Source organism: Brienomyrus brachyistius, chromosome 4, assembly GCF_023856365.1.
Source record: "Brienomyrus brachyistius isolate T26 chromosome 4, BBRACH_0.4, whole genome shotgun sequence".
Lineage (NCBI taxonomy): Eukaryota > Metazoa > Chordata > Actinopteri > Osteoglossiformes > Mormyridae > Brienomyrus > Brienomyrus brachyistius.
This window is the reverse complement of record NC_064536.1, coordinates 4,312,302-4,434,197: the sequence shown is the minus strand read 5'-3', so window position 1 is coordinate 4,434,197 and position 121,896 is coordinate 4,312,302. Positions and strand designations below refer to the sequence as shown.

The 121,896-nt window shown below is 44.4% G+C and overlaps 1 protein-coding gene and 1 long non-coding RNA gene across 2 annotated transcripts; both read left to right on the top strand.

Annotated features, from left to right (window-relative positions):
• Nucleotides 1-11,285: 11,285 nt before the first annotated feature.
• wnt9a (wingless-type MMTV integration site family, member 9A) lies at nt 11,286-47,466 on the top strand. Its single transcript, XM_049012046.1, is given in 4 exon segments — nt 11,286-11,485; nt 35,943-36,202; nt 36,545-36,807; nt 41,909-47,466. Coding segments are annotated over 4 exon segments (1,203 nt in total). The 3' UTR covers nt 42,389-47,466.
• Nucleotides 47,467-62,983: 15,517 nt separating this feature from the next.
• On the top strand, nt 62,984-71,856 carry LOC125740634 (uncharacterized). The gene is made up of 3 exons (XR_007397720.1): nt 62,984-63,142; nt 71,154-71,284; nt 71,536-71,856. It is a non-coding gene; the product is annotated as an uncharacterized LOC125740634 (long non-coding RNA).
• The last annotated feature ends 50,040 nt before the right edge of the window (nt 71,857-121,896 follow it).

Sequence of the window (121,896 nt, the reverse complement as noted above, 5' to 3'; positions counted from 1 at the left end):
ATTTTAGTTTAGTTTAATTCACCTCAGCTCTGGTTTTTGAAAAGCACAGCCTACATCAGCACAAGGCCTGTCGACGGTGTGGTAACAATGCAGCACTCCCTCGCTCTCTCTCTCTCTCTCCCTCGCTCTCTCTCTCTCTCTTCCGTTTGGTTTTCCTCCCAAAGCCGGCCGCATTAGCACAGTGACATCCCGGCCGCCGCTGCTTGTTCTGCAGTTTTTGTCGTCTGGACTGTCAGTGTTGCCGAGTGGGGAGCTTAGAGGGGAAATACCCAGGGCTGAGAGCTCTGTCAACATCCTGCGCCGCGGCCTGCCGCATTCGCTGCGCAGAAGGACGACCCGACCTCAACACCCATAACGAGCCCCTCACAGAAACTAAACACCGCTCCTGTGCCCGGTTTGTCTACTGCCGGTGGGCTGCTTCTGAGAAGCTCTCTCTGTATTGTGACGCGACACCGAAGCTCACAAGTCCACATGTGCGCTTGGAAGGCTAAACCGCTCCATTTCGCTGGACAGAATCGCTAAACTGGTGAAACTGAACTGATTACTTCTGATAGGCAGAGCAGACTTAGGCATTACAACTGCACATAACCACTGGATGACAAGCACAGGCTGAAGTCAGACCTGGGGCTGTTATTACAAAGCTGGATCTCTTGCTTAGCCGGATAACGTGTTGGATTTAAGGTAGCCCAGTTTAAATGGACTTTGTCTTCATTTACTTACATTTAGCCAAGACTACCTTAAATCTGACAAGTCATATAGCTGTGCGAGATATCCTACTTCATGATACAGGCCCTCGACTGAGTACACAAGGCAGAGACACACCCCTTATTTACTATTCCAGGACTAGTTAGAAGTAATAAACTAATTCTCTGCGCTAGGCACTCAACTCAAAACTGTGTACCTTGAGTTACAGTTCTCACAGTGGTAACACAAATTCCTATATTTTTTACATTTCTACACTTATAGTTGTTCAGGTCCCGAGTTGATGTGTTTTTTCCCAAAGCAACACATGATTTTACCAGTTTATACAGCTGGATATTTTGCTGGCAAGGCTCAGGTTAAGTACTATACTGTATAAACATCAAGGAAATGTGATTAGAGAAAACGCTTGCCATATTCTTCAGCTAGTCATCCAGGACTAGGTCATGCAGCTCTCTCGGTGACAAAAGGTCACACTGTATTAGGGTGCACTGGTCATTCCGATGAGCTAATCTCACACTGCTTTGGTAGAAAGCAATTAGTGGATCCTGGACTGGAACATGGGAAGCTATAAACATACCCTTGTTTGTGTCTACTTCAGAAAGGCACCTTTGCCCTACTTTTCGCTTCACCCTACTTAAGGCTACATATGGGTCAGCTACAGCCGGAGTGATCCTGCAGATCCAGAAAGCCACTCCATGTCTTCGCCACCTGCAGTAGCTGACCGTCGCTCACTCTTTCCGAGTCATTGCCTGTGAATTTCTCTTCAGCTCAGTAAGGCCATGCCAAGCCTGTTCACCTAACTTCAGAGCTTCTCCTTAGCAGATGTCCATGACAAACCTGAAGGTAAACAGGTGATGAAGTCATTGCAGGCCCATGCCAAACAAAGCAGCACAACACCCCTCGCACCTGCCCTCAGATCTGAGCTTTCCATTAACTCTGAGTTGGATTAGCTCACTGGAATCGCTGGTTCCTGACATTCTACGGGCAAGCTCCCCAGGTTCCTATGTGCAGGCTCCCCAGGTTCCGAGGTGCAGGTTACCAAGGTTCCTATGTACAGGACCCCCAGTTTCCTAGGTGCAGACTCCCCAGATTCCTATGTGTAGGTCCCCCAGGTTCAAAAGTGCAGTCTCCCCAGGTTCCTATGTGCACGCTACCCAGGTTCCTATGTGCAGTCTCCCCAGGTTCCTATGTGCACGCTACCCAGGTTCCTATGTGCAGGCTCCCCAGGTTCCGCGGTTGAGGCTTCCCAGGTTCCTATGTGCAGGCTCCCCAGGTTCCTATGTGCAGTCTCCCCAGGTTCCGAGGTGCAGTCTCCCCAGGTTGCTATGTGCAGGCTCCCCAGGTTCCTAAGTGCAGGCTCCCCAGGATCCTAAGTGCAGGCTTCCCTGGTTCCTAGGTGCAGGCTCCCCAATTTCCTACATGCAAACTCCCCAGGTTCCAAGGTGCAGTCTCCCAAGGTTCCTATGTGAGGGCTCCTCAGGTTCCGAGATGTAGGCTCCCCAGGTTCCTATGTGAGGGCTCCCCAGGTTGCAAGGTGCAGTCTCCCCAGGTTTCTATGTGAGGGCTCCTCAGGTTCCGAGATGTAGGCTCCCCAGGTTTCTATGTGAGGGCTCTTCAGATTCCGAGATGTAGGCTCCCCAGGTTTCTATGTGAGGGCTCCTCAGGTTCCAAGATGTAGGCTCCCCAGGTTTCTATGTGAGGGCTCCTCAGGTTCCGAGATGTAGGCTCTCCAGGTTTCTATGTGAGGGCTCCTCAGGTTCCAAGATGTAGGCTCCCCAGGTTCCTATGTGAGGGCTCCTCAGGTTCCGAGATGTAGGCTCCCCAGATTTCTATGTGAGGGCTCTTCAGGTTCCGAGATGTAGGCTCCCCAGGTTCCTATGTGAGGGCTCCTCAGGTTCCGAGATGTAGGCTCCCCAGATTTCTATGTGAGGGCTCTTCAGGTTCCGAGATGTAGGCTCCCCAGGTTCCTATGTGAGGGCTCTTCAGGTTCCGAGATGTAGGCTCCCCAGGTTTCTATGTGAGGGCTCTTCAGGTTCCGAGATGTAGGCTCCCCAGGTTTCTATGTGAGGGCTCTTCAGGTTCCGAGATGTAGGCTCCCCAGGTTCCTATGTGAGGGCTCCTCAGGTTCCGAGATGTAGGCTCCCCAGGTTTCTATGTGAGGGCTCCTCAGGTTCCGAGATGTAGGCTCCCCAGGTTTCTATGTGAGGGCTCTTCAGGTTCCGAGATGTAGGCTCCCCAGGTTTCTATGTGAGGGCTCTTCAGGTTCCGAGATGTAGGCTCCCCAGGTTCCTATGTGAGGGCTCCTCAGGTTCCGAGATGTAGGCTCCCCAGGTTTCTATGTGAGGGCTCCTCAGGTTCCAAGATGTAGGCTCCCCAGGTTTCTATGTGAGGGCTCTTCAGGTTCCGAGATGTAGGCTCCCCAGGTTCCTATGTGAGGGCTCCTCAGGTTCCGAGATGTAGGCTCCCCAGGTTTCTATGTGAGGGCTCTTCAGGTTCTGAGATGTAGGCTCTCCAGGTTTCTATGTGAGGGCTCTTCAGGTTCCGAGATGTAGGCTCCCCAGGTTTCTATGTGAGGGCTCCCCAGGTTCCTATGTGAGGGCTCCTCAGGTTCCGAGATGTAGGCTCCCCAGGTTTCTATGTGAGGGCTCCTCAGGTTCCGAGATGTAGGCTCTCCAGGTTTCTATGTGAGGGCTCCTCAGGTTCCAAGATGTAGGCTCCCCAGGTTTCTATGTGAGGGCTCCTCAGGTTCCGAGATGTAGGCTCCCCAGGTTTCTATGTGAGGGCTCCTCAGGTTCCGAGATGTAGGCTCCCCAGGTTTCTTCAGGCAGGCTCCCCAGGTTCCTACGCACTGGCTCCCCAGGTTCCTAGGTACAGGCTCCCTGGGTTCCTTCAGTCATGCCTGGTGTCACCCTCCTTCTCTGCCATCCCCAAATCAGTGACCTGTCCTTTTCTATACATGATTACTACATGCATAGGTGTCATGCATCTTATTTTTTTAGAGGGGCTGCAGTTTCATATGCAACATACAATTGCCAAAACTTGATTTTGTGTTTGCAAACAGAATTCATACAAACACTGTAAATACAGGAAAGAATCAATTGCTAGCGGTGTTACTCGTCCCTCACAAAAGTGTGTAAAATAGACAAAAAAAATCCTAGATCAAAAATATGAGCATTGCTTACATCGGCTACATACATATTTTCAAATTTACATTTTGAAAAAAAAATCTTCAAAGTTCTTTAAAAATGGCAAGCACTATTGCAAGTAAGGTCTGCTAGCTAATGCACTGCCTCAGCTTATGACTCTGCTAAGCACATTCAAGTGTATTCAAGAGGGCATACAATTAAACATCAGCACAACATTAAATGCAGTTCTCCATTTTATTTCAGATTACTTTCTAACCGAACTCCTGCTGCCTGGATCATTTTTAAAAAACCCGTCGATGGCAGCCGCCAGATTCCAGATTGCGAAATGCTTCTTTTCATCTTCGTGTTGTGAAAAACACCAAGAGAAGCTGCCTGGTTTCCCTTAGTGTAAATGCATCTTAAATGTATGTTTGAGTGACTTTAATCTCCTTTATTTTAGCTCCCTTTTCATCCTCGACCCCTGAGGCTTTGGTTTTCGAAATTACAGGGGGTGGAAAAAAGAAAAAGTAGCTTAGCATAGCAGTGTCACCGACGCGACATTCCACGCCGGCCCTGACAGTAAACACAATATCGATAACCAGTGTTGTGGAAAAGTGCCTCCGGAACCTGATCCGGCACCCAGGAAGGTCGAATCTCATGGCCAGCAGACTAAACTAATCGCCTTGATGAAATCCAGATAAATAGTTGACCCTGTGCTCTGACCCCATCTTACAAGATGTAGAAACCAATTAGTTGCTAGCTACCTGTATTTGTACAAATGGCAAATAAAATCTTGTTATTACTGATGATCCATGACAGTGCCCATAATTAACGATGCATCGCACTGACAATGGCCGTAGAATGAACACTCTGCTCTCATTGGTCTTCTCTAAAACAGAAAAAAAAAGACGGCTATCTTGCGGGAGGAAAGGAGTCCAGTCAGCAAGCTGTAGTCCGGTAGCCAACCCAAACACAACGACTGCAGTATAAACTCCCACTCTACCAAAGTGCTTTTTCAATGTCAATTTTTCTTGCTTCAGTTCAAGTGTTTTGCTCCTCAATAACAGCCTTTAGGGGCTGGTGTTTCCATTGTTCAGCTGTCCGGCTCTTTGGGTATCGACCATTTTGGCTAACCTCAGTCAGCTGGAACTGTTAAATATTGACCGAATGGTTTATATAACCTGGAAAAGGCATCAGGGCAACTGAACCAAACTTGTGTCAACATGGGAAGTCGCCGCAAGTCGTCCAGGCCACTTCCCCTGGACGGTCGGGCCTATCTGGCGTACCGTCATCCTCATCCAGAGTTACCGTGTTCCTGGTTTTCGACGTGCATCAAATCCGCGCGACTGAACCCAGATGGCCACCCGTGACCGGATCATATGACGTACGCTGCCAAAACGGGAACCTAAAATTACTTGGATACATCTGACATAAATTGAAATAATCTCAAATTCCTCAGCGGTCCTCTAACTGATCACATCCAGCATCTGGGCTGCCAGGTAATGGTGCCTTTGGCAGTGCAGGGGTTGTGGCTTTATATGTGGCCTCAGATTTTTATGAGTGGTTTCTCCTTCCCACATTACAAATAACATGCTGTCAGATAAGTAATAACAAATAGTGATGTTTTAATCTTCTCCGGAGAAGGTGGCAAACCCGGCTTAGAGTGATGGTCTGCAGCTCCCTAAGTAGTACAGTAGGTGTGAAGCACAATGAAACTGAAATATCACCAGGAAGTTTGAAATGAAAACGTCCTAACAAACTTGAGTCCAGTCCAAGCCCTGTCAGAGCTCGGGTTAGGGTATATTACAGGGTGAATTTAGACCCAGTAATTCCGGCGCAGCCCTTAAAGTCCTAAAAGGCTCCTTCATCCTCGACTTTTATTGTGCACTTGTGCCAATTGTCATTCCCCCGGTATGGCATGGGGCTGACAGTCACTTTATGAAGAATGCGTGGCTCGATTATCCGACCCATTAGTTATGCTGGCCTCGCACCCTCTGGTGCTTGATGCCGGTTCCACTGTTTCTGCATTTCCACGGACTATCCTAAGATCCCAGGGCAGGTGCCCCTGTCTGCCTCGCCTACTGAGCAACCCCACCCACTCTAGAGCCCCACCCACAATTCCCAATCTCAGGGTTATACTGCCATGGTTTCCGGTGGCTGCTGGCTGATCATTCCAGAACACTTCAGTCCCGAATTAGGAAGCCTGCTAAACAGAATGCTTCGGAATCTAAAACATATACTTGCTCTTGTTCCAGGATCATAACATCCCAGAGAGTGTCCATCTTTTTATTTTTAAATTCCAGTTGTGGCCCTTCTCTTTGGGGCGGCACACATACATGGACTGTCACCAGGCCCGGGAGAGTAAAGGACACGTTTTGTGGTCAGTTTGTTTCTTTAAGGGGCCCGATTGTCATTATGGGATGGCCTTCATTTGCTTCTGAAAAAAGAGTTGCCCATACAATGATAGGGTGGCATTTCCCTTGGGTTTAAGTGGTCATGACAGGCCTATTTGAACAAGCTCCTGCAGTACAGTGACACCGCTCTGCATGTCGTATGATTGAAGGGGTTGCCATTTAGGGGACTACTTGCACTGCAAGTATATTGGGACAGTCCTTTAAAGATTCTCCTATAGGTCAAGTAATGAACCAAATATCACCAGATTTCCAAAAATGTAGAAAAGACAGTATTGAACCATTTCTGAGCGAAATGCATTTGTTTTATTTCCAGGATAATTGCACATCTACTGCATGAGATGCATTGCTGATCCGCTCGCATATATTTTGACTTAAGGCCTTGATGACAAAGTATATAAAATGATCACTTGGATATAGATGCAGACTGGGAGACATGAAAGCATTTGAAAGGTAGTTAAATTTCCAGCGTGCAGGCAATGAACTTGCCAGCAACCTCCCCTAAGGACCTCTAATGTAATCACTAATCATGTGACTCAGAGTCATATTCTGTTCTATTGCAATCGAGATTCTGTGTGCGGAATCTGCCCTTCACTGGATCTACATTTCACACCACATTTAAAAATATACTTCAAAGAGAGATCTTCAAAAGGCCAGGACTGATAATATTTCAAATAAAAACGATGCGACGGTGGAAAATGTATAGTAATAGGCACCACATGGTGAGAGGTTTTATTCAAATGCTTGGAAATATTTTCCTATGACACCATAGCTGTCTGGGCAATAGAGGTGAAAATGGAGGTGACTGAAAACGTTAACAATTGGAAATGTAATTGAAAGCAGGGGTAATTGAAAGTGCTAATTGAAAATGTAATTGAAAGCAGAGTTAATTGAAAACGTAGCAATTGAAAACGTAATTGAAAGCAGAGGTAATTTAAAACATAAGTGTGAATTTAACAATAGTAAAAAATGTGAGATCTCAAGCAGGGGTGTTTTAGCTTATGAAAAAAAGAGAAGAGTCTGGCCTAATGTGAACGAAGGATAGTCTGGATAAACACAAGCAATGGGGCCTCAAGCATAATGCAAATGAGAATCAATTGAGTCATTTGTTCCTATTGGTCTTCGGTCCTTGTGACTCAAGCAGTCGAATTAACATATAAATCTGCCTGTTTGTAAAAGGCTAATTGACAAAAAGACACGAACGAGAAAGATAACAAGGATGCGCCCCTAGGCATCCTCATGGTATGTGAGACGGTCGAGGTTATGCAAATGAACCGGGGGCGAGGCCATGTGTGGCTCAGTTCTCAGAAGGCTGTGGTGGGAAGGTTGCTAGTTCAAATCCCAGGGTCAGTAGAATGATTTCTCTACTGGGCTCCTGAGCAAGGACCCTAACCCCAAACGTCTGACCCAGTTTTCTCAAAAAAAAAACAAATGTTCACCACTTTGGATAAAACATTTGTAAATAAATAAATAAATGAGCCATACAAAAGTAGTTTATGATGTCTGCTACCTCCTTGGTAGCAGTTCGGCACGCACTGGTGGTTGCATCCGCTGATTGCACCTTTTGCTAAGATCTCAAGATCTTCCAAGACTAGTGGACGTTCCATGATACAAATAGGAAAGTTGCAATTCAATGATTCCACTCTCATTTGTATTTTTCTTCCAGCTTTGAACCCAGGGGAAGTTGGACAGTCAGCAAACAGAAACCTGGCCCTGCGTCTTTGTGTGGCCCACCTGTTGATGCTGTTGCGATTCCCTCTGAATAGGAATTTATTGTTTAATTTAGGAGATGAATAGGCTTCTCCCCAGGTTCTGGCAGCAGATCCTTCCCAGGTGTTCGGGACTAAAACTGGATCATTCCCAAAGCAGCCCGATCGCAGCTGAGCAGATCTGTATCTATGGTGGCCTGCTGCAGACACAAAAGGGGCCATGACTGGATGACATTGCTGAAGATGATGGATGGTCACATGGAGGCCGCGTCACATGCCCACTCTAGTTCTGAGTGCTCTCTCCCTTACCTTATGAAGAATGTCGATACAGAGAAACATACCATTAATACATTCTTCGATGATCTGTAATAACTTTTTTTTCAAAACAGGCTTGATGACTGGTAATCTACACCTTTTCCTTAGCAAGAGCTGTTTCTCTACAAAGAATCTGAAAGTAGTTAAATCTGTGGGACTTGATACATGTTCTTAAAAGCCAAAGCTCCTTCAGGTAAGATCTTTAAGCCCATTTGATAAGGAAGCGTAATAATCTAAAACTAAATGAAAATCAGGACACTGAACAGGAAGGGCTGCTGTGAAGTTTGATCAACAGAAACCGGCAGACACAAACAATTGAATTTTACGAGAATACTAGTGGTATACCCACAATTTTCCTATGAAAGATGGACAGGATGAAATATTAGCACTGTGGGCATGACAAGCCAAGTCTGCATGTGGAAGCGCATTCATAACCAATCTTTCTGCAGACACATCACAAGTCTACACAGTTGAAGGCGATGCAAGTTAGGCTTGTCAATGAGAAAAATAATGCAGATCAGAAAGTCAAGGTCCACATTGATGGGCCTACACAAAGGACCTTGCATAAGCGTTCATAGCCATCTACAGGTTTTAGTTGACTTTGTTTAGTTACAGAGATAGATAGTTCAAGTCCAGAAGGTAAAAAATCCAGACCAAGATTTTGTATCAGCCAACCAGTTGAGTACTTTCTGACTGTGACTCTTTCTGCTCAACTGGTTGGTTGAAACAAAATCTTGGTCTGGAGTTATACTTTCTGGACCTGAACTATGCACCTCTGGTTAGTGAAGCTAACAGACGTAACCGAAGAAGAGCGTGTGAGTACCAGGTGTGAGACATTAGATAAGTGGGTAAGTATGTTCAACTGTTGCACTGTATGTATTGTGGAACATCTTGTCAACAGAGACACTAGCAAAAGCATACCGTCACACTTGATTGTTATTGTTCAGTTACGGCCAAGCAGGTCAGTGTTCCCACTCTGGGGCACAGCTGGCCGACTTCGCGAAGGGTCCCAGCCCCCTGCGAGACGGACAAGCCGGCATGTGGCTCCCAAACATGTCAGCTACCCGCCATGTGTCATGAAATGCTTCAGTTAGGAGTTGTGGATCAACAAGAGTCCATATCTCAGAAGTATGCCCTCGGACATTTTCACGTACGTTCCCTGGCCCGCTGGGTTGTGAGACCAGGTGCACAATGCCGACGGAATGTATCGGGTCAGCACAAAGAGATCAGATAAGCTGTGAGACTGAAAGAGAACACAAATGACATAAATCACACTTACCATGGGAATTTTTAAAAGAGTGAATTGGAATTGAGCATTAATGGGGTAAACATAGATTCCTTACTGGTGTGAAGCAGATAACTTGGAAAGACAGAGAACAAAGCATGGCTAACCTGTGAGGGCTTAGGGAAAGCCTCATGATTACCTCATTAAAATGTTAGGGTCGGTCACTGGGCACGTGCAAGTAGTTTGGAATTCCTGCTATCCAAAGCATGAAGGACAAGGTTCTCCCATCTTTTTTTCAGGTGCTCCTGACCAGGGTATGTTTTGTGAAAGCAACAGAGAGTTTGGAAAAGGGGGAATGAAGAAACATAAAGAAATCATAAGCGCCACTTCGAGGCAGTGTTTTCTCTACGGAGGGTGAGTGGAACAGCTGACTGAAGTCTACTGGAGCGTGTGATAGGGCTGCGGTATGCTCTCAGGTGCGAGACCAGCCGTCACTGCTCTCAGGTGCGAGACCAGCCGTCACTGTAAGCCAGAGCAGCTGAGGCCTCTGGGAACACACACACGTGTACACGCACACACATCCACACACATGTACACACACACACACACACACGAACACGTATGTGTACACACGCACACACATCCACACACATGTACACACACACACACACACACACGAACACGTATGTGTACACACACACACACACATACACACATGCGCACACACGCACACTCATGCACACACACACACACCCATCTACACACAGAGACACACACGCCCACGCACATGTCGGGTAAACATGTCTTTATGGGGACCGCTCATTCATTTCTATGGGAAAAATGCCAACGCTAACTATGACACCCTTAGCCCCCACCCAGCCCTAACCTTAACCATAAGTAACCAACCAAAATAAAAGACTTTCGCACGTTTACTTTTTTGATTGCATTCACAGATTTTTTTTATAAAACTGAGGTTATCCAAATGGGGACCTGAAGAAGTGTCTGCAAAAGTAAGGAGGTTTCAGGTTTTACCGCATTTTGGGGATATTTTGGTCCCCAAATGTTATCTATGTTATCCCCCCCCCACACACACACACACAAAACGAGTGCTCCACCTTAAAATGGACACCAGATGGTTCACAGAAGTTCATACATTTATGATTTATGCTGAAGACCAGAATATATTATTTCGGAGACTTTACATTACTTGTATTTTTCTCTTTTTTTTTTTTTTTTTGCTATTGATATCATATCCAGTCATATATTCCGCAGTACAGGAGAACATCCACAGGACGACCTTAACTTGCTATACATCTTCACTGTGTACCGTGATTCAATAGTAACTGAGCTATTTAATTCATCCGGAACAAAACCCAGTTCACTTAAAAAAAGCCTTGCATTTTAATATATTAATCTTCGCAGTTAATACCTAAAGCAGAAAATGAAATGTACTTGGAAAGCTTTGATGTGGAGCAATTTAAGGTTACAGTCAATGGTGACGTGTTTTCATCAGACCAGATTTCTATAAGCTTGTTCGTAAAAGTGACACTTGGATGTAGCCTGTGCGTATCAGCGAGGTGTGACTCATGGAGAAACGTTTCATCAATTAAACGAAAAGAGTTGCGGCCAGACTCCCGATGAACTAATGAATGGAGCAAACTCAGTAGATCAGTAGACTATCTACGGGGATTTAAACTCGCTGTCACACAGAAGCGCTCACTCTCCCTCTCTCTCTCACTCACTCTCTTCTTCCCTCTCTCTCCCCCTCTCTCTCTCTCTCGCTCGCCCCTGACTGTTAATGGGAGGAGGGCGGTCTCAGTCACTTTATAAGAAGTGCAGATCGTACAAGTAGGAACTTTACACAGAAACTCAGGAGGAACGAAATGATCTGCCCTGGAGTCGCAGCAAAATGCTGGATGGACACCTACTCCTGGGATGGTTATCGTTCACTCTCATAGTCCTCCTCAGCTTGCCTGGACCAAGCACTGCTTATTTCGGGTAGGCTCAATTCATTCGCTTCACAGTACCGAGAAACAGTAAGATAAAGCCGCATGTCCAATGAAAGAAGATCTATCACATTAATGAACAGAAGAGAATATGGTGTTTTCAAAAATGCCGGGTTATATTACTTCACCGTGCCACCGGATGTCATGGTTTCGTAGTTTTTCGCTAGTTATATCATTCATAAAAAATAAAGTGAAATGCCTGTTTATTGTTGCAATAATAATGAAACATTGGCGACAATAATAATAATAATAGTTATAATTATAATAGTTGTAATAATAGAAAAAATAGATGTCATTATAATGTGAAATGTGTGTTAAGTTACTCATGAATACCGGTTTGAAGCACTGCAGGTGCCACAGCAGGTTGATCGATTATAGGAGCGTCTGAGCCGGTCGCGATGAAGCGAAAGAGGCGATAAAAAAAACTCCGAGTCCTTCAAATGTGTTCTTCGCTTAACCTTCTCTGGACGTGCAAACTGATCTCTGCGTCAGGGCTAGACGTCAGAAACAAGCATGGAATTAGTCGTTAATGGGGCAAAGTAGCGCATGTTGCCTTTTATTTCCAAAAAGTCACCTTAGACAATTTGCTGCGTGGTATTGCTGGATAATGGGTGCCGCATGAAGGTTTACTGTAACTTAAACCGGTTTGTGACCTTTGGGGTGGTTGGTTTGCGAATGCATGCGACCTTCCCCAGGTATGGACCAAAACTGAAGGAGCGTCATTATTTTGTCGCTTAATCGGCGTCGTTTTCCGTGATCGCTAAGGTCAGAAAGAAAGCGCAGCACTGACGGAGGATTTGCGGCTTGCTGCTTGCTATCTTCACGGCAGCTGGTAATAATAAAACAACGCGGCTCTCTAAAGTGGTGGTCCAGACGTCTGTTGAGCGCACACAGAAAACTTACTATCCAGCATAAACACACGGACACAGATTCTGGCACTAAGTCTAATAACAGTTTAAACACAAGCCAAAGAATTTGCCTACAATTTGTAGTTTCCTCATTGCCTCTGTGAAACGTGTGCAACTGTATTCCTTAGATTACAGCGATTTGCAGTTTAAGAAATTATATTACGTCCTACAGGTTTCCCCCCCCCCTTGGTTACCTTTGTCCGTTTACCCATTAGGGTGATATATTGTTCAGTTAATAACAAACAGATGGGATCATCCCCAATTGCTCATTAACTAGACAATTGAAAGAAGACCTGTAATTATGGTTTTTATTCCAGTTTGGTGTAAAACCCTTTAGGTGTCGTTTTTTGACCATCTTCAGAATAGTCACGGAAATCTGAGCTGTTGGTACTGACTGACTCCTAGGGACCTGTTGGGTATGTCTTGGGCTGGGCGGTTTGTATGGGACTTAAGTCTAATCGTGTAGAGACAGGCGTCTGACACTGCGTTTGACTGATTTGGAAGGTTCCTATTCTGGTTTGAGCCAGAATCACATAGTCAGTTTATTATGTGGACAACTGTAGCCCCAGAATGTGAGGGAACTTTCGTAACAACAGGAAAGGCGGTGAGAGATTCGGCATTTGACCATTACTTTTTAAAGACACATGGCTGGAAGGAGACAGCACTGGTGAGAACCCGTCCACGTACATTCCTACGGAAATATGTGCTGTGAGAGTGTGGTTTCTGCCATATGTTGTCTGTATCACATTAAATTGACCGAATAGATTAATTTTACATCACTAGTATTGTGTGAATATAATCTGCAGAGCATTAAACACTTCAATATTTCAGAGGTTGGGAAGTTGTGGGTCTGGCTAAGAGCTTAAATCGGAAAAATGATGAATTGAGATGAAACAATCAGCGATGAGCTTGGACCTCAGGAGGTGACTTGTACATTTACAGTTCCTAAAAAATGGAATGAGATTCTAAGATCTTTGTAACGGAGTAGAGCAGAAGCAATAAGATCAGGCGTCTGTCAGCCAAGCCTCTACTCTTGTGTCATCATCTCCAGATGTTTAGACTGGCTCTTCACTATTGAAATGTTGTGAATAGTACTTCATATTGAATCTGACAACTTCGAGAAGCTGGACCGGCTTAGGGCAGAATGAAAAAGTCGAGTGCAACATGCATTGAAACAAAGATTCTCGCCGCAGTGCCATTTGATTTCAATCTCTTCCAGTCGTGCTTGTCTTTCTCATGGTCTCAGGTACGTAGGAACGGGTTAGTAGGATCCTTGGGTCAGTCACATGCTCCGTTTGAGACTGAGCAGATTTCCCAGAGTGCACTGGCACTAGTTCACGCACCTTAGCAGCCTTCCCCACAGGAACTCACCCCGAACCGTTACGCCGCGGATGGCAAGAAGCGGTCACAGCGTATGAAACGAGCAGATGTCTTTCTCAAACAAAAAAGCGTCCGTGAGTGACAGGCGTCCGAGGGCTACTCTGCCGCCGCTCGACTCGGGATAGACGGTAAATGTTGCATACCCAATTTCCCCCGTGCACTGGTGCATGAGTGTTACATAAACACGGCCCCTGTGGCCCCGAGCTCCTTGGCAGCAGGGGGGGGTGGGATTCACGGTGCAGCTGAGCAGCCGGCCGTCGGCTCTCCCCGCCCCCCCACTCCAATCCGCAAGAATGTCCCGTCTGCGCTCACCGGCCTGTTGTGGCAGGTGCTTATTCCCCCCCCCTCAACAGCCATCCCCTGAAGCCACTGCCAAACCAAACGTCATGGGGGATTCCTTTCCTCTCTGGAGATCCATTAGTTCTCAGCTCTCGCTCCTGGGGAGTCAGACGGGTTATGCCCTGCACACGCATGCCCACAATCTGCTGGGTTTGCAGCCTTCGAAGTATCACCGATAATGGATGGAGCGCGTTTTTGAAATCGCATTTTCTTTTGCGATGAATAACAGTAGGTACACCGCACCCTTAGCTATGCTGGATGGCTATCACACATTAATGCGCGGAATAAACAGGAGAGTACGCACCCCCACCCACCCCCACCCCCCTACCTTCCAATCAGGCTGCTTTAAAGTTCTGTGCATAGCTGCGTTTCATAATATTGAGTTTCCATGCAGTCTCTCCCGGTGCGTGGGATCGAAGTAGGTGCAAAGAAATGAAAATGAAATTTGAAAATGAAATATGTTGAAATATGATGAAAATGCGAAATAGAATTTGTAAATGTTGTTCGATATTCTTTTAATGATGTTTTATTGACCCAGTTTAATACATAGTATATTATTCAAGCAACAATAAATATCTGCCTCAGAATACTGTAAATTGTCGCCTTATTCTCAGAAATGTTGTGTTCTTATTATAGACAGTTTGACCCAAAGTGAAATGATTCACTTTGTTGGCCAGTCTGTGGAGGTTTTGCATACTTTCACCCAATGGGATTCCAAGGGAACTGGCTGGTGGGGCGTGCCATGGTTACTTAAAAAAAAATATTTTAATTAACAGATCCATATTGTAAAAATTTAAGGTTGAGCGAATGGTACCACAGTCTCCTGTCCCAGGGTCAGTGCTCAGGATGTCGCGTGTTGTCCGTGCGACTGAGGAACTTCTGCAATGAGTGGCATTCTGAAAGCACCCAGATGCCATTTTATTACACACGCCGTCGTTTCTCATTCTGCCGTAATTAACCTAATAAGGCGGACAAGCGTTTTATAGGGCTATGCCTTTAATTGTATGAGGCGCTAATTACGCGGGGTTTTCGCGACTGGATGCCGCTGTATATGTGCATAAGATGCTGGGCTCTGTTTTCCTTCTTGCGGTGCCATGGCTGCATTTAGCGGGCCCCCGTCTGTGCGAGAGTGTCGTGTGTTTGTCGGTCTCCCTGTGGTCGGAAGAGGGATGCTCTGTAATTGCTGCTCGTTAAGGATTAGCGAGCCAGTGTCGTCTGGCAGATAGTCGTGTTGGGCCCTCATTATGGGGTCTTAAGGAATGATTACTCTGACGCAAGGCCTGGGGAGAGGCGGTGTGGGGCCCTCGCTCCACTTTACAGGGCGTACTGTGGCAGAAGTGACTTTGGAGGAGGGAGGAGGCGCGGTTTGCGAATAGCCACTTCTCCATAGTCCTTAATGCTCTCGTCGTCCTTAAATCCGCCACCGTTAAACGCAGAACTGGGTCGGTCCTTTCACCTGAAACATTTTGCTCTGTCCAGTTTAGCCGTTTATTTATTTATTTTTTGGCTGCAGACGGCCTGCCATCTAGGCACTTCAGCTAGGGCCATGTTGCACAGAATATAACCCCCGACTAGCTGCGACATGTTGTGGAATGCCCGCAATGCACACAGTGTCCACCAGGGGGAGTGGGCCGCTTTACCACCCAGGCGACTGGTTTTCTGTCTGCTCGTCGTAGCTGCTCATGTGTAATTCAAGGAGAGTGGGAAATAAAACGCAAAAGCAGTCCAATCAAAAGGCTCAGAAATATCAACCAAGGAGTAAAACTGAGCTTCCAGTTACCTTAATTGTGGTCAGACACATTTTTAGGCAGCAAACACTGCTGAGCCGCACTGCCTTTTAAACACGTTTGTATCCAGCTCTTAATTTACAGAGGGTGAGAGTTTTTTTTTTTTTCTTCTGCATTTTCTTCCAACAGACTGCATGACCGGAGAGGTTCCGTAGGGCAAAGACAATACAGATAGGTACATTGTTGAAAGACGACACATTGCTGGAAACCCTCTACAAATTGCATCATGGATTTTTCTTTTATCCCTATTCATATCCTTAATTCTGTTTGTGATCAATCAATCAACGCAAGTACAGGGAACAAAAAAAAATAAAAAAATGTCGGTTACTCAGGGAAGACGCTGTGATGTGGAATGTGTCAAGGCATATACGGAACACCAAACCGTACGACATTAATTCTAAAACACGCCTTGATTTCAAACCTCTGTCAAGGCTTTCAAGAATTTAAGCCTCGGATTCTTTCAGCCTTAAAAACAGGCACCACGGGTTTACCATGTACGCTGCACGGCAGGTCATTTTTACGTGCAAAAAGTTACCATGAATTCAGGCTCGTGATTTGTCAGAACTACTGAAAAAATATTTCATTAATGCACTAAACAAGGTAGATAAAATGGGGTTAAGGGTCAGTGAGGGTTGTGCAGGATGGTTCCCGTAGGCAGATTCTCTGCCTGTGTGCCCTTTGTTCCAGCATGAATGCTGAGAATTTCTCATTGCATCAGCCAGCGACATGGTCAGCCTGCCTGTGTTCTTTGACTGCTTGGATAGCCTCAGACTATTTGATCTACTTGGTCGTTTCGGTGTCATTGTGTCCCATGATGTAGTAATGTTGGGTAGCTAGTGTTGCATCCTTGTCTGTGGGCAGTGTTTTGAAATGCCAGTCTAATGTGTTGGTTTCCTGGTTACGGTTACAATACGCTGGCCTTGGCTTCCCCCCCTATCCCCGGCCTTGGGCAACTATTCTCATTCAATGGTATTAATGTTCTACTCAGCCAGCGGACTCTACAAAACCCTGCCTATTTCCACCAAGATTCGATTCAAAGTTTTAATGCCACAGGTCAGTTTTAGGACATTTTTTTTCTTAAGTATAGAATCACCCCACAGCGCAAAATTGGTTGGAAAATTGAGTGTTTTATGGAGCATGGTACTTTCACATTAGCTTTTATGACAAGTTGTCCTAGTCGTAATAACAGTACATCACATATATTCAGACCTTAAGATATTTCAACTCAGTCCAGTCTTCAGAAGTATCATTAGAAGAAGCTTAGCCTGAAATGATGATCTGGTTTAGAGCATTTAGGAAATGGTCTTCTGACAAACCTCAAAATGTACACTAATACCAGGGAGTGGCATGTAACTTAAGTCAATTGCACGGTTTCATTGCAGTTGGGAATGTCTTTAAAATGCATTTGGCTCACTAACATCCGATGGTTTTTATCGTTCGGGTATCATCCCCTGCCAAGGAGACCACATTTCGGAAATATTGGCTTTTTGAAGAGGAGGTTCCAATCAAACACGGCCAGTCGTCTGTGCATGTCATGGATGACTAAGTCTCAGATATGAGGGAGAAAAGCTTTGAATGAGAATATAAAGATCGCCATCATAAGCGGAAGAAAGGATGAGGGCAATTTTAAGAGCCGGAAAACAAACATAGTTATAGAACTATTTGTCCTGTATCAAGTATATTAATTAGTGAGACTTGCCATGTCTCAGGTTCTCTGTCCCAAACCACAGACTAGTTTCCTCGGCTGTCTTGAAGGACGCTTGTGAAGGAGCTTTAATCACTAAACCAATGGTGGGACGACATCATTCTTACTTCTCCTAACCTCTGTTCAATGCTGGTTAACCCATTAGACAACACCTATGCAGGCCCAAGGGCAGCCTCTTCTGAGAGGGTGTCGACACAGCAAGCCCATTTCACTCTTCATGCTCCTTGACGCCTCTAGAAGATGTCAGTAGGAAGCTTGGATGGGGTGGGAGTGTCAGTGTTCCCACTTGGGAATGGGCTGTATTTAGGAATGTCTTATAGTGCGAAACCACCAAGTTATCTATAGGGCATGGTGGCCCCATGCAACGTAAGGTATGTTTCACAAAAGAACTAAGGCAGTACTTGGAAAGCATGGCTGCGATGGGCTGGCCCCCCATCCTGGGTTGTTCCCTGCCTCGTGCCCATTGCTTCCGGGATAGGCTCCGGACCCCCCCCCCCCCCCCCCCCCCCCCCCCCCGCGCGACCCAGTAGGATAAGCGGTTTGGAAAATGGATGGATAGATGGATGGAAAGTATGGCACGAAAATGATCTGAAATTGGGATTAACCACTTAACAGCACATTACGGCTTTCGGCTAAACTCCAATGGGGATTCTCCTTCAGCCAAAGTCTGTATGTTTGCCTAATTCACTTGTACATCTCTAGCCTGGTAGCATATTGCCCCCGTCCCCCGTATTGCCTACAGCAGGGTAGCTCTCAGTCTGCACGCCCATGCCGTGCAGCATTCCTCTGCTCCTGACAGATGAGGTGCAGAATGAGGTAAGCTGAACGACTCGCCCCTCCTTCTCTGTATCGTAGATGAATGGGCTGAATTGGTATGAAAATGGCGGGCCTCGCTCGACACTGTTAGAGAGAGAAAAAACACGAGGGCCGGAGGGTGGATGGCCTGACAGAGGGGGACATGAACGACATGCCGTCATGTTGCATCCTCACGAGCCTCAGAGGAATTAGCCTGCGTGTTACCATTCTGGAGAGCTGTGCTGTATGGCTGCCTCCATTTGGCTTTATGCTATAGGCTAAATCCAGGTTTGCCCAGCAGACTCAATACAATTCTTTTGGTTGGGAGTTTGATATCTGCATGTGAAATCTGCTTGTACGCATAATCAAATATCCCTTTATACAGAACGTTTTCTTCTAATGCTGCTTGTTGACGTGTCACGGGATGTAACGATTACTTCATGTGAACTTTGACCCTGGTCGCTTAATGTTCCTGTAGAAGGACACCTCTTTAGTGGATGGTACCTTATGGTCAACGGTAATGGTTAGGTGATGTTTCCGGCCGTCAACTTCAGTGTCGGCGTCCAGGTATCCAATAGTGTGGGCCTGTTTCTTCACAGCACCGGGGAATGAAAGAAACTTCGTAAAGTTCTTCCCACTTTATCAGCCCACAACCTTAGTATGCAGAAGTGATTTAAACGCAAGCTGGAAAGGTACAGATGTCTTACAGCTTGGGTTTTCAGACAAGCAGGAATGATGATGACTGGACGGTAAATCATATGACTGGACTTAGCTTATTTTTACTTGCTGTCTCACTGATTTTCAGTGCTGGTACTGTGACTTATTATGAATTGTGAGGTACTTTTTTTTTTGTAAAGGGTCATAAAACACAGTAAAAGAACTTGGGAATAATGACCAGAGAAGCGAAATATGTCTTCTGTTGGATTACTTATTTGCTTCGTCGCCAGTTTGTGTGCTGGGACGACTGGTGACACAGAATGAAACTGCAGAGGTCATATGACCGCTGAGTGACGGGGCCCTTGCGCTGCATTTCCAGGCAGAAATGTTCCACCTCTTATCCGCACTCCACGCCCATCACTACACTACATTTTATTTATTTAGTAGACACTTATATCCATTTTTTTGTTGTACAATATTAGTCGTATGCTTTTTATTTACTCACCTGAATGTTATCGAATGTTTGTTTCATCCCCTCACGTGCTGCTATCTCATTTTATTCATGGCACAAACACTAAGTCACTTTTCATAACCACTCGCACTAATAATCTGTTATTTTATTATATCTGTTACTTTGTTAGAGTTATTTAGTTATTCTGTTTGCGCGATTGGTACTGTTTTTTTTTAAGCTCATTACTGTTTTATCTTTATTCCTCTTGTTGCACTGAGCATGTTTATGACAACAGAATTTCCCTCTGGATAAATAATGTTCTTTCTTATCTTTCTATCTGATCTTTTTTGAGAAAGCAGGGTTACCCAGTTCCTGAAGAAATCGCGAGTTAGAGGCTTTGCTCATGGGCCCGGCAGTGAAATTCATTTAAAGTCATTCTTATGTAGCGCCGCTCGCAACGTTCAGGCCGACGTGCTTCACGTGAGTGTGTATGTCATGCATTACTACACCATTTGTTACAGTGATCGCTCCACCCATGCTGGATCCGATGGGCATCGTGCATCGATGATGCGGGATTAGTGTTCCTGTTGACGTGCTTCTCCCAGCCTCCGGGGACTTTACTCGGGGAAGTCAGCCCTATAGGGAGAGCAGAATCTGTGATGACGATGCCCTTGGTCACATCCTGCATGGATTCCCCCTGGAAATTCGGTGCGAATGCGTTTCCCCCCCAAAGCTGTCCGTGTGTCACTACTTTGTCATTCCCTCCCGGGACAGATTGTGTTGCAGAATTGTGGGATTTGTGTTGTTGGGTGGGTGGGGAGGTGGGTGAGAACAATTTGAACTCGGCACAGATGATTCCACATAATGTAAAGCACCGCTAGTGATGTGAGAGGGATGATGAGGCATTGAGCTAATGGGCTAGCAGTTACCAAAAAATGTTGAATATAGGGGCACTTTGAGTTTCACAGTAAGTGACACTGTGAAAGCTCACTGGAGGTACAATGCAGTTGGCCCGAAATGAACTTCATTAGACATCAGGCACGAGATGGTCTGTGACTATTACAAATGAAACTGCATCTGACTGGATCATGATCTGGACTAAAGGAGAACTTTGGATTCTTAAGCTTGGTGTGCTGGAGCAAAACGAACAGCGAGAACTTTATAGTGCTGTCGTTCCCATCTCTAATGAGGAAGGAGAAACAGCAGACGATCTCCACGGAGCAGGCTAGAGTTTGCCTAGAAAATAGTGACACACCAGACTTGATCTCAACAGAGCAGTCTAGAGTTCACTTAGGAAATATGTTTTTTTTTCCCCTCTGTAGAACATTTCAGACTTACGAGGGAAACACCTCAACATCTGAACTCAGATGGCATTTCGAACTCAGCTGGCGTCTGTATGTTTTTTTTTATAGTTGCTTCTCTTCTCAGGGCAACTCTGCTTCTTGTACGTGGAGGTCACCTATCACGGCACGTTCCAAGATAAAAGGTCTTTTTAATTATCAAAATATATTCCTTCCTTTTATGGACATGATATGTTACCCTGTCTGTACAATGCTGCATTTTACCTCTAACCCTACACATCTCTGTTCTAGTTATGTTTTTAACCAAGTACTCACGAATTCGTAATTTTTTTTTTTTGTATTACCGATTTAGAGTAATGTACCTGGTTACAGAATTAAGGGAAGTTTTTTTGAAGTATTTTATTCATATGCAACCATAGCTTAAAATTAAGCATAGCTATAAATATATTTAGGAGAGATGACCAATTATCAGTACTTATTGGAAAGCGAGAATTTCGAGGATAAGGATTTGTGAACGGCTGTAAACGCGTAGAAAAACGCACACGACCATATAGTTTGGTCATAGGAAATTTTGAATGCATTTTGTTTTTGAATCTCGTAAAGATGGACCACCCTATTTTGTTGAGGTAGTAAGTTTACATTTTCAGGTTTTGGACTGGACATGTTTTTAACAGCGAGCCTGGTTTTCTGGTTTCGTTGGATGGTTTGTTAGGCTTGGACATGAGTGCTCAGTTGACACCCCTCTCGGTTTCGGAGCTTGGACATAATGTAGTATCACACAGGCTTTGAAGGTACGGTTTCATAATCTGTTCCATACTTTTAGGCTATTGAAAAAAAGTTTTATCGCCTCCTGTTATCACAGCTTTCGAGGTGACGTGAAACAGATGGCCCATTTTCAGTCCTGGTTCGGAGCCCGCAGGCCTGAAGCTACAATGAAGATGTAACCTGGAGGATTTCTAGAGACAAACACTGTTATTCGAAATTAATCACTTCTGCCAGAATGGACTCTCTTGCTTCAGGCTTTCAGGATTTATTGGTTCAGTTCTGGTCACAGCCCTTATTTCTGTGGTTTTCATCCACACAAGTCCAGTCCAATGACAGGAATTTCATGCGCATTGGGATTCGGAAAGTATGTGTGCGTGTAAGGACCTTTCAGTGGAGTCAGCTTTGGGGTTAATGTAATTCAGAGTGGGCTAGCATCTACTGAAAATGGCTAGAGGGACGTCTTGTCCAGGGTGTTCCCCCGATTTATGCCCTGCGCTGCCTGGAATAGGTTCCAGGTCCTCTTGGTGGTCCTGACCAGGATAAGTGCTTAGAAGATGGATAGACGGAGAGTCCAGTAAGCTGTTTTTTATATGTAAATGCACAAGGGTTTGGCAGCGATGTCGGACTGAAGTTGTTTTTTTGTGTGTCAGTGAGAGAGCTTTGCTAGGTTCGTCTGAGTATTGGTAATAATCTCGAAAAATAAACATGCAAACTCTCAGTCGTGGACTCACTCCAGAAGCACAGTCACGTAAACAAACTCATGAGCTATAACAATGGCTTTATTGGGTCATTGTGGTAAGGGGGGGAGGGTTATGGGTAGTCGATCCTCCGCTCACTTTTGGGTCCCAAGCCTGAACATCTGGAGCATTTGGTTTTAGCTAAGGCTAAAAAAATGGGCAGATTGGCGGGCAGGCACAGCAACCGGAATGAAAAGCCTAGGATGGCAGCTGCCAGTGGAGGAAGGGATGTTGCTCTTGCAGTGTTGGTTTACTCAATTAAAAGCTGTTAAATTTTACAAGTTTTAAGACACCTGCCAGAATAACCATCAATAACAATGTAAAAGCAACACGTTTCGAATTACTGTTGAACACTAGCTTCTTTATTGACTAGGGTATTACCAATACCCTTAAGCTAACGGTTAAAAGATAGAGACCCTCGAAGGCCTTTGCGGCTCTCAGCAGTATCTGAAGCGGTGCTGCAATTTTTTTGGTGTCGATTTGCTGAGAAAAGAAAAGGGGAGTGTGCCGGGGACCAATTATGATGACCCCACTTGGAGGTGTCAGTTTCCTGCGTTGGCTCGGCGCCTCCGAATCGCCGGTGCCTCCGGGTCCAGGAGGCACGATACTGTGCTCTCGGGGCCACCTAGACAGCTGCGCTCACCGCCATGCCAGGTCACGTGACAGGAGGGGAGAGACGTAGTCTCTGGCAGCCCCTCCGTCCGGCCTGAGGTGGGCACCGGGCACGGCCGTGGGCCTCAGGGAGTTGCCGAGACCGCAAAGAAAGGGCAAGGTGCCGGCAGCGGGCAGGAGACACCTGCAGCAGGGTGCTTTCAAGCCCGCGGGCCTGCGAGGGTTGAGCCACGCAAGCTCTAGCTGCAAAGCCAAGACCCCCTGTCTCCTCTTTCAGCTGTTTCATAACCCCTTCATACCTTTTAGCCACTTTATCATACACAAATGGACTGAGTCACTGTTAATTTTTATCATGATCATTTGATAATTACTCCAAGGTCTCAGGTTGACGTTTAAGACTGACTGCTGTAGACCGGGGTTGAAAAATAGTAGCAAAACAAAATCCTGCTTTGCGCAGACTATTCAAAAGTTACCGACTTCCAACAAATTTTAAGCAACAATTAGGTCAGTTCTTTTCCGGCACGGTCCAGACCGTAGTGAGGTTATGTTCCTGTGCCTTCATCCAAGGCCAAAGCAATTCTTTAATTTCCTCCAATGGCAAGCATTGGAGGTTAGTCACCCATGTAGGTGGAAGTCCAAAGGGAACGCCTGGCTGAGGTAGGAACCTTAAGTTTAGTGTCACTGTTGTCATCAGGGCCTCTAAATTTAGGGACGGGGCCTCAGGAATAGACCGGAGCCTGTTACTGGACCACAGATGGGAAGAGAAGTTGGTTTTTATGGTCATATATTAGTGTATACTGTTACCTTGCTGTTGCTTAAGCTAAAATGGCTGTTTATTAGCGGTTTTGCCAGGTCACTCCATTACATCTGCTCTTTATTTGCCCCCCCCCCCCCCCCCCATCTTTGTCACTCTGGGTCCTTCACACCCAAAGTCTTTTAGTCGGCACCATGTGGAAGGATGCGTGCAGAGCCCGTTCTCCTGTTTTCCCGCCTTGTTTTCCTATTTCATTATAATTCCTCAATAAAACTATGTCCTTGGCCGTGGGGCCGTGACTCACGCAGAAGCTGCCTCTGCTTCTAAGTTCTTTTTTCCTTGTCAGAAAATAATCGTTTTTCATTAATGAGAAGGGCCACTCCGATCTTGGCAAGGGCGGGATAGATGCATTTGCCAGTGTCCATGTTGCCACTGCCAGTTTGGGACAAGCAAACAAAATACAGTATTGTCAAATACGAGCAGGAGTTATAGAGACTGGTTCAGGATCCTTCATTTGTTGAAGGCCTAGAGGACACGAACATTGACTAAGTACATTATTTTTCTACGGTTCTTTTACCGGCTGCCGAGTTGTGCCTACTGTGCTCTTCCTGAGTTCACTTTTACTTTTAAGGGTTCCCTGAATTTCGGTTGCATGTTTTCACTGTTAACGTTTTTGATTCAGCGCCTGACTTGTGTCCTTTTTTGAGAAATAGGCAGTCAGAGAACAACGAGGTTCTGGATTGACATAGACAGAGAACTTCAGGAACCACATAATGAGTTTTCATCCGCATAGACGAGCCATTTTTATTTTTTCGTTTTCTGGACAATGGTGATTTTATTGGACAAGATTCTCGGACACGGATGGCACACAAGTTCCTCCTGGTTCTTGAATTAGTGTATTTCCCCAACAGTGTTAGCTTGTGTTGATATTGGTGTTGCATGTGAGTCTACATCTGTTATGATTTGATTTATGTCTGATTTTCAAGTTCAAGTAATATCACAGCATACCTTAAGGTTCTGGGGTCAAATTTGAGGGTGGAAGCCCACCTACCCACACAGGAAGTGGTAAGTGGGTCAAGACATTCCAGACAGCACACTGCTCCAAGGCTAGCAGTTCGGCTTGCCCATTCTCTCATAGGTAGTACAGCTGCAGTCCCATGAGTACTAGCAGGCTTGCAGTGATCTGTGAGGTGGGGGCAGGGTGGGGTTCTGCGGTTTAGAATCACTGTTATTCTTTCTCAGCTCATGCTATGGAAGGGTGGGGGGAGTCTAGCCACATTTGTGGAGCTGCTGCAGTGAGAAAGGGGAGTATTGGGTACCTCAAGCACAGCTCTGGACGAGTCTAATAGTAGCCATGGATGGCGGCTGCAGGGATAGACGTTTGCCGGCCTGGTCTGTTCAATCGCCGTCCTGCGTGAGACCAAAGCATGCTGCTCCTCCCACTTCTGAGCCTAATTCTGAGCCGAAGCTTCTTCACGGACTTTCAAAGTACCCCATAAGTTCGCGGTTAAGGAACTTCATAATAATGTCAGCATATAGCACGGCCTATTTGCATGGTTGGTAAGAACAATGTCTATGTTTGTTCTTGCTGGTCTTTGGGTGGTAGCTAGTCCAGGATAGGGAACTCAATTGTGCCTCTGTTCCCCCCCCCTCCTTTACCCCCTCCATCCCCTTTAACAGTAGAGCACAAGAGTATTTGGCTCACCTCATAATATCACTGTCAATCACGGCTAATCCTGCTCCATGCAGCTGCTGAGAGGACCGAGCAGGTCAAGGCGTACGTGGCGGCACCCTGCTGCTGTTGGACGCATAGACTTCAGGCGCCGCTCTTGAGTGACACAAGGAATCAGGGCTCACGGGCTAAATGTAGACTTTCCCTTTAGTTCATGTATGTGACGTTTCATTTGTGTCCAGTCCCTGGACTTGTCACCTGAGCATTAGTAGCCGTAATCGACTCTTGGGGCATGGTGTCACCAGGCCCGGCACCTCAGGGGGAGTAACTAGGGAAGTTGTCATGGGTTTAGGCCCAGGCGGGGGGGTGGTGGAGGGGACAAGGAGAAGAGGGTTCAAGTGGGATTGGTTGCACATCATGGGGGCCTGCTTGAAGTTTGAGGCCCCAGAATTTGGCGTAGCGGGACTGTGCGTCGCGACTGTCATTTTGTGGCATAACAATCTTACTGCTTGTCCTCACCTTCCAGCTGATCACTTAGCATTTCTTATAGGTACAGGGTGAATCGATACTGAAAACAGATACTTTGCAACAGTACTTTTACAATGTCGCGAATATAAACTGAAATACTATTTTGTCTCCTGGGGAGTCTGACCGGGCAGTCCTGCACAATGTTGGTCAGGGCTCAGTTGGGGCATTAGATGAGAGGAACTGAATTTTGGTTTAGATGAGCAGCTGAATCGGCAATGGTCGCCGAATCTCAGACTTACACTGCAGGCCTGGCTTGCGAACGCCTAGGCAACAGGGATCGTACATATAAATAAACGATTGCGTCTCACCGAACATTAATTTTGAGGCCGCTCAAGACATGATGAATTGGTTTTCCTCGGCACCTGCTATGGAAAAAAAACAGTGATAGCAAATTCACGCATGAGAGCGCGTGCATGTATACATAAAATACAAAAGAAAGCTTCGGGACCGGCATTACGTGTTGACATTCTTCTTAAGCTACATAACAAGTTAAACTCTCTTGCGCATTACGCAGCAGATGAAAGACAGGTAGGACACAAGATCGGTCATTTGCCGCAGCGTTAAATCGCACTACTAGCTGAGGGCTTTAAAAATGCACCTGGTGAGAGCAAAGCTATACAAACAGCTGTAAGAATATCACCTCGCTTAAAGACATTATGGGGACTTAATAATATCTCGCACCTGTTTACATCATGTTCCACGCATGTCACTGTATCAGCTAAACAAAACGGAAAAAAAAACTGGAAAAAAGAGATCAGGAAAAATAATAACAGGCATGCAGAATGAAAGGTTTCCTCTCAACGATCATGTCAGAGGTGTTGGCATTGAAGGGTTTTCTTGCTGTGGCCCGCGTGCGCTTGAGTATGTGCACATTAGCTAAAAAAAAAAAAAAAAAAAAAAAAAAACGCAAGTCGTAATGAATCTTGGAAACACGTACTCTACGGGACGTGGAAGATTGTGTCTTGAAGCACTGTATCGAAATCAGGGTGTTACTGTAACTAGTAAATGCTCTATGGCTGACAGGTAGGAGCTAATAATATCGATTTATTAGTGTGCTAGACAGTCGTCAATCGTTGTGGTGAGGCCGGTGCACTAGCCAGGCTCCTGCGGTTGATGAGATATTGGAGGAGGCCAGTTCAAGGTCTCCCTCCAGCCTCTTCCCCAGTAAGAGTTCAGTTGCTCCTGACATGTGGTTTTGTGCGCTGAGCTGTTGTACTGAGCCCGTCAGCTGTTAGACTATATTTGCCTTGGCATTTCAGATGCTGGAGTATGACACCATTGTATGTAATGGCCATTCTTCTGTTGGAGATAATCCCACATTTTGATTGACTCAAGGGCAGCTATGCCGTAGTGTATTCTACCCCACGCTGTCGGGCTGTGGTGCAATCGTCGCCTTCCTAGACTTGCTGACTGTCCATTATCTCATCTTCTCCAGCTCCATTTCGTTTCAGTTTTCTCCTCTAAAAATATCCGCCTACACCATCGACCATCCACTTCACCTTCTATGATGACACCAGGGGTCTTAATGCGAGCTATGCTGTCATTGTTACTTACATGCATAAATGTATCACTAACCCACACGTGCTGCCGTATTTCCAGACGCGTTGGATATATTTAATGGTTTGCTGAAGTTAATCACTTGTTCCTCTCAACATACTGTCAAAATTATTACCCCCGTTAAAGACAGAAAAGCAGCTGGGAGGACGATACACAGCCCTCTCCTAGATTCCCACGTCGATGAGCTCGTTTCAAGGATCAAGGATTTTATTTGTCATTGTGCAAGTGGATTAGGCGAGTACAATGAAGTTTTGTAGCTGGATCTGTAATGACATAACATACATACACATATAGGTAATACTTAAAGTACATATATAACAACCCAGGAGGAGAGAGAGGTAAGGAGCTCCCTGATTACAGTGCGTCGCCAACCCACCACATGACGTACCACCTCAGGGTTTTTGCGGTGACTGGAGTGTCAGTCCTGCCATCAACCCCCAAATTTTCCCCGTAAGTTGCAGAACCTTCTCAACCTACAAAACCTAGTATAAATAAATTCATATCCGTGGGAATTCAGTACTATTAAACTTAACGTATTTAGCAGACATTTTTGTCCAAAGCAACATACAAGTCAGGCATAAAGTCTGCTGCAAGCGTACGTGCTGTTGAGGACCAGTGAAGGCCCAGGTACACGTGTGAGCAGCATTGGAGAAGGAGCTAGACAAGACAGTAACCTCTAAAGAAGTCAAGAACCCAATAATGACCAGAAGTGCAACATAAGAACGTTCAGGGAACGTAAAGAGGCATGAGGCTATTAGAGGAATTTATTAACAAGTTTTCATTAAGAAAATTGCACATCCCTTAGTAAAATTAACATTGTTGTAATGAGCCGTTTCGAAAAATCATCAGTCAACATAGATGTGAGTGGGGTGGACGTGAGCAAAAGGTTCCCATAGATTCTTTGATACAGCTCATAGATATCCATGAAAATACATTGGGGGAGGGCTTTTGGGTAGGAATGTATAATTAAATAAAACTTTCAACTGTAAAAACACAGAACACAAATCATTGGCTAAGCACACAAGGAGAGTTGCGCATGACGAGTGACGACAAGCACTGGCATTAACGTGTAAAACAGCATGACGGCAAACACGATGTCGAGCTCCCCTGCTCTCTTTCTTCATCTCTTTCGCCGCATATTTTTACACACGGCTGGAGGTTTCACTGGATTTTTTTTCCCTGCTTAATAATCACCAAACAATCGCCCACCCATCCTGTTCCCGAGGTCTCACTTGTGACATTAGCTTTGCGCTAATTTTAAATGCTAGCGACCAGCCTGGTTTATTCAAATCGTTTGTGTTTCTCATCCCTACACCCACTCATTTGACCTCTCGCCATGGTTGCTTTCAACATTCGCGTTGTAAACACAGTGACTCAGCACACCTACTTTTAAAAAATATGCTTTATAGCTAAGCATGTGACCCCTGCCGTCCTCTCGAACAGCCACGCACACACACGCGCTGACTCTCAACAGAGTCTGAGGGCTGTCACTCCAACTGGGCGGGCGGGCGGACTTGTGTGGCCAACGGAGGGAAGTGTAATTGCTTAATGAACGTGGCATAATCGCTGCCACATGCTTTCCGGGCCGAACCGCTCCGTCAATTAAAAGGCTACTTCACTTGTGGCAGGTAAATATGACCCGCGGGCACAGATCCAGGATTCATTAAAAAGTCGGCAAACTCCTGGCCTTAGCTATTTGGCGCAGCATGTCGAAACAGCGAGAGGAAGTGCTTGGTTGGACCTCAAAGACAAGAGGAGAATATTATAAGGACAGATTAAGTGAGTGGTGGTGGAAGTCATAGCATGGATGGCTGTCATTTAGGGTAAAAAATGTTGTGCAAATAAGTGGTCTCAGGCATAAGAAAGCCTATACACAAGCCTGGCTATTTTTAGGATTGTATGTTTGCCGCATTTTTGTAAGACTTCCAACTAGGGTTCCCACCCGTTGTTATAATATATAAGCTGCTGAGTCCTTATTTCAGACCCAGTACTTTCAAATTAAGAAACCTGGAATGATAAGACGATATTTACTGATATTCACAGGATGTACTACTAATGGATTGGACACAAAGATGCTGAAATATATAGTCAGCCTGTTCAGTCCCGTGAAGCTTTCCCATTGGCTGTGACACTTCGATTGCCTTCCGTGTTCCGAGGAGGAGAAAGCTTGGATGAATTAAAAAACGATACCCTAAACTTTTGGTTTATATTAGACTTCCCGATCCCAAATGCCATTTCTGACGAGTCTCGCATAAACGCACAATAAAGTCCAGACTTTCCTCACCGTGGTCCAGGAATTCTGGTCAAATAACATGTCTAAGAACGGCAGATGTCTGCAGTTGCTGCAGTAGCCCTGTGATTACTTGGCCAGGCCAGCTGCAAACTGGCATGTGTGTTGGGAAGCCTTGTCCTGCTTTTCTAGAGTAACAATTAAGAGTCCCTCCGTCCTCAAGGCTCTCCCTGTATTTTAAGTGACAGAAATACTGGAATCCCCCCCCCCCCCCCCCCCGCCGGACAATAAATACAGTCGCTACAAACTAACATCTTAAAAGTCACTGTGATCTAGGATTGTTTCATTTAGATTTGGATCTGGTACAGAAATATTAAGAAACTTGTCTGACAGTGATTTTAGGTCTCATCCTTTGGCAAAGGTTGGATGCTAAGATCCTGGATGCTAAGGCTAAAAACATTTTATTCACTTCCTTTCCGAGGACCTGAAGACGGGCATTAATCAAAGTTCTTTGGTACCTTCTTCCAACAGGCGAGTCTCTGCATGTGGTGGCCCCTTCAGTAATTCAGTTTGAGTTATTTGACCTGCCCAAGTACTTAAACAAGTACTTGTTGCTGTATTAAATTTTTGGCATAGGGAACCAAACACACACACACACACAGAGAAAGAGAGAGAGATTAGGTATCTATATGTCTTTGAGGAGACTCTACATTCATTTCTATGGGCATAACCCTAATCCAACAATGGCAACACTAACCCTAACCTTAACCATAAGTAATCATACAAATACAAGACTTTTAGCGTTTTCAGTTTTTTGATTGCATTCACTGATTTTTACAAAATTGAGTTTCCCCTTGTGGGGACTGAGAATATGGACTCCACAAGGTCAAAATAAATGTGGGGAGATTGTGGGGACATTTGGTCCCCACAGTGTGATATATACTTAACCCACCGACCCAGCCACCCACACACAGACACACGCACAATGCCGATGACTCAACATGAAAAAGTGGCCCAAGAAATATTTTTCCTATGTTTGATGTTGCAATAAAACAAAATAACAGTGAAGAGACGGAACATTCTATAGAAGCTTTAAGGCCCGTGTGCCGCACATAGGAATTGATTCAGAGCAATGCAGATGAGAAGCGGTTGGTGTGCTGGTCCATTGAAATAATCAAGCAATGCCTGTGGAAACAATGTGTGGTATGAAGTAGGCTGGGTGGACAGGGGCCTGCGTGTACCTGCATGAGAGGCAGTGCAGAGGTTGTGTTTCAGTCAGCTAGAAGCAAACCGTTCGAATGATCACATGACCCTTCAAGGTCATCCTAGATATTTAAAGGGATAAAGTAGTTGAGGAGAATGTTAAGAAATCAGTGGCGTGGGAGTTTCTGATGAGGGATTCCAATAAAATACTTCTATGAACCGTTCCTTTCAGAAAAAAAAGTGTTAGAGTCATTTTTTGTGTTGCTAATTTTAATTATCCAGATTAAAAAAAAATCCAATATATGTAGAGAACAATATTTGTACTCAAACTGTGGAAGCTGAAAGTGTGACAAAGGCTTAGCAGTGAGGCACCGGAGAATACATTGCATGAGTCTTACGTTGGTTTCCCACAAATAGCCCCCCCCCACCACCCCCCCGGAAGGCCACCGCTGGTCATGTGTTACTTCATCCTGGAAAGGTTTTATTCATTGGCTAAAATCTGTGAGAAACTATACGTAGTAACCTAAGTCTAAAGAATTTGGAAAGTCCTTAAAGTCATTTGCAGGATGCCTGTTGGCTAGATGTTTAATTGTAATGACTAAAAGTGAGCTCATAAATTTTAAATTTAATAAATAATGTGTTATAAATATAAATCACACATCACACTGTAGACAGGGTAACCTTATAAGGTCTGAAGAAAGCTAAGGATACACAACGCGCATTTTCATTATTCGGCATTGCCAAGAAAACGGTTGTGTTGTCAGTGAGTTCAACCTCATCATGTTAAACATTAATATCAGGAGCGTTGTATGACTGGTGAAACATGTCAAATGTCTGGTTATTGAAGAAAGGTAATCAGACATGCCTGAATGTGTCGCGTTTCAGTTTAAAGAGTTCGTTGTTTGAAGTAGTATCTTTAACTTTCAATTGCAAGGGTACTAATGATTAATATTTGCATCCAAATGGTGGGAGATTTGCATAAAGAAATAGCTGTTGCTTCAGCCCCCAGGCTTGAGGTTTGCTGCATCCAGGTCTGATTCTTTCAGCCCCATTAAAGACGTTAAAGGCCCTCAGATCCAAACCGTTCTTAGTTGCAGGCTAAAAATATTCGGTTGTGTATAGGTCAGTCCGAGCTGGCCAGGGATTAGTGTGGTGACTCTTCTGTGGTTTGGCTCAATGTCCTTTTTTTTCCAGGGAGACGGAAGTCATGCATACTCTCGTTAGGGGTGACATTTTCTGCTGGGTTAGTTTCGGACAACCGGGGGGGGGTTTAGTACTGTGCGAAGCAGCCATTGATTCAGTGATGCTTCTGAGAAGGTGGTTCGTCGTTAATGAGGAGTCACATGTAAGCCAGGAACCTAATGACTCACCGTTGGAGGACTGGACAATAGTATGTAGAAATCTATTTTCAACACACACGGCAGATTACCTGCCACGCTGATGGGAAGTCTTGGAATAGCATGTGAAAGCAGAGCAATTCTTCGGCAATCCAATTCCCGGATACCTCAGCGGATTAAATGGCACCATTTGGTTTAGTGCTGTTATTTTGGCTTGGGTTTTCCATTGTTATCTGAATTAAGGGCCTGTATTCACATGCAGGAACATGGATGGATTCCCGTGTGTGTTTGCATATGAGGGCACTTGACCTGAAACCGACATAATCCCTCAAGCAATGGACTGGAGGCTGGCTGATCCGCCATTGAGCTAGGCGCTTTACTTCAGGCTGTTTTGGTACGGCAACAGCTGTGAGCCTGACTGATGGATCGATATTAAGCAGCATGTGCTTAGCTGCCCTCGATTAGGCCGGGCAAACGGGTAATCCGGAGGCATGTGATAATGCATTGACACCATCGCATTCCAGGTCATCACTGTAGTGACTGACACCAAATAAACACAGGCGGGCCCAGTATTAAACTATCTCAGCTACTCATTGTCCTGCACAGCAGAGACCTTAGCCTAGACTGATGGTGCGTAATAGTAACGCTAAGATGAGTCTGGCAATTCGCGTCACAGCTACTATTAGCATATACCTACTATTTAGTTTGTAGCTTCTGTCAGGTGGTTGGTTCAAGATTACTTCCCAGCCTCGGAGAGCATTTAAAAGCCTTTTTTGCAGCTGGCTCTAATTTAGGTGCCAGATGTGTGACTGAGCTTAATCAATCACACTCAATACTTATTGTCTTAAGGGCTTTAAAAGAACAAAAGATTAAATAAACCTATTTAACTCCGTACCAGCCCAGAAACATGTAGGGTAAATCTTTCTAATGAGAAATAATTTTCTTGTTGTAATTTTTGAATTGACGCGGCATTAGGTTAGATCACCGATGAAAATACCGTCAAAACAATGTAAGGAAAGCGCTGAGCAACGGAGCAGGAGAGACAGTCATCACTGTTTAGTGGTTTAGTGACAGATCGGAGAGATGCATAGGTAGGTAAATAGGTAGGTAGGTAGGTAGATATATCTACCTTCTCAAGCACGGGGGCCAGTTCCTTCACCTGATAGAGCCCGTTTGGCAAGCAGTATGGTCGTCAAGACGCAGCTTGCTGGCTTTTCGCTGAGAGAATCAGCGGCGAGTTTTCAAACGATCACGGAAAGGCAAACAAAAACTTAAGAGCGCAGGGTTTCTGAATCACTATCCTGAAGGCAAAATTCCTAAGAAAGGCAGGTCACATCTGTTATTTTACACCTCTTTAGATTCCCTCTGCCCTACATGACGGTACAAACAGATGACATAGTAAATAACAGGATCTCAGCATCTCGCGGATGCAAACACCTGATACATGGAACAAGCATAATATCACGATATGACGTTATATGTGACGTGCTTTGTTACTTGTGCCTTTTACAGTATGCACTTTACTTTCAATTCAGTGTTTCTCCAGTTGAATAATAATTCATATTATTCACCGTGAAATCAAGTTTCAGTTGAAAAGCAAATGTACAAAACTCACTCCATTTCTTGTTGGTCTTGAGATGAGACTGTCTGTTACCTAAAGTCAGGCTCCCCTTGCATGTGTCATATATGGAAACCAAATGTCTCTCAGTCCTCATGTAATGCAACATAGACCTTTCATTAAATTTCCTAAACCCACTACATCCACGGATGTCTGCCCGAAAACAGGACTGGAAGTGCGTTTTGGAAATTTGTTCTTCAATGAAAACTTGGGTACTGTGAAATAAATACATATTAAAGGCTTATTTATGCATTTATTTATGTATTTTTATTTTGCCTTTTATTGAGCCAGTTGAGTTCATTCTCATTTAAGATGAAACAAACGCTCTGCGACCCTTACAGCACTGAAGCGTCTAACCATAGCAGCTGGCAGTGAGCATACCTTCATAAAAAGATCCTGGTTAGTGATTATGTGTGGATACATTGTTTGCTATGTTTAGTTGTCAAACTTGTCATTCTCCTGTAGTCTGTGAGCTTTGAAAATGGTTTGTTGGATCTATCTGAATGCAGTAATCGTGCTTTTGTTCTGAGACTGAATGTACAACTGTCAGTTATTTTGAAAGCTTCTGTCAGGCCTTTGATGTAATACAAGTAGTCACACACCCCACTGTCTGATAATTTAGGCACAACTATTAAACAGAAATATGCAAAATCCTTCCTTGTCTTGCGTGCTAAAATGCTCTTATTAAAAGTAGGCAAATTGCTTATCTGTTGAAAACACATTATGTTTTATTTATAAGTCTGGGTTAATTAGGGGGATCCAAATGTTTTCTGTTACCTTCATTTACTTTTGATTAGGTTTGTGGTAACTTGCATTAATGCTTATGGGATGTGTGCTATTGTGAATTCGGGTGCATAGCTACAGACTCATCTAGACCTACTCATTTATGAAGGAATACCATATCTAGTAACATTAAACGTAACTAACTTTGAAACTCCATCCATCCATCCATCCATCCATCCATCCATCCATCCAGGGTCATGGTATATTTAGTATATGGCTCAGCCAGGGTATGGAGAATTCCAGTAACAGTAATGTTCTCAGAAGGGATCCATACGGACCATAACTTAACAGCCTTCCCTTCCAGATGCCAGTGAAAGTTGCTGAAACAATGCAGAACAAGCTGAGACTGTTGTGTGCATAGTTACTACATCGTAAGGCTCCACATCGCTGAACCTGGAAAGATCCTCTCTGGCACTCTGTCTTTACCCAGCCCCGGAGAAATAAAAGGTTTTGACACGTACATGTGAAGCTGAGTGAGCGATTAGGCCTCTAACCAACACAGGGCTCCTGCATGTCTTTGGTGCCCCCACTTCAGGGCTCCTCCCAGGCAGACTGCTGCGATTCTGACAAAACAGTGGACAAGCTGCCTTTAAATAAAACTGCAATTCGTGTATCAAAAAGCCCACTTGCTCAGGCCATAAAGTAGACATCAGCTTTTGCGATTAGAAGAAGCAGGACCCACAGCAGTCCACACGCTTTTACCCGGGGTACAGAGTTTTCCAGCACTGCACACATTGCATTTGCTGACTTTGCCATTTACTGGTAACCAAATCTGGCCCCTTCAAGCAGTGAGTTTTTTTTATTTGTTTGCAACAGATTATCACAAGTATTAATTTTTAAATGTAAGTCTGTGTGAATATTCATTCATTCATACCTTCAATCATTCATTCATTCATTCATACCTCCAATCATTCATTCATTCATTCACACCTCCAATCATTCATTCATTCATTCATTCATACCTCCAATCATTCATTCATTCATTCATTCACACCTCCAATCATTCATTCATCCATTCATACCTCCAATCATCCCTACCTGCTTGTCCTATGCAGCATTGCAGCTCTACGTGGATAATAGTACTGTAACTCCATTTCATTAAGCAGAACTCTGTCTCTGTTGAATGTGTCTTTCAACAACAACAACAACAAATTTATTTTTATATAGCGCATTATCACAACATTACATTGTCTCAAAGCGCTTTCCTTATCATGTTACAACTGTTACAGTGATCGTCACATTTCCCTTTGTAAATGTAGGCGCTTTGCGCAAACTGTACCGTTTGCTGAGCTCTGAAGTTATGCCCTTCTGCGCCCCCCCCCCCCCCCAGGCTGACGGGTAATGAACCCCTGTCCTTCCTGCCACTGAGCTCCCAGCCAGAAGACAGCCTGGGCAAAGCTCACTACAAGCTGTGCGACCGTCTGAAGCTGGAGAAGAAGCAACGCCGCATGTGCCGCCGGGACCCTGGCGCGGCCGAGACCCTCATGGAGGCCATCAGCATGAGTGCCCTCGAGTGCCAGTACCAGTTCCGCTTCGAAAGGTGGAACTGCACCTTGGAGGGGCGCTATCGCACTCACCTGCTAAAAAGAGGTAGAGGTGCTGGAACCCAAGCTTTGTGGTGTGGGAATCAGGGTGCAGGTGATTGTAGCTCATGGGAATTTTACTTGCACAAAAATGTTCCGAAGGCATAATGAGAAATGATTGGCTCAGAGAGATAACCAATCGGATTGTAGAGGAGGTGGTTCTAACCAATCAGATGCCTCTAATTGCTTAGACCCACCTTCTCTATAATCATGTTTCTTTCTGTCCTCAGGACATTTCTGTGTAAATAAAACTCCCACAACGTGGCTCTCAGGATATTATTGTCTTCTGGGTAGGCTGCACACTATGTTGCTAACCGGCCAATGACTGACCCCATTCTGCCCACACTAGGCTTTAAGGAGACGGCCTTCCTGTACGCCATCTCTTCGGCGGGCCTGACTCACGCCATGGCCAAGGCCTGCTCCGCGGGCCGCATGGAGCGCTGCACCTGCGACGAGGCGCCGGACCTGGAGAACCGCAAGGCCTGGCAGTGGGGCGGCTGCGGGGACAACCTCAAGTACAGTCACAAGTTTGTAAAGGAGTTCCTAGGCAAGCGGTCATACAAGGACCTGCGGGCGCGCGTGGACATGCAGAACACCAACGTGGGCATGAGGGTGAGCGGCCCGGGGGGGCTCCAGGCATGGTGCGGCCAGGCTTTGGGGCTGGGGGGGAAGATGGTTTTGTCAATAGGAAACTGCAGACTGAAGACCTACTCCACCCTAATTAATTCAATTAGATTTATTTTTATATAGCACCTTACACAACAGAGTTTCCCCAATGTGCTTCACATGGGTGTGTTGTGATACATTACATCATCGTTAAGACATAACAGAATCAGGGAAAAGGGAAGATGATCCTCTGCTAGAAACACAACACACATTTGAACACAGGGTGGTGTGTGGGTCTGCACATTAGGACTTCATGTGTGGAAGGTCACTGGTTCAAATCCCAAGGCTGGCAGAGAGATTCCACCATTGGGCACTTGAGCAAGGCCCTTAAGCCCTATTTCTCCAGGGAGGCTGGATGCTGGGTGACCCTTGGACTCCCGATCTTGCTCTTATCTGTGTATTCGTCTCATGCAGAGCATGATGGGAGAGGCGAAAAGTTTAATTTCCCCAAGGAGATGAACTAAAATATGACTATTCTATAGCTTGGTGAAGGACAGACAGAATTCTTGGCCTTGTAGCATAATGAGATCATATTATCAACACATTCATAGATATTTTTTATACTATTTAAATTTTTTATTCATTCATTTCAAAGTCGATGCATTTTAAGAGAGCTGTTCTGTGCCTTCGCCTGTGCAAAATATCTGGAGGCATGTGAGCAGAATAAATGAAGTAATTCCCCCCAAAAAGGGATGAGATCAATGTTTGGAAATCACTCCTGCACACTTTCTGTAGAGTTTATTTACCAAGTAAGGGGAGGTGCTGTTTTTCTTAGTAGTGCACTTCTGGAAGTGTGGGATTCAGTGTTAGGACACCGCGTTACACACAGACCTGTTATGGGAGAGTCTGTGGGATGGAGGGGGTGTGGGGGAAGGGGGCATTTGGGAGTGCCACAAAAAAATAAATTCTGACGTTCAGATCAGGTGCCCCTTGAGACTGGAACAATGGCAGGAAATATTTAACCCCTGCTAGGCTGCTGGATGCATCCTGGCCAGCTGTGTGAACTGCTGACAGGTTAACTCATCCAGGGCGAGCCCCACCCCGGCCCTCCACCTCCCTGCCTCGTTGCCATGGCGACAGGTGGCCCGCTTGGAAACGGGCAATCGAAACCATATGTCCCAAAGTGCTTGGTGCGAGTTTTATGATTTCTGTTACGACCTACAGATTAACACTTGAAATGCTTGGGCGGTGGATGGCTTTGTGCTGCCCTGCTGCACCTAAATCGAAAGGCAGTATGACATTTTCAAAACCTAGAGCCCAGAGGAAAAAGCACGCTGGCCAGCCTGCCTATGGGGGCTGTATGCAGAATGGATCGATACTTCCATGGTTTTTTGGAGAATGTACTCATCGGAAAAGGTCCAATCCGCTTCCTCCTTGGGTTTCTAAAACCACGGAGTTGTAACTTTGAGGAAGTTCATGTGTTGACTACAAACAAACATCTATAGTCTTTGATTCATAAACAATGTGTATAATTTGTGTAAACAGCATATATATATATATATGTGTATATATATGTATATTGCTCTGCCCTGTGCACATGTGCAGTAATTCACTTTAAAAGCTTTTATTAAAATAGCCTGCTTTCAAACATAGCATTACGACTAGTAGTAGACATACTGTTGTTTTTAAAGGTATAATTCTCTGGAGATTTAAATAAGCTGTTTTCTAATAGTGTTCTTGAAAGGATTTAATATTCATTTATGCAGAGCCTACATTTTGTCTTCAAATTGACGGTGAAATTCAAAAAACTTGTTAGTCATTCTTTAAGAACATAAGAACTATACAAACGAGAGGAGGCCATTCGGCCCATCAAGCTCGCTTGGGGAGAACTAAACTAATAGCTCAGAGTCGTTAAAATCTTATCTAGCTCGGATTTAAAGGAACCCAAGGATTCAGCTTGCACTACATTATCAGGAAGGCTATTCCATACTCTGACTACGCGCTGTGTAAAGTGCTTCCTTAAATCCAGCTTGAAATGTTCTCCCGCTAATTTCCACCTATGGCCACGAGTTCGTGTATTTAAACTAATGCTGAAGTAACTATTTGGTTGAACAGCATCCAGACCTGTTAGAATCTTATATACCTGGATCATGTCCTCCCTCAGTCTCCTTTGCTTGAGACTGAACAGATTTAGCTCAAGTAAACGTTCCTCGTATGACATTCCTCTAAGACCAGGAATCATTTTTGTGGCCCTACGCTGCACCCTTTCTAATGTCCTTTTTAAAATATGGTGACCAAACCTGCACACAATATTCTAGGTGAGGTCTCACCAAGGAATTGTATAATCTTAGCATTATCTCCCTTGACTTAAACTCCACACACCTGGAGATATACCCCAACATCCTATTGGCCTTTTTTATTGCGTCCCCACACTGGCGAGAGTGGGACATGGAAGCATCAACATACACACCAAGGTCTTTCTCATGATCAGCTACCTTTATTTCCTTTGATTCATTCAGATTAAAATGAAAAAAATCACCGTTCATACAACCTCCGTCGGTTTTTCATTGGGGGGGTTGGGGGTTGGGGGGTGTGGCTTGGACGTGTCATCAGGAGTAATAGTTAAGGGCAAAAACATCAAGAACTAAATCTAACTGTGAATCTGGCGCTGACTGCTACGAACTCATATTTTCTCATATTCCTGCCATTTTAATTTTAGTATGAATGTAAATTATTGCGTAGAATGCGGCCCAGATGTTATCGCATGCAGGCAGTTCCCTGTAGGTCAACAATACACACATGCTCTTCCATTTGTCTTCGCTTATCCAAGCCCTTCTGTAAAAAATGTTCTTATGTTAAAAGTTTACCGTGGCTGAGCTCAGATTCGATACAAGCACGACCTTCACTTGCAAGACTTCTCTGCTCGGAGTCATGATGTAATCACAAATGGATGACCCTGGGCGAGACTTGTGGTAGTCTTCGCGTTGAATTTTATTGATTAGCAGTTGCTTCCCTCCCCCTCCTCTGGGGGCTGCATCTGACTCAGTGGGCTAAGCCTCTGCCTGTCACTCTGCCTGTCATCAGAAATTTGCCAGTTTGAGCCCAACCTTAGCAGAATAGTCATATGTCCCTGGGCTCTTCATCACAGCCCTTAACTCAGCCCCCCCCCACCCCCCCCCCCCCCCCAGCTCTAGGGCTGTGGCTGATCTTCATTTAAAAAAATGCTTGCTCTGACTTATATGTGTATCAGGGAGAGTAAAAGGGGGTAAGCGACAAGAGAGGTTGCCTACTAAGCATCGCTACGAAGTGTCATTAACCACTTATACCACAAGACACTTCATTCATTAAGGTTAAGAGGCAGAAGCTACAGCATCAAGTTCACTCTTGGACTTTCTTGGTCTTGCTGGCTTGATTCCTTCACCACTCAGCTACAGGCTGATCCCAGCGCAGACCTATCTCCATGCATGTCCTTCTCCACCTTCAGAAGGCTACCCGGTCCCTCGCTGGAAAAGATGTGACGTGTTTTACTTCAGTTCACACTCGGGGTGGTTGCCTGTTAAAGCCGTCTGAGATGTGGGCGTGAAAGACAGCCCGGCCATAACTCGGTGGCTAAAGGGAAGAAGCGGATAGATGGGGGCAGAGCGTAGCTCGGCGGGTTAGGACAGGTGCTTGTGATTAGTAGATTGCTGGTTCAAGCCCTTGAGCAAAACCATGGACCCCCCCCTCCCCCATATGCCAACCAATCCCGCTTTCTCAATTATACATCACTTTGGATAAAAATGTTTGCTAAATAGATATAGGATGGCATCATGGTGCTGGACCTCGATACCTCTCCGCCTGGTTTTGAAAGGAGGCCGCGTTCGATCTGAGACCCCGGACCCTGTCCTCTGCTGGAGACCTGCCCTTCACCTGAACCTACCCCAAATTCTTGAGTACAGGTGACACATTTTGGCGCACGGTCAAGGATGGACCCACGTGGTTTCAATCAGAGCGCAGCGGCCGGGACTGGGGGCCCCCTATCTACTTGACTTGTCTCGTCGTTGCTCCTCTAGTTTTTTTTTTTCCCAAGACCATCTCAAAGGGTCTTTTATTCAAAATGCTCAGTTGAAGAATATAGTGTTCCTCTTATTACTAACAGCTATGATTGGGTTTAATCAAGCTCTATTACCCTTGATAATCGTAATAATATCAGTGTCACATTCCTTCCCGTCTTCCTCTACCATGATGCCTTTTTAAACTCTTGCCCAGGTTTTTTTTTGTGTGGTTTGTTAATTAAAGCCTGCAGTATTAAAGCGCTTATTAAATTTTTACCCTGAGCAAACATTTAATTAAGAGCCTTTATGTCCCTGGGACGTCTTATTGGTACTTGGAGTGACTGACCAGGCATCTTCAAAGAAATTTCGCAATAGTCTGTCATCTGGCATTAGCGCAGCCGTTGGAAAAATTTAATCTTTTTTTAATGGAAGAAAAAAAGGGAAAATTTAAATGATACATCACGATGGGGAACTCCGATAAATCACCGAGTCAATGAGTTAATTAGCCAATTTTAAAACTGCAGAAAAAAAGTAATGTTTATGATTCATAAAGTGATTATGCCGCTCTGCCAATGGCTCCTTTCTTGTGATTTATGGATGTCAACGCAGATTTGGTTTTAAAAAGCCCACTTTGAATGGATTTGGTTATCAAAGCGTCCCTTTGTTGTACTGATTTGGTTATTACGGTGTCCTTTCATCTTTTTCTTTCGACTGGTTAAATTTGACAGTGGTATCACTATAACTTTGTCATATTTGAACATGCACACTGTGATTAGATGACGTCGGGTCGGCTGTTTGGCAGCGTCGTGCGGCTCATCGGGTTGCAGTACTCCATCCATGCTCATGATCGGATGGTTTCTGGTTCAAATCCCATGGTGGGCTGGATGATTTGACCATTGGGCCCTTGAGTGAGGCCCCTAATCCCCTATTGTTTCAGGGACTGGCTAACCCTGATTTCCCAAAAAGAGAGAGAGAGTCTCTTTGACTAAACAGATAAATCGAACCGTTAAGTATCAGGGTGTTAGTGAGATAATGAGTGTGGTGACCATGTGATTCATCTGTGCCCCCCCCAGGTGATCAGGGCCGGGGTCGAGACCACCTGCAAGTGCCACGGAGTGTCGGGCTCCTGCACGGTACAGACATGCTGGAGACAGCTCTTACCCTTCCACGAGATCGGCAAGCAGCTGAAGCAGCGTTACGAGGCCTCCGTCAAGGTGGTCAGCCCGTCCAACGAGGCCACGGGGGAGGGTGACATCGGACATCCTCGGGGGCTGCAGCCCTTGCCGGGCCCCAGCGACCCCATCCCTCGCACCATGGATCTCTACCACATCGAGGACTCCCCCAGCTTCTGCCGCCCCAGCAAGTACTCACCAGGGACGTCAGCCCGCAAATGCTACAAGGACAAAAACTGCGACGCCATCTGCTGCGGGCGGGGCCACAACACCCAGAGCCGGGTGGTGACGCGGCCCTGCCAGTGCCAGGTTCGCTGGTGCTGTTACGTGGAGTGCAAGCAGTGCACGCAGAGGGAGGAGGTCTACACCTGTAAAGGGTAGACACTCCCCTTCTCTGATTCCTCACCAGGCCACGCCCACTCGACTCCCCAGCCAAACTCTGAGTCTCGATTCTCGGCGGATCACGCTATAAAAAGGTTCGGGAGAGGGGATCTCACGGCCAAACACACCCCACTGCTCCCCTGACGTCAAATTCGGGATTGACGAGAAACCAGCTGGTGGAAGAAGGAAAGCACTTTTGTTAAATGATCCCTGGGTTGCTTCAAGCTTCCCCCTTTTCACTCGGTAGGTGGTCCACTGTCAAGCAAATGGATCGGAACTCCAGAGTTTTTGGCTGGGAAGCTCTGACTTGCAGCAAGAGGACCCCACGCGACGCTTACTCCTTTCTCCTCAGTGCCTGTGAGTCACGCAAAAAATGAAGTCTCGTGGACTGTTGAGGAAGGGTGGAGTGAGGTCTCCGTAGGGGAAAAGGACTTCTCGAAGACATCTGGTTTAGACAGACTATCTAGGTTTTTAAACAGAATCGAACCCAGCTAATCGAACAGATAGCAGAGGTGCAGATGGGGAGTGGAGTTTATCTAAAACAGACAGTGCTCTTGGTAATTTAAGAGGAACTGTAAAATGACAGGGTGTATGATGTATTCTGCACGCACATATACACACTCAAACATACCCGTGTGTATGCATATGTATGTAAATATATTAAATTATGCCTTAAGTATATTTAGCAATTATCTAAGAAAACAACCACTACCCATGCAAACATTTGGAGCTGTTTGCGTGTTTTTTGTTTTGCTATGTTTTTGTGTAATTCACTTTGACAAGGCCCTTTGGAAAGCAGTAAATGTGTGTTATATGTGTCTGTGGGTATAATTTATGGAACTATGGCGTATTGCGTTCCCTAAAGAAAGAATATCAGTCCAGAGCAGTTTGTGTAACAGAGAGAAAGCCAGGCAATCTTTTTTCCGACTTCCCTTCATTGCTTTGAAGGTGCAGGGGGGGGCAGTTAATCTTCTTCTCGCCAGGCTTTTCTTAGCCTGAAGTGAACTTGTCAGTTTATCGTTCAGGGAATGACTGAAACCACTATTTCCACTCTGATTCCATGCCTAATTAAGTTATGGTGCAACTAATACAGGTAGGAATCGAGGGCGGGAGGAACTGCCGTGTTTGCGAGCTTCCCTATGCCACGATGATCGGCACAAGTCCAGTATGACGTAAGAGGATATCTCCTGTCAGCCTCAGTGATGGATCATCTACTGTGCTACTCGGTTGCTGATATGGTGTTCCATCTCAGACAGTTTGGTAATCGTGGGACGAGTGTATGTTTCGCATACACGAGGGGGGCTTGTCCCATCTTCCTCCTTACTCATGCACAGCACCAGAGAGCGAAATGCTAGCCATCAAGACAAACTGGCCATGGACATTAAGACCAAACATTTTGGTTATGTGATCAGCTATGTTATCCAGGCTCTGTTTGATTGACAAGACTGAGTTGCAAAAACCTGAAAGCTATGTCACATGTAGCTAGTAATCTGGTTCTCTGCTAACCAATTAGCATTGACCTTAGACACACAATCACTAGCATAGGTATGGCATGTCATGGTGTACGTCTGATTAACCGAAGCCTTAAAAATGGAACCTTTTTCCAACTAAAGGCATCCATTATGTCTCCTCCAAAGAAGTTGGGTAGCGTGATCTTTTGGTAATGTGCATTGACATACCTGCTATCTGTCATGAGGGCACAGTGGTTTGTGAAGGGTCTGAGGTGGGAAGTCCAGATCGATCACAATCATTGTCTTCAGGAGGCAATACTGCAATGCAATGGGATCTCAAAACAGAATTTGGCCAGAGAAGTTCAGTATATAGATTACAATACATTCAAATCAATGTTGCTGCTTAAACCTTTGCCAGGCCTTGTGCAACTGCAAAATCACTGCCATTTCTAAGGGTTGTTCAGTAGGATACTTACTGTAACTAGTGATCCCTCATGCATGTGTGCCAGTCAGATGTTTTGACGTCGTCATGATTTTCTAACCATAATGCTTCTGTAACGTTCTTTGAAACACGTCAGTAGGAATCTACTCATCCCTGTTAACGTCATGACTGCAAAATGAAGTATATCTGTATGTCTTAGATGCCTCGAACATGGAACAAATGCATTTTGATGCGTCAATAAACATTAATCCCGATTATTAAACAAGGATAACCTGCGTAACTTCAGGTGATTCTTGAGTCGGTCTTCGGTTAGATAGCTCGACGTGACGATTCTGGGATGGCCGTCATCAGACTGTACCAGTGTGTGGGACTTTTCCTCCCTGTTCCACATAACATATGTACCTGTACATTTCAAACTCTTTTCTGTCCTGCAAAAAAAAAAAAAAAAACATATATAAACAGTGTACATAGTAGCGTACAACAAAATATATAACTATATAAAAGGCAAATATATAGTATCGTTTTGTGTTGTCTTAGGCGAGTGTGAATGAACTACTGAGCGAAAGATCCTATATTGTAATATAGTCCCATTCACATACTGAGGCCTGGAAGCTTTCTGAGTATTTAAAGAACTGTATTTATAAATACATATTATGTGGATTTATTTCTTTTTTTCCCCCATTGTAAATAGTTACGGTTTATTCTTCTGTGGTAAAGAGGCATGATTGAGGCACATGCATAAAACTCGCAGGTGATTATTGGGGAAATTAGGAGAGAGACATTTGACTCGGAGAAGCGTGGGAATAAAATAAGGCAACGCTAGTAGCTTTAACGCCGGATCGGCCAATCTCTCCGGGCCGACGCATGTCGTAGGCCTTCATTGGCCGAGATGCGTCCCGAATCCAGGTGACCAGACAGGCTCGTGGCCTATTGAGCGGCCCGATTCTCGCTACTCCGCCCACTTGGCTCCAGTCACTTCTGCCAGCACAGGACGATACGGGAGCGGACCTTCGGCTAGCAGGCCTGCGAGCTCGATTCCACAAGCCAGTCGGCACGAGCCAATTAAGGAGCAGTTGAGAATTTATACATAGAACTTTGCACGCTACATGAAAGCCATAATCGCTATGTATACAGCTCGGGCAGGCGTGCTGGCACACCGCAGCTGAAAACAGGATGAGGCTTGCAGGCTGGCAGGCCGTGCTGTTAGCAGGCTGCTGGACTAGACGGCCTATCGTGACGTCCTTGTCAATATCACGCCGATTGCATTCTGGGATGCTCCAACCCTCAAGCCAAGGATCTATTCATAGGATCCTTGCTCAAACCCCACGTAAGCATTTAAGCACAGCTACAAATCCTCCGACTCCTCTTTCTCAATTAATGGTCCAGATGTTAACTATTACTTTTATGCCACTCAGAATATTCACATCAGTGATTTTTATTATTATTATTAATTTTTTTTATAATTCTTTTTTTGGTATTCGAATCGATGCGTTCGTCAGTTGGTGAACTAGGCAGTCCCAGGCTAGCTGATGGGTGCGGTAAAGACAGAATGTCATTAAAAAGGAAAGAAAAAGTGGATTATGTTTGAAACATTTATGTTGTAGGAAAAAGGAAAAATGAGAAGTTAAATTATTTTTGGGAATATGGGCATGTGTGTCACTGTATATAGTGTAAAGTCCAGACTGTTGTTATATTCATTGTTTGTTACTGTGGCTTGTTTCAGGCCTAACGGGGGATTTGCTTATTTTTGGGGTGGAGGCATCAGCAAAGGAACATAGGGTTTATTTGTTTTTTATGATTATTATTTGTTGCACCTGATCTCATTTAATGGATTCTCATTCTCTGTTTTTCTGCCACTTGAGCACAAAGCCAGACGTAACAAACTGTCACTTTTTCAAAATTCAATTTTGTAACCTTTCTTTGTCAGAATACAGGAAAACCTGCGGTTAGATATTAACTGGACTCCCAGTCATAACACTCTGACTTTCCTTTGCATCGTAATTAAAACTTTGTGCTAAAACAGTGATTTTGGTTGAACGACTTTCTCCAACAGCCTGGGTGAAGTGGAATAAAAGACTTGTGTGAATTCACTGTTTTAGCAGAGGTAAACTTGAGCCACACGATTGGATAAATTTGAATACGGTATCACTATAATTCTTTCATATTTGAACATACATACTGTGATAAGATGTATAAAAAAACGAGCATTTTCCAGGATTATGAATACTGCTGCTTTGTGGCATAACCAGAGGAAGGTTCTGGAATACAAACATTGGAGAAAAACAACAGTCAATCAAACATCTGGCATTTAGCTCCAATAATTAACGGCAAAAGAGGTATTAGCAATTGTGTTTTTAGAAATTTAACAAATGAGTCAAATGATAAATGGGTGTAAGAGTCGGAAGGACGGCCTGAAAAGAGGTGAAAAGGAAAGAAGTCCGAGGATTAAACCCAGGGAGAGTGAAGGGTGATGCCTGTTAGTGTAGCGTTTCCCAACCCAGTCCCCGGGTACCAAAACACCCTCCATGTTTTTGCTCCCTCCCAACTCCCTGCCAGACAGTTCACATTTTTGCACCCTCCCAGGCCCTTACTAGGAGCTGGGAGGGAGCAAAAACATGGACTGTCTGTGGGTCCCTGAGGACCGTGTTGGGAAACACTGTGTTAGACGATGACCCATGTCAGGTGGATTAGCGAATTCCCAGCTTTCCTGGGTTTCTTTCCGGAAGGTTTCGGGCCGCGTCGCTTCACTGTGGGATTTGGCGGTTTGAGACTGAGGTGTACAGTGACACTGCAAGGATGACATCCGACACCTATGATGCAAGTCAGACCTTTTTAGTTTTTTTTTCTTTTTGTTTTCAAATAAATCAAAATTGTGAAAGTGAGTGGAGAGTGTTTGTGGGATGAACAGGTTTGCCTGCTTTCGGGTTTATTTTGTGCTGCCTTTTTTTTAAAAAAAAATAAAATAAACTTAATGTCCATTGTGGAGATAAATACTGACAGAGGTTTGTCTTTTTCCTCTTTTCATGTCTTATGGGAACCTAAATTATTTTCCTCTACCTCATGTGTATAGCTTGTAGGTATAGAAACTGATTCTGAATGACTGGTAAGAATGTATTTAAGTTATTTAATATCTTTGTATAACAAAGGCAAGAAAGGCTGGAAATAATAAATGAATTTTTAAGTTACTTGTTTCCAGGGTCTGTTCATCTACGCAGCTGTTATCGTGATTTTGAGTGATGCCAGAGGATTGGCACATTTTCTGAGATTCAAATTAGAGAATTATTTCCTTTCCCCCCCAAACTTGCAGTTTATTCAACTGAATAAATGTTAAGGATCTGTACCCTTTTGGTCCCTATTCCTGATTTTTAGACACCACACACACACACACACACACACACACATTATGAAAAAACAGTGCTTTAATTGTCATTCTCCTTTAGAATAGGTACGGCAGATAACACATTAGCAGACGCCAAATGTCAAGGGCTGTTTTCATAGAAATTGCTCCCAGTTAAATTTTAACCTGAAGGACACAAGTCCTCATGCACTTACTGAACCGCCAAAAAGCCGAAGCTTTTCGCATATTATGGACTTTCTCCCTGACTCATTATTCTTCAGGAATGAAGATACGCACCTGGTCCTGCTTTACAGACTGTACGGTGATGTCAGTACAATTTTCACATTTTGCTCCATCCGAATATAAAGAAATGCTACCTGGCATATTTCTATGATACGTGTCACCTATGAAATGTTAAGAATTGTTTTCCATTGCAATGATAATAAAAATGTAAGAAAATTATTTTCCTCCTTTGTTATTATTATTATTATTATTATTTTGTGGATATAGCTACTCACGACAAGCACTCCTCTCTGGGTTCCGGGGATAACAGGTCTCTCCCGACCCCTTGAAACAGAGAAAAACCCTCACTTCAGACAGTAAAACTGAAACGGAGCTTCGAACATCTGTTTTAATACCAGGAACGTTATGCTCAGAAGCCTGCGATATCCCCTGCACGTGGAGGACCCTTACGAGTCTTAAAGGAGAAGGCCTCGCTGTTTGCTGTTCCTCTCCTGGATCCCGCCCGCCATGCCCCGAGGAATGGTGTGTCCGAAGCCGCCTGGCCCACACGGCCCCTCCCGACTTCCTGCCCTGTGCCAGGCTCAAATGTAAGCCGTAACTTTGTGGTGTGCTGTAATCCTACAACGTTTTGACAGCTGTTGCCATAGAGGAAGTGGGCGCAACTGGAGCAGGGACTGTAAAAAAAAATAAAACATTTTAAAAGTGGCCCCGTTCCCTCCTTTCTGCCCCACGTCCTGTAGGCCACAGCCTCAGCCAGCCTGGGGGCTCCGGCCGATGAAAGCGTGAGACTTTCCTCTGCGGGGTAGCGCAGAACTGCTGAAAGCAGCAGAAAAAGTCAGTACGTCTTTCCTACCTAACCACGCCGACCTTCCAGTCCTCCTGCCCCACGCAACAGAAGAGGATGTTATTGCTTATACTTTGCTGAGGTTTTGGCGGGGCGGTATTTGGTATTTGGATGGTCCTAGAGGTGAAAAGTTCAGCAGGAGACCTCGAGGTTGCACAGCAGCAGAGGTGGACCGGGAAAAAGTCCGAGAAGTCACCGCTGTGGCCGAGAGAACTCGCCCCGGTTCCGTGTCAGTGGGACGCTGGGTCTCCCAAGCGGCAGATGATGATTCTGCCTCTTCAGCCGTGCTGGAGTGAGGATGTAAGGTTTACGCCCCCCCCCCACCTCGTTCCAGTGATTAACTAGCTGTCTCGTCTCTAGATGATGCGTTGGCTGAGAACAGATGAGAAAATACTGAAAGCAGTCTGATGTGCAGCCATTTCCTTTTCTTTCTTCCAAGCTGGGGCCAAACACGGTCGTGCCATGTTCACCTCACCCCCCCCAACCCCACCCCACCCACGAGCTGCTCTCACCCCTTGAATCTGCTAGAAGGTCATGAAGCATCAGAACGCACAGTATCTTCCCACAAGCCGGCCTCATCATCAGCAGGTAAATCTGGATCATTGCAGTGCTGGGTCCGCTTGCACTTTATGTAGGGTGACCAGACAGTCCATGTCAGGGGGGGGGGGGTGCACTTTTAGATACTTCAGGTTTTACAAAATGCTTTAAAACTGAAAGGCTAAATAATTCAGTTCTTCTTATGCTTCAGTTGGTTTGTTTCCTTTGTTGAAAGACTGATACTGCTGCTTCTCATTAACGTTAGTGACACGTGCATGCTTATGGGAGACCGACCAATCAGCACACAGCAAGAACTCAGTGCTTCCACGTCCTTTTAATTGAAATAGTTGTGTACAGGTCCTTTCCTAGCTCTAAGTGTCCTTCCTGACATGGATAATAACACTCTACTTTAAGTGAAGTGTTACTTTGAAATCATTGTTTCTCAGTCCATTCCTCGGAGTCTGATGTCCACATTTTTTCTCCCTCCCTGCTCCAAGGGCACCTTTACCAGATATTTGTGTTCTTGACTGGCTGGGAGTTAGTAGGGAGAAATAAATGTGGACTGTCTGGGGGTCCCAGAGGACTTTTTTGGGAAAGACTAAGTGCTACTTGTTTGACAAGACTATTGCACGTCTATGGTCCATTTATTAATTATATGTTTTTTTCTTTACCTTGAGGCTGGCTGGAATCAAATTATTAAGTTTTGAGCTTTTAATGTGTTGGGAGCCTGCTGACGTGTTGTTGAGCCTGTTGACATGTGTTGTTGAGCCTGCTGACATTTGTTGTTGAGCCTGTTGACATGTGTTGTTGAGCCTGTTGACGTGTGTTGTTGAGCTTGTTGACGTGTGTTGTTGAGCCTGTTGACATGTGTTGTTGAGCTTGTTGACGTGTGTTGTTGAGCCTGCTGACGTGTGTTGTTGAGCCTCTTGACATGTGTTGTTGAGCCTCTTGATGTGTGTTGTTGAGCCTGTTGACGTGTGTTGTTGAGCCTGTTGACATGTGTTGTTGAGCCTCTTGACATGTGTTGTTGAGCCTGTTGACATGTGTTGTTGAGCCTGTTGACGTGTGTTGTTGAGCCTCTTGATGTGTGTTGTTGAGCCTGTTGACATGTGTTGTTGAGCCTGTTGACATGTGTTGTTGAGCCTGTTGACATGTGTTGTTGAGCCTGTTGAAATGTGTTGTTGAGCATGTTGACATGTGTTGTTGAGCCTGTTGACATGTGTTATTGAGCCTCTTGACATGTGTTGTTGAGTCTGTTGACATGTGTTGTTGAGCCTGCTGACATTTGTTGTTGAGCCTGTTGACATGTGTTGTTGAGCCTGTTGACATGTGTTGTTGAGCCTCCTGACATGTGTTGTTGAGCCTCTTGATGTGTGTTGTTGAGCCTGTTGACATGTGTTGTTGAGCCTGTTGACATGTGTTGTTGAGCCTCTTGACATGTGTTGTTGAGCCTCTTGACATGTGTTGTTGAGCCTCTTGACATGTGTTGTTGAGCCTGCTGACGTGTGTTGTTGAGCCTGCTGACGTGTGTTGTTGAGCCTCTTGACATGTGTTGTTGAGCCTGTTGACGAGTGTTGTTGAGCCTGTTGACGTGTGTTGTTGAGCCTGCTGACGTGTGTTGTTGAGCCTCTTGACATGTGTTGTTGAGCCTGTTGACGAGTGTTGTTGAGCCTGTTGACATGTGTTGTTGAGCCTCTTGACATGTGTTGTTGAGCCTGTTGACATGTGTTGTTGAGCCTGCTGACGTGTGTTGTTGAGCCTGTTGACGAGTGTTGTTGAGCCTGTTGACATGTGTTGTTGAGCCTGCCTGGTTGCCACACACAAGCTAGAGACATTCACAATGCAAACCAGTGGTGTAAGAGGAGAAACAAACCTACATTACACTGTATATCTTGGATATAATGGGGGGGGGAGGGGCGGGGGGGATGCTGCGGTGGATGTAGCTGTGAAACGTCACGGCATTATTGCTGGTGTCTGGCCCCATCACACACCCACAGCCATGTTTGGCTCCAACTGTATCGCATTCCAGCCTTTTTCCACAACGACACGGTGTGCTAAATTGCAGGCTCTCTCCTTCAATGCGCACTGTCAACACCGATTCACTTTACAACTGGCTGATCTGAATAAAAACACGTGTGAGCCTACAGGGACTGCGTTACAGGGACCACATTATTCACACAACAATTCGGAGGGCCCGTTTTGGTGGCCCGCTCCGGCAATCGGCAGCCTTAGGCCACTGCTTTTGTTTACAGTCATCCGTCAAAACATTGTCTTAGATTATATATTATTGCCCACAAAATGGACGTACTGGAAAAAAAATGGAGAAACTGGCTTTCTATTCCACATGCTGCATTTCGTGGACGGCAGTTACAGGTCCAAGACAGTTTGCGTGTTCTGCTCTGTTATTCACCCACTGACTTGTTGCATTTCTTCATAGTCTCCTCACGCAATCTGGCATATCTACATGGTGAGATCTTCACTGAAGGCCTGAAGCCACGTGGGGCTCAAGAAAGCTGAAATTTGAAGACACAAACTTGCAGTGGCAGCCCTGAAATCTTTACCACTGTTCTGTCTGCCCCCTTTGCTGTGGATTCAGATACCTACCGAGAGGCAAATTTATCGCACGGCCTAGGTGGAAGTAAAGCATTACTGTCTGCTAAATTTGTGTGGAGATCATTGTGGGATCACAGGTATGGTCAGCACTAAGAAGCCGCGGTCAGATATATCATGGATAAAGTGCAAGCCTTGTCTCGGAAGAGATTCTTGTAAAGGAAGAAGTCTTGGAATTGGGTGTTTTGCATCAGTATCATTCTTAAGTATGGAGCTACAAGGCATACACCACATGAAGAAGGACTATTGAATCGATTACAAGACCATTACAAAGGCAGCTAGAAACACATGTAAAGTCCAACAGAGTTTAAGTGTTTGGTTCCTGAGATGCAAGTTTCAAGTGGAACCGTCTTAAAGCCATGACTATAGACACCGAAGCACATTGAACTGGCAGAGGAATGGTGATCACGGATTGAAGCTCATGGACAGGAAGAGGCAGACATGAAACTGGAGAGTTTAAAAACACAAGAAAAGCATGACCTCAACACCTGGAGGAATTTATGCGGAGGGCGATCGTTCAGAAAACGACCCTGTTCAAGGACGACATGCAAAGACGCATAACCTGGTGTAAGGAGCACAAAATCCTGAGTAATAGGGAAAAAACGACTCTGATGAGTCATCTATTCCGTCTTTTACTACGACTGCTTGGAAAAAGCGGAAGGATGCCTTCGAATCACAATGTGGGGGATCCATAATGCTATTCACAGTCATCTCGTGGGACTCTTTGGGTCTCAAGATTGCTCTGCATGGCCGTATAATAGCCAAGGAATATGAGGCTGCTTTACAGGACAAGGTGCACCCTGCAGCGCAAACACCGTTCCCTAATGATTTTCCCATATTTGAAGATAATACACACATACACACTGCTAAACAAATTCAAGGGCTGTTTCATGAACACCAAGGAGAAGTCAAATGGATTCCACGGTCTCCCCAGTCACCAGATCTAAACAGTGAAACTTTATGGGAAGTTCTGGAGCTCGGAGTGCAAAGTGGATTTCCAGCACCTTCATCCCTGCAGACGTTTCTTCTTGAAAAATGACCCGATATCCCACCACATGCAGTTCAGGACTTTACTGCAGGAAGGACTGAAGCTGTTTTGAAAGCAAAGTGAGGCCATACGCTTTATTAGGTCCTTGATATTAGTTTATTATTATTTTCTTTTGTTTTGTTTAGCCCTTGTACAATCCAATAATTCTATTTTGAGAATATTGGGTCATCATCACGTTGTATTGCTTATATCACATCTCATCAGAGCTACATCAGTAAATATCTCATTGTCTTCTGAAAAAAAATGAACACCATCATTTTTACGACATTGCATATGATGCACGTTTCATTATCTATTCAATATAAAGATTATGCTTAGTTTAAACTTTCTTTGGTTTTGTTTAGTAAAATAACAGGAGGGAGTAACGTTTCAATAAACTGTTCTTAACCTGAATTTAATCAGTGGACATTGAAACTAGATGATCAATATTGATTTAGGCTTAACAGTATTTTATTATTACAGTACACCATAAGAATATGAGGACAAAGCGTTTTGGCAAATGGATCGTAAATCTTTTTACACGCAATGGGCCCAAGTCAAATTATTCCTTGTGCAAAAAATACAACCAAAACAAATAAACAAGCTAATCCATAAATATAAATATGGTGGATGTTTTCATCATTAGTGGACATTCTAGCATGGAAAGGGAAGCCCTCGAGATCCCATAGTTGAGGTCAGTTGATGAGGGCGAACACAGCAGCATGGACTCCTGGCAGTCCTAGGGGGCGCCGGTGAGCTTTGACGCTCTCTGACGGGCATCGACGAACTCCGACAGACTCGGACATGCTCAGCCAGCTTTTCACCGGGAAAAGCAGTGCCCCAGTAAGCCTGCCAGCCGTAGCCCAGCACTTAACATATTCTATTTAAAAAAGGAAATACCTTCTGTAGTTCCATTATTCATCGGGGTCTCGTAAGAGGAGAGAAACGAGCTGAAGACTCTAGCAGGAGGTCGGTTGGAAAGCGGCAACTCCAGTGAACGGGTCTCATCCAGTGGGAGAAAATGAATGAGCGCCATGATGTGTGCAGTAGAAATAAACACCCCCTTGCTGATTTCACCTCCCCGCAACATCTGCTCATCCTACTTATGTGCACATATGGGTCAAGGGAAGCACATACAGGTCAAAAAGACATTTTACGTGCAAGAATCTCCTGATGCTATTAAATGCCGATGACAAAATGAAAGACGGCAAAAATATATCAGCTTTATGGTTTTTGCATTGTCTCTGCATACTGGCGTACCTGCAATGCTACTGATTGCTAATTCAATCCAAACTAAAGGACGAGATTGCTAATGCAAAGCAGGTACTAACGCACTGGTTAATGCAGTATTGATGAGTATTTTGAAGTTAGGTCTATGAAAGACTGGATTTGGAAATCTATTATTTTCTGGATGCCTTGATGCAAGAAGGATATGGACTTTTCTTGCAGTTTTGTTCTTGATACTCAGAGGGAAAGTCTCAATGTGTATGAGAAACTGGAGCGTTTACCATGGTACTGTTTCCACTTTCAGGAGTTACACATATTACCTTTCGGCAAACAAAATCCCCTCATTACAAACTTGTGTGTCTGTTACTCTTTGAGGTAACCTCTAGCAAACAAATATAGACAAATATAGAATACTTCACAATATGTTAAAAGGACAGAAAAAGGGTAAATTGCAAAAGGAAACAGGTTCTTCCTTCACTGACGGATAGACTACAACCTAGAAGGGCTAGAGAGTGCACTTTCATCCTAGAAGGGCTAGACAGTGCACTTTCAACCTAGAAAAATATATATATGGACTAGCACCACAATATACATGTGACTATACCACACTTACTGGTATCCCATCTAGGGTGGCCTCAGCCTCATGCCTTGTGATTCCTGGGATAGATTGCAGGCTCACCACATCCCTCTATAGGTAGGCATGAAACTTAGATAGATGGATAAATGGATGTATGGATGCACCACACTTCACATGGGTTTGGCTAACGTTGTGCTAATTATTGTGTGATTAGGTAGAGCTATTGCTCATAATGAGGGTTGAACAAGTTTTTTTTCCTGTGCATTTCACCATAGCTGACACTCTAAGGACGAGAGAACAGCTTAGTGTTTACGTTGTACCTATTTTTACATTGGCTGTTGAGGTAACCCCAAGAATGCTGCCCTGCTTGTCCACACACACCGTTGGCCAACGTAAGCACCTCAAATTTATAACGTGGCATTAAAATGCTCGGCACCGAAAAAACCCATTTTTTATAGACATGTGGTCTTTGTAAAGGGGCAGACATTAACACATGCTAGCGAGCATTTGCCTGATTAATTTAATGCCAATAGGATGGTATGTTGTAAGGGGAGTTCAGTCTGTCTGTCTGAATTTAGTTACCTGGACCATTTTACGCTTAATCAATCACAAGATACTTGTGAAAATTATGTTCAAATTTGAATGTGCTTCAGTCCCATTGTTGCTACATTAGGGCGCTAGTGACAAAACTAGAAATAAAGGAATAATTGGTGGTACTGAAAACGTGATTTAGCTCTATCTTCGTGAGAAATGCAGCCAAACATTCCCAAAGGCTATAAGTTTCAGCGTTTTCACAGGAATCCCAGAGAACACGAGATGACCTTCTGCCGGCACTCACTTTGCGCTTAGGTTTTATTTTTTTAACAATGAACGAGCTGTAATATCTTCCATAAATGCTTATCCAGTGAAGTGGGAGCCAGTCTCAAAAATCAAAGGGTACAAAGTAAGGGGGGGGGGGGGCACCAACAAAAAATATCAGCACACAAAATCCATGAAAAATGTAACTTACCTTGTTGCTATGAAAGCAACTCAGTAGTAAGACGCTGATCTTCCAGAACGTTAAAAGGATATTTTCCTTCAGATCATCTTTTATCAATTTTAAGAATCCTGTGCAAGTGTTCTTTAAGTACGTCCTCTACTGAGCATGAGAATGCTCACTAATAATGTAACATCAAGTTAGGATGGTGAAATATGGTAAAACAAGAGCAGCAGCTAAAAAATTTACTCACGGAAACTTTTCACCGAATGTCACGGCAGTGACACACATCGTTTAGAATCCACTATGCCAGATGTTACTCTTTCATATTTATTGGTATGCTGTTACTAGGCCTTTTCCATAAATCATGCTAACGCTTCAAAACAAGTAGGCAAATTCTCCACAGTTTTGATAATTGGCATGGCGTGATTTGTGTTGGCACACCAGCTAGAACTAATGCAGAAAAACAGCTTGCATCGAAAAACAGGATGGGACGTGAAACGTAGCTTCTGTCACGAAGGGCGACAGATATATCAGAATCAGAATGCTTTATTAATCCCCGAGGAAATTATGTGGCTACATTTGCTCCAGGACAGTAAGAAAGTAATCAACAAGTTAAAATACCAATATTAAATAGTACAATATATTACAAATTACAGAATATTACAAACAGCTCTAATAATGCAATAACTCAATAAATAAACATGCTAATATATTGCAGAAATTGACTATAGATAAAGTTGAATTGAGATTCCACTCTTATCATACTGCCTTTGTTATGTTAAGGGTGTAAATCCAGTTGCTGCTGTGTATACCTCTGCTTAGATGGAGGACTTGTACAGAGAGATTGCCACAGGCAGGACTGATTTCCTGTGACGTTCAGTGGTGCATTTTGGGTAATATTAGTCTCTCACTGAACGGGCTCCTGTGACAGGCCAGCACATCATGGAGTGGGTGGGAGGCATTGTCCAGCATTGTTCCGAACTTGGACAACATCCACCTCTCCGACACCACCTTCGTATGCGTCCTTTTTGTAATAATGCAAGTCTTTGAACATGCTACTGGGATGATTACCAATGAGCCAAGAATCAGGTTGACTGAACCAAGAGTAATTAAACGCGACACTTTTGAAACAATGGCACCACAAACGAAATCCCTTTAGTGCGTATTATTATGAGCCAAAGATTCTGTTTGCGTGGTACCAAGTCACAAAGAACCGTTTGAACCATAATTACATGGCTACAGATTACAATAATTTTTCACCAAATGTTATACAATGTAGGCACAGTCTTACACCATTTATCGAAACTTACAAAGTAAAATATTTCCACTAGAGCTATGCATGAATATTTTTGATCATATCAGGAACAGCAGATCACGCCAAGAGGGGAAACAGGAGTGGTGACCAACTTAGTCTAAAGAGCAAAGGAAATCCTGTAATCTTCCTAGAAAAAAAATTAACAAAATATAGCTATCAGTATTTCTTGTAAAAACTAGAGTATTACCCTCTGCATTGATTAATAGTTCCTTTGCGCATTTTCATGCTTCTACCGTTCAGATCCAAGGATCCTTTATTTACATGAAGACTTTACTTTCTCATTTTCTTTTTCGGGAAAAGCCCAACATCTTTTACAAATGTTTTAGGAAAGTAGGAAGTCTACAGTTTATTTTCAAATTTACATGAATGTGCTCAATGCCCTCAAACTCTCAGGCACACTTAACTCTTATTCACACGGAACACGAAGCTGTGAAACATCGCAGATTAGGGTGTGATCAGCAGCCTTGATGGAACGACGCAGCGGGAATGCAAAAAATGCGACCACAACGGTAACCATGGAGAACATCAGCCGTGTGATTTGTCCCAGGTGATTGGTTGATGGGATAATTACTCAGTGGACTTGTGCGGCCTGGGGAATCTCATGGAAAAGCACCGCAAGCACGACCTCATGCAGGTCCTGCACGACAGCCAGCTAAAGCGATCTATGACCTCACAGATGGGGAAACACTGTCACCCATACACAACAGCCAACTAATACGATCTATGACCTCACAGATGTGGGAAACACTGTCACCCATACACGACAGCCAGCTAAAGCGATCTATGACCTCACAGATGGGGAAACACTGTCACTCATACACAACAGCCACACCATCACCCACACACACTCATGTTTCAGTCTATGTAAATAAAATCAAAAATACCAATAGTGACAATAAGAAGCAGATTTTGCAGCACCCACTCATACAAAGGAACTAAAATTTTATGAAGATCACCTTAAATGAAAATGCATATTGCATGTAAGCCAGAAACCCAAAATTTTAGCCAAAACCAGATAACCAGATAGGGCAGTTTCAGCCACCCCTCTTTATCGGTGGAAGCTATATGCCCACATGACTGTTCTTTATTGCCTAATAACATCCATCCATCCATCCATCCAACCAACCAACCATATTCTACCGACTTATCCTGGTTTGGATCATGGGACATATGATATGAATTCCTATAATAATCCTAGGGGCTGATGACTCCTGATGATGCTACCCACGGTTGAGGTGCATCGCCCCTTTTGACTGTGCCCAGGCAATCGCCTGCATAATTTGACTCCTCCCTTCGACTGACCCCTCCCTTTTTCACGCTATTTCAGGGAAAAAAGAGAAGTATATGAGTAAGTTTTCCAAGGGTTTAACATGAGCAACCACATTGACGCGGAAAATACTGCATGCTTGATTCTGGCTAAGGATACCGTGAAAAATGCAGCGGTTACCCACGCCGATGAGCGATTTCAGACAGCCGTGTGTGCGACCGGCACGAGAACGGACAGGGGACTGTTTGGAATTCGTGGTGTTAATCCTTCGGCTATAGTTTCCAGTGCTGGGCCGTCGGACACGCCGCGCATGAAGTTCTTTGTTTCAGCTACAAATATTTTCTCACCAGCACATCTATACTGTAGATTAATTTGAACAGAATAGAATTTTATTTGAGGTATTTGCTTATTTAATAGCTCAGTCAAGGTAAAAATAAGTGCTTGGCTAGAAGAAAAATGAGAGCTAGGGTTAACAACCACTGTTTTGCGCTATATATTCATATTTCAAACAGTATGGCTCACAGTAAAGCCAAAAATGAAATAAACATAACGAGCCAAAATAAAGCCAAAACAAACAAACCAAACAACGTAAACAACAACAAGCCAAAATGAAGTAAACAACAAACCAAACAACGTAAACAACAACAAGCCAAAATGAAGTAAACAACAAACCAAACAACGTAAACAACAATAAGCCAAAATGAAGTAAACAACAAACCAAACAACGTAAACAACAACAAGCCAAAATGAAGTAAACAACAAACCAAACAATGTAAACAACGTAAACAACAACAAGCCAAGACAAAACAAAGAGAATAAAACCACTGAAATTCCCTGCAATTTCCTTAGGGATTTACAAAATTATCTATCTATCTATCTATCTATCTATCTATCTATCTATCTATCTATCTATCTATCTATCTATCTATCTATCTATCTATCTATCTATCTATCTATCTGTCTGTCTGTCTGTCTGTCTGTCTGTCTGTCTGTCTGTCTGTCTGTCTGTCTGTCTGTCTGTCTGTCTGTCTGTCTGTCTGTCTGTCTGTCTGTCTGTCCGTCCGTCCGTCCATTCATTCATCCATCAAAGGAGTAGGCGAGTCTGCATTTGGGTTCTGGCTGCTAGCGGTGAAGGTATTAACGCAGCTGACAGTCTTTCTCTCCTTCATGCGCGCCTGGGGACGTCCCGGTACTCTGTCAGCGATGGGGTAGGGGGACACGCCCCATCCCGCCTTAACACCTCGCCTCTCCCTGGGCCCAGCGGCGCCGCGGTCACTCGCCCTCCCATGTGTCTGAATCGCGTAATGGAGGCCTAATCCCATGGACAGCTGGGAAATCCTCCCCACGTAAACCGAGTGTGATGCACAGGCCACCGCTCCATCCCTCCTCCACCCCCGTCTGAGATATTGCACCCAGGCTGAAGCCCTGGCACAGAACCGGGCCTCGGATTTCACGTTTATTTAGTAGAATAATTCAATATCTCTGAAATCGCCCCATTCGGCGCAATGCGATTAGCTGAGGCACAGGCAAACAGTTCACAGGGTTATACAGGACTCAGTATTTGGCCAGGAGATGACCTATTAATAATTCTAACTTTATTGAAAGATTTCAGATTTATTGTTATTCATTAGCCCTGCGATGGGCTGGCCCCCCATCCTGGGTTGTTCCCTGCCTCTTGCCCATTACTTCCGGGATAGGCTCCGGACTCCCCGCGACACAGCAGTTCGGAAAGTGGATGGATGGATGGATGGTATTCATTAGCCATTCCTTGAATTTAAACTAACAGTTTGACTGAAAAGACAGTAGGTTACCATCTGCTGATTGTAGAGCATGGCTCCCTGGAGGTATAGTTTACCTCATTAAGTGTCTTGAGTTTCTGAGAATGTAGCCGGATAATGTGAAATTATAAATCACCCCAGGTTGATGGACATACATTTTGCTGCCTCTCAAGCTCTCACCCTCCCACCTCGCACAAAAATGTTTTTGGGAAGGCAGAAAGGGAAGGCAGAAGGGGAAGGCAGAATGTGAAGGCAGAAGGGGAAGGCAGAAGGGGAAGGCAGAAGGGGAAGGCAGAAAGGGAAGGCAGAAGGGGAAGGCAGAAGGGGAAGGCAGAAAGGGAAGGCAGAAGGGGAAGGCAGAAGGGGAAGGCAGAAGGGGAAGGCAGAAAGGGAAGGCAGAAGGGGAAGGCAGAAGGGGAAGGCAGAAGGGGAAGGCAGAAGGGGAAGGCAGAAGGGGAAGGCAGAAAGGGAAGGCAGAAAGGGAAGGCAGAAAGGGAAGGCAGAAAGGGAAGGCAGAAGGGGAAGGCAGAAGGGGAAGGCAGAAAGGGAAGGCAGAAGGGGAAGGCAGAAGGGGAAGGCAGAAGGGGAAGGCAGAAAGGGAAGGCAGAAGGGGAAGGCAGAAGGGGAAGGCAGAAAGGGAAGGCAGAAGGGGAAGGCAGAAGGGGAAGGCAGAAGGGGAAGGCAGAAGGGGAAGGCAGAAAGGGAAGGCAGAAGGGGAAGGCAGAAGGGGAAGGCAGAAGGGGAAGGCAGAAGGGGAAGGCAGAAAGGGAAGGCAGAAGGGGAAGCCGAAGCTGGGAGGTGACAAGCGGCTTGGCGGCATAATCCCCGCCACCCCCAGTGCCACGGGGGAGGGGTCCGGTCCAGGGATGCAGCTGGGGCCACAGTTGCGCAAACATCAGGGCCGCTACCGGAATGAAGGTCATGGGGCCACTGTCCTTACAGGGGTTAGAAATTATAACAATATGGGGGGGGGGGCTTGGGACAAGCACCTTCTCATGACATTGATCTGGGGAGTCAGACGCGGTTCATCACAATGGAATGATAAAGCATGATATGAAGTGGTTATAAATAGACATAACTCTACGGCGGCAAAGCGACGATGTGAAATTCCTATAGGGCAGAGGTGGAAAGCAAAACTGAAAACAGAAAAACAAAACCTTGGTCTGGATTTCTACTTTCTGGATGTGAAATTTTCACCTCTGCTCTGCTGTTATGCAAGTAAAGTACAAATCCAGACCAAGATTTTGTTTCAACCAACCAGTTGAGCATAAACAGTCACAGAGTACTCAACAGGTTGGTTGAAACAAAATCTTGGTCTGGAATTTTACTTTCTGGACCTGAAATCTCCACCTATGTGATGGAGATGGTCTACAGTTAGCTCTGAAATACATATTGGTTTTTGATTCCCAGGCTAAATCTGCTTTTTATTATTTTATTCTTTGACCTTCTGAAGACCTGAAATAAATAAAAGGATAAAACCCTACAAAATCCTGGCGACTTTAAGTCCACAGTTATGAAAAGTTGAAATTTCTGCATCTAGAAATCTTGGTCAGACAGCTGTCAGTTTTGGGGGAATTTAATTTTTTTTTCCTGTTTCACAAATAATCTATGTGTGGAAACATGTAGCATATTTCACCTTTAAACCGAACTTATCTTGTCTGTCGTGGTTCGCACTGATGAGCGCACGCTTTACGAAAATTGCCGCGGTTAGCAGGACGAATGAAATACAAACCGGTGTAGGATGCGTATCGAGTTACTGAAAGGCGGAGGCTGTTCAAGATGCCGCTGGGCAGTAATTCAGTCAGAAAGACATTCCAGATGCGAGGAGCCTTCAGCAAGGAGCTTAAGGGAGCCGTCATACACGCAGACTGAAATGTATATGGATTCTGACAGTGGAATCTTAATGTCCTGCTCCGATGAAGCCTGATCTTCCAAAGGCTTAGGGGCTAGCCAGAGGAGCAGGGATACTCCAGTAAAACACACGCGAGCGAGCTATTCGCAGAGACGGCCCCGCCACTGCCGCCCTCACTAACAGCGTCGAACATGTAGGGTGGGGTTAATTCCAGCTGGGCTCATTCAAAAATAGGAGGAAGACTTAGGGCAAGGTTCATTAGTGCAGACTGCTGAATGATTAATCTACTCAACCATTCAGATTTAATGCAAATTTATTACATTTTCACTGCGTTCTTCAAGCATAGCAAACGGAAGAAAAAATGTAAATGTTGTATCTCTTTGCATGTAAAGATGTATGAAGTCTTTTGTTTGTAATTCACTTTCCTAAACAGTGTGATCTGACAAACAAACATATATATATCCGTCAGTAAAGACCCTTTAGGTCTTCATTCGGAATTTTTGGTCCAATATGCACTGCATGCTGGGAATTAGGAAGTGAGATCATCAGCAGAGTGCTGGCAGTGTGAGACCAGTGTCTCGGGGCCCCGAAGCAAGGTGAACCATTTTCGGCCGTAATCTCATCCCCCAAATGCAGGCCGGTGGGCCACCTCGGCATTCCCACCCCCGCCGGTTTTGTGCACGGTGTTTGCCCACCAAATTAAATCCGAGGGGGACCGTGCCGAACAGAAAGGCACTTTCAGATCCGTCGCTGAGAGCTCACACAAGTGGGGCTTGGGAACTGAATGCCAGCCCCTGACAAAAGGGGAGACATTTTGAAAAAAAAAAGGGGGGGGGGGCTGCATTTTGTGTGAATTTACCCATTTGTTGGCTAAGTTCTGCCCCTTAAGATTTGGGGGGGAGGAGAGCGTAAATCCGTTGACTTTTGAGCACTTACCAGACTGGCGTGGGTACAAGCCAGACTTAAGTCACAATTCAAGAGCGGAATGGATATTGGGAGGGGAGGGTGGGAAAGCTGGGAAGTGCTTCTTTTAAGCGACAATAAGTGGGGCTTTGCGGATTGGTCCGACGAGGAAATTGAAACCTGGGGTCTGTGGTGGGTACTCCCGGATCTATTCCGGACCGATCCTGCCAACGTCATGAAAGGGGAAGGAGATGATGGCATTATCGAAGGCATCCCGGTGATTGTGCCGTCCTCTGGGAGGAGAAAATAATTGCAGAGCTGACCAGTGGATCTGACCTCTAACAAAATGCTTCTCTACAAAAAAGGTGGGTCATTGGTGCTGGCTGAGTAGTAGGGTATGATTCGGGATAATCAGGAGATTTGAATATTCATGCGGATCCTTCGGAGCCAACAGCCATTCTCCTCTAGACAAAATCTCCCAAAGGACCCCAAATGCTATAGAAACCTCACTGCTAGCTTATATTGCTGATGATTCATTGAATGGCCTTTGAGAATCAGTCATTTAGCAAAGACAATATTAGGAACTTGCAATAACACAGGAAGAGTAGAATTTTCTGGAAGATTTGGACTGAACTTCTGTTTTGTACTTTCTAGAATTAAAAATTTGGCCACCAGCTAATAGAAGTACTCTGAATTGTGATTCATTGAGTTCCTAAATCTGGATGACATTAATTGAGTGCTTTTATAAATTCATACATTGAAAACAATTTCAGTTGGTATTTAAAATACATATTATAGACTCAGTGGCCACTTTCTTAAGTACAACTACTAGTACTGGGTAGAATCCCCTTTTGTCTCCAGGACCACTCCGAGGGAAACAAGTTCCTGATTAGTTTTAACGAGTCTGGCCATCCTCCCGTTCGTCTCTCATTAACAAGGTGTTTTTAGCCACTGAAATTTTACTTACTGGATGTTTTTTGTTCAACACGTTCTCTGTAAACTCTACATAGTGTAGTGCATGAATGTCTCAGGAGGGTGGTGGTTTGAGATGCTGGAACAAAAGGCCCGATAGCAACAACAAACCGTGTTCAAAATCAGATCACTTAGTCGTTCTGCCGGTTAGCCGCACAGTAACTGAATCTCTTGACCCTGCCTACGTGCCGAACATATCATTCGCTGTTTGTAGAAGCAGGCTGTTTGTGTTAACAAGTACCTAATAAACTCTCCACTGAGTGTAGGTATCGCTGCATACGTGATGGTCTGTCATAATAAAATTCTTCCAATTCAGCCGAGCGAAACGGAGAATCAAAACGCCGCGATCCTTCAGAAATACCTTTTTGCTAAGAACAGTTATTTCTCTGTGGTGACAGAGGCAGGCTTTGTGCCGTGTTGTGGCAGTGCGTGGGGCGCTTCAGCGCAGCTGGGCCAGCGTTTGCATTCCTCCCGTCGTCTCTCTTGTTTTCCTTCCCCTGCGAATTACTTTGGCTGCGGCGGGGTTGGATGTTGATAGAGGCCCGTGGTACGAGGAGGAGAGGCCGACAGTCACGTAGCGATGCCCCTCCGCTCTGGGTTATTGAGTTATTCAGGGGCCGTTGACAGGTAGGAGAAAAGACTGGCACGTCGCCCCGCCCACGTCCTCAGCGCTCTCATCGCCCCTCTACACCTGTCACTTCCCTGCATGTAACTCTGCCAAGCCAGTGTTTCCCAGCCGGCTCCAGGGAAACCCTCAGATAGTTCACGTTTTTGCTCAAATGTGGACAGTCTGGCAGTCTGGGAAAACCTAGCCACTCAGGGGGTCCCCAAAAAAGGGATTGGGACACCCTGTGTTAGGCTACGTGTACTTTACTGTTCTCCAATCACAATGGCCAGCTGATCGGCTTTCACTTCCTAAATGACCACAGGCTCTGGCTGCGACTTTTTAAGGCCACGGATTTGTTTAATCGGCTGTAGCCGGGTGTAAAATTTGAATGGAATAAATCACAAGATTTGTGACGTGATTATTGTGCTGTCTGATTGAAGCAAACATCATGAAGACACAACGATTTGGATGGATGTAAGTCATTTTATTGTAGTAATTTTAATGAAAGAAAACCTAAACCTGTTTCAGTGATGACAGTTATTAAATGTGTCCAATTATACACCATTATGCTAATAAGCAGAGGTGGAGATTTCAGGTCCAGAAAGTACAAATCCAGACCAGGATTTTGTTTCAACCAACCAGTTGAGCATTAAGAGTCACAGTCACAGAGTAACTCAACTGGTTGGTTGAAACAAAATCCTGGTTTGGATTTGTACTTTCTGGACCTGAAATCTCCACCTCTGTTAATAAGCGTTTCATGCAAATTCAATATTTATTTTCTGAAAACTGGCCAAAAACCAAGCACTTGGGGGTCAGTCAATTATTCAGTGGATTATTATTAACTAATCACCTAACTAATTGATATTAATCGATGAACGTGCCTGACAGACACAGTATGGGCTAAGCCTCTGTGCTTGTGATGTGAAGGTCGCCGGTTCGAGCCTCGGCTGAATAGTCACATCTGTGGGGCCTAAACCGCCACACTTGCTCTCACCTACATGTCTGTCTGTCTCTTGGAGAACAAGATGGCATAGGTGCCCCTGGGGATCAATACAGTGTCATTATTATTATTATTATTATCATTACTATTATTCTTCTACACTCCTGGAGGAATATCTGATTCATGTTCACAATCCTGATCTAAGCAGACCACAGTTGGGTTTGCATCAGCTCAGAGCTGTCAGAATGGTTGATTATACTTCCCAAACCCGATATGTACTATTTCCTGTCATATTTAATGAAATCCAGAGATAAACCCAGCAAAAGAATTTGCAGGATTAAAATATGATGTATAGTTATTGTCAGTGATCCTGTGATGTATTAAACTCTCCAGCCCTCTGCTGTGTGGTCCCACCCCTCGCCTCGTATGAACACCTGCACCATTCTGCACTGCAGGACTGACAGGTGTTTTTCAGAATGTCCACTGGGTTAGAGAAACATGTCAGCCGCGATGATGGAGGATGAGAGGAATAGTGAACAGGAGCCATGAGTTCTGGCATCGTGGGCCGTCTTTCTCATTGTCTAGACTGGAAGGATATGCAACTTCAGCAGGGATTCTCCTTCTTGCTAATTTACTGATAAAAAAAAAAAACCTTTTTTGGATCATCCAGTTCCCCAGCAGAGGAAAAAGGATATTTGCTCTTGTGTTTATTGTACAGCAAAGGCAAGTAAGGTAAAGAACTGAATGGCCTTAACATCTGTCAGCATATTCCACAAGTCATGCAAAGCCAAAGAAAAATAATCATTTTCAAATAGAGAAATCAGTCCAGTATCCACGAGCCTGGTCAGGAATAGCAGACAGAAGATGGATGGATTGACAGATGGATAGTGATCAGTCCAGTTTCCTTGGACAGGAAAACAGATTAACATAAGATAATGCCCTTTGACAGATAAGTCATCCATCCATCCATCTATCCACCCATCCATCCACTAATTTCTATACCCACTTGTCCTATGTAGGGTGGTGATAGCCTGGAGCCCTGTGATTGGTACTTTTCTGCCTTGCGCCTGTAACCATTAATCATTCTCCTCTAAATACCTACTAGGGACACAATACGTTGGCCACACACTCCCTGTAGCTTATCAGACATTTGGGCCTGTAGTCCTCCGAGGTCACTGTCCCCCTGGTGGTGCCCTCAGAGTCGGATAACACTGCTGCTGAAAGCCGCAGCTTCAGCGAGAATCACTTTCATCCGCAGCCACTGGTTTCTACTCCACAAACATCGCCCTCAGGCCTGTGCGCTGTTTACAATAACGGATATTCATTATGAAGGATTTAGGAGCCTCCTGTTTTGTGTTACTGGGGAAAATAATCCAAGTGCCCGCCTACCCAGACTGCCAGGAATGAGCTGGGAGTCCTCTGTCACTGCCGGCCCCGCAAAGGTTAGGAAGTGACATTTTTTGGTTTTCGTCCAAAAACTGCTTGAGAAGTAACTGCAGTAAGGACGAATACAGGGGCGGGGCCACAGGGGCACTGGCTGCAGCTGAACGTTGATTGGCTGCCTCCCCTTTCACTCACCATGTCATTGATGGGCCCCTCTGTATGAATTATTGCTCCTCTTATGCCTCCCCCCCACCTTAAAACATCCTAGAATCGCCCCTAGACTGTGGCTTTCACAAGTTAGATAGCTGGTGGATTGCTAGGACAAAATTCGGAGTCTTGCTTTTTTCAACAAGTAATTAATAAAATGAATAAAGATGTTAAAATTTGGTGTATTCAGAGGGGGAAGGAATAAAACCTGCAGTCTTTGTCTCTGTCTTGTTAGAAAGTTGTAGATGCCCTCAAATCATTATAGGTGCCTACAGGAAGTACACTGCATTGAAATAGTTTGTACAGACGCTCTTCTTTTTACAAATTTAAGAACTTTCAAACATACGAACGAAGAGGACTGTAAGTTTGTTCCTTGGACTCCCGTACAACTTCTGGCCGCTACTCTTGCCACGCAGCAGCGTAGCGTGCGTACTCCCAGCATCCTAGGTCTTTGACCTTGCGTATACCCTTAAAATGATGTTGAATAACAACTAACGAACATTTTAAGTTGCGATCGGCCGTTTGGAGCGCATCTGCTTCGTAAGTAGAGGAGCGTCTGTATCTGTCCGTAAAAAAAAAAAAAATCACTTAGATGTCTGCCTCTAAACATCCATCCATCCATTTTCCAAACCGCTTATCCTACTGGGTTGCGGGGGGTCCGGAGCCTATCCTGGAAGCAATGGGCACGAGGCAGGGAACAACCGAGGATGGGGGACCAGCCCATCGCAGGGCACATTCACACACCATTCACGCACACATGCACACCTAAGGGCGATTTAGCAAGTCCAATTAGCCTCAGCATGTTTTTGAACTGTGGGGGGAAACCGGAGTACCCGGAGGAAACCCCACGACGACATGGGGAGAACATGCAAACTCCACACACATGTAACCCAGGGGGAGACTTGAACCCGGGTCCCAGAGGTGTGCTAACCACTGTACCACCATGCCACCCCTGCCTCTAAACAGATCCACAAAACTCCACTTATTTAGAACCTGACCTGACGGCAACATGCGGGGAAAATGCTCCCCCTACATTAAGCTTAAATGGGTGGGGGGAGGGGGGCACTGCTATGATAGATATACATAATCTGGGCTCACACAGCTTTTTATTGCATGCTGGGAAACATCAGAACGCCGCTGGGAGGAAGATCGCAGGTGAGGCCTCGAACCATAGCCAGCACCCTGAAAAGGGAGCGAAAGCTTGGGGGGAGGGGGGGTGGTGGTGTCAGCTGGGATACCCCAGCCAAAACACAGCCCTGCCAAAAAGCTCCCTAACATGTGGGGAGAGGGACCCCACCTCAGCCACCTTCGCTTTCACTAACGGGGGCGGGGGAGGCCCATTAAATTAATTCATTTGTTTGCATTTCTCCGAAATGGGCCTGCTTTTTGTCGAAGAACCGAACGGGCTGGGCAGGGGGGACTGGGGGCGTGGGGTCCAGTGGGGGCGCAGTGGAGATTAATGCACGGCAGGTGCGGCCCCTCTACATGCGGGATGCGTGCCGAGCTGCCAGGGGCGCAGGTGCACGTTGGCGAGCAGCCAGCGTGTGGCGCCGTTGCCGTCATGTTTTCGGCTCCTTGACATCGTACTCGAGGGCCGCGGCGATTACGTAAAGTGGCTGGGGGCCCTGATTTAACAGGAAGCGGGATCACGAACACCGGCCTGGCTCGTAAAATCTCCTCCCGCTTTCCTGCACTCGTTCCTGCTCGTTAATGCTCATATTTATTTTTATTTGTTAGCAAACCCCTCCTCCATTAATTCTGTGCCGCTATCGTCCACCATAGCCCTCAGAATTTGTCGCTTTAATCATAAAAAGCTGGTGTTCTTTGGACTGGGCCTGCAATTGAAATTTATGGGAGGATGGAATGGTGCAGGAGAGCCCATTAGGGCCATTTTGCTGGGCCAAAAAGTCCACTGGGATGGGTAGTGCTAATGCAGGGGAGGGAGGGGGGGTTCCACTGACCTGAGTGGCAAACAACAGCGGCAGGGATGAGTACAGAGGCGGGGCCAGAGGGACACTGGCCAGAGCTGAAAGCTGATTGGCCCATACAGCACCTCCTCTCGTGTCACTCGCCAATTCTAAACATATCATTGGCTAATGACAAAGCGGACCCCCTTCTCCATGAATTATAGTCCCCCTTCTTAAAAACATCCCAGAATCGCCCAGAACGGTGGGTAACATATAAGCGGCGGTACCGTGCCCCCCACAGAACCAGCCTGCCATGGAAACCGCAGCCAAAGTGTATTCTTGGGGGTCCTGGAAACGGGTCTGACAGGGAGGTGAGAGCAGGACCGCGGCCCTTTCCACCAATACCGTTAATCACTCTAAGTGCTGAGCGCATCTGGCTTGGCAGTGGTCCTCTCCTGCATGCTTCTCGCTTAGGTAAAGCTCTGGGCAAGAGAGATTGATTTTCCACATTTGGACGGGAGTTAAGTAAGAGCGGCGTGGACACTGGACACCCCGCACCTCTGTGAATGAGAGGCTTAATAGCCCGGGGATAAAAAAAAAAAAAAAAACAGCTTCCTTTTTCGCTCACACACATTTCGCCAGACGCGGCTGAGCTGCCAAGGCAGCGGTGAGGAAACGTGTTAGCGCGATACGGACACCCCTGTGTCTCCGCCCTGGAGGCCGGCTGTGGCACTGCGGAGATTTGAGAGCCCCGGTTAAAGTACCGCGATGCTGGACGCCATCAACACCTGATATGTCAGCATCAGGTTATTATTTGTGTTGGTTCATTTGGTTAAAAGCTACCCGTGAAGTGAAGTCATTTCAACGTGTATTACCCCGTGGCCGATCAGTATTTTATTTCAAATGGAAAGCCTTCATCCATCCATGCAGGTCTGGTCAACCCTATAGCCAACATATGCGGTCGCTTGGGGACTTAAACTGGCGCCTCACCTCCCCATTACTGAAGAGCAAATGAAACTGGGCAGTATTTTGCTGGGAGTGGCGGCGGTGGAACTGGCCTAGGGTACCACATATGCTTTAACCAGCACTGGACCCAGCCAGTGTCCATGTTATTTACCCAGTACAGGGTCTCAGTGAACCATGGAGCCCAAAAGAATCCTGTCCAGGCCTGAAATTAAAGCTCAAGGCGGCTCGTACCTGAACCCTGAATCTGGCCCCAATAATGCTAGCAAGTCTAAAAGCTAAACTGGACCTGAACCTGAAATTTTGGAAATATTAATCATACGCATATATGGAGACAATTGTGAGCTTTTGCTGTATTTCTTCCATTGCTAGTGGGATACTAGCTAGGTAGCTGGTGGGCGAGAGAGAAGGGGGGGGGGGAGGTGGAGTGTTGGGGCTGGAATGGAAAGTGCAAACGAGCGAAGGACCCAGCAGGCGCAAAAAGTGATTTGCACACTGAAAAAACAAACATAACTAACCCAGACCTGATCCAAGCCAGAAAGTGACCATAAATGACTGACCCAGACCTGATCCAAGCCAGAAAGTGACCATAAATGATTAACCCAGACCTGATCCAAGCCAGAAAGTGACCATAAAGGATTCACCCAAACCTAATCCAGGCCAGAAAGTGACCATAAATGACTGACCCAGACCTGATCCAACCCAGAAAGTGACCATAAATGACTGAGCCAGACCTGATCCAAACCAGAAAGTGACCATAAATGACTGATCCAGACTTGATCCAAGCCAGAAAGTGACCATAAATGACTGAGCCAGACCTAATCCAAGCCAGAAAGTGACCATAAATGACTGACCCAGACCTAATACAAGCCAGAAAGTGACCATAAATGAACGAACCAGACCTGATCCAAGCTAGAAAGTGACCATAAATGACTGATCCAGACTTGATCCAAGCTAGAAAGTGACCATAAATGACTGACCTAGACCTGATCCAAACCAGAAAGTGACCATAAATGACTGATCCGGACTTGATCCAAGCCAGAAAGTGACCATAAATGACTGACCCAGACCTGATCCAAGCTAGAAAGTGACCATAAATGACTTATCCAGACTTGATCCAAGCTAGAAAATGACCATAAATGACTGACCCAGACCTGATCCAAGCTAGAAAGTGACCATAAATGACTGACCCAGACCTCATCCAAGCCAGAAAGTGACCATAAATGACTGACCCAGACCTGATCCAAGCTAGAAAATGACCATAAATGACTGATCCAGACCTGATCCAAGACCCAATACTTTGTCTGGGCCTGTTGGGCCCTGGTTGGGTTGGACTGCAGACCTGAACTTTTGTTGAGGCTGTTATTGCCTTATTATTCAATCTGCACAAAATACAGATGAATGGAAGCATAAAGACCACTTTGCCATCCTGGCTGATCTACGTAGCACCACGGATACAGATGATGGTAGAAAAGCTGCTGTTCTGACACAGCGAGCAAGATGAAGAAGGCATCCCTTGGGTATAGAGGTGAGTCCTGATTCAAAGATCTACATGGCAGATGTTGGGGGAGCAGGACTGTACCATGAAGCTCTGTCAGTGAAATAGCCCCCGATGATCCTTCCGCAATGTGTTTTTTGACAGTTTTGCGAGGTCGGCCTCTGTTTAGCCTCTCCGAAGTTTGTCCTGACTGCCAAGGAATGTTGTAGGTCACGGGCGAAGGGAGATGATGATCAAAAACCTATTTCAGGCCTGATTTCCTTCACTTCCTCTACTCGCAGGAACCATTTCGCTTCTCCCTCCTGGAGATGCTGCTCGCCAGCGTCCGCTGTGAAGCCTTCGGCCGGGTCCGACGTCCACCTGCTGCGGTTTCCAGGAACCCTGGACCATTAGCTCAGGCGTCGCTGCGTCGTGCCTCGTGGTGACTGAGGAGTCGATACCTATGGAGCTGCAATGTTTTCATCTTTGCGTTTGCCGCCTGGTCTAACTGTCCTTCGGGTGAATAATGGCTTCTGGAAAAATCTTTCAGATCTGAATAATAATCAACAAATTCTTTCCCAATGAAAAGCTGCATCACGTATAACTGATCATGATTGAGTGAAAATTTATGTGTGTATTCTGATAAACATTAATCATTAAAAACTCTTATCATATTAATATTATAAGAAAACTGATGTTTACATTGGACCCTAAAACAAATTATTTCTTAATTATTACATCTAAGTGTCCACTTAATTTTTTTTCTGTATTGGAAAATTAATTTGACCCATGTATTCCTATTTAAAATTACCCTGCATTAATGATAATGTTGGTTTTGTCTGTGTAACGTGATTATAATATCATTTAGAATTGCGGCAAAAAAATATCAGAACGACATCCCCTGCTACGTTAAAGTCATCTAAAATGCAAATAGCAATATAGCTTAAAAAATTTGGTGTCTTTACTTAGTGTTGTTTAAAATTGTTTTAATTGACATTACGGGGGGGGGGGGGGGGGGGGTGACATGGAAACCATCCGAAACTGGAAGTAAATGTGGGAACTGCAAGGGAACAATGATTAACATTAATGGGCAAATCGAGGCGGCTTGCTTTCCTTGGTCACTGCCCCGAGGCCCCCCATCTCGATTTGGTCGAGTGTAATGACTGTGGTGGCTCTTGGAACTTATTACCAAACAATCCCAGGGTCTAAGAGGATAATGTGTTAGCTGATATCTCAGCCTGGACCGGCGCGGCGATGGGAAAAGAGGACCAGCTGAGGTGAACGCGGATCGCTTGTGTTTCGGGCTCCGGCAGTAACGTTAGGCGCTATCCGGTAAAATCCTTACCAGGATGGAAAAAGGATTGATTCAAAGTACATGTATAAAAGTTTCTTCTCAGAGTCATATGGGAAGTGAGGTCTTTAAAGCTTCCCCAATATAAAAAAAAAACGAATTCAAGTAAAAGAGTAAGGGAAAATTATACACGCCGTTGCAATTTTCCATAATCTCTTAAGATAATTGATTTGTGAGAAACATTTGTAGAGGTGATGGATTTGGTTCTTAAGCCATTTTAATGTAAATCCCTAATGTCTGAGCAATCTGAAGTCAAGCAATACATCTCCCCACCCTGGAATAGATCTACATGTGAACTCTTTTCTTCCCTGTGCAGGTGGGAATTGCTTTACTTCTTGTACCTTTTGGTTTCAGCATAGAATCTGTAACACGTGTGCACATAGGAGACAAGGAATGATTTATGATACAATCTTCTTATCTGTTAGATCAAATAAATGATCCAGCCACAATTTTAAATGACTGGCGAGCGGCGTGCTGAAATCCGTCTTCTTAAATGGTAGATAAATGTTTGGTTTGTAAAAGGAAATATCTGATTCTGAGTGGGTGTTTCTGGGCATCTAAATCCACAACCCATAAAAGATACCATCCTTTATTTCCCCCCCAGGCTCGCTTTTATCATCCACCTTGCCATAAATCTACACGGGAAAACTTTTCTGCTTTTTCAGTCTCTCTCTCTCTCCACCACCCCCTTCATTTAGTCCAGGATGTGAAGAGTTGCCAGGGCAGACCGAGGAGTGAGACAATTTTGATCTCCTTGTTGTGAATGTGGAGAGCTGGTGGGGAGGGGTTGGGGGGCAGGGGTGGGGGGGGGGGGGGGCACTCATCTGCTGCCAGCCAAGTTCCCCTTTCTCCTCTCGGACCCAGGCTCCCAAGTCATGGATCACGGACCCGGAGAAGAAGCTAATAGCCCTCTCTAGCAGAGCCGTGCTAAATTCTCCCTGCACTAAAATTATTCCCCTGGGAATCAATGGGCCTATTCTTTTGTTGGCCGCGGTTTGCTCGACGGTTCTACACTCTATGTGAAACAGTAGACAGTAATGGGGAAACATAAAACATAATACTTGTGTGACCAGCTTGTCACTGGCTCTTCGGGGGGCCGTGTGCAGATATTGCCGATGAAAGAAGAATCAGTGAGAGATTAAGGGGTGACGGCCCTCCACATCCAGATCGGATCTCCCGCGGGGGGGGGCTCATTCAGATGCTGCACGGAGCGGGGCTACGACCTGCTGAGAGATGCCGAGCCGGGAGGGGGGAGTTAGATGGAAACCCCCGCGCTCTCACAGGCCGGATAAAGCTCTCTTTCTGTATGTCGGAGGCTCACCTTCTAAAAAATGCCCACTGCTTGGACAATCCCACCTACCGGCTGGGGCACCAACTTTAAATGCCCTGCAGTATACATGCTGCCGTACCTTTGGCGCTAAGATCGTCAGCAGTGGAGGACATACTTCATTAATGGCTGTGGGATTCTTTTTGCATACAGCGACACCGATATAATCTATTTATTGGTCAAATAAGACAGCCAATTTGCAATGTAGCATAATTTTGCACTAGAATTCTCGATTGCTCAAATTCCTTCTCTAACATAATATGTAAAATAATATTGTGGTCGAGACATGGCTCCTGTGCTACTGCGATGCATGAAGAGCTATTTATTTCCACCAACAGAAATAATGACGGAATTACGGTAACCATAGCGCAGTCCCCGGTATGCTAAACCAAAGGACAAAGCCAGCGATCTCTTCCTCCTGAGGTCCATGAGGCGTAGCTTCTTTAAACCGGAGAACTATGGGTTTTTACTGGATTTCAGAATGACTTTATATTTCCTAAACAAATCTTCAGCTTGCTGGTTAACCTTTCCTGGAAATCCCGCTTATCCAGACAGCGAAGGCCCTCCGCTCGCCGCAACACCTCTGCTGTCCTACCACAGCACCCTGGTATAACATCCGCCCTTCATTCCAGAGTCTCGCCTCTCCTTAGCCCCAAATTCACCATTACAGATCTTTTCCTCCTCTTCGCTAACGACGTGCCGAGAGTGCTCCTTGCGCTCTACTTCCATTGGTGGTAAAAAAAAAAACCCGGCCCAATATGGGACTTCCCTGTGTGCTGCCCCCACTGCCAGGCCAGATCGGAAGCCCGGTAAAGCATCCGTAGGTCCCTCATTAAACATTAAACAATTCTGGTGACGCTGTAACGTGACAAAATTGGGCGTTTATTTCATCCCACCAAATACAAGACCCGCGCAGAGTGGCACAGCACAAATTAAAAGGATTTGGCACTGAGCACTGGTGGCAGGACAGTGGGGTAAAGTACCATAATCAGATTAATGGGGCTGAGCTTAAATATTTACAAATCACACATAACGGGCTGGTTCCCTGGCAGAGATTCCCCCCCAGCACGCACTACTCCTGCTGGTGAGTATAATCACCCTCCCACTGTTAGCTTTACTTTGGCACCCTTAGTAGGGGGTAATTCCCAGCTCCAAGCGCACACGCACACACACACACACACACACACACACACACATTTCTAAGGGGAAAACTCTAATCAAAACATTACAACCATAACCCCTATCCAGCCCTCACCCTAACCATTAGTAACCAAACAAAATATGAGACTTTTGGTGTTTTTAGTTTTTTGATTGCATTTACAGATCTTCGTGGGGACCTGAAAAATGGTCCCCACAATGTCAAAAGAGCAGGATTTTGTTACATTGTGGGGGACATTTTGTTCCCACAATGTAATATAACCCTAATACACACACACACACACACACACACACACAAAGCAAATTTCCTACACTCCCATTCGTATTTTGGGTAACAGAGAGACACCCTAGTCAACTTTGTCTTGTGTTATTGCTCTAAAATCCGCTTCTGCTCCACAGTCTGATACAGATAGAGTGTTTGGGATTGCAGCACAGCCTGGCATTGGCTAGTAATCCACCACAGAGCTAGTGCCAGCTAGCCTTCCAATCCCCCAGACACCACTGATTCTCCCTCCTCCCAAATGCTTACCGTAATTACTTAATTGGAGTAGTTTGTTCTCTTTGATGTCGAAGTTTTCAGCTCCGGTCCTTGTTTTGAAGAAGCACAGACTCCAGAGAAAAGATAAAAACTCATAGGACCAGATGAATTGTGGGACTCGGGGGGGTTGAGAAGGGTCGCACTAGTTTTGCAGGCCAACAATGACCACCTTGTGCGGCACGACGTAGCCGTTGGCGGAACAACTGCGGGTCTGCTGAAGAAAATGCTGATTCCGCAGCTCCCCTCCGCCAGACACGCATTTGTGTCCCTGTGCCCTGCCCGAGCGGCTAACAAGGCCACCGGGGGCACCGCTAAATCCTCACCTATTAGGTTTCACAACACGGATGGCTCATAGTCTCCCGGTGGTCGGACACACTCGCAGCGCCGCTGCCCGCATCAGACGGCGCATTTTAACTCCGACGTCTGATCGAGCCACCTGCTCCTCTCATCCCGCACCTCAGGGAACAGTTTGACTGCACTCCCTTGTCTGGATCGTAGTTCCACGGCTATGACCTCATAATGTGCTAATTTGCTACAGCGGCAAGCTAATGCGCTATGGGCATCAGAGGCCTCGGCTGAAAACATGCCCCGAGGAACTAATGCTCCACAATCACAATGCAGATTGACAAGATTGTGCCACAGGCGCCTGGTGCCTCGGCCTTTGTCTGCAGCTTGTCTCTTATTTGGTTACCATTGCCTGGCCTTTGTTGGGACTTTAATGGAGGCTGAAAGAAACTGTAAGAGGAGCCCACTGGCACAAGAGTCCCCCGAAAGGTCAAACGCTGTGGTTTGTTTGGCCGGTACTCTGGGGGGAATACGATGCAAAACACCCGTGGGCAAGCATTCTATTTACCTGCTGGCCGTACGAGACATCGGCTTCCTGTGCCAATCATTCAATTAGAGAAACACTCCTGCCAGTCAGGGCAGAAGGAAAAAACCCAGATGATTCATACCAGCTGGGTGAGAAAGGGGAAAGTGTGAGGGCCACAGCTAATTTTAATGGAGGCTGAGATTCTCAACATTTCAGACCAAAATATCAACACAAGCAATATATATGGGCTACATTTGTAAGGCAGGTCTCCTTTTGTTATTTCTCATAAGAGTTTTACTTACACAAAAATGTACTGAGGGCAGAAGGAAGAATGATTGGTTCAGAGATAAAAACTAATCAAATTGTAGAGGAGGTGGGTCCAAGCAATTAGAGGAGGTGGGGCCAACCAATGAGATGTTTTGATCCCGCCTCCTCTAGTTGCTGAACATTCCTGTGTAAGTACAAATCCCACAAGTTTTATTATTCATGCTGAATAGTTTGGAATATTTTCTTTTTCCTACAGGGAGCTGCTAATAGTTTGATGTGTCCTTTTAATTGGCTCAAATTTCAAAATGATACTGCAGATGGGGTTTTTTTAGTCTGGAATCTAGTCCTCTACTACTGCATGAATCACACTATTAATTATTTCAGACTACAGGGATAAAGGGACGAGACCCTTTATGCACAGGTGTACTGTGATTGTTTGCAGTCACAGTATTTACACATCTAGCGCGGTGTTTCGAATGGTCACTGAGCATTTAGCCTGACAGTCATTCCTGTGTCTGTCCTGACAGCACCTGGAAGGTGACTTAAACACTGCACCTGCTTATAATGTTTCCCAATTCGGTCCTCAGGAACTCGCATTCGCTCCATGTTTTTGCTATCTCTGAGCACCCTGCCAGACAGTCCACATTTTTGCTCCCTCCCAGCTCCCTGCCAGACAGTCCACATTTTTGCTTCCTCCCAGCTCCCTGCCAGACAGTCCACATTTTTGCTCCCTCCCAGCTCCCTGCCAGACAGTCCACATTTTTGCTCCCTCCCAGCTCCCTGCCAGACAGTCCACTGCTTTACAGTATAGAACTGAGAGTAGTAAAATGAGACGACTATTGGTTTAGTTGAAATTACAATGGGCTTTCTGCTCAGCCCGTTCAATCGTGGCCCTCATTCTATTGGCTAATTTTTACTGTCTTGTATTGTATCGGCAGACCTTTAACTGTTTAGAAAGCCACCATAATGTACCTAATTGGGACAAAAAAGGTACATTTTAGGAGGGTGGTTCCGAAAGCTGCTGGAAGCTGTGGACGATTTATTTTATGACGTTATGATTATGTTGTTACTCCATATGCAAAACACTAGGCCACAGTTGGGTGGTGTCAGCATGAATTCTGTATGACCATTACACTTCGGAAGGAAATGTCTGTCTTCTCTGGAAACCATTATGGTGGGCTTAAAAATAAATATGAAAAGCTATGCAAAACAACGACAAACACAAAGTGTGCACCTCCGATTTAAGCTCCTCCATCACTGCAGGGACTAAAAAATGAATTCACAGTCTTCACCTGTAATATTATGTGTAATGTTACCATAATAACTTGGTGCTTTATGCAGATGAGAAATGTGAGCGAATCACATACTGTAGGGGGTCGTAATGCAAGCGTTAACACTTTAGGAGTGACAAATAATATACTATTGTGCTCTTAATTAGATAAGCACATTATTTAATTGAATAGATAAGTAGTGGTAAGTTCCCATATCTATTTTTTACTTGAGCAAACATACTAGTTGTTCATTAGAATCATATTTAGCAGTATTCTGCTGGACAGGCTGAATCCCACATTCAGTTATCCAGCAAGTTGAACATCTCCACTCAATGACTAGTTGTTGGATAATGATTATACACTTTATAAAGTAATAGTTAACTAAATTTTAAGCGAACAGTGAACTCACGGACTTGTTGCTAAGTACATAATCACTTCATGATTTGGTTGTAACTAAGAATTAGTTTGTAGTTAATTAATACATTGAGTAATAGCTGGTTCATGATTAATTAAGAGCACAAAAGAATATTAATTATGACCCCTGAATTAACATGTGACCAATGCATTGTATGCCTTGAGTTCTTGGTCAAAAACATTCACCAATCTTTTCAATCAAAGATCAGTCAGGTAAGTGTGTTGTCTTGGGGGACTGTGCTCTGTATATTTTTAGGAGGTGTGTAAGGTGTAATTTTGCGGGGCCTACCTCGGTGGTTAACTAGGCGGAGTAGATCTAAAGAGAAGCAGGGAATTATAGCCATTCATTCCAGGAAGAAGCTGATGAAGAAGCCATGATATTTTTGGGGTCTGATTAGGATAAGTGGGCGTGGTCTGGAATCTGTGAACCTGCATTGAAACCTGTCACATACCTATGACATCACAACCCTGGCATGTATCTCTGGAGCATGTACTGGCATTGAGCCAATGCCTTGTTTTTACAAGCGAAGCGGTGATGTTTACACAAGTGGTACCACCTAGTTTCTTAAGACTATTTGCTTGTCTTCTCAAGAACCTGGCATGGTAGCTAGGCAGGTATGCCTTACTGTATGCAGCGCCTTCATTGGTATGTGCTTAGTTATTAAGAGCAATCAAATACAACACATTCGCTTTCCTTTGTGGTTAGCTTTTAATATACTGTAGATGTGCTGTAAATTACTTGTAATTATTGTAGGCTTAGTGTGGGGAAACAGCGCCCCCACCCTTAAATTTCTCTGCAATCTAATGCACGGTGCCTAATGTTTTTTTCATGACATGGGACTGTCAAGCTAAGACTGTGGATATATTTATGCAGGAGTTTTGCAATCTTGCTTACCTTCTCTCACTAATGGCGTGTACTTTTTAACTGCAGCTGAATGAGATACAATACAGGCAGTTCATTGAATTCGAACTAAGGATCAGGCAGAAAGCCCAGCGGTGGATGATTCCTGAGGCAGTCCTTTATTTCATAATGCTAGCAAACACAGCGTCGAACTGCGTTCCCTCTTCAGCTCCCGTTCACAGAGAATTTGGAGCACTTACGATATCGATGTTGCCCTGAGATGGACTGCAAAGTGTAAAGATTCATAGGTCAGGCTCTAGGGTCTGCATGTGATTACATTGCGGCAGATGGGTGGATTGATATTCATATATAAATATCCCTATGAAAAAGTGTCGAACTGCAAATTTCCCAACATTTTGAAATACTAGGCTTCTGTGCTGTGTTGTAGGGGTTCCCAAGTTTTTTGACGATCACGGACTGACGGATTGTTGGGCCAGATTAATCCATTTTTTTCAGATGCAATGGGGACACGTGTACCAGGCCTGTTACCATATACTTAAGGGTTTGAAGCCCCCCCCCCAAACAAAAAAAATATTAAAAGCCTCCAGTCACATAGCCAGGTAGTAAAATTACAGGGCTGAATCCCCCTGCAGAATTTGCTGTCACTCCCTGGTTGGCAAAAGGGGGGACACCCCCCCCCCCCCAAAAAAAAATATGTTTTTCTGGCTATGGGCCTGTTGTAGACATCAGGAGTTGAAAAAAAAGTCCTGGCTTGAAAATACATTATTTGGTTTTGGAAGTTAAACAATCCCTCCCCCACACCCCCAGCTGTACAGCACCTTCTATCAGCCCAATGCGCACCCCCCTGGCCAGCAATCAGCACGCTCTACCACGCGCTCGTCACGGCATACAGGTGGTCTCCACGTCTGGCTGCTACGATCTGCGAGAGTGGCATTCGAGTGCGTTAAAAAACTATCCCAACCATGCAGTCCCCACTCTCCATTCTTATCTCTGTTATTTTACAAATCAAGTCATTATCCCAGTTTGCGCTTATTCCAGAATAATCCAAACAGTTCGATTTGGCGAGTGGAGATTGTATCACAACTGGGCCAAGACTCCACGCTTCACCACTCAAATGAAATGAACTGTCTTTTTTTGTCAGATAGGAGACGATTTTCCCCTCCCCTTCCTAATAGAACACGCTCTACTTTTTTGAAGCTGGTTGCGATTAATGCGATTAATGTGATTGCGATTAATGTGGTTGCGATTAATGTGCAAATAACCTTATATCACGTTGCACATTAACGATGCTGCTGGTTACGTGTGTTTGGGCACTCGGTGAGCTCCAGCCTGGCCGGTTATGTGGCCCCATTAAAAATCAGATGTTACCACAAGGTAAGGAAGGGTTAATACACTCCAAGCCATGCATTATACATTTCTAAACGCACGGCTGCAGAGGCAAAGAACCACCCCAGCGAACTGTGTTCTACAGCTGGAATTTTCAGTAACATTACTTAGAACTAAAGATTATAATAGTGCATTGATTTACTACCGTGATTCGCCTGGCTGGCAGTATGATGCGGTTGTAGAGAATTTATCAACACCCTTCTGACCAATCAGATTTGAGAATTCAACAGCGCCTTGGAATAACCCAAAATATTACAGGCACTGCAGGAAATGCGATGGAGATGGAGAGTCGCAGCCGCGGTTTTCTACATGCTGAGGTTGGAGCTGCACGGCCCCTCAAATGCTTAGGAATGTTTTTAAATGGTGCTAAATGAACAGCCCACACACACAAACACACACAGGCGTGTGTAAAGGGCTTGCGGTTCGGAAGACGAATGGCACCATTATGTCCAGTTATGAGAAAACTGCAGATTAATCTCGAAAAGAGACGTTAATGCATTATGAAGGTATCTCTGCAGCCAACCTTCCTGACCGTGCTTCTGTGGAGACAAAGTCCAGAAGTCTCTCTGACTGTTTTTATGTCACTCTCGCCCCTCCGAAGCTTGGCGGAGACGTTAAATTGCTCTGAAAAAAATAAGGACATTTTTGAGCTGTAATGATCAACCAGTTTCTTTTTTGGCTATGGCATTTAGATCTTGTAGCTCACTGGTGGCTCTCAATCAGGAGAGCCGGACACTAACAAAACTGCAGGGGAAATGCAATGACAGCAACGGTATGCAATAGTCCACGTCGCAGATCTGAGGAACGTGTGGGTGCTGGCCACCGCAGAAGGCTGGGGCACGGGTGGTCTGCATGTGGGCTTTGTGAACTTTAGTGGCACGGTTGGGACCGTGAAGTCTGGCACGTCCCGTCCACACCTGTCCTGCATATCTGTGTTGGTAACACCTTTCCGGATCTTCTGATCTCTAAACACGTCAGATCCAATCAAGTGGACTGTGTCGAGTGAGAGGTATTACATATGTATGTACTTGAGATTGACAGGCTTGAAGTTACGCTCAACATATTCCTCACTAAATATCGAAAACACACATTTCATGCTAAACACAGTCCAGGACTTTCATTATTTTCATAACTTCAACAAGCGCCGGCCAGCATATTGTAACAAATTTATTAAGCTGATTACAATCTTTGCTTCATATATTGGCATCCTTTCACTTATGGAAAGCTCGCAGCTTTTTGCCGGCCTATCCAAGCTAAATGACAAGCATTTTCCTCTCATTTGTCATGACGGAAAGTTCATGTTTTTCATCAGCGCTATTCAGAATCTCTAAGTAGCACTAGCAGCTCTTAGAAACGATAGGAACGGTCGTAGCATCTGCTAGGCTACGAGTCCGTGTGTTTTAGCAATCAAACGGCAAACCGGAGGGTCTTTGGAGAAAACTGGGTGGGATACTAAGGATTAGTCGATCCCCCAGTGCAGCGCTTGCTTTCTGGCCGCGGTGACACTCGCCCACTGCCTGCTGAGGGGAGAAAGAAAGTCGAGTGACACAGGGGAGCCGAGAACCAACTGGCGCTGGTGGAGAACCCGCTGAAATGCGGGCCACTCTGGCAGTAATTAGCAAGGGGATCAGGGGCATCGCAGGAAGCCTCCTAGCTGGCGCTGGAGAGAGGACAGGTGCCACTGGAGACTCTAAGCCCCCAAAAGCCTGCGTGGCGCTGGAGCCGGGGGACTCTGGGAAACGGAATGCCATCCGCCGACACCGCGCTGAGCCCTGCTGAGCCTCAGATATCCCTTGTTTTAAAGCTCAGTGCGTTTTAGTGTTTGGGAGGAAGGGAGAGTGAGTGTGGAGAGTGCAAGGAAGCTGACATGGGTTGCCCTGGCATGACAGGGAATCAAGACCCTGTGAAGATGAGGTGGGCGGAGTAGTGGGCACAGAGAGGGTGGCATGAAAATTAATTTGTGAAAATCGTATTCCCATGACATTTCAATCTAAGGAGCGGGTGGTTTATATCGCGGCTCTAAAAGTGAACCAGGAAAAGGGTCAAGCCTGACGAGAAGGGGGGGGCTCAGCAGAATGGAAGTTAGCCAAGTTATAAAAAGCAGAGCGCTAAAGAAGTTAGTGAGGAAAGTCTAGCAGATGAAGGAGAGCAGAAGCTGGCCGAGTCGTTTCACATCCAGTGCACAGCTACGAAATGCCTTTTAGCCACCATCATTCCCCAAAATTCTCGTCTCGCTCTTTGGTTTTATGCTCCGTGCTTGAGTGGGCTGGTCCCAAAGGAAGCTCTAGTGCGCCCCCTATGCTTCCGAGCTAGAATGCAGCCACATTCCATCTGTTAAGCAAGCCAAGACGTTTAGAGGGTCTCATACGGGAAGTGGGCGGATGTCAAAGGTCAGGCCCGAGGCGTGGAAAGGCGACAAGGTCTTTATTAGGAGTGGGCGGATGATTGGGTGTTATCTTCAGCACTTACAAGGACAGCATCACCCAAAGAGTAAAGAGAAAGAAAAAAATGCTAAACAGTTTCCTTGGAAATAATTTTAATATATATAACAAAAAACACTTAAATGCATAATTGTTGTTGCAGAAACAGAATCACTTGCTTGTAAGATGTAATGGATTTACCACATATTTGAACAACAATTTTCTCATTAAAGTATTTCGCCTGTTTCATCTGTACTGTTTATAGAATAAATACAAAATTCATAGAAAATTTGGGGATGTGAAACAGAAACACTGAAAGAAAAAAACAGGTGATTCTAGCAGAGCCAAAAAGTGCTGTCATCCGTGGTCTAAACTTTGATGTAATTTTTCTCAGATGCATAAGCGCTGTCGTAGTATCCATCCAACATCCTTTTCTGTGTGGTCACAAACACAGCGAAAGTTCCATTCATATGGTGTGGTCTGGCCACAGGAAACGTTTGGGTGGAGCTCAGCCAGTACCTCACTGATAATAGTGAAAGTATCCAGATTTTTCTGAATGAACGCATGCTACACCAACCAAGTGTTGAAAGGACGACACAGAAATTGAGGTAGCTGATTCTCTTGAGTGAACTCAGTTGATGTATCAGTGGTGCATCAGTGTCCGCACACATTCCTCGGGTCTGGGACCAGCCAGCGAAGAGGTTCCCCCCGCCAGCCACAAGCGCGACCCCCACGTTCCACTTTCCCATCATGCCCCAGGGGCCCCCAACGGACCTCTCCATTGTTCCGAGCGGATTGCACAACTGTCATTTTCCACCCTCAGAAGCAAGACCCTCCCCTTTGTCGGGAGCCAGAGGGACGAGGGAAAACAGGATGAGGGTCGAGCAGACCAGAGTGTATTCATAACAGGCCTCAGGGAAGCCCAGACCCCAGGCTGTACGCCCACCACCCCTGAGCCCTGCTGTCTGGATCGGGCTTAGGTTTGTACAGCCGGACTTGTGGCTCACGTCTCAAACTGGATCCATGGTGCCTGGATGCGGAAAACCTGACAGCTGAGATGTTCCCATGTGATCCGTGTTATTTTGCTTGGCGCTCAGAGCAGGAATTCCTACGCTATGTCATGGTGGCAGCGTTGCCACAAACCGAAGCTGAGCGGGATGTGGGGGTCGATTGGGGGAAGGGGAGGGGGGGGGCGCGTTACTTTCCTCTTGTGATCCTTTTCTCGGTGGTTGCAGGACACAGGAGCGAAGATGTGGAGGTGTCTCTCCCGGTGGACCTTTGGGAAACCCCTGACCGCAATGTGAAGTTGGGTGTACGCCTGTCGTTTAGACAGATGGATCTGAGCAGCCAAGCTGCGATATCAGGCAGCTTGTTCCGGTCAAGCATGCTGCATAGATCAGAGTTACGTAGGTACTCATGGGACATGGGGTGTCAAACCTGAAAACGCCTAGACATCATTCTCAGTGCCATTGGTTCATCACTTATGGTTCATAACGTCACCATCATCGGTCCACTAATCGCGTAATCCATGTCACCGTATTGATAGCCATACTCAGACCTGGCACATTCTGTTTTTGTTTTTATATCCAGTCTACTTTATATCATCACTACACACCGCTCCTTCGACGCATGATGTTTGTTCTAATGCAGGAGAGGGGAAGACAGCAGTGCGCTGTCAGGCATCCTTCACTGGCTGCTTCAGCACTGACCTTCAGAACTGTAGGTGTCCTGCAGACAGTAGAGATCGCTTTTTTAGCAAATTGACGGAGCGAAACCTTGTGGTATAACCTTACCTGTGTAACGACTCCTGTCTGGGCCTCCTCGCCACAGACGGGTAAACATAACACACCAGGGGATTGAGCCCAGATCTCCCCGCCGATAGACGCAACTTGCTTCGAGATTGCTTCCCACAATACCCTTTAATCTAATTCTAATTCTGGAATTTAACGTGAGATACGGTTTCCTACTTGAAGCTGGATGTTTTACTGAAGCAAATCAGGCAGGCAGCCCTTTTTGGGACTGAAACTTGCACGATTTTCTGTTTTTACTGTCTATGTTTAGATCATTTCAAATTCCTGGGTGTTCACTTGATTCAGGTTGGGTATGTCGTTGGTCTTCATCAACTTCTCCTAAAGCTATGGGTCTAGTGGTCAGGCCCACAGGCCATCGCAGCATACATCATCTCATTCCACAAGAGCGGTCGCACGCAGAGAGCGAGGCGAGTTATGCGAGGACCCGGCGATGAGCCTCTCGAGGTGACATCAGCCCACAGGGGGCATTGCAAAATCTGCAAATCCTCACACCAGCTGGCTGTTATTTTTGTTCTGGTCTGACTACAGTCCTGGACGCGGTCCCACAGGGGGCAGATGTTCCGGCACCATTGCGGATTACGGGTCTTGGAATCTCGGGGCCGGACGCGACGATGGTGCCACGCGTGGCGTCAGTCGGACCCTGTAACGCTCGCCCCCAAAATCTCTTTATAGTTCAGCTCTTCCTGGCTTCCAGCCACAAGGGTCAGGTCTCTACTGTTGGAAGCCCAAATGAAACAAACCCTGCAGTCGTCCAAAAACAGACTCTCAGCTGTTAAATGTCATATGACAGTACTACAGGTCCACGTCATGCCAAGAATTTTGCACTAAAATCACTTACCCATGTTCATCTATCGATTAAAACTGCCTGTTTGTGTTTTCTTTCCTTTATTTTCTTTCCACCAGGTATGACAGATTCATCTGAGCTTTTGGGCTCGTGATTTTTCTTTCAAGCCTGTCAAGGGGGATGAGGAAGAGGAGGAGAAAGAGGCCAGGGGTGGTGAGGCCCAATAGCTGCGTGGACTTTAAAAGGTAGGTCACCATGGAGAGGAAATGTTCCGGTTCGGGTTTTTGCTTTAAAATCACATGTTTGGCATTTAAATTTCAATCAGAACAGAGGATATTCTTAAAATGCCTTAATGGTTCCTGAATGAAAATATTTCATCCATCCATCCATTTTCCAAACCGCTTATCCTATTGGGTCGCGGGGAGAAAATATTTTTCATTAAAAATTGTTTTTTTCCCTAAACCAAAAGAAAATAATTCAACTTCTACACAAGTGAACATACATTGCCAAAGTATAAGGATGTAGCAGTTCTGAATAAATAAGCAAAAAGAGAATATACTGTATGTTTTGCAAGATCCTTATAAAATAAAAAGTCATTACTTGCTTATGAACACCGGTCACACGTCTTATCAACATAAACGATAAAATCATCCTTTGTGAGGAAGTTCAAGCACTGAAAGGACCGATAATTTACCAGCTCTGTGAGCAGCTGCCACAGAATCACATGGAACATCCCACAAGCCCCCCAAGAAACAAATTTACTGTGAACGCCGACAAAACATACGCTTCTTTACCTCACTAATGTCCTTATCTAGTTCAAGTGACTTTTTATATGTACTAATGTTTACATTTAGTTGCATAGCCAATGGCTTTATCCAAAACTACAAATGGATCATTTTTCTAGGCCGTACTCCAGTACTCCATACTCCCAGTATTAGACTGAAGCAATCGCTTAATTATTGAGTACTTAAAGGCACTAATACTACCAGATTTTGTGATTTAAACTGGTAACCTTCAGGTGTCCTTAAAACACCCAGCCACCGGATGCACCACACTGATATTTCGAGAATGCGTTTGTTACATTTCAAGCTGCACCATACGTAAGAGTTACTATACATGACATATGAGCGAAGGCCCTAAATACAGTGAGCATGGAAGCGGCAGCCTGCACAGTATATAATAATCAGGGGTCACATGACCTGTCAGCAGAATATTAACGGCATGTTGGCACTTTATAGCCAAGGTGATGCAGTGGAAACCTGATTGCACTTTGGCTCCTGTGACACTACCAGGACGCCATTCTGTGTTGGGTGTGGGGGGGGGGCTTGGTCCCAGAATGGTTCTGTTAAATCACTTATGATTGGTTCATTTTGGTCTATCTATGTTGGGTGGGCAGACTCCCACAGCACTGCCCAACCCCCGGCCACCGACTGATAGCCACACCCCTGGCCACCCCCACCTATCCATGACCACACCCCCCACCCACCGCTGCCTGTGTATAGTAACGCCCCCCTGGCCATCTGCAGCCATGTCCCCATTCAGAATTGCTTGTCCTAGAGTGGCATGGATCACCGATATAGACCGAAAGTCTCCATTTGGAACAAAAAATGTTCCCTTCCACACTATAAATAACTAGATAAATAATAAGAGCATATTGTTATAATCAGGGGCGATTCTAGGATTTCACCTTGATGAAATATGTGACGTCACTCCTTCCCTCCAAATAGGATTTTGAACTGCCTCAGGTTATCATTGGCATCTTTAGTATTATTGTTGTTCTGAATTAAAGATAATTTAGCACAGCGCCCCCTAATAGGGGGTGGCAGTCTGCTTAAGTACTGCGTGACCTTTAGTTTTCTGTGCCATCGTGCCTTTACTGTCGCCTGTCTGGATCACATTATTCTTTTGCGAAACAGAGCTCTCATTACCGCTGGTATTTTAGCTGGGCTGAACTTCACTTGACCACGCTTTTATGGTTTACGCAAAGCTGGCACGTTCCGCCAAGCCCGCAAGATGCCTGGGATCCATTGGGGAAATGGCAGGGGGCTCAGGGTCACAGATGGGTGTCCTCAAGGCAGAAGGCGCCGGGAATGAGGAGTCGGAGCAGGACGGGATCCAGCACCTGCGTACGCTGTGCCCATGATGACATATTCACTCGTAGGCTTGGGATAGTCGCAGATTCGCCGGCTGGCTGTGGAACGTTGGACTAAATGAGACAATGCAGAGAACCCCCGGATGCTAGGAAGAATGTAAAAACTCTACAGTGAAAAGGAACTCGACCCTCAGTTCTGAATAGCGCCCCCTGGAGGTGAGAGGGCACCAGTGCAACCTACAAAAACAGCCATGCAGCGTGAACGCTTTTATTGCGCATTGCTGTGCAATTTCGCAAAATAGCTGCATCAACAAACACGGCCCTGCGGGGCTGCCGATTAAATGCTCCGCGCGCTAGCCGACCGGCGCTAACGAGGCCCTAGCGGAACTAAGGCGGACCAGATGAGCTCCAAGCCGCAAAAGGCTTCTTCCCCCCGGTTCCCTGTTCTGACGCTCGGTATCGCAGTCCCATGGGAGCGTCCGGCAGCACTGAGGCTCACGATGAGGGCCGTGCTCGCCAGCGGTCACTTGCTGCGGTTGTGTACAGGGAAGGCCGGCTGTCAGCTAATTGGCTATTTTTCATAGACCATGGCGCCCAGTAGTTAATTAAAGCCGACCGCGGGTTTGACCCATTTTTTTTTTCCCTTTCCTGTGTTTTCCGCCCTGCTTGAATTGGCAGCCACCCTGCTTGTGTGTGGAGCTTATGCACTGGCATGCTAACCGCTAACCTTGTGATTTCTACAATACACACAGTGGTCTGTGATGCAGGCCAAGGTATGTAAAAGCTTTATTAACGATCCTCTTCTTGTCCCCAAAACCAATGGGTATATAAGTGCTTCATTCGATCGATCCTGAACCGCACAACAATCAAACAGCAAGCGTTGGCTGTCTATTGGTGGGTAATTCAGGTCCATAGAGTGAAATTCCAGACCAAGATTTTGTTTCAACCAACCAGTTGAATGTAAAGAGTCGCAGTGACAGAGGACTCAAGTGGTTGGTTGAGAGAAAATCTTGGTCTGGGTTTTTACTCTCTGGACCTGAACTATCCTCCTCTGATTGACTTATTAAGTTTTTTTGTGGTTGGAATATTATTTTAATGGCTGGATGAAATTCCAATAACTTTCTTTCAGTGTTTTTCCCAAACAGCCGTTTATGTTTAGGAAATATATTTTATGATCTCATTAAATGAAAAACCAATTATAAAAATTAATCATTTTAGATTTCCCCAAAATCCATTTACATAGTATGACTATAAAATAATTCAGTGGTAAAGGCGCATGATTTCATCGAATATTTCTCTGTAATTCGTTTTAAAGTTCTGATTACTACTATAGCCCTACATTAAGCATAGCAAAAACAAAAAAAAACACATTATATTCAAGGTAGGAAATGAAAACTCGGCATGCTTCTTCACATCAATTTCATGATATTTATCAGGTTATATTACTCATAATATTCAATAGCTTTGTGTGAAATCAAGACACATGAAAATTCGGTAATTCTTGTCATCTTTGCATAGTGAACAATCACAGTCCGCCTACTATAAAATCATATTTTTAAATGAAAAGGAATATCAACACACGTGACACTACGTTTTCTCAAGAATGACTGAGGGAATTTCGTTAATTACAACCCAGTAATAAACAGTTGGTACGAAAAAGAGAACTCGCGCGGATTCACACAGACGCTGACAAAGACACACATGCCCTTTCACGCAAAGAACACAGCCATGTCCCTCATATGGCATCATAGAACAAAATCCTCTGGGCCCTGTGACCGAATGAAGGACCGTGGCTTGGGATGACTGTTAATCAGCTCGGGGGAATAACGAAGGGTCTGTAACCCGGAGCCCCTCCCCCACAGCGGGCACCCTCATGCCCTGTGACTCATGTGGCATGGACCGGCGTAGTATGTTTGGGCATGAGGCTCCGGCCTGTTTTGTGGGAAACGGCAGCAGGGTCATCCAGGCAGAGTGGGAGAAGAGGACAGGCTTCGGGTTCCCGGTACGGATCTCCCCGCGTCTGCTGACGGGCAGCGCCACCGCTCAGACACCCAAACACACGCGCGGGGGGGGATGCCGATGCCCGCCCCCCCCAGCCGCTCGCGAGCCGGCCAGATTCCCCTCACACTGGAAATCCAAACATCCCAGGAAGGTTCTTTCCGCGCAAATATGAAAGATAAACAGGAAAAGGAGAAAAAAATAAAATCATGTGGTGAGATATGTGCAGAGAATTCGAAGAAAAATACAAGATTGCTGAAATGCAGCGATCCACAAACACAGGGAGTCTCTCCTTAGTCCTTAAGACAGCCGGTTGTGGGCACTCTGAATATTGTTTAATTTTATCATCCCTCATTAGAGTTTCCCCGCAGCTTCGTCATTGATCAGCATGTCGTTGTGGGTATAGAGGCTCAGAGGGCATCACTCCGGCTTCACACCTCCAGGGCTGCGGGTTGGATTGCTGCCCCTGCACTGTGTGTGTGTGGTGTGTAGGCATGTATATATTAATTTTTGGGGTCCAAATGTCCCCACAATGTGATAAAATCCTGCTATTTTGACCTTGTGGGGATATTTTTTTCAGTGCGCACAAGGGGCAGCTCAGTTTTGTCAAACTCTGTGACTGCAATCAAAAGAATAAAACAAAAAAAAAACAAATAAAAACCACATAAGTCTTATATTTTGTTTGGGTTCATATGATTAATTTTCGGGCTGGATGGAGGTTAGGTTGTCATAGATGGGATTAGGATTATGGCCATAGTAATGAATGGAGAGTCCCCACAAAGGTACAGATGCCTAATGTGTGTGTGGAGTTTTCATGTTCTTCCCATGGCTTGGGGGATTCGTCATGGTAATCTTATTTCCATAGATAATCCGAAGCAGCATCTCTAACGCAAAAAGGAAAAAGGAGGCAGCCCTGGTACAGTTTTGTGCCCCAAGGTACCAACAACATCAATGTTCCCCCAATGGTACAAAAATGTTCCTCCAAGTCTATTTCTGTACCTTAAAATCTGCATTTACCTACTGCTAGGGTACAACTGGCAGACCCTTGAGTGTTCAGCACCAGTGACAAGTAATTGTACCCTCAAAGGTACAAATTGGTACTTTTTTCTGTGTGTGTGTGTGTGGGGGGGGGGGGGGTTGCATAGATCACATTTGGGAACCAAAATTTCCCCAAACCGCAGTAAAACCTGAAACTTCCTTACTTTTGAAGACACTTCTCCATTTGGATAACCACAATTTTATAAAAAAATCTGTGAATTCAACCAAACAAGTAATGTAAAGGTGTTGTATTTTGTGGTTGGTCACTTATGGTTAAGGTGAGGGCTGGGTGGGGGTTAAGGGTGTCATCATTGGGTTGTGCCATAGAAATGACTGGAAGGTCCCCATTTAGATAGGTACGCCAACATGGGTGTGTGTGTGCGTGCCCTGCAATGGACTGGCATCCCATCCAGAGTGTGCCTTGAGCTTCCTGGGATGGGGTCCAGGTCCCTCCATATCCGTTAACAGAATAAGCAGCTGGATGATGGAAGGATAGTTTTTTTTACATGAGTCTGCATACCTCGCATTATGACCAAACTTTATGATGCGTTTCAGATTATTCCAGAACTATGGAGGGAGACTTTACTCAGCACATGGGATGAAAAGGCGCGAGACGAAAAACTTTTCTCAACTTTCTGAAGATGGTCTGACAACTGGAGATGTGGTAGGATGGCAGGCAGAGGAGAAAGGAAGAATTTATATGCATCAGTACCACTGCATCCATTAAAGGTGGGAGAACGAGGTAATGGTAGTACATAAAGATGGAGACACCATGACTGGAGGTGTGAGGAACTGATCAGCCAATAAAAGAGGCTCGTGAAGAGGCCTTATTGCTCCACATTATCAGTCATCTAACCTGAATTCATTTGAGAAAGACTCTGCCAAGGATGGATCTCCTCCATCCTACAATACATTAAATGTACCATTTATTCCATTATTAGCCTTCTGCTTGGTCTCCCTGTGAACATCATTTGACATCATCCTGACCCAGGGCCGTAGCCAGATCAAAAGTGTTAGCCTTTGCAAGTTGTGCCCTGTAATTTAATTAATGGAGTTTCAGAAAAAAAGCCTTAATAAGCCACCACTTCATGACCTAAACCTTGACAGATGTCTCAAAGTTCTTCTAAAAAGATGAGAACTTTCCTTCAACTTGGACCTTGACTGTCCAAGATATTTGTCCCCTGCTCTGTCCAAAAGGACATGCAGGATGACCCTCAGCCTCGTTCTCTGACCTCAGACGCCTCCGTGCCTTTGGGTTCCCATGCCATTCGAGGAAATGACACACCCCCTCCACCATTCATTATGGCTTAAGCTTGAGGTCTTCATCAAAGAGCGCAGGAACAGAACTGGTTTACCGCGTGGGAGAACCTTCCAGAAAAACCTCCGTAATGCAATACGCACAGGAAGGAGAATCTGGGGGGAGAAATGGCGGTGAATTTGATGAGAATCCCTTGTTTTCACATTTTTGGGTTCAAATTATACAGTTGGAAGATTCCGACATGGAGAAGCTCAACTCATGTAAGGTTGGAGAGTACGTCGAGATGGGTGGGGCGGCCAACATAGCGTGGTGCCAATGTCAACCAGGAAAGCAGGAAAAGCCGTCCCATCACTTATCGGTATTCCAGGCCTCGTTTCCTCACCACCTTCCCAGGATCCCCAACCTCATCTCCGCAAGCGTCTGACCAAGGCACCCCTGGCCAGTCCTCCCTGGCCCCTTCATGACATTTCTTCTCTCGACTCGAAAACCGAGGCATTTTTATTGGTTTAACCCCTTCGACCTCCGGCGAATCCCACGCAGGGGCGCTGCTTCCCTTGGAAGGGTAACGAGACTTCAGTGTAAAATATTAGGAGTTTCGGCTTGAATTCAAGCAACGCCTTTCCTGAATGTATTTTCCACAGATGTTAATGCATTATGGGAAACATGAATGGAAATGGTAGCCCTACTTGTGAACTTCTTTCCTTTTTCCTCTGATGTAGCAATACCTTAATATTTAGTTCTCAGTTGATGGGCTTATTCAAGGAAAAAAAACATCTTGCAAGAATACGACAAATTTTATTGATCCCCATGATGGAATTGTCGGTGTCTCAAAGCCACCCTGCTCCCCATCAGATACCCAGACAAAGTTGTAGCACAGGGTCATCCAGACAGTGGCATCCTGAGAGCTGGAGATTAAGGGCCTTGCACAGTGGTCTAACAGTACCATCAGCCTTGGGATTTGAACTGGTAACCTTCTGATCATGAGTACTAGTCCTAGTCCCACACTAATCCCCCATGCAGGATCTTTCTTTTTTCAGTTTTTCCAAGCAGTGCAGCGTCTCGGAATCTGGAATGATGGGACCCGGAAGCATCTTCTCCAATTGAGGGCCCGAGAAAACCAGCCCCCATGTCAGATACAATACAGGGAGGTGTCCTCTGATGAGCGTTTAGGTTTAGTATGAGCAAGAAATACCAGAACCTTGCACACATCCTATGTTTGTCACAGCAGATGACGGACTGTTAGCTAAGCCATGGCTCTGTATCGCATTTGCTCACTCCGTTTGTTTAACGTTACAGTTTTCAGTATTTGCAGCCAATTATGTCCTCAGTTTTTCATAGAAGGGTTAAAATGGATAAAAGGCTCTTAACACAGAGCAGCCCATCATTTTTAATTATGGGCGGGTCGATGTTTAAGTTAAGTGGTTTTATCAGATCAATTAAAATAAATGCATAAATTGCATCTGTTAAATTAAGTGGACATATTCAATCTGGGTTTTATAAATAATAATAATAATGAAAATTTTGAAATTATCTGAAGAAACCATATATACCAGAAAACTATATATTAGAAAACATAGAATTTTTTCACAAGTCACAGTTGCTATTAGACGTGACCAAGACTATGTTGTGTTGCCTTCTTATTGGCCATCTGAAATAAACATTTAAGACCAGATAGCATCTGAAGGGATGTCCCACTGTACCAGGGACAAGCTGTGGGAAAGTATATGAAAGTAGCCCAGCGGTGAAGATCCCTCCACTGATGATATGGTAATTATTGTCCCCTGCATGTCCGGTCCCGACTACCAACATTCAGGAAGTCGCCATCACAGAGAGCTCCAAGAACAGGCCAGTGGACTGGGGTCAGCTGTGACCCACGTGGCCAGGTAAATGGTGGAGGTTCTCTTCTGTTCCAGATGCTTTCTTGACATCCCAAGAAATACGCTTAGATTAACTAGCCCCTGGAAGGGGACAGAGACACACGGCGTTACCCCTGCTTCTGTGTTCAGTGAGGGTTCACTGCAAATATTCGCGGATTCATACTTTTGGGAGGTTGTAATTAAACCCGACGGATGCCAGGGGCTGACCATATTTAAGTGGCCAGAGGAAACAGCGTCCGCAGCCTGGAATTTACTGCAGTATCGCTGGCTCGCTTAGCTGAGCACTGGGGACAAAAGCAGCACGGGAGCAGGCCAGGCATTCAGGCCACAGAGAGTTTGAATCTGTCAATCTGCTAAAATGCTGGGACACTGCTAATGTGCGTCCGCTTCGCCTTTTTCTAAATCTAAGGTTTTCAATTAAATACGAGGGAAAAAAAGACGAACAATTCAAGCGTTTATGAGCGTTATGAAACATTTACATTTTATATGTTTATGTTTTGTCACTGCTTGGCAAAAGTTATCATGCAAATCCACCCCACCCCTCAAATTTTACTGTGGGGGACCCAGTCCAACCCTGAAAGCAATGTGTATTTGTTTTTAGAAAGCTAGGTCGCACTGCTATGACGGGACATGGATCATTGTCCACTATGCGGCTTACAGACAATAGGGAACTTTATGTCAAATGTATTACAAAACACTAGAAAATAAAAGACCACTAGGGGTATAAACAAAGGCAGGTAAGCTAAACAAGTGCTAAAAAAAGATAAAACTAAACAAGAGGAAACACATAGCAATGATACAGACTTAGGGCAGAGTTTACCACTACAAACACATTCAAGCACATTCAATAGACAAGGCAAGTAAGGATAGGCAGGGATGTATATACACAGGTAACGAGGTATAGATGAGGGACAGGTGTAGGTTGTTAACCATCACCTAAACACTAAGGATTAAGAGATGACAGAAACACAGGACTTGGATACGAGCTGGATACAAACCAGGTAAACAATGACACTAAAGGGAAGGATCAAACAGGAGTACATAAACACAAAGGACTTCATAAACAAAGAGTAGACAAAAACAGAGTTCTAGGGCACAAATAATCAAAAAGTCTAAAGATGTTGAGACTGACCTCAAATGCATGACAGTTCAGGATGAGTACTAAATCAGCTGCACGCTCAGCGCATTCAGCCAGTGAACAGAGAACTATGGGGACTGTGAGTGGGGATAAACAGGGAACCGAACGGGATGACCAGTGACACCTGCTGGCCAGAGAGGGAACTTAGGGAAATGACAGACAGAACGGAACAAAGCAGGGACCGATCCTGATAGACAATTGCTGGTGCAATTGGAGCCGATCAAATCTCTTACCCTTACAATTTAACTGACCTTCTGATCGCATCCACAGCATCACAACCCACTGGGCCACACAGTGTGAATTCCTCCATCTTTTCATCCATCAACCTCTTATCTAGAATGGGATTACAGAGATCTAGAGCCCATTCCAGGAAGGATCTGAAAGGCATGTCAGTTCATTACAGTGCATGTGTTGAATTCAGTACCTTTTGCATAAATACTGTTTTTCGCTGATACATGGCTACTGTAAATGCGTACCTGACATTTTGCAGTGATGATGGCAGTGAAATGATGCACTGGCGAAATGACTCCACCGTGAGACATAACAAACAGCACAGGCACACTTGAGATTACAGCACATCTATAATCCGTAATCACCCCTGTCACCACTATTGCCGTCACTGCATTTAGTGACCTTATAGTCATCAATCAACAGTAATGTTACCAAGACACAGTGATCATTGCCTGACTTCCGAATTAAATGTAACCTGGTTTATAACTGAGAGTAGATTCAAGTAGATTATAAGTGTTTTGGGCCTGCAAAAATGTACATTATTACAAGGCTATTTGCCACATGTTTCAGGGAATTTCATGGACACTTCAGAAAGATACATGGTTGTGAAAAGATTTGAGTGTTTCTGTCACATATACTGCATACTGTATGTAAACTGACCTCCAACAGCAAAACACAGTGACTACACTGACACCGAAAGTGAGAAAAATCCTTTAATTTTTTTGACTGTGTAATAGTAAATGATAGTGTTTTCTGCACAACTGAGCACAGCTGAACTAAAATATTTTGTCATAAGATAAGACAGATTCTAAGAAACCGGATTTCTGGCATAACCCAATTTTGATAAAATATGCAGTCACGGTGTTTTGCATTTGTACGGTAGTATATATACCCTACTTGGATGAAAAATTAAATTTTGTGTTCTTAAGCTGAACAACTGAAGAATGAGATTTCAACTATTCACAGTTCAGGTGGTAAAATAATCATAAATGGATGTACTTTTCTGTTCAAAGTGCAATAAAAACACTCCCTTTGAGAATGTCATAATCGCACTCCGCAGTGGCATTCCACCTGAGAGGCAGCGTCGCTCATGCCAAAGCTGCGCTTTTCCACTGGACCGAGGACCAGGTGGAGAATCCGCAGGAAATAGCAAAGATCTCAAAAGGCTGATATAGATGTCAACACCATAATTGCACCAAACATCTGAGGACAAACCCCATTATTCAACAGTAGCTTGTGTGTTAAAGTGGCCCCCCCTTGATTCATAGTACCTAATTGCCACTCTATTAAAATATAAAGAAGGACCTTCTGGCAAGAGAGACCCAGACGAACTTAACATATTGGCTCAGTAGGCTCAACCATACGTACCAGCTTACACTAGAGAGTGAGTCACACAACCACACTCAACATCTGCCAAGGACGTTTATGCGTTTTGCCGAAGAGCCAAAGACAACTCGCAAGTCAGAGCCTGACCTGCGCTTGAATGTGAGGCCTTGCTGAACATCCATTACTCAACCGATTTATTTCGAGGTTGTGCTGAGTCAACATGAAGGGCCTCTGCAAGAAGGACAACATAAAGAGCGGAATACGAGACCTTTGGGAGAGACGGCCCCGCCCTTGTCCAAGACCATAAATGGAACGTGATACACCAGTACATCTGCTGCACATCATCGCTGCAGTAATGGAGCAGAGAATGGCTTGGTGCTACCTTAAGTTAGACAACCAAAAATGCACTCGTTAAATTAAGGTATTTTGCCCAGAACATTTCTTTCCCCTCAGAACCACAACCGAAAGCATTTTTCTTAAGGTTCAAACAGCAAGCAAAGTTCATGCTAATACAGTAACCCTGTACTGTCTGAAGGATTCTAGGAAAACCGTCTTAAGTCTTCGCGCATTTTGATCCCGAGGTGCTGATGTGAATTTCAAAGCCTCAGTTTGCGAGGAATCTTTCTAGAACTTGGATTCTAATGCAACAAATTATACGATGTATACTATAGACAAACAGCAGTCCTTGCTTGGAACGGTTCATTACTACGTACCAGTGTGATGCGTAATGGATACCAGAAGATCATAACACCAAGTTTTCATAAAAGGAACATTTTCGCTCCACTTCTGGAACAATTTACTGTAGCAAACAGAAATTAAATTTTCTCAAGATGATCATGTTGAACTTGATAAAACTGACAAACACAAGGCAATAAAAGGCTGCTTTTTATTCCTGTATTAAAAAATGACAAAGCGTCAGACAATCCGCAAATGCTTTCTGATGCTGGAAACTGGCTCCTTGGGGGCTCTGTGACTCTGTGTCAGCTGGGGTAACTGGTTCTGGGCCTGGAAATGTGGCAGGCAGGGCTCATCAAGGTGAGTAACGTCAGGCCGACAGGAGAGCCCGCAAAGCGACGCCAATTCAAACCCGCAGCTAGAGTGACGGTCCTGGGGTATTTCTAAGCCGGATTTCCCCGCAGCCTGACACATCCCTCCCACCCTCATGCCATTGCATCACGGTGATTAATCTCTCCACTGGCTTAGCGCCACGCATTACATTTCACATCCCATATCACTTCCGCTCTTACTTGCTCACCACAAAAATGCTAACTACCAAAATAGGCCAACGCCCAACAAACGGCGCTAAAGGTCAGAAAGAAATTAAGCTTTATTTGCCATTTATAAAGGTACCAAAACAGCTACATTGGAATGGGCTTCTTGAGATTCTTTTTTTTTTTTTTTTTTTTTTGGGGGGGGGGGGGGTTACGGGCCTTATTCATGGCTACTCTGCTGAGCAGAAGATAAAGATCCGTTACTGTTATGGTCCAGGTGAGTTGGTGAGCTAGTTCCCCAAAATATCCTCAATGTTTTGTTTTATCACATCACAGGGATCCGTGAACCAGATTTTTATCATTGTTATGAGTTGTGTTTGCAGCGTCCATCTGCACTTACAGATCTCACCTGTCACCTGACAGGGAACTTAACTTCACCCCAAGCCTCTAGTTGGTTCACCACCAAGACTTAAGGAAACAGACATGAGAAAACACAGATGCGTGCCTTTCAAATTATGTTATTCACATTCCCGTTTACCGTGTTTGACAAAACAGTGTGACGAGAACATAATATATTCTGGGCATCGGAGTAGAAGTGTCATGGAATGGGTAGCAGTGAGGATCAATTGGCAATTATGAGATTTGAAAATTGATTCCAGGCAAAGGCCGTTCACCGCTGCGCACGCTCAATTTCAAACGCTGTTTGTTTCGCCAGACAGGGCAGTGGGATCTGTAAGCCGCACATTAAGTTGTCCTACGCTTCAGCAGTCAGTACATTTTTTTGGGAATAACTGACATATAAAAAAATCATGCCAGGACAAAAAAAAAATAAAAATCACAAGTAAGTAGAGGAACGATCATTTCCTGGTTTTACAACCAAAGACCTACTGTGAATTTTGGTATTCAAAAATACCACAAAGTTTCAATAACCACCAAGAATGGATCCTTATTGTCATATACTATGACAAATAAGCCTTGCATTTCAGTAGGAGCGGGAAGAGGGGTTAATTCGATTGAGGCATAAACACAGCGCCTTTGAAGTCTGGGTAATTTTACCATTATACCACGTCTTTGTGGTGATTTTTTAAGCATGCCTGAGTGTAGCTAAAACAGATGGTGGATTAAAGAAAATGGCAGGAGATGTGGCGTACACCTCTGCTCGTGTTTATTGGCGATTTTGAAAATAAACAGCATCTCCCCCCCCGGCAGATCTTCAGTCCCTTGATGCACGCCGAGGCGTCTCGGTTCGTGACGAAGCAGCGCATCTGTTCAGAAGCCAGCGTCACCTCACATCACCGACCGCCCCTCCTATATCTCCATGGTTTTTTTAGGCGGGAATTGCTAGGCACAGTCACGCACACTTCAGGCCTCTGTCCCCGACTGGCTTTGGAACATCTCTGCCTGTCAGGACCAGGGAGCGAAACTTATTGAAGGGCAGCAGAATGGTTCTAGCTGGACCGTATGGCTCCTCGTCCAGATGGAGATGGTGGGCAGTTCACCGTGGCATGTGAAAAATAAGAATACGAAATCGAATGAAGCTGGGAAAGCCATTGTGCACAACTGTCACTCTCCATTTTCATCGCGGTTGCGCGCCGAAATGATTCCCACTACGGAGTTTTAAATCTCATGCTTACGATATCCACACGGCATGTTTGCGCTCAGCTCATAGTCATGCATAATGCATCCATTGGTGGATGTGGCGAGACTCAGATTCAGAAGCAACAGGGAGTCCAGTAAGAGATGCCACATGCAATGAAGGCAGTAAACAGAAAGTCATGGAAGCATCCACCACATTGCCAGCAATGGTCGCATCCTGTTTTTGTCTATAGTTTAAGTTCAGAACTACTGTCATCTTGAACAGAACAGGAGATAAGATCAACAAGGGAAATTCTACATTCATCCCTCTCTGAAGTATTATTCATGCCATTTACATATTAGCGAACCTACGTTTCTCCATCCATCCATCCATCCATCCATCCATCCATCCATTTTTCAAACTGCTTATCCTACTGGGTTGCCAGTAGCAATGGGCACGAGGCAGGGAACAACCCAGGATGGGGGGCCAGCCCATCGCAGGGCACACTCACACACCATTCACTCACACATGCGCACCTATGGGCAATTTAGCAACTCCAATTAGCCTCAGCATGTTTTTGGACTGTGGGGGGAAACCGGAGTACCTGGAGGAAACCCCACGATGACATGGGGAGAACATGCAAACTCCGCACACATGTGACCCAGGCGGAGACTCGAACCCGGGTCCCAGAGGTGTGAGGCAACAGTGCTAACCACCATGCCTCCCCAATTATGTACAACATGAACCCCCAAAACAACAAGAGCGATAACATATTAATATCACGGTCTAGATATGATTTTCTCAAAAGGTAACGTATGAGACAATTTCTACATTTGCTCAACAAATGATCCTGAAGATGAACTTTTATTTCAGAAACTTCTTTACTATGAAATATCTCTCCTCCCACAAATCTCCCGATCCAGAAGCTGAACACTATAATGTTTCCACTAGCCAAGAATGTTTTCTGATCACCTTAATAACATTTTAAAATCCTGGGTCCACGAGGAGGAAAATCAAGCTGCAAATGATAACAGTTCGAAAATGCATACTTGATACCTCATGCATTTACGTAAATTCGAGGAATACAAGTATTTATGTTAATAATTCACCAACAAAGCACTCAATGCAAAATTTATGGATACATGAATTATTGTTTCATTTAAACATGATGATCTTAACACCAGACTCTTGTTAACATGGCAGAGATATTTAATCGCTTTTATTTTTAATTCAAAAACCTTTCAGCAGGGAATTCTAAGCAGAGGGAAAACAACAAATGAGGTGTAATGTCGTAAAAGATTCAATGGATAAAGTCACAATGCTGGAGGCGTGAAACAATTATTTCAAGATGTAAGGTCTAATCCCACGGCTAATAAAACTCGTAACAAAACAAATAATCTTTTATAAAACACTCATTTCAGTCTAATGCATATGGATATTTCTTTTCACTTAATATTGCCTCGTAATTTTTTTCAGGTTTACTTTGAACAGTGCAAGTGAGCTAGATCCAAAGTTCAAACTTTTTGAGCATATATAACGCTTGAAAATAAATTGCATTGCAGACGACGGAAAGAGCTTTTGCTAACTTTCTTCCAAATTTATGCGCATAGAGTAATAATAACAGATCTTAAAATTAAATGTTGTCCCCTAGCAACATGAGGTGTACAAACCAAAGCAGCTGGACTGTAAGCACCAATCAAATCAAAGTCCATTGCCATGGTGACTATCACGATCTTTTCTCGAAAACAACGAAACGAAAACGATTCTTTCATTCTTCCTTTGGGCTCCAACGCCCGTTACTCTTTTTGTCTCAGCTCTGCACACACATTAAAACAATAAATGAAAAAAAATTTCACTGGAGCAGTTTATAACTGCAGACACTAAAGCAGACATGTATGCCATGAGCACTGTAGATGTTCCCGATGGCAAACACCCGTGTGGGGCTCGTCATTACAGCATGAGCAGGCCATCGGCACCAGCGGTCCCGTCTGCTTCTCTTTCACCGCGTCCTATTAATAACGACGTACGAAATACTTCCCTTCTGCCAGCCATCCAGGAAAGCACAAAACAAAAGATGACGGTACAGCAGAATGAGGAAGAAAGAGCGATGGAGTGATGGACTAGGGGTGCTGTGAGACGAGAAGGCCGAGGCTTGGCTGGCAGGTGTCGTCTGCATGCTTGCAGAAAGCACCCGTATCGGTTTTCCAAGAAGGCTTGGAAGGACTTGGGAATGAGGACGAAGGTGTAGATACGTCCAACATGAAAGCCAAACGTGGAAATTCCATCAGCTGTGAGTGAGGACTTACAATTTATGTTAAGATATTGGTCATGGTGGGAGGTAGAGAGAGATGTTTAACCGACTACGTGAACTGCAAAATAAACAGAAAAATCTACCTAAGATATAAAGTTTTTTGAGCATGTTTGTTGTGTATTCATTTTGTAAATTACACTCAGCTTGAATGAGGCTCTTTTTTCCAATCTACCACCGCGCTAAACAATAAAGATACCTACTGTGTTCTGTTTTACGGGCATATACATACATAAGAAATGCATTTAAAATCAAATAAACAGAAGGTTCAAGAAGAAAACCTAGAAAAACTTAGAAAATTTAGAACAGATTTTGAGAACAGCGAGAAAACATAAATATAGCGACTAAAGACAGCTTTTGGAGACAAAAAGGTGGAACTAGGCTTCCTGTCTCCCCTCACAGATAATGGGTCCTGTTACATCTATCCATACCTTTCCCTGTTCCACACAGATCTAATCTTCTGAGTGTAAAAATAAGCAAGGAACAGACGAGTTACCCAATCAAATGCTACCCAAAAACCCAGATTCTGGCAGATGAATTTCATTATTAGAAACGGATTTGCTACTACAGCTAACACACCTAGCCAGCTCAAGGGCGCCGCGCTGGTTCCTCTCCTGGTATTTAAGGCTGCAGCCATTATTCACAAATGTGGTTCTCGTAACCACCTCTTCATGTCGTAGCTTTTTAAATGTCAGAGAAGGAATCTGCGGCTTTAAATCCACAATCCCGCTAGAAATGAGAGGAGAAGAGGCTTTTACAGTTACAGACAGAGGTTGTTCCCAAATGAGTGGGAACCAAGGTGATGGATTAAAACAGACTGAATCTGATTCTGTGGCTAGTTGTCCTAAATGGCTGTGAAAGGTTGTGTATGTACATGGATGTGATTAAATTACATCCTGGGCCGGGTTTAGAGTTTTAAACAAACATTTTTGGTCTATCCTGCATTATAACACTGGCTGGGAAATCTAGTCTCTCAGATAAGAATTGTATTTATCCATAACTTTTACAATCATGCAAAACTGGCTGAAATGGTCTCCTGCCACGGGATTTCTGAGGAAAGCTCAACGTCTCCTCTGGCAGCATCAAACATGGAGTTGATGGAAATAATGCTGACATGCGTGTCTGACTTTACTGATTACTGAACAGATTAAACCCATGGGAGTCTTTCACTTGTCAGGGCAGGAGGGACCTTCTGGCCTAAAGGAAAGTAAGAGGCTCCTCTCTGTGTTGAGCTGCAAGTCCCTGAGATTCTCCCCACTGTCCTCAAAGTGTGAAGTCAAATAAACAGAAAGACCATCTGTGGCCGGTGCGGTCTAATGTCAGTATTTTCAGCCACTACGGAAAACCGAAAGTCAGAGCTGCATATTGTAAAACTGTCCCTCGGGGACATTCACATTAGTTGTTATTTTGAATAATGGCACAAGATCCTCTGGTTCAGAATTTATACTAATTATTAGCCTGGGATACAAACAGAATACAAGACATTTTAAGTATTATTTGATGCAATTCCCAATGTATCCACAAATTCTCCTTTATTGGCGATATATATGCTACAACGGAATACGCAAAAATGTAAGATCAGTCGTCTAGTGAACGTCTATATGCAGGGGAGCAAGTTACATGCGATTGTTCGGACCGCTGTGAAACAGAGAAACGTGAATTCACGATGACAGCTGTGCGATTTAGGGCGGGACCCATAGAGAACTTTGACTTACGAGGTTTCTGACACTCGGAGATTCCAAATGATGTCATATCTTGTCTTGTGTTACAGCGGAGTTTCTCTGTGCCGTTCGTGGTATGATGAGCGAGATCTTGATGGCATGAACAAACAAAATGACAAAACTCGGGTCCGAATGCAGACGGATTTTGTTCTGTTGATTATATCATAGCTCCACCATGGGGATAACGCAAATGTTCCAACTCTAGGCCTCTGTCAGATTTTTTTCCTGTGACATGAACAAAGAAATTTTGCTGGCGAAAAAAAAAAGATTTCCTTTCACATCTGTTGTACAAGAATAACGAAATTACGGATATTAAATTTAAGAATACCAAATGGTGATCCATTTGCTGGTGATACATGGGATAGATTAAAACAGAACGGGGCCAAGAGGAATGCTATCTGTTAGTCTGCTTCTAACAACCTCTCCCTGAGTACAAAACAATTTCCAGGATTTTTCTGTAGATGACAGAGTAGCTAATTTTATGGATGAGTAGAGACAGCCTTAAGAGCAGGGAAAAAAATGCAAGAACCCTAAAACATGCTAGGAAAGTTCTGGGCAACATTTTGCCAACTTCACATAAAAAACTAATTGATAAATAGAATTCAGTTCAGTAGATGTAAACAAAATAAAGTGAATTTTCCTGGCACTCATAAACTAGCATTTGCCTTGTGCTCAAAGGGAAACAAGACCGTGAATTTGATTTGCAGCCTTTGTTTATATAGGTACCAGAAAGTAGATGCAGGTGCAACGAATCCTGGGTTGATTGTGAGGTCATAGGTGATCAGAGGCAATGACCTTGTTAAGGAGTCAACACCCCCTAGAGGTTGGTGGACTTTGTAACACCCATAAATACAATATTACCTCCATGTTTTAAGAATATAACCACTTAAAAAATCTGACGTTTATAAGGACACATTATACCTGTACCAACTCCTAAAATAAAAATGCTTATCTCTGAAGGTAAACCGAAGACTCATTGTGTACAACTTTGTTAAGGAATTTAAAATGCCACGATGAATTAATTTACTTTATATAAACATGTTACTTATAAGAACACACAAGTGTTTTGGTGGAACTAAGGTTCATTTCCTAATAAGGAGAAATATTTTCAAATGAAGTGCTAGTCAGATGTATCTCCTCATAGCTAGCACAGAAAATATAGGGTTTGATCTGCAGTGTCTGTGAGAGTGCAGTAGGCTGTTTTCATGTGGATGGGAGACATGCACTATTGTAGACATGCACTATTGTAGACATGCACTATTGTAGACATGCACTATTGTAGACATGCACTATTGTAGACATGCCTATTGGCCTCTTTGTAAATACACCCCCCCCCCCCCCCCCCCATTAAATGTGGGAGAAAATCCAAAACACTATCCGTCATTTTCTTGGATCCTTCTGAAGTGGAAGAAGGATGTTGTTTATTTCATCAACCAGTGGCCAAACATGCAGATTTGCCAGGAGAAAACATGCTATGAACTTTTAAATGGGACCCATACTTACACAGACAGCACCATGGTCTCACATGCCATAACTGGTAAGTGACCTGAACTACAATAGGGACTCTGCCTTAATTAAAGTCTGTCAGAAAAACACGATAATTATGACTTAATCTGTCACTGAAAAATTTAAGGCCATAGTACAAAATCAGATTACTAAAACAAACAAGCATCGGCTTAAAATTCTGTATACTTCAGCATGAGACGTTTGGTGAAGGTCCCAGATCATGGTGTTCAATGTAAGAAAGGTCATGGAATTCTGAGATAAATGGGGATTCTTCTCTCATAGATTCTGAGATTTTTGGGCTGTTAAGCAACATGGACGTTCTTGGAGGCGAGAGACTACGTTGTTTGGAAAATATACAATTGAGAATGGGATTAATAGCATGACAGGACAATTAATAGCTACATAATTCAAAGAAGTTTTGATACTAACGTGACCAAGACCCACGACAGCAATGTTTCCCAATCCGGTCTTTGGAGACCCCCAGACGCTTTTGCTGGGAGGGAGCTGGGAGGGAGCAAAAACATGGACCGGCTGGGGGTCCTCGAGGCCCGGGATGGGAAAGACTGCTCTACAGTCATGGAATATGGACGAATGGATGGATTTTCTGCAAAAAATAAACCTGTAGAAATCAAAATAAAATAAGAGACACATCTCTGCCTTATACTGTATGCATGTCTTCCTCAGAAATATTCTGCTTCCTGGTTTACATTAACAGGTTAATTGGAGAGGTTATTCAATTCTTTTGAATTTGAGAGTATTTTGGAAAATTGTGGCTCTTTTCCCCCAAACTTCTCTTCCTGTTATATATAGTACATGTTCTGAGTCCATTTGTATCCATTTTAGTGCATCACACTGGACAGAATTAGAACGATGTCCTGCTGGCAACCTGTAACAATAGCATTGGCACAAACCAAAGAAAATGCATTTAAGCATAATGCACATGTGGTTGTCATTAATTTGATATGTTTAGTCACCTCAATGGAGGACAAAAGTTCAAGAATGCGTGCATTTGTGGCGGAGCTGAGATTTACAAACTTCAGGATGGATTTGATGTGGCTAGAATTATGTTCAAAATCTGAATCCTTTGTAACGTCAATCTTTTTATTCACAAGCCATTATTTCTGCTTCTGAGGTGAATACTTTGGGAGATGTCTGGCTATTTACAGACAAATTGTGCTGCACCGATACAAGACGAAAACTGGAATTGATTAAATCTGAAAGATCTCCACACATCCCATAAAATATGGCACCCAAAGACTTAGGAACACCTTAATTATTATCTATGAACTTCAGCAAAACACACACACAAATTTGTAATTATATTTTCCATTCATTTCTATGGGGAAAACTCTAATCCCAACATGACGACCTTAACCCCCACCCAGCCCCAATCTTAACCATAAGTAACCAAACAAAATACAAGACTTTTAGCATTTCTAGTTTTTTGATTGCATTCACAGATTTTTGTGGGGACCTGAAAAATGGCCCCCACAACGTCAAAATAACAGGTTTTTATCACATTGTTGGGGATATTTGGTCCCTACAATGTAATATAAACCTAATTCGCACACACAAACACACACTGTTTCTCGCTGAAGGAAAGCGTCGCGATTTTAGAACATGACTAAGAAAAATAGGTTCTACACAACCAAAGGAATCTTCAGCAGTTTCTGAGGTCAGGTTTGAGTAGTTTCTGTCTTTGACATTCGTTTGCTCTTACTATCCGAAGGGGAAAAAAAACGAATAAGAAAACAGTATCACCTGTAGTCGATTCTTCATTCACTGGCTATAATCGCAACCATATGATTCTCAAATCGGACAGGCCTGGATGAGCAATGTCATCACCAAGTGCGATTTGGGGATTAAAACACATTAGTCATCGTCAGATATGGGGACCAGTACAGCCGCAGAATATGTTTTCCATTAGTTGTCATTTTAAAAAATGAGCTAAATGATAACTAAACAAAACATATCAGAATAAAAATTAATCTCCATTATTAAATATGGTCATAAAACACAACCAACCACAATAACATTAGCATGGGCAAGTTCATTTATAATACTCTAGTAATACAACCTTTCTTTTTTTTTATCTTACTTTTTAATTATGCTATCTTGTCCCCTGCATTATCAGGCTCTTCCAGTACTGAAATACTCCTCTTTTGTTTTAAGCTGTGCCCATTTTAACAGACACGCGGTACAAGAAACGCCAATGAACCTAATTCTGCATGCCTTTAGAAAAACATCTTAAAACTCTTAAGTGTGTTTTGCTGTAGAATGAAAGGTGCTTTTGAAAACGCCAAATATCCTGAAGCTGGGAGGTGGAGGACGAAGGGTTTCCAAGGTCTGTGATGTTTCACGCCATTGCTTCAAAGGTACTGTTCGGAGGTACTGTACTAAGAAGCCCGGTTACTGGCTTATCGGCTAACTTGTCAGATTTAAGGTAGCACAGTTTAAATGGACTTCATATTCGTTCACTTACATTTTGCCCAGACTACCTTAAATCCGACAAGTTACCCCGATAAGCCAGTAACGCCGCTTCATAATACAGACCACAGGAGACCATTTCTTCTTCTGTGTCCACAAGGAACCAGCATGTCTTCAGGCTTACTTCTAACCCGCAAACTAAAACCAGAGAAGAGTAACTCGACAAAGAAAGAAAGGAATGATAGCTAATCAAGAGAGAAAGAGAACATAGTAAGGAAAAGCCCTTCCAAATCAGTGTCAATCAGCGTGTAATCGACATCCAATGGGAGCTGATTTCAAAATGACATCGGTAAGTAGAAACATACACGCCGGAGCTAGCGGTGAATCTGACCACGGTCCTCATGGGCGCAGAAAAAGCACATTATCAGCTTAGCCGGGGATGGATTGAGTTTGTAAGATTAAGTAAGCCGGCTAATTATGGGTGGAGTACCGCCCCCCGCATAAGGAGGTCATGCGTCCCCATCAATTAGTCAGTCAAGTTCTTGTAGTGAAGCTGAGCGTTCGGAGACGTATACCTGTTACAGCATTGGACTGGAGTCAAAGAAACAGGACAGTCTAAAATGAGACAGACACAAGACGATATCACCTCTATCTATAATCATCCATAAAGAATGGCAGGCATAGGCAGTGGTGTCAGAAGCATTTTGAAGGTGGGGGAGTCCAAATGAATAATTATGAAATGTGAGGGGGAGACGTCCATGTGCCCATGTGCATAGGACAGGAGCAATATCTAAATGGACCCTGATTAGTGGTTGTTTGGACAACAAGACTACTTAGCTAAACACAAACACCCACAGTAATAACTTACTAATAACTTAAGATTGTCCTTATATACTAGATTACAATGAAGCACCAGCAGATTGATCTTAAGCCTTTTGCCACTGGCCACTGAGTTAAGTGACCGACGGCTGAAATAAATTTTCAGGATGTACAAATCTTTTATGGTGGTATTTTGCAGCCATTCCCCAGTGGCCTGGGCCTCCTGCTGGTCCATTTGGTGTGGGGGGGGGGGGGATATACCATAAGGTCTTCCTGGAAAACTGCTGGAATAAACCCATAACATTATCAAGGACCAGGAACACAGTGATGTACCATCCAGCTCAAGTGCCATGCCCAGGAAGCCATAACAGCCCGACAGTTTTTTTTCCCCCATAATCTCAGTAATTAATACCTGCCCTAAGACCAGCATCCTTCCTGCCCTTGGAGAAGAACCTTGCTTTGGCAGGACAAGTTGAATAATATAAGACCCTCGATAACAGTGCATCAGACATGTACATATCCAACACCTGAGGTTCATGGAAAATATCCAGTGCCTGGGATTCAGGGATGGAAATGGGATATATGTATGTGGTATATGTATGGGGTATATGTATGTGGTATATGTATGTGGTATATGTATGGGTATATGTAGGGGGTATATGTATGTGGTATATGTATGGGGTATACGTATGTGGTATATGTATAGGGTATATGTATGTGGTATACATATGTGGTATATGTATGGGGTATATGTATGTGGTATATGTATGGGTATATGTATGTGGTATATGTATGGGGTATACGTATGTGGTATATGTATGTGGTATATGTATAGGGTATATGTATGTGTTATATGTATGGGGTATATGTATGTGGTATATGTATGGGGTATATGTGTGGGGTATATGTATGTGGTATATGTATGTGGTATATGTATGGGGTATACGTATGTGGTATATGTATAGGGTATATGTATGTGGTATATGTATGTGGTATATGTATGGGGTATATGTGTGGGGTATATGTATGTGGTATATGTATGGGGTATATGTATGGGGTATACGTATGTGGTATATGTATGTGGTATATGTATGGGGTATATGTATGGGGTATACGTATGTGGTATATGTATGGCACAGTCTTGAGATACACAGGTTACTCTGGGTCTATGTTTAAAAATGATGTGCAATTCAATAAATTGTTTTTGCTGTAGGCCTATGCCCAAAGTTGCTCAATGGGATGCCCCACTGTATACATTTTAGAGATTGCCCACTAAATATAAATTGGTGAAGTAATCAAAGTAAAAAAAATACAGTTTTAAGAGCAGGTGACAGGCTCTTTGGCTGTCACAGGAAACAATGTCAGATGAGCAGGTTAATTTGAATTGATTTGTTCCACCTGCCCCTCACACTCCGGAATTTTCTACACAGCTGCGTTTTCCGTTCTGCTTTTCCCCTATTAACCTGGAACCCCAGTGCTGATGCCTGTAATCCGCTTTTCAGCCCCTCTCCAGCCCTGCGAATGTATGTCGTGTCTTTGCTTCTCTCTGTTTCCATCGATCCGGCTTGTAGATATATATTTTTGTAGATATGTTTCTGTACATTTGTGACACATTATCTCTTATCACCCCAATAAGGTCAAACGCTTCTATTTCCTGCCTTGATCTATCACACTGCTGTCCATACAATCCATCCTGGCATTCAAATTTTGTCATCAACATAAACCCTAGAAATGAAAGCGTCAATACGTCTGACCAATGTGCCTTGGGATATTTGCAATATAGATCTAAGCAGAATGTCACTGTTTATACATTTCCAGTGCCCTGCCAGTTCAAGCATTTGAGTCACTGTGCCTCCATATGATAAATCAGGCATTATGCCTAAATGTTTTATGGAATTGTACAGCTGCAGTGATCCTCGGACTTTGTTTTAAAGAAAAGGACTTGCTGATGACCGCAAAGGAGCATCAGGTCATGACCTAGATCTTAAAGGTTCTGATGTGCTGTGTCTTCTGACTGCCGCCTCATTCCATAAAGGACGGTGGCCTCTGGTCTCCCTAGTTGCAAAGAGAGATGAAGGCAGCCTGCCTGCAGTAAAAAATCACTCGCAGGTTTCAGCCGGTTCTGGTCACTGGTTATTCTCGCAGGTACCTAAAGATAAACCACAGAAAATGCAATATAATCACTCCCAGGTTTCCAACATATTGAAATCTTTTCATCATTATTAAAAGGTCCAGTAATGAGCTTTGTATACCTCCAGGCTTCCTATTTAAGGTCCTTAGCTCTATGGACTTTTCGCTATTTGTGTTTTGGTTCCTATTTATTAAGTATGATCGTTTTCAATGATTTAAAAAAAATTAGGAAAATTCTGGTTGTTCATGGACACAGATCTTCGGGCCTTTGGTTGTGCCTGCCATTGACTTTGCAGCGATTTAGAAGGTTGGAACATGGACAAGGTTTGCGAAACACCAGTCGTTCCAAATACGATTTATGTAAAATGGTGGAATTCTCAACAAATGGATTCATGAAGTGCATGGATACAAGCTAAAGGGTCCAGGGGTTGACAGTAGACAGTCCACTAGCCTGCGAAGATCAGACGATTTGCCGTTTTAGAAGGATTCTCCTCCGGCTTTTGGTGATAAGAGCAACCAAATGAGGTTCTCCAGACCATCTGAGCTGTCCATGAACAGATAAATAGTTTCCTCTTTTGAAATGTTCTGCTCCTCTATAGGATAAGAAAGATAAGCACTTACATATGTTACTTGAGCATATTGGTGAATGCTCTCTGTATTGTACATATCATTACAGTCAAGCACAAACCAATGAAGTGTTCAGTTCATCTCATGTTTGTTTCGAGATCTGTTTTAACTTAGAGGTCACTACTGCTTGAAAAACCACCCATAAATAATGTATCGAGAAAAACCATTGTGAACACAGCATAAATTGTTGTGTAAAATAATGTGGTGAGCATTTGTATATTTTGTGCGTGTTTATAAGTTGTGCTACACACCGAGTGTTGAATTATATAATTTTACACACAGCTTCTGCGGTACCGAGGACAGAACTTCAGCCAGATGGAAAACAGAAGTGTGAGGAATGTTTGTTAGCGGCAGGATTGGTCCCATCTATAGCAATATAAATTAATTATTAAAAAAATATATCTTTCATGCACAGGCAGGAATTAAACACAAACAGAGTGCAGGACGATGGATTGCAGTGCCTTCAGCATGGTCGTGATGGGTTGAATGTGAAACACGTGGTCATGTGACACTGCTGTGCTCATGATGGCAGGAACACAAAACACGTGGTCACGTGACACAACACTGTTTAACAATGGACATCTTGCAATACCGAAAAGGTCGCGAGTTATGATGTAGCTTCCTTTGTAGCATCTTATTAAGCAAGAGATTAAGGATTAGTTTTGAACTCCTTATCTCGATCACTCAAACACAAAAGATCACGTCTGTCAAATTTCGGTACCATTCCAATTTCAGTATCATCCATATGCACCAACGGTGGATCGATTTCTCTTGCACAGGGTAAGAATTTTTCACAAAATTGGATTCAGGTGCTCGTTCCTTAGGCTGCTCTTTTCGAATTTTTCTTTTTGTGTGAACCAAACCAGCACTCGTTCTCAAAACCGGAGCTGAAGAAACCCTTGGTTGCAGTGAATTTTGCATCATACCATTCTAGATGGACTTTTAAGACAAATTGGGCCTGAGCCCTCTGAGTAGGCCTGATCTGAGGTGCTGAAACCTTGAGTGTTCAGCAGTACATATCCAGCCAGTGTGGTAATGTTTGGGAAAATGCTTCCAAAACACTTCCAAAGTGAATTCCCGAACAGGCGACGGGTCGTTTTTTTTTTTCCGTTTGACCGTAATCGTATATGACATCGTCGGCACCGGTAAGGTCTCTCATCCAGCCTTTTAACACATGGGTCAAACGTGTGCAGACATTCTGAAAAAAAGAAATTCATCCAGGATCCTCCACTCTCACGTGTCAGAGTCTGTCCGCAGCATTCTGGACTCTAAAATTCCAAGCCAAGACACAGTTCTCTTGTGATTCCGCATGCTCATGAATGCGACAGATTCGGCAAGTTAATAAACATTCATTCTTCCTACATATTTAATCTAGTGTGGACGTGGATGTCCCCCCCCCCCCACCACCACATATATCATCATGTAGTGTCACAGCTTGGACTGTAGCCCCCCTGCTGTTTCTAATAAAGACAAGAACAGAGGATGTTAAAAAAAAAAATACCCTAAATGACTGTGTTTCATCTGGGCCTGTTCAAAGTTGGATTATACTTGAGCTGAAGTTTGTAAATTCTTCTCTCGTTTGGGTCCCACACCAGCAGTCTTTCCGGAGACGGCGGTCCTGCACGTTGCATTTGGGCCATTATGGTCAATCTGAAGCAGTGCTTGACTCCTCTTGACAGATTCAATAGGGAACGTTCATCGCTTCTTCTCCCCGTATGACAGTTTTCATCACAGATTAACTGGGCTTGGGAACATCGGGACATTCAGTCGGTATACAGTTCATCAGATTCTCCAAAGCAGATCCTCTGTATCCTCATCCAGACCTCTGATCTCCCTGTGAGGCCTCTGATTTAATTTATGTTGTCCCATTTGTTCTGACTGTAAACTTGGAACTACACCGCGGACATAGGTAGTTTAACAGCACTTTAAATGCATTGTAAAAACCTCTGAAAATTACTGGGTAAAACTCAGAACAGAGGGTTTGGATATTATTAATGATCCAATATGTGAAACGAAAGAACGTGGAGCGAACGCAGGTGTCACTGCAGACATGCGACGCTCTCATTGCGGTGCGGAGGCCCATGGACCACATCGCTTTCTTCTGACGCAACGCTCCGGTCTGCTTAATGAAAACCACAGTAAACATGATTTATTGTCAAACTCAGGGGGTCAGGCAGGAGCTAAATGCAGCCTAAGGAAAATAAAGAACATTAAAGTATGCAATATAACCACTAAATAAAAAGTAACGGAAAAAAAGGTAGCAAATATTTAAATCTCTCTTGCGTGAAAATAATATGCATCGAAGTGAATAGAAACTATGGCAAGGTGTAAGGGGTGTTCAGCCAATCACAAAAAAATAGTTTTATTTCCTTTTTCATATTTGCAATTTTTTAAACCTGGCTTGTCATATAAAACTATACTGCTGCACTATATAGCGAAACGGAACGTTTCCATTAAAAATGCATTGATGCCCAACAAAAACCATCCCCAGTCTAGCTAGCCGAGTACCAGGCTTGATACAAACATGCTTCGAAATTGTTAAATTATTTTCAGTGAGCACTTCTTGCGAGCAGCACTAGACAAGTTGACAGTCAACAAGCCTGTCTTCATCTGTATGGGAATTACACAGGATGTGCAGAACGTCCTTCTGCTAGGTTCTCTTCCAGTCTTCCACAGTAAAACAAAAAACAGAAAACATTCCATTGTGACTCAGAGCATGGAGACCATCTATAGTCCCTCTCTAACTACCCTCCTCAAGGTCGTCTCTCAGCAGTAAGGTTAACCGTTACTTGTTTTAGGAGCCCCATAGTGCCCTATATGTGGATATCCCATGACAAACACTCAATAAACAACTATTAATAAGCCAGGTGTAAAGTGTAACCCCTGCTGTACTGTACAATAGCTGTGACCTGGAGGGACAGGTTCGCTGCAGAGGCAGCCGAGGTCAGCGGCTCGAAAACATTACCAGGCGGGCGGGTAATATTATTTTACTCAAAGGTTCCTGGCTCGACACTTGTTTGACTGGCACAGAGAGGAGAAATAATACGAATTAATTAATCACTCTCACTCAGAGTCAAGAGTGGCATTGAATGTCGAGGCCCAGTTGCTTACGAGATTATTCTGAAAGCTTTTTCGCCACGCACAGGTGCTGCCTTTTAACTTGCGAGTCGGACGGACTGACAGCTCCAATTATGTGATTGGTTAGCCATTACGCTAATAGGCAGGTTCCCGTGCTATTTATGACCTCTGGAGGGCAGCTCAGAATTTGGACCAAACAAGGCTTGGGTTTTACGCGACGGTTGGTAATGTCGTTATTTGAGGTCATCGCTCGTCTCCAAGGAAAAATAAAAATATGTTTAAAAGAAATATCAACCTCAGCTACAGGGATATAAAAATGAAATGTCACAAAAAATATGGTCAAACGATGAATATGAGCCCATTTGTCAACCTTTGCCTTCCAGTCACGCACAAGTTACGAAACATATAATAAATAACAAGTATAATTGCATATTTTACTGCACTGCTTGAATTCTTGCGTTAGCATTTATTTCTGTTGCTTAACACATTTATTATTCGAGCTGACGTTCTAGTCGCACCGGAGAAAAGTGCCTGATAAGATCTAAGAATACGTTTAATCTGGTGTTCGATCAGGTCCATAGCACCAAAATACGTGGCCGACTCTAATGCCAGGTGACACAGCACAGAGTATGGGGAATGGCCCAGGCAGTGACCGTCGCAGCGGCAGCCTTGAAATACGACACGCCCACTGGTGTTAGACACCTTTTGGGAGCCTTTAGGCAAATCACAAGCTGGAGTCTATGACAGCTTCCTGTGACATCAACTTAAAAATACTGAGAAAAAAGTTTGGAGAATTTTTTACATGTATGACGTGACATAAAAATATCTCAATTGCACAAATAACTGTTTAGGATGAAATATTAAATTACTAACAACACGTAAATAGTACAAAGAACGTTTTTGCAGTTACCTACAAATATGCCGCTGACATACATGTGTAGTATTTTTGAACTTCTCACCAAATTTCTCCTATTATTGTGGGGACCATTCACTCATTTAACCCTTAACCCCCCCCCACCCAGCCCTCACCTTAACCATAAGCAACCAAACAAAATACAAGACTTTTGACATTTTTTGTTTTTTTATAAAGTTGAGTTTCCCCTTGTGAGTACTGAAAAACTATATATGACCCCCCCCACACATACACACACACACATACACACACATGTAAAATCTGTAGTTTCAGAAAAATGTATATTCTGCCAGTTAGGACAATTACATTCTGACAGTTTTACAAGTGAGGGAGCAATGACTTAATCTATAAAATATCTTAATCTATAAATGAAAGTTAAATATTATCAGTTTGCACAGTTTTATGGAAACTCTTTTTTCTATTTTTCAGAGATGATCAGGTATATAAATACTCCATCTAGGAACATAAAATTCATTAATATTTTTTTTTCAAAAAAATATTTTTAAAAAAGAGTAATCATGTCTTTCAGTGCATCCGCGACTGTCGCTTTAATGTATTTCTGGTCACATACACCTGTAATCAACATCAGTGGTGTCGCCCCGCCATTGTGAGCGCATTTTCGAAAGACGCAGGCATCTCTGGGCACACGCGCGCACGCGCACACACAGATCGCGCACACACACGGACACACGAGCGCGCGCGCACACACACACACACACACACACACACACACACACACACACACACACACACACACACACACTAGGAATGTGCGCGACTAAGATACATATTTCTTTTATCACGTCAACAAACCTTGACGGAAATTTCGAACTCCTTACCACCAAACCATAATATTCCCCTGAGGAGTGTTCACACCTGAAAACGTGTACAAGTAGACTAGTTACAGTCTACAGTAATTTAGTTTAGAGGTGTTCCCCAAAGCTTAAATAAACACACATTTCCGTGTTCGCTTACTTTACCCTGCATTGATTAACACGATAAATATAATTTTACTGAAAAAAAGTGTGTTTCTTCCTCTGTTAAAGAGATTCGGATAAAGAAAAAAACGATGTATACACATGTAAATTAATGTGAAAAAAAATGTTTGAGTAATGGCAAATTGCTGATGAATGAATGAATTAGGCAAATGATGATGAATGACAAATACAGAGCAATTAAAGGAAAGTTGTTTAAACCCACGCTGCAGAGGAACCACATACCGAGTTGATTAAAGTTTTTTATTTTTGCTTTATTTTTGTTCGGTTCACATTTGGAGTCGCATTCTAGAAACAGAATTGTTTTCTCGCATGCAGCTTCATTCCAATCGTGATGTAGTTGCCTCCCTCTTGCGCTACAGATCGCAACCCATCTGTAAAGGTCGTAACAAACATCTTATCAGAGGCCCTTGCGAGGAAAAGAAATGCAGTTTCCACGGTGACAAAGAGTGAAAACCCGATTTTTATTAACAGTAAGAGAGACGTAGGGAACTGGGCGCGGCCAGACGCATGGTGCTTAGAGTAATTGTAACAGCTTGCGGAGCTGGTTAATTTCAGCGCAATGGGAATAGCGACTTTATCGTGCATAGGCTCGGGAAACTCTCCATTTGTTTCCAATTGTAGCAGTATGACAGTTTTGCGTGAAAAGGTAATGTTTATGCAGCCACTGACGTAAACAGCAAGGTGTTAACGAAGCCGATGACTCAGTCAATGGTGCGCATGCGTCTGTGTGTGAAAATATAAAACACAAAAAACGTCTTCATTTTGATATGTTGTGACGTTAGCCCCCCAGAACCATGAACTGCAAAACAAACAGTTATCTAAAATTTTATTCAACATTCTATGAGTCTAATATCCCTTTCACACGATTTGTATGATGAGTCTCCAAATGACTGTTAAAAATATTAGTGGCAGGCTTTTTAAATAAACTCGCTTTTTATGAGGCCTTTTTTAGCTAAATGCGCATATCTATACCACTGTCCAGTGCTTCCTAAAAAACTCTTTCGATTGGAAACACATGTGAAAAGTGTTTTAATTTTGATTGATATCTTTTCCCATTTTTTTCTTATTGCTATTCAGTATGGGGTCTCAGTTTTAATTTGCATCGCCTGCTACTGCTCTGTACTCTTTGCTAAGTGGATTTAGGGCTCAGATATATTACTGCCCGTATATTAATGCTGAAGAATGTTCCAGAAGCATATCCCCCCCCCCCCCTGTTTTTTTACAGCTGTGTGGTCTTAATTCTTGTAAGTTGTCTTTTGTCTGTGCCTAGCAATCTCAGACCTGCAAGAGGTCTCTTCTGTTTTTATCATCTTACAGTGCTTGCGTTCCAGGTGATTCTCCTTGCATGCCAGTGTGGAACATTTGTTTTGTACGGTATGAAAGTATAATAGATTTTTAGTAGTACCTGGCATATTAGGGACGTTCCTGCGTGTTTTATTACTGTGAACTATGCCTCAAGTGAAAATCAGTAGTAAAAAACTCAGAGGCCGAAATACTCAAACTATGCATTTGAAACAAGGAAATCCATGGTTTTGTATATGAAGAATCTTGAATCCTTAAGGAACACGTTTATTACACTTATAAATTGGTGCATCTCTTCTTTTACTATAATAATAGTAATAATGCTCAAATGTTTAATATATGAAAGATAGATCTTGGACTGAGAGGGTATACTTCACAATAAAGCGTTTTAAATTTAAATTCTAATGTATTTCAGGGGACATATGGCATTTTCTGTGTGGGGGGAGGGAGAAGAAGTTCTGTAATTTGCCTTTACATATACAACCGTGAGAACCCAGCGAAACACAAAGAGCCAAAATGGCCGCCTATATTGTCAAGTTTCACTTATAACGGCTCTCTGTTCAACAACAAAGAATCGGAACGGTATCAGACTTCCCAAAGAAAATCGATACAGTCACAGAGCAGAGAGTGTCTTCAGGGTAGCTCTGTCAATTACTCTTTTGAGTTTTTATTTTTTGGGGCCTGTGAATGACATCTAGGATCTTAGGAGCCCATGAGAAAATGGTGAGATTTTTACAGCCAGTAGTTGCTCCAGAAGAATGGATATCTTATATTATTCCTGTTAACAACAAAAATGATGATAAAGTCCCACAAGCCTGACCACAATGAGCAGTTAAATGGATGGTTGTCGGGATGAATGGATAATGCACAATAAATGCACAATAAATCTACAGTGTATTTGCAGGGGGGAAGGGCCAATGTATATCACAGAACTATACTGCAGCTACACTGCATTACAGTGGTCACTATATTGCAATAGTCTTGCGCTGGAGGAATGAAGTTCAGCTTCTCAGACCCCTTAAAGTTTGCGGTCGGTGCTGGCCCACACTGAAAAGACACGTTAGTTGCTGTCGCACTGCATGTCAGTGAATAAAATGCGACCGCATTTTATGTTGAATCAGCAGTCTACCACCTTCAAAGATCACTGGGAGACTGATCAGGTTTCCCCGCATTCCTAACCCCTGTCCGCAACCTTACGCAGAGAAACTGCACATGAGCTAGACACCATTACTGGAAATGGAGGAATTTATAAATAATGCATTTATTGTCAAATGAATGACTATAGGCTAAACAGGATTTCTGATCTACTCTTAAATGAGGTCATGTGAATTCAAACCTTGTAATGCAACACATCTCTGGGGGGTTTGGGTTAATGCTTGTTTGATGATGAATGGAATGATCTATTTCACTGCAACACTATATGTCCCGTTCACAACATTTTGACGGGCATACAATAGCGTGATGGATCGCGTTCAATTCATCCTGAGAAATGGAAAAGCGCTTGCCTAACCATCACATTGTTAAGCGTTTTATTGTCGTTTGCGTTCCAGCTCTGAAGCCGTTTCCAGGTTCTTTTTCGTGCTCTGCCAGGCCTGAGCTCTGTCTCTGGGTCAGGAATCTCTTGGCCGGACAGAGATGTTCTTCGCGATTTTCCAGCTAACCTGAATTGAAGAAAACAAGGAACATGAGATCGTGCAACAAGTAGGATTTCTGCTGATTACTTTTCGTGATTAATATCTTGCATTGCCAGAATGTGCATGCATCTCGGGGGGTAATTATAAGGAGAACTAATTACCGATGATGACTGTAAATCGTGTCATGTGTTTAAGCGCTGGTGCAGCTCGACGTTTTTCCATGGCAAATACTGCAAATCAGTGGTTATTTGAGGTAACCCGTGGTCCCAGTGAGGCTATGTGGAACTCTACTCTTAGTAAGCGAAACCTATTTCCCCGTTGTAACCCACTGGAATCCTGTGCAGGTTTTGAAAAACGTTTGGTCACCCTGTAAGAGATACATTCTGAAAATCCGCGCCGTCCACCGGCTCCTTAAGATCAAAGCCGTTCTTGCTTTCAAGGAATCCCCGAAGAACTGATTATGCCGCTTGTACATGCACCGAAGACGGACACGTTCTCATCGGGGAGTGGTCTGCAGGACATGCAATATTTGTGTCGGTTTTCAGTTCCTCCGCAATTCCCCAACCGAGAGCACGCCTTCCGTCTTACGCACCCTTCATCGCACCCGGCGACCTGCACCTCACTGGTGTCACTCTAAGTTGACAGGTTGGCTTGGCCCACTTGTTCCCTTGTCTGCGGTTTTCGGTCCCGTTATCGCCGGACAATGAGAGAAATGCGGCTACTTCGGGCAGCATCATTATTAATGGGAAGTGACATCATAGCGTGGTCCACAAAGCAGCAATCAGGCCTCTCCATCCCTCCAATGCAATCCAGATGTGTATTTGATTAAAGACTTACGGGGGATCGGGGGTGGGGGGCAATACACCATAGGTCAACCCCTGGATTCCAAAACAAAGAGTTTTATAAATCTCTTTTAAAACAAAAACATCTGGATGAAAATCCTCCCTTAAAATCTCAGCTCCACCTTATCGCCGTCCCTCTTCTTCAGACTGCCTCACTGTGTTTCACGTTGTATTTAATGACTTTGCGTGAACATTTGCCTCTAATGGACTCCACCGTTTATTGCTGGAAATTACGGGTGTTTTATAGAAGGGCTATGGGAAGTCTGACAACAGAATTGCAGTTTTTCGTTGGAGCTTGATGCACATTTCGATTGTATCTTTGGCCTTCGGTCAGCCACCCTAACAATAATATTTTCCAACAAGTCAGTATCCATACAGAGATAGGGGAACAAATGTATGAGACCATATAAAACATCTCCAAATTCTCAGTCTTTGCTTTCGGGTCTAAACGCAGGTATTGGCAGCACCAGATGGAAATCACCCTTGTGCTTTTATCATGCTGCCAGTGATGTAGCCTCACTTACGAGGGCCGCACCATTTACCAACGAGTTTTTTAAACCAGATCCGACTGCTACGATTTTCAGTTTTCTGAGCCGTAAACAAACAGGAGACTGCAGAGGCAAACTGGACAGCTCCATCTGCATCTTTTCTGAGTTAGGTAGAGCTTTTTGAACTCAAATCATGCACATCCTGGCCCCTATTTTGACACATTGTAAACTGTATGATTGCAATGCACAATTCCCTTGTATTGTACAGTAACATACTTATGTTACAGTGTTCAGTGGATACCATTTCATAACATCAAAATCTTGGTGAACTGTTGACTGTTGAATTTGCCTGTAGCGTATAATTGTGGGCGTGGCCTGCGATTATACCCGGCCTGGCTGCCTGCTCAGCTCTGCGTTCACTATGAGCCTTTCCCGGGTGAGTAGTTAAGGAAGATGGATGGAGGGATTACCTAAAAATGCACAGTTGTGCCCAGCAGTGGTGCTTGACATCAAGACCAAAAGTGAATATTCCTCTACCTTCATTATCATACTGGGATGAATGAGATGATGAATTCCCAGAAACTTGGGAATTGCTGCCAAACACCATAATAAACAGAATAAACTTCCAAATTGGCCCATGCTCTTTATCCAAATCGGACCAATATAATAATAAAAAGTTGTAGAAATAGTTGACACATATCTTGTCCATCTATCGTTCCATTTTCTGTAATGACTTGTTTAATCCAAGGTTGTGGGGGGGGCGGGTGGGGGGGGTCACACAAAAGTGTGAGGCAACAGTGCTCAGCACTGCACCACCACCACCCCCCCCAACATGCTTATCTTGTATTACTCTAAAACTCATATAGAAATTTAAACAAAGACTAACGGTATCAGTCAAACATTCTTCTAAAGGAAACATTTTTGTGTACAATATCATTGTCTCTCACGTTTGCAGCATATTCACCTAGGAAAGCACACATCTGCCACGACAACCTGTGACTGTCCTGCGTTCATTTTCAATAGCTACTCTTTGGACTGTGTTCTTGAAGCAGTAGGACTTCCAAGCTAGTCACTTCCAAGATTACCAGGGTCTATTTTTATTCATTTCTTGTTAGGCAGGTTTATTTTGTCTTTTACAAGAGGGGTGTAAAGGAAGATGCTTCACTGGGAGGGATGTGGTCAGAGTAGATTACCGTGGGAATAAAAGCAGATATGGCTCAAAAGGCAGTTGTCTGGTTGGCTCCAGGAATAATTACAGACGTAACGGGCTGGATGAAAAAAAAAAAAAACTCACGACGAAGCTGAAAAAGAACCTAAAAGTGACAGATGACTTGGCCCTTTCACCACGTTCTGGGCCTCTCCCCAATCTTGTCAGGCTTCTGTGTGAAAAGACCTTGTTGTCACGTACAGATACAAATGGAGTCGACACAATTTTTTCCTTGTACAGCCCAAGGTCAGACCCAGAATTCCCCTGGGCTGTGAGGTGATTGGTGGCTGTCTGGGCTGTCCCCGCCCTGAACAACGACACAAAAAATGACTCACCTGACACTTCTACTGGGCGCGACAATCCTTACTCACTTTTCTCCCCACCGGCATCCCAGCCAAATGTGCGAAAGGGCGGCTCGACGCAAAACCCAACCGTTTGCTAGTTCTCTCTTCTGGTTCTGCGGCTGCTCTCGTTTGCAGCTATTGCACACTGGGACAGAGGAACGAGATCGAGACGCC